Source organism: Grampus griseus (genome assembly GCF_964374135.1).
Source record: "Grampus griseus genome assembly, chromosome: 2".
Classification (NCBI taxonomy): Eukaryota; Metazoa; Chordata; class Mammalia; order Artiodactyla; family Delphinidae; genus Grampus; species Grampus griseus.
In genome coordinates this window covers 108,174,234-108,284,238 of record NC_139018.1, presented here as the reverse complement: position 1 = coordinate 108,284,238, position 110,005 = coordinate 108,174,234, and the positions used below count along the sequence as shown (strand labels likewise).

The following is a 110,005-nucleotide window of genomic DNA, read 5'->3' as shown; positions in this document are numbered from 1 at the left end:
AAGTTAAAAGAGCCTACATGATCAGTTACACTTATGTAAATAATCAGGCTAAGTTTATAAAAACCAGACTTATTTTGCAAACAAATTAGTCTGAATTTGACTATATTTGGTAGAAATGAGGGTAATTTTAGAAAAAAATATGTTTCAGTAGATATTAAATTCTAGTTTTGTTAATTGAGGTCTGTATTTACTGCTAAAGACTCACTTCTCAGATGACTCCTTTTTGCTATGTTATATTATTGTAAAGTTTATTTCTGAAGCTTATCACAGTCATCTATCTTTGGATGAAGATCAGATGTGTCTCCTGCAACCAGGGGATAATGCATACTGGAAAAGACATCAGATAAAGGACTCTTTACAGCCATGTTGAAAGGTACCATATCAAGCCTTCTCTCCTGAGTGAATGGCAACTCCTGTTTCTAACACCCAACTTTGACTAACTAAGACAAACACTACCAGACCAGGACAAGAAGAAGATGAAATCTGAAGTAGACAGCTGACCCAAGATGCCAGACCAGGCCTGTATACTAATTACTTAGACAATTGCTCACACTTTTGCTTTTTAACCAAATGTATTTTTTCCTTGGGCCCAATCATTTGCAAGTTTCAAAAATCAATCCAATTTCTGGGTTTGTGGCCAATTACCTATGTCCAGTACTCCTAGGTTACCTTGGTGGATTTTCCTCTCCAAAGGCTCTAATTGGATGGCTCTTAGCAGTTTTATTTTAGAAGAAAGAAACTCTAGTACCATGCAAGCTAATTTTACTGCCAATATCACTAAGTGGGACCCTCTTACTCAGCCAATTAATGACAACTGTTCTGAACCTGGTCAAAAGTAATCCTTTTCACTAGATGTTAAATATTGGGTAGCTCCTAACAGGATCTAGTGAATTTATGGAACAAGTTTATGGCCTTGGCTCTCCCCAGGTTGGCTAGGAAGATGCACAGTTGGTTTCCCTTGGGCTCAAGGTCACCTACAGGTAGTCTTGGAAACAGCCCCTGCAATCGGCCTTTATTGTGAGCACACTGGGTTCTATCAGTTTTCCAATGGTATGACCATTTGGCTGAGATATTTGTTAACTCATCTTATGACACATGAATAATCAAATTTCTGCTCTGAATGGTCCTCTTCCCAGTTTAGGAAGAATACTGGGAAAATGGTTTGGTTTAGGAGGATCTTGGCTTAAACATTTACTAATGACATTGTTGCTGCTCCTGTCAATTTTGATCACATCTACAGTTCTCTATACATTAATGAACACTCACAGTGCACAAGCAAGATTAAATTGGCATAAATCATATTGAACAACTTGGAATTGACCATTAGTCCTTGCCAGACGTCTTACCAATACAACCCCCTAAAAAAAAAAGAAAGAACAGAGCTATTAAGACCTGACATCAAGGGACATGATAGACCCAGGGCAGATAAGCAACCACCCTGACATTGAGGGAACAAATATTTGATCATCTAATGCTTTCTATCTAAAGATTAATTATCAAAATGGGAAAATTGATTAAATAAAATTCATATTTTGTGGCAGGATGAGAAAAATTTAAACATAAAAATTTTCCTTGCCCATTGGGGCCTCTACCTTCCTCCCCTTTAGTGCATATTGTTTATTTGCATTATCCAGACCTCCTTATGAGTTAACATTCCTCTTTAATCTTATAAAAGGTCACAACCCCTTAGGAGATAACCTTCCTTCTTAATCTTGTAAGGGGCCACAATGAACGACCCATGACCCACGCTTTTTACTGTGGATCTGGATTGTGTACACTGTCAGTAATACATCATTTGACATATAAGCCTTTGTCTCAAAAACATATAACTGTTCTTTAACCTCTAACAGGCATAACAGTCCTCAGAGCTTTCTGAAAGACTCTCTTGGGATATAATCCTCAGCTTGGCTTAAATAAAAATTCCCATTTCTTCCTTAGATTGACTATTGATGATTTTTTCATTGACAATATAAAACCAATCAATTAAAAAACAGGTTAGATTCAAATTGGTTTTCTGGCTGATGGAACAAATCAAGGTCATCTGTCTAGATGGCTAAACCCTTTTTTACTAATATTTATAGAGAAGACACTTAAGATTTGTATCTGTCCTTGATAAGTCAAGTTTCAAACTATCTTTCCTCCATTCTTTAAATAAGAATTACCTTCTGAAATTTGCCTTTTAAAAAGATGGCCTGAGATAAGAGTTCCTGGAGAAGACCAGGTAGAACATTTTCATCTCAAAGGCCTGGGAGGAGAAAGGCAAGTTCCTTCCAGGAGGACTTTTTTTCCCTTAAGGCCAGAAATTGTTTCTTTTTGCCTTTTTTTTTTTTTTTTTTTAATTTTGGCTGTGCCAGACTTCCCTTGTGGTGCAGTGGTTAAGAATCCACCTGCCAATGCAAGGGACATGGGTTCGAGCCCTGGTCCAGGAAGATCCCACATGCCGTGGAACAACTAAGTCCATGTACCACAACTACTGAGCCTCCACTCTAGAGCCCATGAGCCACAACTACTGAGCCTGTGTGCCACAACTACTGAAGCCTGCATGCCTAGAGCCCATGCTGTGCAATAAGAAGGAAGGTTATCTCCTAAGGGGTGTGACCTTTTATAAGATTAGGAAGGAATGTTAGGCAATTCCCTGGTGGTCCAGTGGTTAGGACTCTGTGCTTCCACTGCAGGGGGCACAGGTTCAACACCTGGTCAGGGAACTGAGATCCTGCGTGCCACGTGGCATGGCAAAAAGAAGAAGAAATGTTATCTTGTAAGGAGGTCTGGTTAATGCAGATGTACAATACACACTAAAGGGGAGCGAAGAAACCCAAACAGGCAGAGAAAAAGATTTGTTTAAATTTTGTTTTGCCATGAAATATGAATTTTATTTCATCATTCTCAATTTAACTCAGTCTTGTTCTACATTCTCTATTTGTCAACCTGTCTCTCTGACTGTCTCTCTTTCTAAGTCCCTCTCTCTAGTCAGTCTGATTTTCAGTCTCTCCCTCTTACTGTGTGGTCTTTCCTCTCTGTAGGAACCCCTAGTTTCTTTGCAGATCAGCAGCTTTCTCTGCTCCCCAGGGTTCATAGAAGTGGTGGCCATCTCTTAAAGCTAATGAAGAGCCCTGACCTAAGCCCCGGTTCCTTGGAGATTCTGATTGTCTCATTTCGAATTGGGGCTGTACCTCTAGTCCAAACAACTGTGGCCATAGTGGGGAGTGGAGTATAAAGGGCAGTCCTATGATACAGTCATAGTTGCTGGGGACGTGGCACAATTCTCAGAGGAAAGGGATCTTGGAGAGTTGGGGAGAACCCCCTGAAAGGTGAATACTTTCAGTGGGACAGTGAGCAGATCACTGTGGGTGTATGGTCAGGCCATTCTAGATGGGTGTTCTCTTGGTCTCTGTACATCCCCTGCTCAACCAGGCCCTGCTTCACTCACATGACCATCCAATTGTCTTAATTATAGGACTTAATTAGTAACTATCTACATGCTTGTCCCCTGCCCCAGCCACTGGTTTCCTTGGTAACTGATGAGCCAACCTGACTTCAATTCCCCCTATAAATGGCAGCTTACTTCTCCCCCAAGTAGCATCTCTCCAGGACCTTTTGTTTTGTTTCTTTAATAAATTTATTTATTTATTTTTGGCTGCGTTTGGTCTTTGTTGCTGCTCGCAGGCTTTCTCTGGATGTGGCAAGCAGGGGCTCTAGGCGCGTGAGTTTCAGTAGTTGTGGCACATGGGCTCAGTAGTTGTGGCTCGTGGGCTTTAGAGCACAGGCTCAGTAGTTGTGGCGCATGGGCTTAGTTGCTCCGCGGTGTGTGGGATCTTCCCAGACCAGGGATCGAACCTGTGTATACTGCATTGGCAGGCAGATTCCTAACCTCTGCGCCACCAGGGAAGTCCCATACCTTTTGTTTTGTACATGTAAGATCCCCTGTCCAATAAACCATTAATGTCTGGCTGTCTCCGAACTCTTTGGCCTGGAGGCTGGGCTACTACAAGGCTTGCAAGGCCTGCAGGGTGCAGTCCAACAGTGGGTTTACTGGGAGTTTAGAGTTTTCCATTTCCAAACATCAGGGGACTTTAAATACATCGAATGAGATCTGTGTGGTACCAGTTCTTTGAAATCTGTTGTGTGTTACTTCGTGACCTAGTACTTGGTCAGTTTTTGTAGTTTCTATGTGCAATTTTTTAAAAAAGTATATTCTCTAATCATTGGGTGCAGGTCTCCATACAGGACCATTGACTTATACTTTTTAATTATTTAGTTCCATAAATGAGAAGTGTGTTGAAATCATCCACTAAATGATGTGCTTGTCAATTTCTCCCTGTGATTCTTCAATTTTGGCTTTACATATTTTGAGGCTATGTTAATAGATACCTATTATGTATCGGCATCTATGCCTATTATGTATTGGCACCCATTATGTATTGGCATCAAAAAAAAAAATTTTTTTTTTTTTTTGCATTATGCGGGCCTCTCACTGTTGTGGCCTCTCCCGTTGCGGAGCACAGGCTCCGGACACGCAGGCTGAGCGGCCATGGCTCACGGGCCCAGCCACTCCACAGCATGTGGGATCTTCCCGGACCGGGGCACGAACCCGCGTCCCCTGCATCGGCAGGCGGACTCTCAACCACTGCACCACCAGGGAAGCCCTATGCTTGTGAGTTGAATCTTTTATCTTTTATGTAGTTATGTTCTTTGTTCCTATAATGCTTTTTTTGTCTTAAAGTTTATTTTGTCTAATAATATAGCTCCGAACTCCCTTTTTGGTTAGTATTTGCTCAGTATGTCTTTTCTATCATTTTACTTTTAAGCTTATGTGTCTTGTTTAAAGATGTGTTTCTTGTAAACAGCATTATAGCTGGATTTTAGTTTATTTTATTCAATCTAACAATGTCTTTTAACTGTGAGTCTTGTAAGTACATATGGTGATTACAGTTATATATGGACTTCTTTTTACCATCTTACCTGGTGGGGTTTTTTTTAAATCACTTTTATTGTCAGCTTTTGGATTGAGTAATATTTTTCTTATTCCATTTATTTCCTCATATTGAATTAGAAGTTTTATACCTTTTCTATTCTTTTAGTGCCTTCTCTTTTTCTTTTTTTTTTTATTTTTGCGATACGCGGGCCTCTCGCTGCTGTGGCCTCTCCCATTGCGGAGCACAGGCTCCGGACGCGCAGGCTCAGCGGCCATGGCCCACGGGCCCAGCCGCTCTGTGGCATGTGGGATCTTCCCGGACCGCGGCACGAACCCGTGTCCCCTGCATCAGCAGGCGGACTCCCAACCACTGCGCCACCAGGGAAGCCCATAGTGCTTTCTCTTTTTAAAATAAATTTATTTATTTATTTATTTATTTTTAGCTGTGTTGGGTCTTTGTTGTGGTGCACAGGCTTCTCATTGCAGTGGCTTCTCTTGTTGCGGAGCACAGGCTCTAGGCATGCAGGCTTCAGTAGTTGTGGTACGTGGGCTCAGTAGTTGTGGCTCACGGGCTTAGTTGCTCCATGGCATGTGGGATCTTCCTGGACCAGAGCTTGAACCCGTGTCCCCTGCATTGGCAGGCGGATTCTTAACCACTACGCCAACAGGGAAGTCCTGGTTTTTATTATACATATTGATTTTAACAAAATCAAAGTTAAACAGTATCTTCGCCCCTCAAATAATATTTTAATTCCTTTTTATTTGCCCTTCAAAATATTTATTTTATAAAAAAATTTTATCATTTTATACAGTTTGTTTAAATTTATTTGCATGTTTACCACCTCAGATCTTGCTTTTAAAGTCATTTTTCTTCTTCCTGAAGAATATCTTTTAGAATTATTTTAGTGAAGATCTGTTGTGGGTAGAACTATCAGGTTTTTTAAATTGAAATTTAATTCATATACTGTAAAATTCGCAATTTTTTAAAGTATACAATTAAATGGCTTTTAGTATATTTTAGTATATTCACACCATCACTTTCTAATTCCAGAATATTTTCATCCCAGAGAGAAACCCCATACTCATTAGTAGTCACTCTCTGACCCTCGTCCCCCAAGGCCCTGGCAGCTACTTTGTCTTTATGGATTAGCCTATTCTGGACATTTCATATAAATGCAGTCCAAAAATATGCACTTGTCTCTTTCACTTAGCATGTTTTCAAGGTTCATCCATATTGTAGCATGTATCAATATGCCATTACTTTTTCTTTTTTTTTGGCGGTACGCGGGCCTCTCACTGTTGTGGCCTCTCCCGTTGCGGAGCACAGGCTCCGGATGCGGAGGCTCAGTGGCCATGGCTCACGGGCCCAGCCGCTCTGCGGCATGTGGGATCTTCCCGGACCGGGGCACGAACCCGTGTCCCCTGCATCGGCAGGCGGACTCTCAACCACTGTGCCACCAGGGAAGCCCTGTTGAGCATTTTTTACATACTTATTTCTTTTTACTTATTATTTATTTTATATACTTACATACTCATTTGTATATCTTCTCTGGAGAAATGTCTATTCAAATTCTTTGCTCATTATCTTATCTATTTGAGCTGCTACAACAATACTATCAAAGACTGAGTGGCTTATAAAGAATAGAAATGTATTTCTTGTAGTTCTGAAGGTTGGGAAGTCCAAGATGAAGGTGCTGATATATTTGGTGTCTGGTGAGGGTCCACTTCCTGGTTCAAAAGGGCAAGAGTGCTCTCTGGGGCCTATTTTATAAAGGCACTAATCCCATTAATGAGGGCTCTACCCTTATGACCTAATCACTTCCCAAATGCTCCAGCTCCTAATATCACACTGGGGATTAGGTTTCAACATATGAATTTTGGGAGGACACAGACATTCAGTCTATAGCACCTCCTTTTAAAACTGGGTTGTCTTTTTACTGTTGAGTTGTAAGAGTTCTTTATATATTCTCAATACTAGGCCCTTATCCATACTTGATTTGCAGATATATTTTTCCCCATTCTATTGGTTGTATTTTCACTTTATTGATAGTGTCCTTTGAAGCACAAAATATTTTAATTTTGCTAACGTCCAATTTATTTGTTTTTGGTTGCTTATGTTTTTGGTGTCATATTTAAGAAACTGTTACCTAATCCAAGGTCATGAACTTATACCTAGATTCTCTTCTAAGAGTTTTATATTTTAGCATTTGCATTTAGGTCTTTGATTCATTTTGAGTAAATTTATGTATATGTATATAGGTAGAGATCCAACTTCATTTGTATGTGGATATCCAGTTGACCCAGCATCATTTGGTGAAGATTCTCCTTTCTCGTTGACTGGGCTTGGCACTCATTGAAAATCAATTGGCTGTAAAAGTGAGGGTTTATTTCTGGACTCTCAATTCTATTCTATTGCATGGTATATCTATTCTTATGACAGTACCACTCTGTCTTGATTACTGCAGCTTTGTAGTAAGTTTTGAAACCAAGAAGTGTGAGTCTTGCAACTTTGTTCTATCAGCTTTTATTATCTGAAAATGTCTTAATTTTGTCCTAATGCTTGAAGACAGTTTTGCCACTACACAAACACTAATTCAATTTTAGTCATATAATTTTAACAATTATATTTTTAATCTCAAATTTTTGTTGTTGGGGTTCTTTTTCAAAATACCTGGTCCCTTTTTTTTTTTTTCCGCACCGTGTGGCATGTGGGATCTTAGTTCCCCGACCAAGAACCTTCAGTGGAAGTGCTGAGTCTTAACCACTGGACTGCCTGGGAAGTCCCCTCTGGTCACTATTTTTTTTTTTAAGATTTATTTATTATTTATTTATATTTATTTTTGGCTGCATCGAGTCTTCGTTATGTCACTCGGGATCTTTGTTGAGGCACTCGGGATCTTTCATTGTGGCGCCTGGGCTTCTCTCTAGTTGTGGCGTGCGGTTTTTCTCTTCTTTACTTGTGGCGTGCAGGCTTCAGGGCAGGTGGGCTCTGTAGTTTGCGGCATGCGGGCTCTCTAGTTGAGGTGCATGAGCTCAGTAGTTGTGGCGCGCGGGCCTAGCTGCCCTGCAGCATGTGGGATCCTAGTTTCCATACCAGGGATTGAACCTGTATCCCCTGCATTGGAAGGCAGATTCTTTATCACTGGTCCACCAGGGAACTCCCCCTTCTGGTCACTTTTGATAACCTCCAATTGCGTGCTCATTTTAAAAACAATTCCTGAGTTTACTTTTGATTCTTTAGAACATTTATATGACAATTTTCAACCTATGTAGTAACATAAGAATTTGCATGCATGTTCACGGAAAATTTTCTTCTTTTTTTAAAGCTCAACAATGCAATAAAAAGTGTATTTCATCCAAGACAATCTAATAGTGAGTCCTGTGGAATATAGTGCGGTGGCTAAATGCATGGCTATAGAACCAGGCTACCTGGGTTCAATATTGGTTCTTTTACTTACTGGCAGTGTAATCTTGGACAAGCAGTGTAATCTTGGACAAGTTATCTAACCTCTGTGTGCTTCAGTTTCCTCAACTATAAACTTGAGAAAATAATATGTACCTCACGGGGCTATTTTAAGGATAAGTTGAACAAATGTATGAACACAGTATATATTAGTAAATGGAGGTTTGTACCTCTTAATCCCCTTCACCTATCTTCCCTACCTCCAACCCCCTCCCCCTTCTGGTAAGACCGATTTGTTTTTTTGTTTTCTGCATCTGTGAGTCTGTCTTTTTATTGAGTTTTTAAAAAATTTATTTGGCTGTGCCGGGTCTTAGTTGTGGCACGTGGGATCTTTTTATTTGCGGCATGCGGGATCGAGTTCCCTGATCAGGGATCGGAACCCCGGCCCCCTGCATTGGGATCACGGAGTCTTAACCACTGGACCACCAGGGAAGTCCCTGTCTTCTTACTGAGTTCTTGCATCCACTTCTCCGTTTCCTCCTTTTTTGTCAGGCTCTCAGAGAACACTTTGGCTGTGGTTAATATGCCCACTTCTAGCACCACTCCCCTTTCTAATTTACTCACTTCTGGGAAGGAGATCCATATGACCAAATCAGTATTTGAAATGAGTAAATAGACACAGAATGAGATTCTGAAGGCCCAGGTATGAGCAAAGTGTATGAACTTTGAATTGCCAACTTTGCAACATCTATTTTGGTGGCTCAGAAGCTTTTCTCTTCATTTCTTCTTATTGACTAATTTACCAATGGGTACTACTTTACACACACAGCCCAGTGGATGCTTGCAAATAATAAATGATTACAACTGTTACCAAAGCATAAATATCTCTTATTATCTAATATTATGGCTAAGGCAAATTAATTGCAAATTGTAAAGGACTTATAAACCAAGGGTCTGTATCCTCTCTCTTTCGTCTCTCTTCTTCAATTTTGCATTTGAAATCAGGTGAGCTCCTTACAGTGCTAAGGTATAAAGGAATAGGGTGAGGTTGTCAACAAGTTGGCCAGGAAGCGTAACTAAAAAGGAGTTTTTTACAGGCATAAAAGGAAAGCCATAAATTACAGCATTGCACAGAAAAAAAAAATTAAGCGCCTACTGTATACTACGACTCAGAATCTTTTATTTACATTAACCCTAGGGGGTCAGGAGCACCCCGATTTATAGTTGGAAAAACAGGCTTATGAAGTTAAGTAACTTGTCAGAAGTCACACAGCTGGTGAGTGACCCAGCTAGTAGACACACAGCATTCCTTCTACCCCTGACATCTGTGCCCTTTAGAAAATACTAAACAAGCATTCCTAGCACTGTCCTCAAGATCTGGTACACCAAAAGTTCCAATGCATTAGCTTTAAGAACACTCCTCCTCATCCTACAACCCCTCTACCATGGATTCAAAGAGGGAAGCCATGGTGAGTTAGTGCCATCTGCTGACCATCTCCCTGAACATCAGGATGAAGGACATTCCTCTAGCTGAGGACACGGTTGGGGATGGGGAACCTTGTGCCATCTTAGGTCACCACCCCCCACTCAAGGACAGACCCAGAAGGACGGTGAGCATCTTCTTGTAGAATCCTTGGTCTCCCTACAGTACCAAGGCTGGGCAGTGATTTACTGAGGGAGAAAGTGGTGGTAATAGAGGAAGCCTAAAATAGAGGCCTTGAGAAATAAAGACACAGGCTTCTACCACCACAGAGAACACACCTTATTCATTTCGGCAAATAAAACTTAGCATTTCCTGATTCTAGTAATAAAAATGGATTCCTGAGCCCCACTCCAGACTATTTTATCAGAACCTTCCCTGGTGGTGCAGTGGCTAAGAATCCGCCTGCCAGTGCAGGAGACGGGTTCGAGCCCTGGTCCAGCAAGATCCCATATGTTGTGGAGCAACTAAGCCCATGTGCCACAACTACTGAGCCTGTGCTCTAGAGCCCGCGAGCCACAGCTACTGAGCCCGCGTGCTGCAACTACTGAAGCCCGCGTGCCCAGAGCCCGTGCTCCACAACAAGAGAAGCCGCTGCAATGAGGAGCCCGCGCACCGCAAGGAAGAGTAGCCCCTGCTCGCAACTAGAGAAAGCCCGTGTGCAGCACCGAAGACGCAACATACCAAGTACCAAATGGAAGTCTTGGTATATCCCCATGGTATAAGTTCCCCAATTTGAATAACACTGTAAGATTTATACCATCAAAGAGCCTAGCACAAAGTTAGGGTCCCAATACAGGCTTGTTGGGTGCTGATCCTAATAATCCAGGTACATTCTGACCCACAGAGCATAGTTTGGGGGTGATGCACTGAAACTACCAAATTCATGTTGCCTGTGTGATGAAACCATGACCAGTCTGGTGCCAAAGCCACATGACCTTTGCTCACATTTGAGAAAAAGTTAAACTGAGTTTTGTACACCTCCCTTTGTTTTGTACTTTCTAGGACAAAGTCTACACTCTGCTAATCAGGCATCTCCTGAGAATTCCTTCTGGGACACTCAATCAGTTGGATCAACCATTGTATAAATTTGTGTCTATTAACACTTCTTTGTCAATTATAATTTGCTCTGATTTTATGTCAGATTTTCTGAAGACACCATCTCAGCTTTCTGCCAAGCTAATGTAGTTGGAAGATAAGTACTTAATCAAGTATTTACTGAATTTCTACTGTGTATTCAGCCCACGTTTATAATGAAATACCTGCCTTCAAAGACTCATAGTACAGTTGGGAATACAGGCTAAATACACAAAACATCGGCCCATAAATAAAATTGAATACTCAGTTGTCCTTGGAATGAAAGAATATATTATGAAACAATATAAAGATATTCCTATGTCATCATACCAGTGGCACATATTTTTGTTTTACCTACTGTCTTATCTTTCCCCACTAGAATAGAAGCTCCATGAGAGAAACTTTTTTGTTTTGTTCAATGCGATTTCCTCAGTGCCTGGCATGTAATTGGTACTCAATAAATATTTGTTGACTGAGTAAGTCAAGTTTTTAGAATGGACAGAGAAAAGGAAGGCTTCATGGGGTGCCCCCAGATAAGCCTAAAATAAAGTGCTTTTATTCAGCTTGCTATATAGCAATCTATAGATTTTAGCAACCAACTTCTTAATTTCTGTAAGAAGAAGAAAATGTGTATATAATTGAAATAGAAGGTGGGGTGGAATGAAACAAATTTAAATTGGGTGTTAAGAGTCCACGTGACCTGCTTAGCTTACCGCTACAAGAAGTTTGTCCTAGAATCAGTGGTTTTCAAACATTGTTTTAAAGCAGAACAACTATATTTTCTCTTTTAAAAAAAATTTGTGTGTTTGTTTATTTATTTATTTAGTCTGCGCCGGGTCTTAGTTGCAGCACGCTGGATCTTCGTTGTGGCATCTTTTAGTTGTGGCATGCGGGCTTGGACTTCTTAGCTGTGGCATGTGGACTCTTAGCTGTGGCATGCATGTGGGATCTAGTTCCTGGACCAGGGATTGAACCCAGGCCCCCTGCATTGGGAGAGTGGAGTCTTACCCACTGGACTGCCAGGGAAGTCCCATGACTATTTTTTCAAATGAAACCGCAATAAATGAAACAGATAAAACCAGAGCTGCTCTGACTGACTTTGGAGGTGGCTTGGAGGAGGATTTGGGGAGGTTCACTCTCTTAGTCCCCTCATCCCCACCAAAGAGCTTTGGCTTCTGAGGGATTCTAGGAACACAGTTTGAAAACACTGGATTGTAGGAATTTTAGAGTCTCTATTCTCTCAAAATTCTATTCATGAAGGCAGCTGAGTTAAGACCTGGGCTCCCTTCTGGTCTCTGTCACTTTAAGCTGAAGGAGTACCAGGAGTCAGCACCCAGAGAGACAAAAAACCTGTGTGGCCTGGGCCAAGGCCAAGGCCAATGCCCCTTCTCACGGCCAGACCCAGGGAACTAGAAGCCACATTTCTCTGATCCCAGACTGAAGAGGGCTAAATAACTAATTCTGGCTTGCGTGTCGTCGTCCCCCCATCCCCTCCGTCCCCACCCCCTCCTCCGCCAGCTCAGAACTGAAGGTATCCAAGCTCACTTGGCAATTTCTCTGGGCTTTGGAGTTTATGAGAATCTTATATACAAAGTAAATACTCTCTCTGGTGCCAACCCAGATTGAAAAGAGTATGATTCATTTGTCACCATCCTGTACTTTGTCAGCTACCTGGTTGATCCACTTTATTTATTTCAAATTTATTTATTTTTGGCTGTGTTGGGTCTTCGTTGTGGGCTTCCTCTAGTTGTGGCAAGCAGGGGCTACTCTTCGCTGCCATGCGCGGGCTTCTCATTGCGGTGGCTTCTCTTGTTGCGGAGCATGGGTCTCTAGGCTTCAGTAGTTGTGGCTCGCAGGCTCTAGAGTGCAGGCTCAGTAGTTGTGGTGCACGGGCTTAGTTGCTCTGCAGCATGTGGGATCTTCCCGGCCTAGGGCTTGAACCCGTGTCCCCTGCATTGGCAGGTGGATTCTTAACCACTGCGCCACCAGGAAAGCCCTGATCTGCTTTAGATATCCAGAGAGGAACCAGCCAAACAGAGGCCTAAGAGTAACAGAAGAGAGATTCTTGAAGTAACTATTTACCAGGGTGTGATCAGGTTTAAGGGAACGGACAAAGGATTGTAAAGCACCCAGGGACTAGTAACGACCTGAAGAGTCATCACCACTAGGCTTGAAAAAACAAGGAAAGAGAGTTGTCATCCAACAGCTGTTGCTTGAGGAACTTCGTAAAAAATACCGCCACTTCCAGGTCGCAAGTCAGGAAAGCAAAGATAAGGAAAAGATAAGGAACACAGGATGGGGAACCCCCGAGGGGAGGAACTTATCGATTCTTATAGAATCGGCCGCTTTCAAGACTCCTCCTGCGACAGGATAAGCCACGGGTCTCACTTTGACCTTCCCAGACACCAGTAGAAAATGACCAGTTTACGGTTACGAGCTGGAACTACAACTCCCGGCATGCATCTCTCCGCTACAATCGCAAACTTTTCAACGCTAGGATAAAGGGACTTTCCGGAAGAATTGTGGGTCGGGACTTGTAGTTCTTCATTTGGTGGGGGCGGGGGTAAATCGGCCTTCTGCCGTAGCGTGCTCATTGGCGCCCAGGTCACCGCCCCCTTCCCCTCGCCTACGTTCGTGTCTCACGCACGCGCCGCTCGTGCCCACGCCCCCCTCCCTAGGCCTAGGACGCAGGCGCGCGCAAGCCCCCTTGGGGCCGATAGGCGGGGAGGGTGCGGGGGGAGGAGAACGTGGGGGGGGGCATGTTAGGTGTCTATTCAGTAGACGGCAGTGGGGCACGAAGAGTGCGAAGGCATTGCTGCCGGGGGGGTGATATCTGCAGTGGGCCTAGAATCGACAGGAGAGTTCGGAGCCAAGCCAGCGAACCCCGCGAGTAGCAGTCGGCTGCTGAGACCCGGAGGGCGGCAGGGGGCGAAGCCCCAGCCTAGGCCCCGCGGAGATGTCAGGCTGCGGCGCTTGTACTTGCGGCGCCACAGCCGCGCGGCTCATCAGCTCCTCGTTCGCCTCCGCGCCAAGAGGTAACGAAGTAGTCCCGCACCTGAGCTCTTGACCCAGCAGTGGCCTGGCGGGGGCGGCGGGGACCCCGGGGAGGGCGAGAGGCCTCCCCCACCCCGAGAATGTGAGGAGGTGCTCGGCGCTTCGCCTGGCAACTCCCCCTTTCTCCGTGGCATGGGTCTCTGCCAACCTCTGGAGCAGCTGGTTCTCACATTTGAAGTGAAACCCTCTGGCTCCCCCACCCTCCCGCTTTCAGGCCCTCTGACTTTGGGGCCAGAATGTGGTCGCTTCGCAGAAACCCTGAAAGAGGCACGCAGTGCTCCGTTGGTTAAAAAGTGTCCCCAGACCCCACTCCGCAGGTGACTGCCGCCTCCCCTGGCTGCGGCTCCTCTTCCGGAGCCCGGCCGGGTTCCCCTTGGGCCTGTCGTGGGCCGCGGGAAGGGCCCGGATGAGGAGCCGCCACTGTTGGGGGCCCCCCGGGGCCGCGGGGCGCCGAGCGGGCCGTCCCGGGCGCAGGCCGCGCGGGGGCCGCGGTGTCACAGTCGTTGTGCGGCCGCTCACACCGGGACGTAAAGCTGACTCGCACTACTTTTCGGGGGCCGCAGCAAAGCGCCCGAAGAGATGGAAATTCCCACAGAAATTGTTTTTGAAGGGCTTAGGTGTCTCAGGGAGTCAGTCGTTTGCCGGATTTCCTAACTTGACAGCCCCAAGTAGTTTTTTAAGGGTGGCGCTTGTTTACCTGTCCTTTCTGTTTATCAGGAGCTGTGAAAGAGTGGCAACGCCAGCCAAGAGATTCCGGAAAAGAAACCATTTTTCTCTTCCCTAAATCTATGAATAGCAGACAAAGAGTCTAGATCCTGTTATAATCACTAACTTCTAGACAGATTCGTTTTGCTTTGGATTATCAGCTTATGATCTTTGGATTAGAAAAAAACAGCTCCCTTTTCCGAATTTTTAGCTTCATTGTAAAATTCTTACAGTTTACTAAATATTTATTTTCCGACAGTTTATTTCACAGAGGGATTCAATGAGGTTGTGTGGGCAGAAGCATTTTGTAAAATGGTACATAAATGTAAAGGAGTGAATTTAGTCCCAGGACACTGTTAATCCTGAACAAGTAGACATCCCTATTCCAGGAATATGAGTTGCAAACACTCGAAATTGACAGATATTTAAATTCATTTATTTGACAAATTTGTTGAGGGCCTGCTATGTGTCAGGCCCTGCTTTGGTGCTGGAGATGGAAGGGTGAATAAGTCCTCATCTTCGAGTTTAGAGGAATAGACAAAGAATAATATTGTTTCTGGGCCTGTATAAGGTATGTGTTCTCCGTGGGCAGGGAAGGCTTCTTTGACAACATTCTTTGTCTCTATCAATTGTCCCTGAAAACTGTGAGTTATAGAAAGTGTGCAGCTATTTGTTTATTTTTCTTTTCAAAACAACATCTTTCAAAATTAAATCTATCATTAGGTAAATCAGCAAAAACTAATGACTTATTTAGGAATTATCTATTTGTTTCTCAGTTAATACAAGTTTACTAGAGGTTTTCAGAAATACCAAACTATAATTTTCACTGTAAAGGAGTAAATTAAATCTAAAATATGAGACATTACCCAATATCATTATAGAATTTAATATTTTTATATGACAATGAAACAGCAAATGGATTTACATAAAATGTTTGTTTTCCATGGTAGAAACTCTAAAAGTATACATAAGTCTACAAGAATATAAAGATGTATTTTTTTAAGGCCTGAAAAACCTTGAAGAGGGTTATTTTTATTTAGAATTCTTGGAAAGAGGAAGAGAGGTGAAAGAAAAATCACAATTGAACTTTAGCTAGTTTATTATTCTTATGTACAGAGTTAAGAATTTCAGCAACATAATTTAAACAAATAAAAATAGTTTCATCAATATAGTCTTCTAACAGGAAATTTGTACAATGAATTAAGAATAAAAGGGGAGATTTCAGAGCTCCTCTGAAGTACAGTGCTATTCTCTATTTCTATTGGTTTATCTGTCATGTTAGACTTTAAAAATTTTAAACGGTAGTTTGAAAAATTAATTTGATAAATTGTCATACTAGACACTGGATCTGTTTTCTTTTCCTGTTGGGCTATGTGTATCCAATTTAATGTGTTTTTCTTCACTATTCTCTTTGAATATGAAACCTATAGTAAAGTAAAATTTTAAAATATTTTTTCTACTTGAATTGCTGGTGTTTTCAATATTGATGTATATTTTTTCAAATGTACTTTGCATATATAACAGTTTGCATTCTAAATATATGCATTCAGAAATGTTTGATTCCATTTAAAAAATTCTGAGTGACAGTACTTGGTTTGAATTTGGCTGTGAGAATTGTGTGCTCCTGTGTAACTCAGGGTGTCACCTCATGAGGGTGTAAATGAAGATTTGAAGATGCTCAAACATGTTGGTGGGCATCCATAATTTTTTTTAGCTATATTTTAATTCTCTCTCTCTCTCTCTCTCTCTCTCTCCCTCTCTCCCCCCTCCCCCTCTCGTAGTTAAATCCAATACAAATTAATATGACAAAGTGAGTAAATGATAGAGCATCTTTATTTCTACAATAGCACACTATTTCCTAATCAACATTTCTCTTTTCTTGGGCATGTTCATCTTCAGACCAGCAGACTAGTAGTTTTAGTGAAAACCTATCAAACGTTTTTAAACTTGAGGAAAGCTATCATAGGAGTGATGTTATTTTTCTTTATTAAGAAGTATGCAGTATTCCTGAAGTAATAACTTGGGCATAAAATAAAAATTTGAGATTATTAAAAGCAATAAGCATCTACTAAGTTGCCAGCATTGTTTGCGAGTTTTTGTTGAATTTTGTTTCCAATTTGTGTTGGAGATTAGAGGACTGGTGTTCAAGAGAGCATTTAACTTAATTTGCCGTTTCATCAGTTGTTATACACTTAAAATATTGTCACTACAAATATAGTTTTAAATTTTAATTAGTTCTTTTGCTCTATTTCTAAAATGCAAATTAAAGATCGGTTAATCTTCTAAGCTGAATCATTTGTATGTTTTTGGAGAATGCTTAGTTCAAGATTGAATATAGAAAGTCAAGTATTTAGAAATTGAATAAATTACCCTCCAAGTTCTTAATAGCCCTAAAATCATTGTGCCTTATTCTAATATATATTTTTAAAAAAAAACTGCTCTGAAACTCAAAGCTTTATCCTTATGACAGAGTTTTGTAAGGAGTTTAACTTGACTGTCTTCTGTCATTGCTGCCAAGTACTCTTTCGAAATATACTTCCCATAAATACTTCCCTTTTTGGCTTTTAGGGGTTTTTCACCTGGGTTCACAGGCTTCCAAAGGGCCCAGGGATAGAATTCAGAGGTTCTTTGAACTTTATTTTCACTAATCTGAGTGAAATATAGCATTTCCTTCAATTACGAATGTAGGCAGCAAACCACAGTAGTATTAGCAATACCTGTGGATTTGTCACCAATCAAACACAGATATTTTCATATCACATTACATTACTGGTATTTCAAAATATTGTTTATACTTTCCACTACTTTGAAATCATGGTAGTTACATTAAAAGCTGTTAGATCTTATTTAATTTTGTTAGTTAAGAAGAATATTTTTAAAGAGAAAAACAAATACTGTATGCTAACACGTATATATGGAATCTAAAAAAAAAAAAGTGGTCATGAAGAACCTAGGGGCAAAACGGGAATAAAGACACTGACCTACTAGGGAATGGACTTGAGGATATGGGGAGGGGGAAGGGTAAGCTGGGACAAAGTGAGAGAGTGGCATGGACATATATACACTACCAAATGTAAAATAGATAGCTAGTGGGAAGCAGCCGCACAGCACTGGGAGATCAGCTCGTGCTTTGTGACCACCTAGAGGGGTGGGAGGGAGGGAGATGCAAGAGGGAAGAGATAAGGGGACATATGTATATGTATAACTGATTCACTTTGTTATAAAGCAGAAACTAACACACCATTGTAAAGCAATTATACTCCAATAAAGATGTTAAAAAAAGAATATTTTAAAAATATTTTGATAACTACTTGAGGATAATTGGTTTCCTTTGTTATGTATTTTATTCTGTACATTTAAAAACATTCTGAATAGGCTTTACCAGACTGCCAGAGGGCACAAAAAAGGGTTAAAAACTGATTGGGTTGCTGCAATAATTTCTGTGAGGATTTTATATGATTGGTGAATGACTGATCATTTAAATTGTTTTGTACAGTGGTTTTAAAAAGTGGAGTCCTCAAACCAGCAGCATCAGCATCATCTGGGAACTTGTTAGAAATGCATTCTTGGGTCCCACCTCATACCTTCTGAATCAGAACCAGGGAGAATCCCCTCCAGCCTGTGGTTTAACAAGTTCTCCAGGTGATTCTAATGCATGCCCAAGTTTGAGACCCAGAGGTTTAGTATTTACAGCGTCTTGTTGGTGTAGCCCTTAGATTATATCAGTAGAATATTAAAACAGCTCTCCAGTACCATACCATCAGGGCCAGCAAAGAAATTCTTAAATTTAGATTTTTAAATGATATGAACATGTTTCTCAGATAGTATTTTCTGTGGTGACTGTATGGTTGCATTGGTTTCATATGTTACTTGATAAATTATTTAAGGTGAAGGACACTTTTTCTTTCTATTCAAGTAGATTTTAAAAGGATCATGTTCATAATTTTTATCTCTCTTAAATTCCCAAAGATAATTTCCTTTCAGCTTATTTTCTAATAATACTAGATATTGTAAATTGTTAAATACTATTTTAAAAGATGTATTGTAAGTGGGAAATAATACACTCTATCTGATACTTCAGGGCTGTTTTGATCTAAACATCCAAGTACAAATAGCCTCACATAAAGCTTGTTACAATTGTAGTTTTCTTTGTGAATACATCATAAAGATTCAATAAAAAAGTTACCCTTGTTACATAGATTATAATAAATTACTGTATTATGCTACCTTTCATATTAACTTATAATGGATGTTTTCAAGCACACACAAAATAGAACACTGAACCCCAAAATACCTGTCACCCAGCGTTAAGGTGCATTCAACTTTCTGCATTCTTGATTTCATCTATCCCTCTCCTCCATGACTTTTTCTAGACTTGCTTTTTAGATTGACATAGTCTTTAAGTCATATTATGTCCTTGGAAAAACATTAATGTTTAGCTTAAATTTCATAAACTACCTTAGATCTCATTCTAATGAGAGAGTAATAGCTAACATAATTTACTGCAGAAAATGGAAATGTTACAGAGAAAATTTGAAATGTCTTTTGAAGATGTTTCTTAGAAGGAAAACATCAAATGTAGTTGGTTTTTTTTTTTCCTTATTAATAGTCAAGCTTAATAGTGTTAAGCAAAATTTTACACTCTTTGGGTTAGGGACTGGGATGTCATAATCCTTTTTTGGTGTTCTTTGTGAATTTATATAGAAATGAGAAAATTTGTTTCCTCTTACTTGTATCTTTCCTGAGTAGTTTGGTGGGTTCATTTTAGTACTTCGTGTAACTGGAGATGGCCTATGGTGATAAGTAAAGAAACTAGTTCTAACAGTAAAGAAACTAGTTCTAACAGTGTACAAAATTGTGTTGGAAAATGGGAGTCGTTAAAAAAAGAGTTATATAATTAAGCATTTGGTTTTGAATTGTTTGATGTACATAATTTTTTTTTTTTTGCGGTACACGGGCCTCTCACTGTTGTGGCCTCTCCCTTTGGGGAGCACAGGCTTCGGACGCGCAGGCTCAGCGACCATGGCTCACGGGCCCAGCCGCTCCGCGGCATGTGGGATCTTCCCAGACCGGGGCACAAACCCGCGTCCCCTGCATCGGCAGGCGGACTCTCAACCACTGCGCCACCAGGGAAGCCCTACATAATTTTAAACCAGTTTTTGCATTTGGATACAATATATACATGTGTGCATGATCTTTTAAAAGCCCTAACAGGTGTGGGAATGAAAATTTAAGTCCTGAGTTGTGAATTTTGCAGGGAATAAAATGAGGGAGGGAAAATCAGTTTCTTAAATTTATCTAAGTGTTAACCCCTTGGTTGTTTATTACCTCCTAATAGCACTCTGCTGGGAAACTTCCTTTTTGGGGATTCATTAATGTACATTATAGCTTATGCAAGATTCTGAATAGCTCTAGTGTACTGAAGTCTATGGAATTTTGTTTAACCTATTGTATGACCATTCAGTTTTCTTGTGTAGGGAACAGTCTTTTAAAGACCAGCTTGGGAAATGCTGCCTTATGGGAGTATGGCTCTTTTGCCATTGACTATAATTTATTCGGAGGCCTGTTTCGTATTTATATGGAAAAAAGCAGGAGTCAGCAAACAGTGGCCCCATGGAACAAATCCAGCCACACCCATGTGTTTACATATTGTTTAAACTTGCTTTCATGTTACAGGGAGAATTAATGAGATTGAGACTACATATATGGCCCACAAAGCTGAAAATACTTACTATCCTCGTCTTTTACAGAAAAAGTTTGCCAAATAAGTCAGTGATTAACCTATGTCTTTTTTAAGAATTAACTTCAAATATGGCAAAAGGTTAAAATGTTTGAAAGCTGGATGGTGGTTACACAATATTTTTTTATTGAAATATATTTCTCTTTTCTATAGGATTGAAATATTTTATTAAAACATGATTTAATGAATAGCACATAACTTTTAAAAGAACATTTGAAATTTGTTGCCATTGTTGCAGATATTACCCCCATATAACCAAAGAGACAGATGAGTTCATGTCAATTGTTTATTCTCATTGGTAGAAATAGTATAAGAAGTATAAGAATATAGGACATAAATGGCCTTTTTCCCCTACAGGTGTGGCAGATGTTGAACTGCTTATTTTTCACACTTTGAAAGAGCCATTCATTGTTATGACCTGGATGGTCTTTCCTTACTTCCAAAGCACAGGTCGGGCCAGTTTTTGAAGATGGTGTCACCGGTTTGTACTACTGCTGTGAAGACTATAGCTTTTTCAACCTCCTTTATGCTTGAGGGATTTTTGTCCCCAGGGGACTTATTGAAGGTGTGTTAATATTTGATGTGTAGACTAAATTTCATTGTATTTTCAGGTATTTCTTGTGGTCGCATTCATATACCAGTTTTAGGAAGGCTTGGGACCTTTGAAACTCAGCTTCTACGAAGAGCTCCTTTTAGAGCCTTTACAGAAACACCAGCATACTTTGCTTCAAAAGATGGGATGAGTAAAGATGGCTCTGGAGATGGAAATAAGGTATTTTGTCTTTATTGGCATCTATACACATATTTGAGTTCCCTCATTTAAACAATTAAATATAATACTACTACTCTGTATTTCATTGGTTTGTATGTTTTCTGTAGGAAATGTGAAATATATAAAATGATCTGAAGAATTTTACATATTTAAAAAAAATAAATTTATTTACTTATTTATTTTTTGGCTGCATTGCGTCTTTGTTGCTGCGCGTGGGCTTTCTCTGGTTGCAGCAAGTGGGGGCTACTTTTGTTTGCGGTGCGTGAGCTTCTCACTGCGGTGGCTTCTTTTGTTGCGGAGCACAGGCACTAGTTGTACGGGCTTCAGTAGTTGTGGCTTGTGGGCTCAGTAGTTGGGCTCTAGAGTGCATCCGAACTTGTGGCACACGGGCTTAGTTGCTCCACGGCACGTGGGATCTTCCTGGACCAGGGATTGAACCCGTATCCCCTGCGTTGGCAGGCGGATTCTAACCACTGTGCCACCAGGGAAGTCCCTACATATTTTTATTTTGTGTTATCAGTCTGAGCCATAAAATAGTTTGATAAGCATTGCACTTAGTAAGCAGTAGCTAAAATTTCTAACACCCCAAAGCAGTAAAGAAGCTTCATTAAGGCGTAGAGAACGGACATGTGGACACAGGCAGGGAAGAGGAGGGAGGGACGAATTGGGAGATTAGGATTGACGTATATACACTACTATGCATAAAATAGATAGCTAGTGGGAACATTCTGTAAAGCACAGGAAGCTCAGCTCAGTGTTCTGTGACCACCTAGATGGGTGAGATGGAGGAGGGTGGGAGGGAGGTCCAAGAGGGAGGGGGTATATGTATATATATAACTGATTCATTTCATTGTACAGCAGAAACTAACACAACATTCTAAAGGAATTATACTCCAATAAAAAAAAATAATCTATGTAGTCAGTCTCATGGTTGGTTGGATTGGGAATAACCATCATTTTCTGCTTCCACACAGTTCTTACAACTCATGATAGTATAAACCTTACTTCATCCTCTACCTCAAAATCTTAGATATCTGTATAACTTAATGTTAGGCTACTCTGTAGCTAGCAAGTAGATGATTGGTGATTGTATTAGGTCAGTGAGTTATCATTTTTTTTTATTATGTGAATTTGACAACACTTGAGTTATTAATATATGTGAGACAAAATGCTAGGTGCTTTCATATCCACACTTAATCCTAACAATGACCCTCTAAAGTAGGTGAAATTATCCCCATTTTAGAGATGGTAAAAGTTAGATTCAAGGAAGTTGAGTCACTACTTGCCAAGATAATAACTCCTGATTCAATTTCATTGAAATGTAGTTTTTTACCTATAGTAACTTTTTTTAATTTACTAGTGCTTATTGATTTTTTTCCCGTAGTGTTTATTGATTGTCATTGCAGAAAAGCTAATTATACATGCTGGCACATACCATGTAAAGAAGGAGTGCAGTAAATATATGTGTTTACTAGAACTGATTTTATTGTTTTTACACCAGTGACAATAGAGATATAAATTATACTAATAATTCCATTCTAAAAATTGTAAACATTATAAGATTACAAACAATATTGTTTATACTTAAGTTACATGGTGGTTGCCTGAAAGTAATAATTGACTCTTCCTTTTTTTTTTTTCTTCCACAACATTAGAAATCAGCAAGTGAGGGAAGCAGTAAGAAGTCAGGCTCTGGGAATTCTGGGAAAGGTGGAAACCAGCTTCGCTGTCCTAAATGTGGAGACTTGTGCACACACGTAGAGACCTTTGTGTGTAAGTATTCTTCTATTGTTCTTCTTTTTCCCTGCCTTTTCTGTAAGTCGTTACTTGCATTATATACATTGTATAAACATATACATTATAAATACATACATTATATAAACTAGAATTATTTTCTTCCTGAACTTACGTTAGTCTTTTACGTTCACCGGATACTAAAAATCTCCTGGACTAGTAATGCTTTGCACTGTGGTATAAGGTAATTTAAGAAAACTCTTTGCTTCTTTTTTTTTTTTCTCTCTTTTTTTTTTTTTGCCGTACATGGGCCTCTCACTGTTGTGGCCTCTCCCGCTCTGGGCACGCAGGCTCAGTGGCCATGGCTCACGGGCCCAGCCGCTCTGCGGCATGTGGGATCCTCCTGGACCGGGGCACGAACCCATGTCCCCTGCATCGGCAGGCAGACTCTCAACCACTGCGCCACCAGGGAAGCCCTCTTTGCTTCTTTATTTTGCTTACATGTGTTTATTTTAAATTTGGATTTTGTGGCTTTTCATGTATGTAACCATTAAGCTGTAGAAGAAGCAAGGCTTATTTATTCTGTATTTGTTCTTCAGATACCTATTAAGCATCTCATATAGCTGGAGATTGTCAGTTATTCAAATATTAAGGTATTTTCCCTTTCTGAGTACTTACCAGAGGTGCTAAGTCCTCAGTTCTAGGAAGTGTCTGATAATTATTAGTGATTCAGACACTAAGAGAAGGAAGACATCAATAGTCCTATTTTTTTTTTTTTTTTTGCGGTACGCGGGCCTCTCACTGCTGTGGCCTCTCCCGTTGCGGAGCACAGGCTCCAGACGCGCAGGCTCAGCGGCCATGGCTCACGGGCCCAGCCGCTCGGCGGCACGTGGGATCCTCCCGGACCGGGGCATGAACCCGTGTCCCCTGCATCGGCAGGCGGACTCCCAACCACTGCGCCACCAGGGAAGCCCCAATAGTCCTATTTTTGCTGTTAGTGTCAGTAACTATTTCTGAAATGCAGAGATGCTACTGCTGATATTTTATTTAATGAATCAGATAAATCATTTCCTACATGATTAGAGTTGATGGTAATGACTCAAGAGTAAATTACTTTGCACTACCATGGTACCTGCTATACTATCCAATTGTGAAAAGATTGACGGTCAGGCTTGGCAGAAGTTTCAGTTTCTGATGATTAACTAGAGAGGATTCTCTATATTCTAACTCAAATATTGAGACTTCAGTTACATTTTCACATCTATCATTAATATTAATTGGCCACTATATGAAAATGTATTACATGTAGCATATCTTTACAATTTTGGAAAGACCTTTAAAGTGGTACCATTCTATATGAGGTTCTCTTTGTGGCTTTGCCTAGTAAGAGATCAAAGAGAAGAATCAGTATGAATGAAAATTAATTTGGATTGCAACATAAAATGAAAGTGGTAGAATTGGATGATATAACTTCTAAATAACATTTACTTTTAACACATTGGTGTCATATAGTAAAATTCCAAAATGTCTGAGGATTGCTCAGTTCATACTGGCAGTGTCATATTACATGTTTTAATCAAGAAAATTTCCATTTTTTTCCCCAAAGAAAGATTTCAACCTTTATAGACCTATAATTCTACTCTAAAAATGATTTCCTAGAATAGAAAAGGAAAGAAACTAACATTTAATAAATGTCAGTATGTATAATTTTATTCTCACAATCTTATTTTTGCCAAAACAGGGAATATCCTCATTTTTATAAATGAAGTAGCTAAAATTAAGTTTAAGTAATTCATCCAAGGTTATAGAGCAGTGAAGATTTCTTATTCAGAAATTCCTTTCCTATTCAGAAGTTCCTGTCCTTTGTACCAACTGGAATTCTTTAGGGATAAACTAGCTCCTCTTGAGATTAAATTTTTCTTTTTATACAGTGTTTTCATAACTTTCCAGGTTGTATTAATCACTGAAGGTGATTGTTAACGTACAGATTCCCACCTTCCCTAGAGATTATCTAGATAAAAAACACTATACTTTAGTGTTATCTAATCAACTCAAGGCTGTTTCCTTTGGGAATTATAATTAGGGAGGGAGATGTGGGAGTAGAGAATATGGAAGAAAAGAGTAAAACAAGAGTACATTCTTACAAAGCATCTGTTGAGTCAGACACTGCTAGGCCCAGGAAATACACAGATGAGCATGATACTGTCCCTTTCCTCTGGAGCTGTACTGCATAGAAGAAAGAATCCCCAACAGTGAGGCCCTCTTCCTTGGTTTTGCTGGCCCATAATAAAAGTCTCTCCAGAATGTATCCCTTTTGAATGCTGAGGATCTTCTGTGTCTACTCACTGAAAATTGGATCATCCTGGTTCTAAAGAATGTTGTTTGAACGTGGGTTATTCATTTTGTTTGAATCTGCATTTATTAGTTATTAGTTCATAAACATCTTTTTATGTGCTTTTTGTTTGTTTTTGTTTTTATTCTTTTACGTGCTTCTTAGTCACTTGTAATTCTTTTGTGAATGGCCTGTTTAAGTGTCTACTTTTTTTGTCCTTTTAAATTATTTTTAATTACCTGAGGAATACATATGTATATCTCCCTTTGTAAAAAAAAAAGTAGAGCATTATAGATAATGCTAAAGATATATTTCTGTAATATGTCTTCATTGAACACATAACTTTTAAAAAGCATAAATGGTTTCATATTGTTCATGTTTCTGCAAATTGTTTTTTTTCCCAACTCAACAGTGTTTTGAGAGCTTTGTGTGTTGATACATACAAGTTCTTTTAAATTTTAATTTTTTATTGAGCTATTATTATTCACATACCATACAATTCACCCTTTTAAAGTATACATTTCAGGAATTTTTAGTATATCCATGAAGTTGTACAGTCATCACCAGTATCTAATTCCTGAATATTTATATCACCCCCAAAAGAAACCCCATAACCCTTAGCAGTCACTTTCCACCTTTTCCCCTCCCAGCCTTGGCAACCATTAACCTACTTGTGGTCTCTATGGATATGTCTATTCTGGATATTTCATATAAATAGGATTATACATTATGTGACTTTTTATATCTGGCTTTTTTTACTTAGCATGTTTTCACGGTTGATCAGTGTTGTATTATGTATCAGTACTTCATTGCTTTTTATGGCTGAATAGTATTTCCATTGTTTATCCATTCATCAGTTGATGGACATTTGAGAGTTGTTTCTGCTTGTTGGACATTATGAATGAATAATGCTACTGTGAACATTTGTTTACAAGTTTTTGTGTGTACTTATGTTTTTACTTCTCTTGGGTATATGCTTAGGAATGGAATTGCTGGGTGAAATGTTAACTTTGTTTAGCTTTTTAAGGAACTGCTACAGAGGTGGTAGTTTTACAACCATTTTACAACCCCACTAACAATGTGTAAGGGTTCTAATTTCTCTACATCCTCTTCAACATTTATGTCTTTTTTTTTTTTTTAATATAGTTTTTTTTTTTTTTTTTTTTTTTTTTTTTGCGGTACGCGGGCCTCTCACCGTTGTGGCCTCTCCCATTGCGGAGCACAGGCTCCGGATGCGCAGGCTCAGTGGCCACGGCTCACGGGCCCAGCCGCTCCACAGCATGTGGGATCTTCCCGGACCGGGGCACGAACCCGTGTCCCCTGCATCGGCAGGCGGACTCTCAACCACTGTGCCACCAGGGAAGCCCTATGTCTTTTTTTATTATAGCCATCATAGGGATGGGAAGTGGTATCTCATCATGGTTGTGATCTACATTTCCCTAATGACTAAAGATGTTAAGCATCTTTTCATGTGCTTATTGACCATTTGTATATCTTCTTTGGAGAAAAGACTAAATTTTTTGTCCATTTTTAAGTTGGGTTATCTTTTTATTGTTGAGCTATAAGAGGTCTTTATGTATTTTGAATACTAGACCCTTATCTAGATACGTGATGTGCAAATATTTTTTCTCATTCTATGGGTAGTCCTTTCCTTTTAAATGCTGTATAGCAGGAGTCAGCAAACTTTTACTATAAAGACCAAATATTAAGTATTTTAGACTTTATGGGCCATATGGTCTCTGTTGTGACTTTTCTTCTTTGCTGTTATACTGCAGAAGCAACCATAGACAATGTAAAACAGTGAGGATGGCTATGTTCCAATAAAATTTTGTATATGGACACTGAAATTTGAATTTCATATAACTTTCATTGTCATTTTTTTAATGTAGAAACTGTTCTTAGCTCATTGATCTTGCTGTACATATTTCATCTCACAAGTATATTTGTAGTGATTTTTATGTTTTCTTATAGTGGTATTACTCTTGCTTGACTGTAGAAATAAAATGCCATTTTTATAGATACCATTATGAATGTATAGAAAATCATCAGAAATTGAAATAATATCTAAGATTCTTGATTATAATGATATATATTATTTAGTTTTTTCTTGCCCATTTAAAAAATAACTTGTCAAACATGAATAGCATCCCTACTTTATTTAAGGTAGAGCTTTTAGTTGTTTTTTTTTTTTTTTGTTTCTGTTTTTTGGTCTTTATTTCTTTTTTATTTTAACTTAAGTGAAAATTGAGATATAATTTCTTTACAGAAAAGGAAAGAAAGTGCATGGATTCTAAATGTACAGTTTGGTGGATTTACATGTCAAATATTCCCACACCCCAGAAGGCTCCCTCTTGTTCTTTCCTAGTCACTAACCTCTCTTTCCCCAAGGCAACTACTACCTTGACCTCCATCGCTAGAGATTGGTTTTGCCTGTTCTTATACTTCATTTAAACAGAGTCATAGTGCATGTTTTGCTTTTGGGTAGAGCCTTTAGTTTTTATTTTTATGTATATAATACTTTCTGAAGGCTTACTGTAATTACATTTCTCATAGGTTAAGAATAAACTTTCCTGCAGTGGTTTGGAGATTTTATGTTTGACCCTGAAACTTTTTCAAAATCATGAAGAACTTTCATTTAAGCAAATATCCTGAAAAAGGTTTTACTAAGGTAGTCTTTCTTCTGTCGTGGGTATATTATACAAGCATGTTTACTGGAATCAGTATTCTGTTTATAAAGGAATATAGGATACCTGTAGTAATCATTTAAAGGAAGGAGGTTTATTTATCCCCTGATGATTTAACAAAATCAGATTTTGCCCCTTGTTTTTAGGAGTAAAAAATATGCATTACAATGCTTGTTTATTTGTTTGTTTTTCTGAAATAGCATTTTGATAAATAAAATTGAATCCTTGAACTTGGGTATATGTTGAACATGTTTCAGTGTAAAACTATTGCAAGTATTCAGGTAGAATTTAAGCAACCCTTCAAACAGTAAGCAGAGAGGAATGTTATTTGTCAGTGTTTCTCTTTCCCTTTCACCTAGTATCTTCAGAGAAATATTTTGTTCTTGTGTTCTCAGGCCAGATTTTTCTGTCACACAGCTTGAACTAGATTAGCGGCTTCTCTGCCCTTTAATCCTTCCCCTGTTTACTGGTGCCTTATCCTAAACTAAAGCCACTGTCTTTCCCGCTGATGGGAGATGGTGATAACGTGTTTGGGCTTGTGTTAATCAAAGGTACTTGGTATAGCTTGATCTTTTTTTTTTAGGGAAGCACTTACTAGGTGATTGATAAATGGAATACACAAATGACCCCTAATCTAGTTTAAAATTTGGGGCTAGAATTTATCCAGAATGTATTTTTGTTTGGCCTTGTGTTTAAGAACAGACACGTAAGAATTAAATTGGCTGAATTAATAGTTAAATTTATTTTTTAAATGCGGAATTGTCTATTTTTTTAAAATTTAGATTATTTTGTGAAGATTGAGGTGTGCTTGCCAGTGCAGTTTTTCTTGTAATGTATGGATAGGTAGTTATAATATTCCCAAAGGACAGAGATTCCCATGGTTTTAAAAATTCTTTTTACCTGTCTAATTAGGTTACACAAAGGTAACATAAAAATGTATACCTAGACCTACCAACATGTAACTAATTCCTGTGTACCTTTTGCTCTGTATCTGTTAATAGTCTGTATGGGATCCTCTACCATGCGAGCGGGGGCTACTCTTCGTTGCGGTGTGCAGGCTTCTCATTGCGGTGGCTTCTCTTGTTGCGGAGCATGGGCTGTAGGTGTGCGGCCTTCAGTAGTTGTGGTGTGTGGGCTCAGTAGTTGTGGCTTGCGGGCTTTAGAGTGCAGACTCAGTAGTTGTGGCACACAGGCTTAATTGCTCCGCGGCATGTGGAATCTTCCCGGACCAGGGATCGAACATGTGTTTCCTACATTGGCAGGTGGATTCTTAACCACTACACCACCAGGGAAGTCCCTGACTCCCCGCTTTGACTGCCGAGGGCCCGGGTTCAATCCTTGGTTGGGGAACTAAGATCCTGCAAGCAGTGTGGTGCGGCCAAAAAAAAAAAACTTTAGCGAATGGAGAAGTCGAAATCATTTCAACTGATCTTTTCTCTAGATGCAGTCTATCACAAAATGAAAGAACCTAGTTAAAGTGAACAAAGTGTAGTTTACTGAACTCATCTTTATCATCTATTTTAGGTATAAACTAGGCTGTTTGTTGTGGCTAGTGGAGTGAACTACAAGCATTTTTGTCAAGTATGTAGGTTTCAATTTCAATGAGTCTTTAAGGTTAAACACTATTTGAATTACTTTTCTCTGTCCTTTTACAGCATCCACCCGCTTTGTGAAGTGTGAAAAATGTCATCATTTTTTTGTTGTGCTATCAGAAGCAGACTCAAAGAAAAGCATAATTAAAGAACCTGAATCAGCAGCAGAAGCTGTAAAATTGGCATTCCAACAGAAACCACCTCCTCCCCCCAAAAAGGTATAGGTCTTAGTTCAGTCTTATAAGCACTTTATCTTGAAAACATTTCATTGCTCCCCTCCCTCCAGTTTATATTGAATCTTAATACTAGTATCTAAACATGTGTTATAAGTTCTTAATATGGACTATACCTGGCTAAATTGTTACTGATATTTGATACTTGAAATTCAGGTATGGAATCCATTGCTGTTTTCCCATGTCATGATTACTGTATTCGTAGCAATGAAATATAGTTGATGATTATTAAAGTAGTGTTAATGCTGAGTTAATCTAAAATGATATCCTTAAAATAGAGCAGCTGGGGATTTATTTTTGTTAGTTTGGGCCCCTAAATAACACCAGCCTGCAATTTTTCCCCCTTAAGTTAATCTACTTTATGGTAAAACAGCCTCGGGCTAACAGTGGAAGCAAGTAATTTTTTCCTGACCAATGTGCCAGGGCTCTCCTGTATAGCACTGTGACTTTTGTGGTGTGGGCTCTTCCTAGGCGTCTCCAATGGATTGTGATTTGGCCATGTGAAATACAGCAGAGTGTACCACCAGCTTCATTGGGTACTTGGCGTACACTTTCTGAGAAGGAGGAGCCCTGCTCTGGGCTGTGTGCCCTCTGTTCTGGCCATATCTCAGATGTTTGCACACTTACATCATTTGTCTCACCCTCTGCTTCAGTTTAGCTTTCTTCTACTGTTTAGGTACCAGTGCATTTGTCTCTGCAAGTGTGCTATGGCAGGTTTAATAAATCATGGGTATAATTGGTTAGGAATGATGATTTTTAAAAACCGTAATAAAATACATATGGTCAACGACTATAGAATTTGTCATGTAAAAATAAATGAAGTAATGGAAAATATAGCTGTTAAGCTTTATGTTCCCCTCTAATTTGTGTAGACTTCAAACATCTGAGTCAAAGTTCTAGAGAATAAAGTTCTAGAAAATAACTATTTTCAGGAGTTAGTGAATATTAACAGTTAATTTCTGTTTCTAAAAGCTGAAATAATTTATCCCAGGTGCTAAGCTCTTGGCAGTATCCAAGTTTCATCTAGAGCTTTAGTTTCTACCAAGAATAAGGCTTTTAGATTGCCATTTAGATAAAAGCATAGCTTTAAAGTTAATATCTAAGAAGAAGCTAAATATTTATGAGCATTAAAACACATTGATACTGGTGGTATAATGGTCTTTGATTATATAATGCCTATTTTGAAAAGGTTAGTTTTATAATATGTTGTCTTTGTGAAGAATATTATTTATATTATTGAGAGAGGTGTAAAAAGGATTTTTAAAAATGATTTACATTAATGATGATAGCTTTAGACCCATGGTGGCAAGTGTAGGTATTCTAATTGACTTTAATATTAACTTTCAAAAATTAGGATCAGTGACATTGTTTATAGAATAGAAACTGGCATAGCACTAGAAGAGTACAGGGATACTTTGTTAAGCTAGAGAACAAAAGAATTGTGTTTTGTTCCTTTTAAGTTTGGGGCCTCTGAATCATTGCTACATAATGTGTCATGCCCCTTGCAATTTGTTTTGTTTTGTTTTTAAACCTAAAGGGAGCAAACATTCATTCGTTTGTTTATTTATTTATGGCTGTGTTGGGTCTTCGTTGCTGCGCGTGGTGGGCTTTCTCTAGCTGTGGTGAGCGGGGGCTACTCTTCACTGCGGTGCAGGGGCTTCTCATTTATGGTGGCTTCTCTTGTTGCGGAGCATGAGCTCTAGGTGTTCGGGCTTCAATAGTTGCAGTGCGCGGGCTCAGTAGTTGCGGAACGCAGGCTCTAGGGCGTGCGGGCTTCAGTAGTTGTGGTGCACGGGCTTAGTTGCTCCACGGCATGTGGAATCTTCCTGGACCAGGCATTGAACCCATGTCCCCTGCATTGGTAGGCAGATTCTTAACTATTGCGCCACCAGGGAAGTCGTGGCATTTTGTTTTGGATGAGAATCTTTGTTCAAATTTAAAACTGTAAGTAAATGTGCTCAGTATAGAACTTCCCCGTTGGTCCAGTGGTTAAGACTCCATGCTTCCACTGCAGGGGGCACAGGTTCAATCCCTGGTAGGGGAAGTTCCACGTGCTGCACGCTACAGCCAAAAAAAAAAAAAAAGTGTGCTCAGTATGTAACTTTAATGTGCATATTTTGTGATAGCTCATAGTAAGTTGTTCATATCTAATCATTTTTCAGATTTATAACTACCTCGACAAGTATGTTGTTGGCCAGTCATTTGCTAAGAAGGTGCTTTCAGTTGCTGTATACAATCATTATAAGAGAATATATAATAATATCCCAGCTAATGTGAGACAGCAAGCAGAAGTTGAGAAGCAGACATCATTAACTCCTAGAGGTTAGTGTTTTGATAACTGACCAAAATAGAGATTACTGTGCTTTAGAGGTAATCCTTATTTGGAACTCTTTGCTTTTGTCTTAAAATACTTTTAGTACACTACAACATTTTTCAAAATACAGATCACTTCCCATTAGTGGTTCATGAAATCATTTCAGTACATTGCCAACAGCATTTAAAAAAGAGTTAATAAGTGTGAGTAGAAAATACCAGAGTATGTTAACAACTTAAATGTTGTTTCTTAAAACTTTTGTTTTCAGTTATATGTACATGGGTTCTGGTATACAGATTGAGACATCATTTTTGAATTGTAGACTTGACCACAACTATTTCCCCATGACTGGATCATTGCAGTGCTCTCTGTGTGACTCTTGAGTTCTTCTCTTTTGGGTTCAGGATACAGAATTTCATTTGCCTAAGTCAGATATATATGGAGATGATAAAGCTTACAGAACATTTTCAGCACTCTTTCCTTTTAGTCCCCAGCTACAGAGTGCAAGGTTCAGGGCAAATTTGTAAGTGATTCAAAGTATAATTCCTATTAATGGTAGATTCTAACGTACCAATATACTGTGTAATGTCAACTTACTGTGGACAATATTGTGTGTGATATTAATAGAATGATTTTATTTAAAAAACTATGAATAGAGTACAGTGTAAATATTTTAAGGTCTTTTGTGTGTGTGTGGGTTTTTTTTGGCCAGGGAGCTGTAATTTCTGATTTGTCCTACAGTGTATCATTTTACATTCTTTTAGTTATCATTTTATAATTTTAGGGAGTTCTGCTAAATACTTTCAGTATTAAATTACTTTTAGTAGCTACTAAATATATGACTGATTGGCTTAATGAAGACAGTTGTTCACTGGTTGAGCTTACTGCAAAATAGTCATGTAGTAGGATCAGTTACTTTTTTAGAAAGTATAAATCATAGTAACTATTGAAAGACTTGGAACATTCATTTTTATAAGGTCCAAATCGCGTTGTTTAGTCATGGAGCAAAATGATTTTTTCTGATTCCTTCAGTCAACAAATTAATAGTTAAGCTCTTCTAGGTGCTGGAAAAGCAAATGGTTACATGGTATTTATAGTATGAGGGATTTAAACTCTTATTAAAGACCTAAATTATTACTACTCTTTTCTTAAAATAGATAGCAGCTTTGTATTTGACAAATGTGAATATTAGCAACTGGACAGCCATCATTAAGCATCTTTGGGGTTTTTTTAAATGTAGAAAGTAGGTAGCATATAAATTCTTTGATAATGTGAAAAGCTGAAAGGACGTTAAAGAACATATTCTTTAAATATATTTGGAAGAGGGCAAGAAGTGGAATACTCCTTGTTTGTTCCCCTAAATTAAACAAATATATAATATTTTCACATTGCCATTTTCATCCTCTTTCTTAGAGTTAGAAATAAGAAGACGGGAGGATGAGTACAGATTTACAAGTAAGTGACCTCTCTTCAGGTCCTCCTCTGTAATCATTCTTCCTTTTGAGATTTACCTCAGTGAAGTTTGTCAGCAGTAGTAATGGTAGACATGTATTTGCTTGTGTATTACTAAGAAAGATATTGTATATTATCTAAGCCTGTTTGTTATACGTGGTATATATAACTTTGGAACAGTTTCATAGCTAATTTGTGTAGTTTGTAGATGTTGGGTTATTTTAGATATTTGATTTTATCTTTTCTGTTGTGATATTTCTTAAAGCATAATGTAGAGAAATAAAAAGTACTCTATGCAGTTTTTCTCTAGATCTGCATATTAACAGAAGTTGTATTTTTAAAAATCTGTAGCTTGAATATTATATCCTTTTTTAAAAAAACCATACAATTAGAGTTGGTCTGCCTGTAAGTGACAAATTTTAGGGGAGGCAGATTATCTTCCAGCTACTCTTTGCCAGAAACCACACTGTTTATTTTTTGGTGTTTATGAAACTTAGTGTAGACTCACTAATTATACATAAGCACCAACTCACTGTTGCGAGCCCTAGACTGCCCCTATAAGCATCAGATGGTCTGATGGAGGGTGTGGAAGGACCTGATAAACCAAAGGTAGTGGCCATTCTGATGTCTTGAACCCATTCTTTGGAGGTGGATATAGCTGCCATACAGAGGGAGAAGGTTCCAAAGTTATAAGAAGATTCATGTTGTCACAAAAGACAAAAAACAATAGATAAGCCAGTATGAACATTTTTCACTTAAAAGTTTGATAATTTTACATTTGCCTTTGAACCAAACAGTGTTATACATCTACTATTTGAAGTGTACTATATATTCAGGATGAGCTATGAGAACATAACTAGTTTACCAACTCTGGCATGAGATTTATTAAATGTAATAAAATATGCTGTCAATATATATTCATAAATTTGGGCAGGTGGCTGATGAAGCTACTATGAATTATTAAAGAAAAGTCTATAGTGAGTATTTTGATAAAATATATATGTAGTGATTTTTTAAAAATGTATGTAGTGGGGCTTCCCTGGTGGCGCAGTGGTTGAGAGTCCGCCTGCCGATGCAGGGGACACGGGTTCGTGCCCCGGTCCGGGAGGATCCCACATGCCGCGGAGTGGCTAGGCCCGTGTGCCATGGCCGCTGAGCCTGCGCGTCCGGAGCCTGTGCTCCGCAACAGAAGAGGCCACAACAGTGAGAGGCCCGCATACCGCAAAAAAAAAAAAAAAAAAAATTCTTGGATGTTCCTTTGGAAATCACATATTAGAGACCAACATATGTCTTTTTAACATGTTAAGATTGATGCTTTTTTCCTCCATCATTGGAACATAAAGTTTTTCTGAAGTTAAGCACGAAATGAAATAGTTGGCTTGCATATAAGGGCTGTGTGTTATACAAATACTTAAACACAAGAAAACGGTAGTACTAATAGTAAATTCTTCCAAAGCACATATAAAACTATCTGCCAGGCACTGTTTTAAGTGTTTTACATGTATATACTCATTAATCTTCCCCAAACCTATGAGACAGAAACTATTATTTTCACTACCATTTTACGTATAAGAAAATTGAAGCACAGAAATTTTTAGTAGTTTGCCTAGGGCCATATAGCTGATGAGCTGCACACAACTAACTATTCTAGCCTGCTTGCTCATAGTCCTTATTATAGAGAGCTGCCTATGTAATGAGAGATAATGCAAGAACAGAGACTTAACTGAAAGAACAGGAGAGTTATCTCAAGTTTACCCTGGAGCATATTTTCATAAATGGAATGACAAACATCATTTGTTCTGTACTATTTAAATTATTCCTTTTTTAAAAATACTTAAATCATAGAGTAAGTTAAATACATGTGTCATATGATTTCACTGTAGTCAGTATGCTTCTTGTGATTTTGTTCAAGTTACCTAAATCATCTTTTCCCCATTGGGCAGACCTACTTTTCAGCCAAGCACCTTCTTATATTGTCACAATTCCTAACTAGATTTTGCTGAAATTAAAAAAAAAACTTTTCTTTTTTTTTTTTGTTTAGTAGGGACAACTATCTAACTGAACTAATATAGACTGCATTTTTTTTGCCTGATATGAATTGTACTGAGACATAGCATTGTGATTTATTCGCTGATCATTAACTGTCAAATGGAGCACAATTTAATTAAATTCAAATGTTTATTTAATGCCTATTATTTTTGATGACTAGAATAACCCTTTACCAAAGGGTGTGACCCAAAGATAGTTTGAAAGTGACAGCCAGATAGAATAGTACTATAATAATATGTCTGCTGAACATCTGTCTGTTGGTTTTTTTTTTTTTTTTTTTTTGCGGTACGCGGGCCCCTCACTGCTGTGGCCTCTCCCATTGCGGAGCACAGGCTCCGGACGCGCAGGCTCACCAGGGAAGCCCCCAATGCTTTATTATTTTAATCAAACCAACAGACAGGGCTTCCCTGGTGGCGCAGTGGTTGACAGTCCGCCTGCCGATGCAGGGGACATGGGTTCGTGCCCCGGTCCGGGAAGATCCCACGTGCCACGGAGCGGCTGGGCCTGTGAGCCATGGCCGCTGAGCCTGCGCGTCCGGAGCCTGTGCTCCGCAATGGGAGAGGCCACAGCAGTGAGGGGCCCGCGTACCACACACACACACACAAAATAATAATAAAGCATTGGAAAATACTGATATTCTTAGAAACAACCTAAAAATAAATCCAGAAAATATAAACAAGTATGATATGAGCACAGATACCTTAAATGCTGAGAGCCAGGAGCAATATGGATAGTTAAAAATCTGGCTAATTGAAAAGAGTATTGGGATTCTTTCCTTCAGCCAAGAGAGAGTGAGAATAAGATTTTTTTTTTAAGGGATCCAGCTGATAAACTGTTAGTTTGCCAACAATATGATTCCCATATAGTTAAGATTATGTCTCTAATAAAGGAACTGCAGTGATCCAGTTGAGATCCTGTAAAATCAGGAATTCAGATAGGGCCAAGGATAATGAATCTTACCATAGTTGGTTTCTCTGGTAGACTCACAGGATCATTTTTAAATGTGGAAGAGACTGTTTAAAGGTCATATGTCTCAGTATTTTCACTAAGGAAGCAGGCCTAGTAAAGCTAAGTGACTTGCCATGCTCCTACAATAGAACCGAGACTAGAACCCAAGTTTCCTATTTCTCAGTTCAATGTTTTTCCCTTTCTCTACAGCCCTGCTTATTTTCATTTGTACTGAAAAAATAATATACCTTTATCTTTCAAAGTGCCTCCAAATCAATTGTGTTTTGTTTTTGTTTTTTTTTTTTATTGGCTGTGTTGGGTCTTTGTTGCTGCACGTGGGCTTTCTATAGTTGACGCAAGCGGGAGCTACTCTTCGTTGTGGTGCGTGGCCTCCTCATTGTGATGACTTCTCTTGTTGTGGAGCATGGGCTCTAGGCACGTAGGCTTCAGTAGTTGTGGCATGTGGGCTCAGTAGTTGTGGCTCGCGGGCTCTGGAACACAAGCTCAGTAGTTGTGGCTCATGGGCTCCATGGCATGTGGGATCTTCCCAGACCAGGGCTCGAACCCATGTCCCCTGCACTGGCAGGCGGATCCTTAACCACTGCGCCACCAGGGAAGCCCTTGTGTTTTGTTCTTAAACACAGGCATAGAAACACAAAGTGTACATATGACTTGCTCAAGATCATATAGCTATTTAGAGGCAAATAAAGGACCAAAGCTAAAGCTTTCTGACTCCTAGCACTGTTCTCCTATTACACTGCCTTCTTTTCAGTAAAAGTATATTCTTCATACAAGTTTATGTAAATAAGGAAGGTAAAAATAATCCATTTCCTTTGCTTAAGGTTCCCTGAATAATCATTGTGTATTGTACATTTGTCATTAGATAATTTGAGGCTTTCTTCCTTTATAGGTAAGGCAAAATGTCAGAATATTTAAATTTTTTCTAAATAGGTGATTGGTTTTAGATGTAGGGTTTTATTGGGCATTTTTTCAGGTAAAATCAAATGAAGCTCTAATAATTCCTTTGGCATTTTTTCAGAGTTGCTTCAGATTGCTGGAATTAGTCCACATGGTAATGCTTTAGGAGCATCAATGCAGCAACAAGTAAACCAACAAATACCTCAGGAAAAACGAGGAGGTGAAGTATTGGATTCTTCCCATGATGACATAAAACTTGAAAAGAGTAATATTTTGCTGCTTGGACCAACTGGGTCAGGTAAATAACTTACTGAAAAATCACTACTCATTTTAAAAAAAATAGAATATAAGTGATTCTGTAACCTGTATCTTATGACTGGGGGATTCTCACTCTTAAGAGGAACATCTAAGGCCAATCTTATGGTAGTTATAAAGGGCTTAGAACTGAATTTGAGGTGTTGGTATTGCCCTTTAGGCCAGTCCCTAATATCTTAACAGGAATAATGAAAATAGGGTACCATTATATCTGAGTAATAGTAGAGAAAAGATGTAACACTAATTTTTCTTATTATACATTCTTCACATTTAATTTGTTTTGCATTTTTGTAGAGAAATTGTATGACAACATATTTTTAGTAAATTTTTAGTTACTGTTTCTATTTGTAGGTAAAACTCTTCTGGCACAAACCCTAGCTAAATGCCTTGATGTCCCTTTTGCTATCTGTGACTGTACGACTTTGACTCAGGCTGGATATGTAGGTGAAGATATTGAATCTGTGATTGCCAAACTGCTCCAAGATGCCAATTATAATGTAGAAAAAGCACAACAAGGTATGTTTCAGTGTAGTTTGTCCCCAGATATAGTCTGTTGGGGAAGCAGTCTAATAGCAAGAGAATATAATTTTTATTTTGAGTCAAGGAGTAAAATTCTATAATTATATAAAAGTAGCTATGTTAAACATTTTCTAGCATACCAAGGGCCACAAAGTTTGCTTTGCCTTAATATTATAATATGGCTACTAGGGTGAAAACAGGCTAAATTACTATTCCATTAGATCCTTAATACTATCATTGTTTTTCCTGTTCTGACTTTCCTCTATACTCGTAATGCTGGAGTGGGGCAAGGGAGGGGATGAGGACAAGTGCAGGAGAGTGCAAGATGTATATAGAAACAAATTAGGCTATTGACTTAGGGGATGTCATAGATGCTGCATTTCTCTTTTCCCTATCTATCATCTGTCCTTGTTTACACGAAGAGCTTGACAGCTTCCTGTCCAAATTCCTTTAAGACAAGAATATGGATGGGAAAAAAATAAGCTAAAATTTTGCTAATACCAGCCCTGTATCCACCTTCTGCTTTCACACTATACCTCTATCTCAGCTTCTTAGAATAAAGAACCTGAAAACATTAGTGGGGTAGATAACTATTGTCATAGAGAATTGGTTATCATACCCAAGTGATATTCTGTAGAATAAATTATAAAACGTTTGCACAAAATGATGAGTGGGAAAGCTAGCAGTGTATTTTTATAGTATTAAGCCATTGTATATGTTAAGTGTTAAAGATTAAATAACCTTGCTCTCTAGCTACCTAGTCGTTTAAAGCTGAGTTATTTTGTGTATATCTTTTTCATATTATAAATAGAATCCTCCTTAAATTATAGGAATTGTCTTTCTGGATGAAGTAGATAAGATTGGCAGTGTGCCAGGCATTCATCAGTTACGGGATGTAGGTGGAGAAGGCGTTCAGCAAGTAAGCAGTTGAATATTTTGTTCAAGTCCACTAAAAGGAAGGGAATACATCAACCTCCCAAATATTGTACGTTTGGTTTCACATTCAATTAGATTCTGTTTTGTTTATTTCTCCCACTCCAAACTCCATATACCATTTAGTTCAGGTCCTAAGAGAAAGCTGTTGGCGATTTTAAATACCAAATTACCTCTGTTAGGAAATTAAAAATACTTTAAAGAAATAAATGAAATTTAATTTGGTTTGGTTTTATTACACAAAGGCCCAGTTAAACATTTCTAGAGGACTCTTGAAGAAAGTTCTGGTTGTAACTAGACATAAATGAACTATGTACATGTATCTTATTCTTTTCACTTAATTAGAAGATAAAATAGAGTTTTATGCCTTATAGAGTCATACTTAAAGTCATAATAATCTATTGGGCAACTTGACCTTTTACTGGTAACTAATTATGACATAAATTACAGGGTAAGGAAAATTGCTTTTGTTTTTTTGACCAAGACATAGACAGGTACAGTCACACTTATAAAATGTGCTGGATGATGTTTTTTATAAAGGCATCTCAATATATAGGTATTCTCAAAGTTTAACACTAGGAGTAGAATAGAATTTTAATTTGCATGAAAGACAAATCTTCAAATATTTTCAAATTTTGAATGTTCCCACCATGGTTGGATAACATCTTAGAGAGCCATAATTCTATCTTTATGTCAGAACAATGTCTTTACCATCAAAAACAACCTCTTGAGTTGACTGTTTCCTGAATGCATCAGGAGTCCTATACCTATTCCAAATAAATTTATGAATAATTAATGTGATAGTATATTAGATTTTCATGTTAGTTATAGAAATGTGGGAGTTTTCTTCAGTTATGCTCATTGACCATAACCACATATTATTTTCCCCATTGAATCCCATTACCTAAAGTATAATAAATAATACGCTTATATGATGATACCATAAATCATTTATTCTTTATTTAGGGCTTATTAAAACTACTAGAAGGCACAATAGTCAATGTTCCAGAAAAGAATTCCCGTAAGCTACGTGGAGAAACGGTACAAGTTGATACAACAAACATCCTGTTTGTTGCATCTGGTGCTTTCAATGGTTTGGACAGAATCATCAGCAGGAGAAAAAATGAAAAGGTAAGTTTTTCTGAGTGATTACTAGAAGAGAAAGCATTTGAAGTTAGAGGATGGACCCTCAGTTTCTAATCTCATATCTGCTGGCTGCCAGTTGTGGATTTTTACGAGTTAGGTTTTCTTAGAGTATACCAGAAATATATGCCTAGTTATTTTTAAAATGTCATAGTAGTAGTTTGGAAGATTTCTAAATATCATCTATATATGGGCATTTTTAAAGTATAACTTGATGATTTCAATTTTATATTTCATCTAAGGAGTTTTTTATTATTTGAGGTAGCTGCTGTATCAATAAAAATTCTACTCATTTCTCTTGCCCAATTCACTGGAGCCCAATAAAGAGCTTGTCTCCATTGCTCCTGCCCATAGAGTCTTCATAGATCACTGCTGACATGCACAAATGGAGGAAAGCAGTTTGGAGGTTGGGGGAAGGGTTGTGATCCCACCTAGTTTTATAGATGTTTCTTAAACATTCTTATAAGCCTTGATTTTAACTGGTACTTATTTTTTCATATCCTCAAAGTTCATGCCCAGTACCTGTTTATTGATTGATTACGATAAAATGTAATGTCAGCATAGTGGCAAGAAGCCCGAAAACATGCCTGTTTTCCATGCTTTTGTGTTTTACATAGTAGCCACAAATGATACCTTTTATATAATATATTCTACGTAAATGAATATATCATAGATCACCTCTTTGCTGTATTGTTTGCTTTAAGTCTCCTTGGCCTTGCATGTTTAGTAGTTTACTTTAGCTTTTAGTTTAGTAGTAGTAGCTACTAATGTAGTAGTTTAGTAGTAGTAAAAAAAAAAAAATAACGCTGCTAATAAATGGTTGCCTGTGTTAATTCTTTTGCATAGCCTAGATGAGAAACCTCTTGTACAGATACTAACTGAGTCAGGTAGTGCTGTTATTCCTCAATAAGGTTAGATTTTTATTTTTCATATTAGTTAATTTATGTTTTTCTTGCTTTTGAAATTCTGTATAAATTAGCCTAACAAATTAGAAAGACGAAATTATTTCTTTGTGTGTGTGCCCAAACATGCATGCGTTTGAGAGAGACAGATGGGGGAGGGTGGGGAAGAGAGAGAGAGAACTTTATATTCAAAATTCTGTAACCAAAGCCAAGGACCATGTTCTTATATTTATTTATAATTCATACTTCCAAAAAGAATTTGAAGCTAGAAACATTTAGAAAAGAACAATTAAAAATATTATTAGTAAAGAGATCAGAAACATGTAAAAGGAAGGTTTAGGTCATTTCAACTTAGTGGAAATTAAGTCACTCTGTTTAGCTTTGAACTTCTTAATGAAAAGTAGGGAGAAATCGTGAGCTAGTTTTTATTGCCTGAAAGAGGAAGGGTATGATGTCTTCATGAGAGACAAAGATTAAAAAAGAGTTTTTCACTTAGATTTTTTTTTTAAATTTATTTTGGCTGTGCCGGGTCTTAGTTGCAGCATGCAGGATCTTCGTTGTGGCATGTTTAGTTGCGGCATGCAGGATCTTTAGTTGCAGCATGCGAACTCTTAGTTGTGGCATGCATGTGGGATCTAGTTCCCCAACCAGGGATTGAACCCGGGCCCCCTCCATTGGGAGCGTGGAGTCTTACCCACTGGACCACCAGGGAAGTCCCTGTCACATAGATTTTTAGGAAAAGAAGACAGAGACATAAGAGAGTCTGCAACAGTGATTTTATAGAGGATTAAACACATCCATTTGGCTACTGTTTTTAACCAAACCTCATTGAAAGCCAGGAGTACAATATAAATAATATACCTCTACCTCTACCTCTTTCCTAACCATATGAAACTGCTTGCAGTCTTAAGTTTTATTCCTATTGCCTTTGCTCATGTCCTCCCCACCTCAGTCCAGTTGGCAAATATGTGTTCATTTTTTTTTTAACACAATAAACATTTATTTCTTGCTCAAACAAATCCAGAAGTGTATTGGGTGGTAATATGTGTTCATTGCTTAAGACTCAGTCTGTCAAATGATTAGGCAATTCCTCTGTGAAGACCTTCTTGGTCACCTCCTATCCTCTGTCCCCAGTATTTCCTCTTTTCTTTCTTTCCACTGCTGTAGTTTCCTGTACAGTTGTCCTTCATTGCACCTATGATGCTTTAATATCTTCATGTGTTCTCACTGTAAATAAGTCCCTTTAGGTTAGGATAAGGGCTGTCTTCAGGTTTGTATCCTCAGTGTTTTATAATAATGCTTAATGCTTAATAAATGCATATCCATATATATAATAAATATGAGTATATATATTTATTACTATATATGCTTATATTGTATGTATAATAAATGTTTAATATATGTTTAAATTATTGAATGAAAGGTATTTTGCTTTCTGATACACTAACTGTCCACATACACAGCTTAGAGTATCAGGAATGGATTTTTTTTTAATGAATTAATTAATTTATTTATGGCTGTGTTGGGTCTTCGTCTCCGTGCGAGGGCTTTCTCTAGCTGCGGCAAGCGGAGGCCACTCTTCATCGCGGTGCGCAGGCCTCTCACTATCGCGGCCTCTCTTGTTGCGGAGCACAGGCTCCAGACGCGCAGGCTCAGTAGTTGTGGCTCACGGGCCTAGTTGCTCCGCGGCATGTGGGATCTTCCCAGACCAGGGCTCGAACCCGTGTCCCCCGCATCGGCAGGCGGACTCCCAACCACTGCGCCACCAGGGAAGCCCTGTACTTGTTCTTTTGACAAAAGTTGTATGACATATCAAAATTAAACTGCGGACAGTTGCCTGGAGTATAGTTCTTTTATATTGACTAAAGCAAGATCCATACACCTTAGATAAACAACTTTTTGCAGCAAAGTTACCATTTTTGTTTGATGTCCTTACATGTTCTTTATAAAATCGAAATTATTCTAACTCATAGGATGTTCTAACTCATAGGATATTCTAACTCATAGTATGCAACCCCAAATCACGATTTTAATAGAATGCTTAGCAATGACTTAAGACACTTGTGGATAATTTTGTTTTAAGTCTGCTTGTTCCATAGGCACTATTCCTGTTTACAGTATTACAAAACTGACTTTGGTTACAAAATAATTACTATCTCTGTTTCCACAGTTCTTGCACATTTTGGAAGCCACACTAGTCTAGAGGTCTCAGAAAAATCCTGCAACATCATTGTATGAGTTCTAAGGGACTTCCCTTCACAGTTCTTACTTACCTACTTTTACTAGAATTCATTCTTTGAGAGTTGGTTAGGTTCTCAATTCTGAAGGCAGATAGACCTGAGTTTGAATCCTGGCTTTTACCACTAGCAGCAATGGTACTTAACCTCTCTAAGCCTTTTTCTTCATTGTAAAATATAAATGATAATACTTTCTTCTGTTGTGAAGATGGCATGAGATATGCATGTAAAATGCTGAGCACGATGCAGCTTTATTCTGTTATTTATAATACCTGTCTTTTCTTTGGCAGTATCTTGGATTTGGAACACCATCTAATCTGGGAAAAGGCAGAAGGGCTGCAGCTGCTGCAGACCTTGCCAATCGAAGTGGAGAATCAAATACTCACCAAGACATTGAAGAAAAAGATCGTTTATTACGTCATGTGGAAGCCAGAGATCTCATTGAATTTGGCATGATTCCTGAGTTTGTGGGACGGTTGCCTGTGGTAGTTCCTTTGCATAGCCTAGATGAGAAAACACTTGTACAAATACTAACTGAGCCACGTAATGCTGTTATTCCTCAGTACCAGGCCTTATTCAGCATGGATAAGGTTAGATTTTTATTTTTTATACTTACTTAATTTATGGGTTGTTTTTTTTTTTGCTACTGAAACTCTACATATGTTAGCCTAACAAATTAAAAAGCAATACTTAAAAAAAAAAAAAGCAATACTTATCTGGAATACCAGCCTATTCCTCACTAAATATGGATCTAGGAATCAGGGAAGGCACGTTGTGTCATATTAGACACTTAGGAGTTGGCTTTATTTTTTTCTTAATTAAAATTGACATTGTAGCTTAAAGCCCAAGGATATATATAGAGAGAAATTGTGCTAGCAGCCTACCCCTAACCCCTCAAGCCAGGCACACAGGATTGTCTTTTCAGCCTTGATATTCTAAATGCTTTCATTGTGACATACTAGGTATACTTTTTTCTAAAGTTAGCTCTCACATCTACTTCTCTGCAGCCAGACACCTGGAGCCATATATCTAATCAGATAGCAAATGTTTGGGTTTTCTGAACCTAGTGTCTCAAAATATCAGTCTCCTTCTCTCCATTGCCATTGTCCCTACCTCAAGTCAGTCTCCTTTATCATTCTTCACCTTGACCCATGCATTTACTTCCTAATTGGTCTCCCTATCTAAAGTCTGTCTCTGACCACCACCACCAAAATATTATCATCTCCCACTTTACTTCCAGAGTGGATCTTTTTAAAATTATTGAACACAGTGTTCAACAAATATTAGATATTAAGTTCTTAATAAATACTTAATGAATAAACACAAAGCTAATTATTTTACTTCCCTCCTTAAAAATCCTTCAGTGGTCCCCTAGCCTTATTTAGATGCCCCCACTTTGGTGCTCTCTTAGCACCATGTGCAAACACTATGCTGTAAATGCTCTTTTGCTAATTTGTCACCACCCAATACACTTAAGTTTCTTGAGGGCAAAGGTGGTGTCTGATTCATCACTCAGTTTCTAATATATAAACACACAGGGGTTCAATAAATGTTGAATAAAGCCCTAGAAAATCCACGTTAATGTAGAAAACCTCTTCAAGGACTAAGGACAAACTTGAGATTCACACTGATACCTTCCCATAGGTTAATTCATAGAAACAAGTGCTTTTTGAAGGCAAGGTTCTGAAGCACCGTGAGAGATAATTACCTCACTTAAATTTTACATTTTCTGGATGTAGAAATTAATAAACAAAAGTTGTTTAATACCAAGATTTTATAAAATCTGATGTTCCAAAGTATTTTGATTTTGGGAGCGTATATTAACTTCTCAATAAGTTTTGGAATTTGTGGTAATTTAGAGAGACTTGTCTAAAGTTTTACCTTCGTTCTATAGGATGAGAGGGTTAGTAACACTCTTTAAAATGAATATTTTCCAGAAACTAAGTTATAGTCTAAAAATGCTTTAGTCTGAAAGGGGATAGTGTCAGTCAAGACACAAAGATTCTGACTCTGTGTTTCTGAGTATTAGTGAATCAGTGTACTTAGCTCTCTGGAACTTATTTCTTTACCAGTAAAGTCAGGGCATTAGTCTCTTTTTGTTCTAAAAAGACCAGTAATGGTGGTAGGTAGTAATAGTTAGTAGATCAAATACTGCATGGTTATATTAGGAAAATATCATCAAGTATTATCTGAGTTATTTCTTTTGAATATATTTGTAGTGTGAACTGAATGTTACTGAAGATGCTTTGAAAGCTATAGCCCGATTGGCACTAGAACGAAAAACAGGTGCACGAGGCCTCCGGTCCATAATGGTAAGTTGGCATAAATTTACAGAAACTAGATTATTTCTTGGTCTGAATTTTGAGAATACTAAACCTCGATGTTTTCCTCTGGAAATATATCCAGAAAATTGGTCTAATATTTTTTGTGATTTTTTTTTTTTGGTCACAGTATATTATATCTTTCTTTTTTCTAAAAAGGAACTTCAGGGTGTTTGCAACAAAGGACATACAGTTAATATGATTAATGAAATAGAGGAAATCAGGATCATGGGAAGGAGAATTTCACAAAACTCTACATAGGCCTTTTGACTTAAGCTCCAGAGTGCCTTCTCAGAACCATTGAAATCCTCATTGTTGTTTTTTGTTTGAAATGAAGTTGTAGATACTGTGGCATTTTACCCCTAAATTCTTCAGTATGTTATGAACTATTTTTATTTTGTTACAAATCCTAGAGACCCAGCCTACTTTGAGTCACCACCCACCCTCTTCCTTAGAGTTCTCACCCTTACTCCCCCAGGTCTGGCTGTACAGTGGGTTACTATTTCCCTATATGCTCCCAAAGCAAGCACATATTCTGTTCTCTGAGGATTTCACTGCTAAATATTACTTCTCTTATCTCAGTAGGACTTTTTTTTTTTTGCGGTACGCGGGCCTCTCACTGTCGTGGCTTCTCCCGTTGTGGAGCACAGGCTCCAGATGCGCAGGCTCAGCGGCCACGGCTCATGGGCCCAGCCACTCCGCGGCATGTGGGATCTTCCCGGACCGGGGCACGAACCCGTGTCCCCTGCATCGGCAGGCGGACTCTCAACCACTGCGCCACCAGGGAAGCCCTCAGTAGGACTTTTTGATTAGAGCTACACATCCATCATAATTTGAGATTTTACTCTTTAATGAAGGCCTGGACTTCAGGTGTTGTGACAGATTTATAAGCATGTAAACTAGAAAAACAGGTGATACAGTTGACATTTTTAGAAAATTTGATGTACTCAACCAGTATTTTCCTTAATATGGAATATAATCCAGCCCCTACTCATAGGCAAAACTAGTTTTCTTTAGTAAATAACTTTAGATCTACTGCAGCACTTGAGACAAATGCCTGTTTGAAGTCATAGCTTTGTAGAGATGATTTAGGATTAAATCATTTCCAAATTAAGGATTACTAGTTGACCTCCTTTGGTCATAGAGTATGTCAAGAATGCTTCTGAGTAACACCTGAATCACATACAAAATGAAGGTACAGTCTTTTTGTATGTGCACGGTGACCTAAGTAGGCAGAACTATACAGACAAAAAGCCTTCCCTTATAGAATGACTTCTCTGTGAATTTAGTTAGAAGCTGTTTTAATATGAAGAATATGAAAGCTTTTACATTGACTTTTCAACATTCAGTTACTGGTGCATAACAGGGACTCCATAGTATTTGTTGAGTTGATGAATTCGATTGATAACCTGTAGAATACAAGCATTTTATATGTAACCTCAGTTTTCCATGTAATTCATTACTTTTTTTATCTTTTTAGGAAAAGCTGTTACTAGAACCAATGTTCGAAGTCCCTAATTCTGATATTGTATGTGTGGAGGTTGACAAAGAAGTAGTAGAAGGAAAGAAGGAACCAGGATACATCCGGTAAAGTGTATTGTCAAACTAAAACAGATCTAAAGCTTGAGATAGGCTCTTTATTGCTATGGTTTATTGGTCTGTCATAAAATTATATAAAAATCCTTATAAATCATAAACTAATCAGTTATCTCAAGTTTTCTGTAGAAAAATTTTCTGATTTTGGTTTATAAAATATTTTGAGTCTTGAAAATTGATCTTCAAAATTAGTCTCCACTTGGGACTTCCCTGGTGGCACAGTGGATGACTCCACGCTCCCAATGCAGGGGGCCCGGGTTAGATCCCTGGTCAGGGAACTAGATCCCACGTGCATGCTGCAACTAAGAGTTCGCATGCCACAACCAAGGAGCCCACCTACCGCAACTAAGACCAAATAAATAACCAAATAACCAACCAAATAAATAAATATTAAAAAAAAAATTAGTCTCCACTTTTTTCTCCTAAAGGAAGAAGTATCAAAAAAAATATAAAAGTAATCCAAATGAAAAGACTTAAATGAACTTTGCTGCTAATTCTGTAATTTATGAATTACTTGTTTCATGTCTTTCATAAGACCAAAACTTTAAAAAATATTTATTTACTTGGCTGTGTTGGGTCTTAGTTGTGGCATGAGGGATCTTTGTTGCGGCATGTGGGATCTTTCATTGTGGTGCGAGGGCTCTTCATTGTGGCGCACAGGCCTCTCTCTAGTTGTGGTTCCGTGGGCTCTGGCTCTCTAGTTGTGGCACGCAGCCTCAGTAGTTGCAGTGTGTGGGCTCAGTAGTTGCGGAGCACAGGTTTAGTTGCCCCGCGGCATGTGGAATCTTAGTTCCCAGACCAGGGATTGAACCCGTGTCCCTGCATTGGAAAGTGGATTCTTAAGCACTGGACCACCAGGGAAGACCCACATAAGACCAAAACTTTGACGACATAATTTTTCTCTTAGTTGTATCTTATCAGTTGACAAATTTGACATATCTTTCACTGCTTTATTTAACTATTCTAGGGGTCAGTAAACTGTCTTGTACAGGGCTAGATTAATACTTCAGGGCCATACAATCTGTATTGCAGCTACTCTGCCCTCATAGCACTAGAGCTACAGTCCATAAATGAATGAGCATGTCTGTGTTCAGATAAATATTTACAAAACAAATGATGGGCTTTATCTGGCCTGCAGGCTGTAGTTTACTGACCCCGATCTATTCAATAAATATTTATTAAACAGTGTTTGACATTAATGTTACCTACATAAAAATTAGATTTCTGTCACAACATATGTTATGTTTTATGCTTATCTTCTAAGGTAACTTATGAGGCAGTTGATTGGTTTTGAACAACCTTTACTTATTCAAAGAGATATAATTCTCATTTTTATTGTTTAATATTAATATATAAAGGAATTGTGGTGGTCTGATCATAATTTTGACTAATTTGAGTCATATTGGTTTGATCAGAAGCTTTCCACTTCTTTACCATTGACATGCTAAATGTCAAGCATTTTCGTTAATAGATTCTACTTTTTTGCTGGAGGAAAGGCCTTCACGGTTGAAGCCTTGTTGTTGATTTATTTCAGTAAAAAATTTGTTTGGGAAAACTACTTGTAGTTTTTGGTTGTGTGCTCTAAATGTTTCCCATATTTTACCATTAAGCAATCTTAGTATTAGAAGTGCTCTTAATATTTTCCTTCTTTGTGTGTCATTTCTAGCTAAGTGGATTAATTTTTTATTATTCATTTTTTTGAGAAGTTGTGTTTACCCCTAATTCTTATTTAAAAAAACAAAAAACACTGATGGCTTTTCATTATAGGGCTCCAACGAAAGAATCCTCTGAAGAGGAGTATGACTCTGGAGTTGAAGAAGAAGGATGGCCTCGTCAAGCAGATGCTGCAAACAGCTAAACTGTCAGACTTCTGTCCTGTATATAAAGTTTTCCTTCTTTTGTTTAGGATCGTAACTGTCTCTACAGTCTGACATTAAAAGCATTGGATCTATCTTGGATATCATACATGGTCAGAAGCTTTTAGGATAAAAATCAGATCATGTATATAATGTAACATCACATTGATTTATACAGACTGACATAACATGGACTTAATGACACAGTGTTCAGAGACAAAATGTACATTATTTTGGTTTGGTTTTTAAAAAATACGCTTTAAAAAAATTCTTAGGAGTTCTTTTAAGCAATGCAGGTGTTGCAATAACTGTGGATTTTACAATAATGTAACTATAAATGGGAAAATAAACTCTTTAAAATTGAAGATTGGGATGCCATTCTTTAGTTTAGCCTTTTCTACCCATGTTTGTTTCCTGAAAATATTAGAATTTTTTTCATCTTAAAAATTGGAACAGGTAGTTTCCAAGTAGTTAAAGATTTCATGGAAAAAGTACCCTGAAGAACCTTATTTTGATGATTTGTTTAGCTGTATTCTTAGTCTTATCCACTAATGCATGACACGAAACTTCCCCATTGGACTATAAAAAAAGGCCATTCTCTTGCTGACTTGTCTGATTTATTTGCCATCTTTGGTCCATTTTAGTACCATGAGTGAGCAGATGGAATTGAAGTCTGCCTTAAATCTTCAGGAAGAGACTACATCTAATTCTAAAAGTAGTATTACAGCCATGTGCTGAGCTAAATAAAATATCCTAATACATTTACCTAAAGTACTTAGTTTTTTGTTGTTTTCTGGTGCTGGATATTTGTCTAATTCTTTGGCTTCATAGAATATTAAAGAAAATCTATGCTATCAGCAGAAGGGAATGTGTTCATACTAAAATATAAGTTATTAACTTTCATTATATAAGACAACTAAACAGTGGGGGAAATTTGGGGGACTTAACAGTGAAAATTATTTCATTTGATTCCATAAATATTAAAATATTTGAGTACCTTTTAAACTTTTTTCTTTCCCACTATATTGATAGAAGTTCCTATACTGTTCCTTCAGTTCAGCCTTGTTTGAAATTGTTTAAATCAGAGTACCTTTAAACATTTGTTTTCAGTTTTTAGTTTATAAACTCTTGAGTTTTCCTCTTACTGCCCCCGCTCCCATTTTCTTAGGAAAAGAACCCTAAGCTATTAGCAAATTCTACATCTTGTTGATGAAATTGGGTTTTCTGTGATGTAATAAGAGATGTTAGATATCTATTTATGGCTGGGGTAGGACCAGAAATGCACTTTTGCAAAGTGTTTAAGCCTGGTTGCTAGAGTATAGAACAGAAACTGGTATCTTTCTTGGTCTCCCTAGTAATGGTTGAAGTTCTTCTCAGGAAGTCTTTCATATTATAACTGTTCTTTATCTTTTTCTTACAGCCTCATCATTTTCCTTTTTGTAGAGTGAAAATTGGAGTAGCTACTAAATATATTAAAGGCAGTCCTCCAGAAATGCACTGGGAGACATTTTAGTCACAACAACTTACATTTGGTTTTGAAAGTTAAAGCATAATTGATGTTTTTAAATTAAACACAACTGAGTATAACTACGATTTGTATCTTGAAACTTGTTTTGGCATTTGAATAAAACAAAAGCATTAAATGAAAGCCATTGTTGTGGTGTGTCCATAATGCAGTGCCATTTTTAAAAGGACACAGATATCATGAGTGGCTTTATTCTAGAGACTGTTAATCCTGACACATTCATATTCTTCTAATAAATTCTCCTAGTTGTAGATTCCACAGACAAAAAGTCTGTTTATGTTAAACATTGATTGAAAATCCTTACTTAAATATCCTGCATGGGCCCCACACTAGGAATACAGACCAAGCTTTCCAAGAAGTTTGCTAGTCTAGTAGGAGAAGCAAATACAAACATCAGTGCATTATAATAATGGAAGTGAGGTAGGTACTAGGTGTGGCACAAAAGGTGATAGCCCAGATGGATCTGGAAGAACAAGTAGGAATTTTCCAGAAAGGAATAATGAAAAGTAAATCAAAATCTCAGAAATGTGAAACAACTAGGGAGATTTAGGAGTTGAGAAATAGGTAACCAGTACAACTTCATGTTACTACTCTGAGAAGACCATTTAATGTATTTTCTCCCCTCTCCATCTTACTGAAGACTTTGCCTTTCATTGAGAAACCATCAAAAGATGGAACTCATCTTCCCACCATCAAAGTTATAAATGTATCTGCTTCAGCACCCAACCTTTCTCTCCAGTTACAGCTGAAGGATTCCTTTTATCAAAACTCAGTCACTCCATGTTATTATGAGGGGATCCCATCATCCCCTCTCATTTCTTAAGGCCTCCGGTTCTTTTGTTAGTATCTCTACTACATTATTGGTCTCCTTCCTTCTGAAACATTCCCAGAAGCATCTAAAAAATGCCTAGTATTTCCTGTTCTGTAGCAAACCCCCAAGCTTATTTTTCACTTGTCTTTCCAACTACAGCGTTCAGTCCACTAGCATGAAGATCATGCCTGTTTCGTTAACTATAACCAGCACTTAACATGGTGCTTCATATATTTGGTGCTCCGTACATTTTTTAAAAATTATAGAATATCTTGTATGCCAGATTAAGTTGTAATTTTATGCAGAAAGTAGTGGAGAGCTATTAAAAGGGTTTTAAGCATGAGAATTGGACATCACTAGATATGTGTTTTAGATTGTTGGGAAGGGAAGGTGCTGAGATAAATGGAGGGAAACATGACTAGAGGCCTACTTGTGGACATTTCTCCAGCACTTGCCCTTTATCTCCTACCATCTTTTGGATCAGTTTTTTTTTTTTAACTGGAATATAGTTGATTTACAATGTTGTGCTAGTTTCAGGTGTACAGCAAAGTGAATCAGTTATAAATATATCCACTCTTTTTTTAGATTCTTTTCCCATATAGGCCATTATAGAGTATTGAGTAGAGTTCCCTGTGCTATACGGTAGGTCCTTATTAGTTTTCTGTTTTACATATAGTAGTGTGTATATATCAATCAGATAAATTCTTATCAACGTACAAAACATAACTCTTGAACCCACATCCCCTCCACAGTAAACTACAAGTTGATCTTGCTGTTTCCAGTTCCCTTCCAGCCTTTGATTCTGAGTGAGATGAGAAGTTGCCAGAAGGTTTTGCATGGAGAAATGACATAATCAGATGTAAGTTTTAAAAGACCACTCTGGTTGCGGTATAAGAGAACACACTACAGAGGACCAAGGACTAAATCAGGGGCACTTGGGGCTATTATAATAAGCCTACTAGAAAAGATGATGGATTGGACTAAGATGATAGCCATGTAAGTGGAAGAGTGGATGGGTAGGTATTTTTGCAAATCTGATGAAAAGTGGTATCCCATGTTCCTCAATGGGAAAACAATATTATAAAGATGTCTGTTATCCCTATGTTAATTTATAAATTTAATATTCCAATAAAATGCCAATAAGTTTTAAAATGAAAGTAGGCAAATGGATTCTAAAGTTCACACAAAAAAATAAGAATGGTAAACAAGCAAAATGATAATGCACACTCATAATGCTTACTCTGTGTCACTCTGTTCATTTAATGCAACAACTCTATGAGGTACATACTCTTATCAACCCTTCTAGATGAAGAAACTTAAGCCCAGAGTGTTTAAGTAGCTTTCCCAAGGTCACACAACTAGTAAGTAACAGCCAGGATTTAACCCCAGGTAGACTGGTTCCAGAGCCTCTCCACCTAACCAGCAACTGAAGAATGAGGAAGGACTGCATCTTCTATTTTTAAAATATTATAAACTGGGCTTCCCTGGTGGCGCAGTGGTTGAGAGTCTGCCTGCCGATGCAGGGGACACGGGTTCGTGCCCCGGTCCGGGAAGATCCCACATGCCATGGAGTGGCTGGGCCTGTGAGTCATGGCCGCTGAGCCTGCGTGTCCGGAGCCTGTGCTCCACAACGGGAGAGGCCACAACAGTGAGAGGCCCGCGTACCGCAAAAACAAAAACAAAAACAAACAAACAAACAAAATATATATATATATATATTATAAACCTTTACATATTTAAGTGTGTACCAGTGCATGAACAGACCAATGGAAAAGAATGTAAAGTACAGAAATAGATCCCAAATATATATGGGAATTTAGTATTGGAAAAGGTGATATTTCAAATTAGGAAAAGAATATTTAATAAATGGTATTGACAACAGTATACATCTAGAAAATAAAAAGGTATATCCATACCTTACCTAATAAATTTTAAGATGAAAACTGAAGCCTTTAAATATTATGTACAGTATTACCTAATTACTGAATACATAAAATACAAATAAATATGTAGAATATTACAAAGTTTCTGAGAAATATTAGTGGTCCCTTGGGAAGTGAGGTCAGGCTCATGTTGGTTCTTCTCATGGTACAGAGCCGGACTCTTACCCAAGGGATCATCCATCAGTTTACAGCTTTGAAAAGTAAAGCTCTCATCATGTGATACTGGAGCAATTGGACATCCAAAGGGGTGGGGTGGGAGTGGGGGCTGAAACTAAGTCTCAATACCTTATACAGAAATCAACTCAAAATGGATCACAGACTTAAATGTAAACCTAGAAAACTTTCAGAAAAAGCACAGGAGAAAAGTTTTCAGGATCTAGGGCTAATAGTTCTTAGGCTTGACTCCAAAATCATGATCCATAAGAGGAAAAACTGCTAAGTTGGACTTCATCAAAATTAAGAACTTTTGCTCTGAAAAAACAAAACAAACATGTTAGGATGAAAGGACAAGCTATAAAATGGGGGAAAAATATTTGCAAACCACATACAAAGGACTAATATCTAGAATACATAACTCAAATTTCAGCAGTAAAAAACCCAAAAAATCCAGTTAGAAAATGGGCAAAAGACATGATCAGACATTTCAGTGAAGAGGGTATACAGATGGCAGATAAGCATATGAAAAGATATTCAACATAATTAGCCATTAAAGAAGTGCAAATTAAAACCACAATGAAATATCACCACATATCTATCAGGTTGTCTAAAATAAAAAATAGTAAATACACAAAATGCTGATGAGAGTGCAGGCCAAATGGATGATTCATATATCGCTGGTGGGAATATAAAATGGTACAGCCACTTTGGAAAACAATGTGGCAGTTTCTTTAAAAACTAAACATGTAACTGGTGTATGACCTAGCAATTGCACTCCTGGGCATTTACTCCAGAGAAATGATGGTTTGTGTTCACATAAATACCGGTATACAAATGTTTATAGTAGCTTTATTCATGATAGCCCCCAAATGGAAAGAACCCAAATATTCTTCAGCAGGTGAATGATTACACAAAGTGTGGTTTCGTTTTATCCACACATTTTTTTGCACACCTTTATTGCAATAAAAAGGAACACTGGGGGCTTCCCTGGTGGCGCAGTGGTTAAGAGTCTGCCTGCCGATGCAGGGGACACGGGTTCGTGCCCCGGTCCGGGAAGATCCCACATGACGCGGAGCGGCTTGCCCCGTGAGCCATGGCCGCTAAGCCTGCGCGTCCGGAGCCTGTGCTTCGCAGCGGGAGAGGCCACAACAGTGAGAGGCCCGCGTACCGCAAAAAAAAAAAAAAAAAAAAAAAGGAACACTGATGCAAGAACCTGGATGTATCTCTAGAGGATTAGGCTGAGTGAGAAGAGTAAATCCCAAAAGGTTATGTACTGTATGATTCCATTTATATAACATTCTAGAAAGGACAACAGTTATAGAAATGGAGGATTAGTGGTTGCCAGAGGTTAAGGAAGGGAAGTGGGTATGGCTATAAAGGGGCAAATGAGGGATCCTGGTAGTATGGAAATGTTCTGTATCTTGACCATCAATGTCAACATCCCGGTTGTGATACTGTAATACAGTTTTGCAAGAGAAACTGAGTAAAAAGTACCCGGAATTTTGCGGTACTATTTATTACAACTGCATATGAAGCTACAATTATCTCAGAGTTTAATTTTTAAAATCTAATCATGTGGAGTGAATGGCCTTCCCTGTCCCTCCTGCTTAAAACCCTCCAGTGGTTTCCCACTGTTCTTAAGATATGAGATCCTGGACGCTACGATCTTGTCCACCTCCCAGGATCACCAGGCTCCCTTCAGGCTTTCTGTGCTCCATCCACACTGGCATTCTTTCAGTTCCCGCACCAGACCTACTCCTAGTCTACTAGGGGGCTTTTGTAAATGCTGTTCCCATTCGGACTGTGCGTCCCTCTCTTCTTTCTCTTCTATTTCTACGATTTAACTCATAATTACCCTTCAGACCTCAGATGGAGTCTCAAAGCCTTAGGACAACCTTCCCCAACCTCTTTAAATTTAATTTTCCTATAAGCTCTTCTTGCCCTTTTTTCCTCTTTGGTAGTACTTACATTCGCCGCTGCCCTTTTGCATTTGATTGCAGGATTACTTGATTAATGTGTTTTCTTTACTAGATAGGTAGTTCTACGAGGAGAGGAACTGTATCTGTTAGTCGCACTGCAAAGGGGCTAGCTCCTCACCTAGAATGCTCAGTAAGGACAGTATTTTTGAATTGAAGGGTTGAATGAACGCCCATCCATGCGCCGGGCTCCCTGGGTCGGGTGCGTCACACTTATGTCGCGCGCGGTATACGTCACTTCCTCCCGGAAGACACTTTGGCTGGGAACCACTCAGATTCCTGTCACTTCTCAGAATCCCTCCGTGGCCATGGCTCTGCCTCCCTTCTTCACCCCGGGTCGCCTGGGCCCGCCGCTCCCGCAGCCGCCGGCTCCCGCTCCCTTCGGCTGTCCGCCACCGCCGCTACCCTCTCCGGCTTTCCCACCGCCTCTTCCCCAGCGGCCTGGTCCCTTTCCGGGGGCCTCCGCCCCCTTTCTCCAGCCCCCGCTGGCTCTGCAGCCCCGGGCCCCCGGGGAAGCCTCCCGCGGGGGTGGGGGCGGGGGCGGCGGCGGCGGCTCCTTCTACCAGGTGCCGCCACCGCCGCTCCCTCCCCCGCCGCCCCAGTGCCGGCCCTTCCTAGGGAACGACGCCGGTGAGCGCCCGCGGCCGCCGCCTCCAGGCCCGGGGCCGCCCTGGAGCCCGCGCTGGCCTGAAGCACCGCCGCCGTCCGACGTGCTTGGGGACGCGGCCCTGCAGCGCCTGCGCGACCGGCAGTGGCTAGAGGCGGTGTTCGGAACCCCGCGGCGGGCCGGCTGCCCGGTGACCCCGCGCGCGCCCGCCGGCCCCAACCTGGGCGAGGTTCGGGCTCGGTTGCGCGGGTCCCTGCGCCTGGTGCGGCGGCTGCGCGACCTGGGCCATGCGCTGCGCGAGGCCGAGGCTGACGGCGTGGCCTGGGCACAGCTGCATGCGGAGGCACAGCCGCTGCGCGCCGAGCTGGCCGAGCGACTTCAGCTCCTGACCCAGGCAGCCTATGTGGGCGAGGCGCGGCGCAGGCTGGAGAGGGTCCGGCGCCGCCGGCTGCGGCTTCGCGAGAGGGCCCGGGAACGCGAGGCCGAGCTGGAGGCGGAGGCCACGCGGGCAGCGGAGCGCGAGCAGGAGATTGACCGCTGGAGGGTCAAGTGCGTGCAGGAGGTGGAGGAGAAGAAGCGGGTAAGAGCAGCGGATGCACACGGGAGCAGGGGTAGTGGTGTTTGACACCCGATGGGGCTTGAGGCTTTGCACTGTCATTCCTCAGGGCTAAGCCTCTTTTTCCTCATCCGTAAAATAAAGAGATAGTTTGCCTTTCCGACCTCATATTTCCGTATTGGTTGCGTGTTAATGGTGTACAGTAAATAACACAAATGCTCTAGGTGCGCTGCAAAGTCCCATAAATACAAAGTATAGGATTGCATAGTGGTTTTGCAGGGATGACAGATCTGTTTTCTGCTCCAGCGTTCTGTCCACTTAGTAACATTCACGACGAACAAGAATCTGGGTCCTTGCGTCTTGTCCTGCTCTAGGTGATTTTAAGAATACAAAAAAAGAGAACTTGGGGCATTTTCTCAAGGAACATATACCCTAATTGGCTGATGGGGCACTAGTGATGATTTTCCCAGGATTCCTTTATTTACAAGTTCAACAATATCCCAAGTTCAACGATGGTATTTTTGAGCACTTACTCAAAACCTTGTAACAGTCTGAGAGGTAGGCAGTATTATTCCAATTTTACAGATTAGGAAATTGAGGCATAGAGAGGTTAACTTGCCAACAGTCACACAACCGGTTTGTGGCAGTTTCACTCCTGATTTGAGCCCAGATTGCTCGATTCCAAAGCCTACTGATCTCAAGTTTTAACTTAAGTAGAGGGCCAGGGTGAAACTGGAAATCAGTCAAATAGTTAAGGCATTCTCATTACTTTTGAATGCCTCTAGGGACTTCCCCTCTCCCTCCACTCTCCACAACCAGCGGGTACAGGCTTGTGTCCTCCTTGTGTCTGCTACAGCCCTGGAGTCTGATCCAACTCCCCTCTAAAGTATATTGATGGCAAGCTTTGTCTTCACACCTCCAGGAATATATCAGCGCTTTAAAGGAGAGTACTTGGAGGCAATGCCTTAACCTAAGGGAATATGAGTAAGTTCACCAGACATTTAATGTGGGCCCATTATGGCAGGCCCACTGCTGAGTGCTGGAAGTAGGGGTGAATAAGACATAGTGTTTGTCCTTGAGGGGCTTAGAGCACAATGGGGGATCATGTCTGTATAGCATGGTGTGTGTTAGGATTTCAACTGTAGGTGCTATAAAAGCCCAGAGAAGGAATATCTAATCCACTGGGGGAAGGTATCAAGGAAGGCTTCCCAGATGATGTGGTGACATCTCAGCTGAGTCTTGTAGGAAATGTCAAAGCTAAGTGAAAGCAGCATGTGCAGTTCCAGAAACAAAAGAGTGAAACAGCATGGTGTGTCTGTAATGGTGAAACTATAGTGCTTATTTGACAGATGGGAAAGAGAGCTTTTAGGCAAAAGGATCCTCCCTACCACACACTGTGAGGGTACTGGAGACAGAGTCCTGTGAGTAGTGACTTGAGGAACCAGGGTTATTTAGCTTACATGTGAACCAACTTAAGAGAAAGATCGAGTCTTCAGATGTTTAAAAGGCTGTCATATCAAAGAGATCCTTGAGACTTTAGAGCATCGGGGCACAAACCGTGCTTAGGTTATCACTGAGAACATTGTAGAGTCCTAGGCCTTTCCAACCCCATTCTTTATCTTCCCTGCTAGTCTGAATCTTTGGATCCAGGAGTCTGCATTTTTAATAAGAGAGCCCCAAGTTAACAAGGTAAGTTGGAGGCAGATGTTCCTTGAACCACACTTTGAGAAACTCTGAGGAAGAAACAAAGGCAAGAGCCCACGTGGAAGCTGCAGAGAAGATAATCCCTTGGCTGGACCAATGTAGAGAGGAGTTGTGCATGGCTCAGGAAATTGGGATGTAGATCCAGTAGAGTCTTTCTTAACCTTGGGACTGTCTGATCCTCTGAAATCTCACGGCCAGGCAGATTTTCTCTGCTGTAAGGTTGTTACTCGTAAGGTTCCATACTGGGTCTCATGGGCTCTCTTTCTCATCCAGGAGCAGGAACTTAAAGCTGCTGCTGATGGTGTCCTATCTGAAGTGAGGAAAAAACAAGCAGACACCAAAAGAATGGTGGACATTCTTCGGGCCTTGGAGAAATTGAGGAAACTCAGGAAAGAGGCTGCAGCAAGAAAAGGTAACCATGGCTTTGCATTTCTTTCCATTCTTTACCCTAGCCCCCTCCTCCCCAAAATTGTTGAAGGAAAAATGCTTGATACTTCATTATTTTCACCAAGTAGGGTAACTAAGCTTATCAGCAGTACTTCAGAACTTTGGAAGTAGAAAGCCTCAGAAGGTATTTATCCCTGGTAGCCAAGATTGAAAAGGATGTGGGAACTCACCGCACTGTCTTCCTCTTTTTTTTACTTTTATAAAAAAATTAATTTATTTATTTTTGGCTGTGTTACTGCACATGGGCTTTCTCTAGTTGTGGTGAGCGGGGCTACTCTTTGTTGCAGTGCATGGACTTCCCATTGCCGTGGCTTCTATTGTGGTAGAGCACCGGCTCTAGGCTCACAGGCTTCAGTAATTGTGGCACGTGGGCTCAGTAGTTGTGGCTCACAGGCTCAGTAGTTGTGGCTCGCAGGCTCAGTAGTTGTGGCGCACGGTCTTAGTTGCTCTGAGGCATGTGGGATCTTCCTGGACCAGGGATCGAACCCATGGCGCCTGCATTGGCAGGCGGATTCTTAACCAATGTGCCACCAGGGAAGTCCTGCACTGTCTTCCTCTTGACTCATCATTGCCATCCCAGGCATTCCTGGCCACACTTTTCTGAGTGAGGCTGGCGTGGCTGATCAAGCCCATATACCAAGGTGAAAGCTATTCTATCTTTACTTGGTGCTTCAGAAGGTGTCGAAAACTTAGCATGCTCCTTCATATACATTTCAAACCTGAAACATTGATATTTGTAGAGGTGTGAATGGTTGGACGGGGCAGGGAGTGCCCTGCAGACTGCATGGGTGTCCCTGGCTTACCTGCATGTCACTTTTGGACCCAGAGAACCTCAGTGGTCTCCTCTTGCCTCTAGAGGGAGCACTGGTTTTCTAGAAGTTCCCCAGTTGTGCTTTCCTGCCTGCCTAGATCCTTGCTCTTGCCAGTCTGTTTGTCTGGAGGGCCTTCAGTACCATCTTTGCCATTTTTAGCTCTCATTATCCTTCAAAAGTAAATACAGTAAATTCCATCCTTCCCCGATCTGGACTGAGGTGACCTACTGCTCCTTCTCATTTGCACCTGGCTTGAACAACATGCTGCCTTATTTAGTAGGCTGTAGGCCATTGACATTCACCAGGGATATTTGAGAGTACACAAATTAGCAAGTACCACAATAGCAAATGATCTGCCCTGTGTGGTTTAAAATATAATTGAAAACTGCAGCTCAGATCCTTAATAAAATGTCACTGGGACATGTGCATTCAGTCAGGCTCATTCACTAGCTAAATGATTAACTTCTACATGCCAGCCTCCAGACTGGCTGATTCAGATTCAGGTCTCAGAATCAGATGACCCCACAAAGCATTCATGAATCAGAAGGAGGTTGCATCTACTGTGTCTACCTCTATCTCTTAATTATAATAATGCAAAACCTGAGGGCTACTATTTCATATTCCCCTACTTCATGTCCTCCGTGAGCTGAGTGTTCAGTAAACTTATGCCAAGTGAATTTATTGTACAACACAATTTCTATTAGTCTGCCTCACTTTGGTCTGAAAGAAGGAAGAAATTTTAGGAGAAATTAAAATCTAAAATAAGCAGGCTCTGGAGTTAACTGACTTGAATGTAAAATGATTTAGTATCTAGTAACTGGTTTTGTTGGATACTTTAAAAGAAAAAGAGCAACTTTCTAAGTTCTCTCACTGTGCTGAGAAAATGAAGCTGGTTATGTAAGCAGGGCCACGTCTCAAAGTGTCTTATTTGCTAGGCTAGACTTCTCACCTATGCTTAAAGCTGAGTGGAACCATTGGAAGCTTTTAAGCAGAGATGACAAAGATCAGTGCTGGCAGAGTAGAGAAAGGTTTGGGGCTTCTAGGAGGGAGGAAAAAAGAGAGACTGATAGGGCTGTTGCAGTCTGAGCAGGGATAATATGGGAGTGTGAACTAAGAGTCAGATAGTGAGCTGGAGAAAAGTAAACAGATTTAAGAGATGTGAGTAGAGTGTGTGTGTGTGTGTACACATATAAGTAAATAACTTGGGGGAACTCAGCATGTGGGAGCTGAAGGAAAAAAATGACTTTCAGGTTCTAGCTTGATCTATTGAATGAGTGATGATACCATTCTAATTGACCAGGAAAACAAGAGGGGGAACAGGCTTGGGGCTGATGAGTTCAGTTTGGGACCTGTTATGTTTGTGGTGCCTGTGGTACATCCTGGATAAGAGTTTATCAGCATGTTGCTGTAAGTAGGATGACCTTGAGGAGATTGTGCGGTGTGAGATGAGGCCCAAAGACAAAATCCTAGGGAATGTCAAAATCAAGTTGGGTAAGGAGGAGGCCACAAAAGAGATCAAGAGAGGTCAGAGATAGGAGGAAAGTGTAGACCCCTTACTTTTTCTGGAAAGTGGCAAATGCTCAGAGAGATTGCATAATATTGGGCAGGTTACTTAAACTTCTCTGTGCCTTGGTTTTTCCTCACCTGTAAGAAGAGAATAGTGATGGTACCGATCCATGGGGTGTTGCAAGGATTAAATTAGTAAACATGCATAAAGTGTTTAAGACAGTCCTGGCGGGCTTCCCTGGTGGCGCAGTGGTTGAGAGTCTGCCTGCCGATGCAGGGGACACGGGTTCGTGCCCCGGTCTGGGAAGAGCCCACATGCCGCGGAGCGGCTAGGCCCGTGAGCCATGGCCGCTGAGCCTGCGTGTCCGGAGCCTGTGCTCCGCAACGCGAGAGACCACAGCAGTGAGATGCCTGCGTACCGCAAAAAAAAAAAAAAAAAAAATCCTGGCATGTAGTAAATGCTGTATAAGTGTTTATTATTATTATTATCAAGTAATATAAAGATTAATAAACATCCATGGGAATTAGTACCCAACAGGTTATTAGTGACTGGTGCTGGGTGCATTTCAGTGGAGTGGTATGGGTAGAGGCCAGACTAGACTAGATCAAAGAGGAGGAGATAAGAAAAGCAGACAGTGAGTCCAGCTTATTAAAAGTTTGCCTGTGAAGAGAAGCAGGAGGGATAGTTAATGGCTTGAGGTCCTGCAGGAAGTAGGGAGATTCAGATCCCAGATGGAGGAATTAACTTAAGTGGAGAAGGACCCATTTTCCACTGAAATGAAAACGAAGAGGGCAAGGATGGGTAGTAATGCAGATGAGTAAAGTCAGCAGCAAAAAATTAAGGGATTTCCTGGCTGATAGCCTCTTTTCTCTAGGGAAAATGCTAGATGGTTTGCTAAGAGTAGAGAAGTAAGGCTTTAGGAGGGAGGTGAATGTTTGAAATAATTGTTGTGAGGAATGAGTGAGAGCCAACCAGAGACACATGGGAGTATGGCTGTAGAGAGGTGCCATTATGGGCTGAGCTGATGTAACTATACACTGGCAGTAGATCACATAACCAAATGAGTCTGCAGTTGGCAGGTGGGCACAGAGCACAGGTCTATTGGGGTTTTGCTTAATGGGCGACCACACGTTTTGGTGAAATCTGATATATTAGATTGGAGGTTTTAGTGAAGCTGACAGAGTTTTGGGTAGAAAGTCAGAGAAGAGAATAATTGGGTTTAAGACTTCAGAGGTGGAAACTTTTTTCTGATCATGCCAAGGTCCAAAGACTGCACGAGGCCCTAAGGTATGGGTGGCTAAAGGGGAATAAAGGAGAAAGCATTGGTATCTAGGAGCTGCAGGAACTAGAGAAGTAATGGTAGAGGTGGAGGGAACCTAGATCATGTCGTTGCAGGTGGTCTGGAAGAGGATTGGTGGGGGGGGGGCGTTTCAGAGGGAGAGTGTCATGGTGGTCAGGAGGGATCCATGAAAGGCTGAGGGGAATGAGCGCGGGTGGTGCAGGCCAGCACACCGAGATGGGAGCAGGCCACACCTTCTCAGGGGTCTGGAGGCACTTTGGGGCTGATGGCGTGTCTGTGTATTTTTGCTGTACTGAGAGATTTTAGTACTTGCAGCAGAGATTGTATGACCCAGAAGCCTAAAATATTCACTGTCTGGCCGCTTATGGAAAAGGTTTGCCAATCCTTAGTCTAGGTAAAGAAATGAAACAAAACCATGAAATTATTATGAAACAACAAAGTGACAGCTTAAATTTCTCAGTGCATAAGAATTTTGTGTGTATTTGGAAAATAATTGGCAACTTAGTAGAGATGGATTTGAGTTGTAGAGTTTCCATAGGTGGGAATGAGTAGATGAAAACTTGTTCAAGCCAAGAAATCATGACAAAATGATCTGAAGGAATGTTAGCCTCGGAGATGAAGATAGGAGAGCGAGTTCTGCAACTACTTAGCTGCCGTGGTTGAGGGAAAAAAGAGTCAGACCTCCAAATCAGGGTGACCAACCATCACATCTGTCCCAGGACACTGGGTTTTCAGTGCTAAAACTGGACAAATGAAACATTTGGTCACCCTGCCCTCAGCAGCAGACTGTGAGGTTATTGTGGTTGGTTAAGTGTATTTCTTCCTCACTGTCCAAGTGTGCGCTCTCAGAAGTTCAGACTCAGTCAGAGGAAAACTTGTTTTTTAGTTGGGTCTAGGAGTCTGTGCTGTAGGAATTTCACAGTGAAGAAGTAAAAGACAGTTCCTCCCTTTAGTAGAGGAATTCTCCAACTGAAGGATCAAAACCATTAAGAAATAAACAAAATCAAAGGTTAAGTAGTGTGATACAGAAAGAGGAGTTAGTGAAAGTCAGGGGTGAAATTAATTGAAGACTCAAAAAGATCAAATTGAGACTTGAAGGCTGGTTGGAATTTGTAAACTCTAACCAAATTCATACTGTTAGTAGGACTTTGAGTCTGTTCATTAGAACATGGATTTGGGGATAAGAAAAAGTTGTATCTAAAATGTCATTTGCATCTCTTTGCCCAGGGGTCTGTCCTCCAGCCTCAGCAGATGAGACCTTTGAGCATCACCTTCAGCGACTGAGAAAACTCATTAAAAAACGCTCTGAATTATATGAAGCTGAAGAGAGAGCCCTCAGAGTTATGTTGGAAGGAGAACAAGAGGAAGAGAGGAAAAGAGAATTAGAGAAGAAACAGAGGAAAGAAAAAGAGAAATTTTTACTACAGAAGCGTGAAATTGAGTCCAAGTTATTTGGGGATCCAGGTAAGTTCCTCTGTAACCAGTGGAGAAAAGAAAAATACTAGATTGACAGCTCTTTTCCTCATGGATGATCTCCACCTAAGCTAAGAGGTGGTAGGCGACAAATTGGAAGGATCCTTTAGGATTTGAATTCTAAACTATATCCTGGAAATCAAGGATAAAGATGAAACACATTTGATCATATTGTATAATCATAGACTAAGTCACTTTGCCTTGAGAAATATGCTGTACATATGAAGCATAATGACATGGTATTGTGCCTTTTCTTTTTCAGATGAGTTCCCACTTGCTCACCTCTTGCAGCCTTTCCGGCAGTATTACCTCCAGGCTGAGCACTCCCTGCCAGCACTCATCCAGATAAGGTCAGAGGGGCATTCTCCATGTTTTCCTTCCCTTAGGTAGCAAGAAGCAGTCGACAAAGTGCTTATGTTGTTGAGGTCTATTACTATATCTTTTTTTTTTTTTTTTAGTTCCTTATGAGTTTATAGAATGTTTCCAAGTTTGAAGCATGCCACACACGTCTTGTTTAGTCCTCATCAGTTCTTGAGAAGTAGATGTCCCTATTTTAACAGGTGAAGACACTGAAACTCAGGTTGTGACTTGCCCTCTGTATTATCCCATGCTATAGCTGTTATGTTGACTTAAATCATTGACTTCCTTTTCCTAAGTCTCTTCTACTGCTAAACAGACCAAGGAAAAGAAACCCTCCCTGTATACTCACCTGTGGAGACTGTTAACAAAGACCCACACTGACTTGTGAGTTCTTACAGGTCAAAGCCAAGAGAGCTAGGAACAAGGAGTCTCACCTTAATCTGCAGTTACTAATGAGCTAGGTAAAGTTTTCAGTTCTGAGTCTCACTTTCCTCACCTACAAGGTGAAAATGATGGACTAGACTGTGGCCTTCAAATGTGAACAGTCGTACCCTCCCAAATGTAATCTTTTGAAAAATCAGTTTGTATAACAATGAATGAATGGGTTCCACAGGCAGTTTAAATGTGTTATTGACTGGAAGCACTTCGTTATTTCTAGACTCCCCAAAGCATCTACTTGGGGCCTAAGTGTCTTCAAAGCCTGATTTGAAAAACCACTGAACTAAGTGCTCTCTGAGGATCCTTCCAAGGTCCAACAGTACTCTTTAGCGCTGTTCTGGGAAAAGTGTATTTCTGGTTAACATACAAGTTTTAGCCTTTAAATATATTACAATGGGTTCTCGTTATTTACAGCAGCTATATTCTGTAAAACTGCAAATGCTGAATTAGAGAATACTGAACTGCTGCTCCTGAAGGAGATACAGAGCTAGGCTCCTGTGAGCCTTTGGCCACGACATTTTCATCAACTGATCAATACCTAACCTTGTCTTTCTTTTTAAAGACAACTTATTTAATACATACTGTTGATTCATCAACATTGAACTCATAGCTAATGGCACTATAACTCATGCCTGAAGGTAGCTTATTTAACATACATGTGTTCTCCATGAGGCATATCACAGCCTTCTAATGCTAGCTATAGCACTCCAGCACTGTACTCGGGAGCCATTTTAAACAGCAAAATGCCAATAGCACAAAAATTTGAAGAATGTGGTACTAAAGAGACTACAGAAAAGATACTTGTTGACAGTAGGGGAGCTGAAAAGAAGAAGGCAGAGTGTCACCTCGTTCCACCACAGTTGGGAACATGCCTTTTGGTGACTCAGATTTTTCACTGCTCTGTGCATGTTGGCAAGTAACCAGGGAAGCACCATGAGTAATGATTTGTGGGTTACAAATCAATTTTAGTGAATAGCCAAATTTGCAAATACAGAATCTGCAAATAATGAGGATCGACTGTATATTCATTATTTGGTTATCCATAAAATATAAGTTATTTGGCGTTTTTTCCCACTTACATATATGTACATTTAAGAAATAGTCTTTTGCATAATTTCTAGAAATCAAGTTCTTTAATGGACTCATATCGGTCATTTGAAAGCAAAGTCCTGTAATAGAATATTTAGTTGCTAACATAGTGCTTGGAATGAAACAAAAATAAACAGTTGTTCTGTAATGTTCTCATTAAGGCATGATTGGGATCAGTACCTGGTGCCATCTGATCATCCCAAAGGCAACTCCGTTCCCCAAGGATGGGTTCTTCCCCCGCTCCCCAGCAACGACATCTGGGCAACCGCCATTAAGCTGCATTAGTAAAGATGCTCCAGGAGTGTCGTCCAGCCAAGGCTCTTTCCAGCTCTAAGTATTAGTGACGCTGCCATCTTCTTGTACTGTAGTATAAATCACAACCTCTAAACTCCACGTGGCATTGCCCTACCCAGAAGTTACGTTTTCCTTCTGTCCTCTGTCCTGGCCAAGGTGCCTCTTGAATCAGGAGATTAATATGGTTCCTCAGGAAAGGACCTAGGTGAACTGAGGTTTTTACGACAGGCAGTGGCCTTGGTTCATGAAATTCGCCTCTGTTTTGAGGGGCTTGGTCCAGATTGATTTATAAGTTTACTTTTATCTTTCTTGTGTGGTGATGGATAAGTATACGCTATACACTCATACCCTCGACACAGGTGCACTGGGTAGATTTAGCAGTCCCTTCCCCAGTACTCCTTGTTAAAGCAAGCTTGATGCAAAACCTCCTTACCTTTCTTACCCAGAGAGCCTCCTAACTTCCAGGAAGAAAGGTCAGAAATGCTTTATCTTCAGTTTTGTGAATCCCACTTTTGGTGCAGCTGGAGAGGCTCGGCTGCCAGAAAAGCTGGTGGCCTTGTCTGGTAGTCAAGTGGAGAACTTGGAAAGCCTGAAGAGTACCTGTACCCAAACTGGATTGTGTTTTAATGGATGATGGCTGCATTTTCCCCATATTAGAAGGATCCTAATGAAAGCACCTGCTTTTTAAGTTCCTAGAGGTCTGGTTGTTCAGAATCTGCAAGGATAAAAATTAATTTCCTTATGGGAGTGGGACCTTGATTAACCTCACTCAGTCACATTGTGGGAGCTGGTATAGTGGAAATTGTGGAATTTTCTTAGGAACTCAAGCTTCCAAAAATATACATGTAATTTAAGCTGGGGGAAAAGCAGATAAAAATAATAAAATTTATTTTTTTATACTCATTAATAAATGCTGTTGTGCCTGGAGATGATCAGTCATATAACATGTCAGGTTTTTTGTTTTATTTTGTTTTCCTTTTTGCCATTTATTGTGTTATTTATATTTCCAAAAAGCTAAATAAATACCATTTTTAGTTTGAGCCTTTGCCCCCAATTTGTTGCCTCCCAAATCACTACACACTCTTTCACATTGATGAAAGACATTTACTGCAAAGTTCAAATTTATTAACTAGGCATTTGTTACCGGAAGGTGAATCTCAAGCACCAAACTTTTTAGGCGGTATCCAACTCTGGATAAGCAGGAAAGGACGTCTCAACTTTGGAAGTGATTTCATGTACTTGGAAGCTCTTGGATACAAGATGCTGACACATTTGTCCCTTTTTTGTTGTTTCGTTTGCACTGTTTATATGTTATGCATTACAGAGTTAACAGGGTATGAGGGCCAGCACTCCTCTAAAGTGTTTCTAAGCTCATAAACCTCAGAATCTGATGTGATTAGCCTCACATAACCCCGTAGGCCTGTGTGCCCTTTTGTTATAAATCTCCACCATTTTCTGATGAGATGCAGGAAGAGTAGAAATAAAGGATGAATTGTACAATGTATGTTTGGTGTCCAGACAGCCTTGCCACTAAGATACCTGCATTGATGGGGTTAGGGAGTGTGGAGCAGGGACTCAGGAAAACTCAGGCAGCAGAACCCAAGGAAAAGAAAGCATTTAACTTCAGGTGGAAAAAACCATTCCCTCTTCCCTCTCATTCAGCTTCTGCAAAGTTTTAATAAAGTGAGCATTATTTTTATTATTTGTTTGGTCTTTTGTTAAGTTTTTCCTAGTTTATGCCCTGTGTAGTGGTGGTGGCAGCAGCCACTGGTACTTGAAGGCAGCTGTCCCCAACCTTTTTGGCACCAGGGACTGGTTTCGTGGAAGAAAGTTTTTCTAGGGACCAGTGTTGGGGAGGGGAGTGGGGGTGGGGATGGTTCAGGCTGTAATGCGAGCGATGGGGAGCCGCAGATGAAGCTTTGCTCACTTGCTCACTCGCTCGCTGCTCACCTCCTGCTGTGCAGCCCGGGGGCGGGGATTGGGATGTGGGGTGTGTTGGGGACCCCTGCTTTATAGGTTCAGAAAGAAAGACTTTTAAAAAATATATATTTACTTATTTTGGCTGCTCCGGGGGTCTTAGTTGCAACATGCAGGATCTTCGTTGGGGTGCGTGGGATCTTTTTAGTTGCTGCATGCGGGCTTCTTAGTTGCGGCATGCAAACTCTTAGTCGTGGCAGGCATGCGGGATCTAGTTCCCTGATCAGGGATCGAACCTGGGCCCCCTGCACTGGGAGCTTGGAGTCTTACCCACTGGACCACCAGGGACGTCCCAAGAAAGACTTATAGTAGTGTCTTTAATGAATTGTACTCCTGAGAATATGGACAGTATCATTGTAATCTTATCCTACAGTCTTTTTAATTGTGGAAAATTTCAAATATTAAAAAGTAAAGAGAATGGTATAATTTTTTTCATCATCTGGCTTCAAATAATGGTCAACTCTTGACCAATCTTGTTTTATCTGTACCCCTACCAATCACACTGGATTATTTAGAGGCAAATCTCAGATGCCATATTACTTCATAGGTGTTTATGTAGCTCTAAGACATTTAAAAAATTTAACCACTGCTATTATTGCACCTAAAGAAATGAATAACTCCTTAGTATCATCAAATATTCAGTCAATGTTTAAATTATCTCATAAATGTGTGTTTTACACTTTGTTCCAAATCAAGATCTGGATGCAATCTATGCATTGTTGTTGGTTGATGTGTCTCTTAAGTTTCTGATAACCCATAGGTCTCTCTTTCCTTCTTCCTATGTACTGTTGCACTTTCACTCCCTTGCAGTTTATTACTTGAAGAAATCAGATCAGTTTTTTCCTAAAGAGTTCCCAGTCTGGATTTTGCTAACTGCATCCTTGTGATTACATGTTCCTCTATTCCTATAATATAATGATTAGACAGAGCTGTACTGTCTAATATGGTAGCCATGTATGGTTACTGGGGACTTGAAATTGAGTCTGAACTGAAATTGAGTTTGATTTGCCATGTACAATTACACATGTGGTTCACATGTTTCTATTGGACCACTCTGATCTAAAGGTTTGATGACATTAAGATCGGGATTTTCTGGCAAGAGTATTTCATAGACCTGGTGTGTACTCCGTTTAGGAGGACTAATTGGTTGTCTTATTTTGTGATCTTAGCAGCCATTGACATTCAAGACCTAGACACACTCATTTGGATTTGCAAAATAGTGATCGTTTAATTATGCCCTTATTTCTTTAATTATCAGCTGGAATATACTAAAAGGAGAAACATCCCCTCATCAACTATTTGGTTACCCTGGGGTACAATTTGTATAGAAAAGGCAAAAAAATAAATACATGATTTTATTTACTAGTTTTCAAAATAATGAGGTAGTTCCATAGCATCCTCCAAAAGTTACCAGTGAATTTTTTTTTAAGTATCATTATGAACTCAGATCTAAATGTATTTGTCTTTTAGTCCATTGTTTTTATCTTTTTTTATTGATTGCCTCACCTTTGGCCAGTGGGAGCCTCTTTTAACTCCACTCCTGAGTTCCCACTTAATCCCAGTATTCTGTTCCAAGTTTATCTTGCACATTTCCTATCCCTGACCTATACCTATATTCTCTATGTATTGAACATAAATTAATGAAAATAGAGAATTAAACTCTTTCAAAGACTAACTAGAAATGTGTTGATTCATCATGTCGTATATGCAAGAAATTTGTTTATCTTGACAAATTTCCAGGAGACCCTGGATATGTGAGAAACTCTAACAAAAGCGTTTATTTTTAAGAAATTAGGTAAATACAGGGAAGATTGGAAAATGAAAGAGATTAGTTGTATGTTAAATACTAAGAGTGTTCGACGGGAGTGCCTGAGTTTATGACGTCAAAGAATTTGCTACAGCCACCCAACTTAATCACTTTAAAACCATTCATGTTCCTATGTCCACGTGACTTTCGTGCAAGGATGTATCAAGAAGCTTAGCTGAGATTATACCATCTGTTGTAGCAATTCACTTCTACAAGTTTTGTCTACAGAGAAGCTATCCTGGGAATTACAAGGTAAGTACAAAATATGTCTTGTTCCATTCAAATAATAATATATATAGAAGGAATGTGAATGCTGTGAAGTAGTAGCTGTGGTAGAATTTAGGAACTAGAGATTACATTTCCAAGCATTTCTAGCTAAGTTTTTTTTAAAAATTGCTTATAACAAATAAGCTGTTCCCGCATAATTAACTTTTTCCTTTTGAGTGCACGCAGCAGTAGATCCCGACTTGCCACACCTGGCTATCCATGAAGAATTTGTTTCCATTTGCTTTGTGGAATAAACTGGGTTTTTCATAGTCTCTGAAGCAAAGATTGAAGTCTTTGAGGCAATTGGTGTTAGAGTGGATTACTATGCAGAGCAGTAGACATTTTCCAACTTCATTAACTCATTCTTGCCGGAATGTGGTTACCAGGATTTGAACAGTGTTCTTGGGAAATGATTTCTATTTACCATTTTCGAGGTACAATGTTAAATGTTGGAGACATAAAAAGGGGGCAAACAGACAGGATTCCTGCCCTCCTGCAGTTAGTGTAGAGTAGAGAAGCTTAATGATTATACAGATAATTAAAGTCAGTTATAATTGTGATAAGCACTACAAAGAAAAAGTACTTAGTCACAAATTTATATTTTTCACTGTTCAAATTTTTTTAAGTGCCTGTTGAGGCTCAGATAATTTGCTAATAAGTACAAGGGCTCTAATGGTGAGCAAAATACCAAATACTCCCTAATGCAGGTTTTGAGGGAGATAGATATTAATCCAACAATCATAAAAAATGTGCCAAGTGCTTTGAAGGAGAGCTACGGTTCCATTAGATTGATTAGGCCTCCCACCCTTTTTTTCCCTCAAACAGTGTTCTGTAATGCTTTTAGGTGAAATAATACAAAATATCTGTGTATCATATAGTAAGGGTAAGAATTCATTCAGTTTATGTATGTATATGCTAGGTCACAAAGTCAAATATATTTCATTCTGTGGGGCACAGTAGAAAAAAATCTTGAAAACCAACGTACTAGTTGGATTGATTCAAGTTTGGGTGTCAGGGAAAGCTTTTTTGAGGAAATGCTGTTTCAGCAGAGCTCTGAAGAATTAACTAGTGGGAAGAGACAAAGAGGAGCATAGCAAGTATCTGGAGCAGCATCCACAAAGGCCCTCTGGGGGGCCAGGAGACCAAGGCAAGTTGAAGGCCATCATGGCTAGAGTAAGCAAGTGAAGGAGAAGGGGCCAGACACTGTAAGGCTTTAGAATCCCTTGTCAGGAGTTTACTTTTACTCTGAGAGTAGGTGGGAACCACTGGAGGCTTTTAAACAGTGGAAATGGCTTAGTTTGCTGTTTTGAAATGATCATTTTCATCCCAGTATGTGGAACAGAATCATAAGGCATGAGAGGATACATGGACATCAGTTGTCTGAGTGAGAGATAACGGGGGCTTGGATTTCCACGGTAGCAGTGGAGGTAGCATGAAATGGCTAGATTCCAGAGATTTAGGAGAGAAAACCTGGCAGGGATTTGAGATGGGTGGCAGTGAAGGAGAAGAAAGTATCAGGGGTGAGTCCCAAGCTTGTGTGCCCCTTAGACGTTCCTTGAGACAAGGAATACTGGAGGAGGAGGAGCAGTTTAGGGGAGGGGAAGATCAGAGTTCACTTTGGGTATGTTGAGTCTGAGGCACCCTTGAGACATCTTGGAGGACATGCCTCAAGGGCAGTTGTGTTGTGAGTTTGATCTTAGAAGAGCACTGGAGAATTTAATGTGTGAGTATTAGATTATTGAAGCTATGGGCAAGGATGAAGTCATTTTGGGAGGATAGTGGACACCTTTAGAAAATAATACTAGTGTCATTGTGGGGACTCCATGTATACCAATTACTACAATCCCCACCTACCCAGCCCCTTGCCCCAGGCTCAGATGTGGCCATATGGGCACAGACCCATGGACTGCTGATGGAAAGGTCCTGGATTATGCAGTTTGTTGAAGCATGCATAGACTGGCTTTCCTAATATCCCCATTGTCCCACCCTCACCCCATCCCTTCAGACCCCTTCAGGGCTTTCTCTGCCTACTGAATGGGATTAGCACTCAGCCTGAAGTTCAGCACCCTCCCCAGCTCCACCCCAATCTACCCCTTCGATCTTACTGCAGACAGCTTCTCAGCACAAAGGATATACTTGAGTCAAGCAGCTTGTCTCCCCCTCACTCTGCCCTGCCTCTGCTCCCTGGCTTAAGCTGTTCTCTCCGTGGAGTTATGCTCTCCACCCAGCCTTTTCCCTGCTCACAGGCTGTTCTCCCACCCTCCAGGGTCCAGATCAAGTCCCATCTTTCCTGAAGTTTCCCCAACCCCCCATAAGGACTAGAATATTCTCCTCCCTCTGAAGAATATCATCACTTAATGATCTGTACCTCTTATTTTGTATTTAGCAGATGCAGATGTGACCGTCATTTTAGAATATGTTCTAACTAGATCACGTCTTGCACTGTAGCCCTTGCTGCTATTAAGAGGTGTTTCCAGAATCCTCAAACTCTTAAATTACTCTAGAAGCAAGTATAATGCTGAGTAGAGAATATCTGTTAGGATGCAGGTGCTGGGGCAGAGGGAAGGAAGCAGGAGGCTGGCCCTGTACTTGCTCATTGGACAGGCAGTTCACACTTGGGACTCAGCACAACTGTGGTCCTTCCCCATAGCTAAAAATTCTAATGATAGCTGAAAATGTGAACAATAAATCTGAGAATGCCAAAACTTCCTAACTTTCATGTATCCCCTACAACTCCCTACACTCAAAGGTCCCCTGTAGGAACAGGTTGATGGGGCAGATAACTTACTGATCGCACTGAAAGCTGTCTGATCCTGTAGCATAAAGACTCAATGCCAATATGATGGGAAACTATCTCCCAACATGGGGTGGAGAAGCCTTTTGAGTCTTACATACAGTAAGACACTGACAAAAGAGGGCAGAGAGTAGAAATGAGGGAATTAAAGGATTTGCCCATCTGGCCTCATTTGACCTCTCTGCACTCAGATTATCGACTCTACCTCCTCACATGATGCTCTCATGTGGGTGTGGTGATGACCCCAGTGACCCCGAACAGCAGGGCTTTGCACCATCCTGGTAGGGATGACATTGTATTGAGCCAGGGAGCCACTCCCTGGTGTGGGCTCCCTGCTAAGCCCTGATTATTTGCAAAATGCCAGACTGTGGTCAGGAGTCTAGATTTAAGTGTATATTATAGGCAGTCATGAAATTGAATTATGTGAATGAGTTTTGCTTTGTTTTTTAAGGCAAGAATATTTAATGTGGTCTAAAATACATAAAAAAGCAAATCCCTGGCTGTTGTGAATATAATTAAACTAACAGCTACTACACTTGATCTTAGCCAAAAGGCTCAGAAGCTATGTGCGAATTTTTAATGCTTAGATTTCAGCTTTAGTAGATACTGTTGACTAATAATAATTGACTTTCTCACCAACAGTGCATGAGAGTCCCAGATATTCCACAACCTCATCAACACTTGATATTGTTAGGCTTTTAAAAATTTTAACTCTTCGTGTGTGTGTGTGTGTGTGTGTGTGTGTGTGTGTGTAGTGTTATCTCATCGTTTCATTTTGCAGTTCACTGATGACTAATGAGGTTAAACAACTTACATGTTTATTGGCTATTTGGATATTCTCTTTTGTGAGGTGCCTGTTAAAATCTCTTGCCTATTTTGGGATCTTTTTCTTATTGATTTGTAGAAGTTTTTTGCATATATTGGATATGAGTACTTTGTCAGATATGTGTGCTACAAATATCTTTTCCCCCTCTGTGATTTGCTTTTTCACTTAATGGTATGGTGATGAATGGAAGTTCTTAACTTTAATGTAACTCAATTTATCAGTATTTCCTTTATGGTTAGTCTTTTTTGTAACCTTTTATGAAATGTTTGCCTTTTCTAAGGCCATAAATATATTCTCCTATTTTATCTTAAAGCTTTTTTTACCTTTCACATTTAGATGTACAGTCTATCTGAAATTGACCTTTGTTTATGATATGAGGTAGAGGTCAAGATTTTTTTTTTCTAGGTGAATATCCAGTTGGTCCAGAACCATTTATTTAAAAGACCTTCATTTTCCTACTGCTTTGCAGGGCCAGTTTTGTCATAAATCAAGGATCCATATATGTGTGGATTTGTTTCTGGACTTTTTTTTTCTGTTCTATTGGTCTCTTTGTAAGCTCTTATGTCAATACCACACTATATTAATTGCTTTCACTTTAAACTAAGTCTCGACATCTGATAGTATAAATCTTCAACTGTGTAGCTGCTTCTTCATGATTGTCTTGGCTTTTCTTGGCCCTTTGCATTTTATTTAAATTTTAGAATTAGTTTGCCAATTTACACCAAAAAATGTGGTGGAATTTTGATACGTGGGATCTATAAATCAATTCAGGGAGAATTGATATATTTACAATATTGAGTCTTACAAGCCATGAACGTGGTATGTTCCTCCATTTAATCTAATGTTTTATAGTTTTCTGTGTAGAAGTCTTATAAATCTTGTGTTAGATTGAGTCCTAGGTAATTAATGCTAATATAAATGGTATCAATCTCTAATGAAAAAATTTAAAAAAATTTTATTTTATATTGGAGCATAGTTGATTAACAATGTTGTGTTAGTTTTAGGTGAACAGCAAAGTGATTCAGTTATACATATACATGTATCTATTCTTTTTCAAATTGTTTTCCCATTTAGACTATTACAGAATATTGAGCAGCATTCCCTGTGCTAAACAGTAGGTCCTTGTTGGTTATCTGTTTTAAATATAGCAGTGTGTATATGTCAATCCCAAACTCTAACGAAATTTTTAAAAGATAACATTTATGTGGTTTGTTTTTTTTATGTAGAAATACAATAGATTTTTGTATATTGACCTTGTATCCAAAGACTTGCTAAATTACCTTACTATTCTTTTGGATTTTCTACATATAAATATGTCATCTAGAAATAATGGTGGGTTGGTTTCTTTCCAATCCTTATACTTTTGTTTTATTTTTCCCTCTCTTTTTGCACAGGCTAGTACCTCCAGTGCAGTGTTGAACAGAAGAGATGATGAGGACATCTTTGTCTCATTTCCAATCTTGGGGGTATATTTTAATATTTCACCAGTAAGTGGGATGTTTGCTTTAAATGTTTTAGAGATTTTCTTTGTTAGGTTAAGGAAATTCTCTTCTATTCTTAAGTTGCTAAAAATGGTTTATTGTTTCTTAAAATCATGAGTGGATATTGATTTTATCAAGTGCTTTTTCTGCATCTATGGAGATAGCTAATTATACACTTTTTCATTTTTATTCTATTGATATTTATCTTTATTCCCATTGATTAATTTTGGAATGTTAATCCAGTCTCTCATTCCTGAAATAAACTCAACCTGGCAGTATTGTATTTTTCTATCCATAATTATTTTTGATAAGATTTTTGCATTTATTTTCATGAAATATCAGCCTCTAATCTTCTTGTCAGGTTTGGTTTTTTTTTTTAACATTAAAAAAAATTAATTAATTAATTATTTTTTGGCTACATTGGGTCTTCATTGCTGCACACGGGCTTTCTCTAGTTGCGGCGAGCAGGGGCTACTCTTCCCTGTGGCGTGCGGGCTTCTCATTGCGGTGGCTTCTCTTGTTGCGGAGCACGGGCTCTAGGCGGGCGGGCTCAGTAGTTGTGGCTCGCGGGCTCAGTAGTTGTGGTGCGTGGGCTTAGTTGCTCCACAGCATGTGGGATCTTCCTGGACCAGGGCTTGAACCCATGTCCCCTGCATTGGCAAGCGGATTCTTAACCACGGCGCCACCAGGGAAGCCCCCAGGTTTGGTATTAAGGTGATGATGAAATCAAAACAAGTTAGGATGTATTCCTTCTTTTCTGGAAGAGTTTGTGTAGTTTGATATTTCTTTCTTAACCATTTGGGTGCAAACTTGATGAAATGCTTTAGAACTAGTGTTGCAAACCATGTTTTGGGAAGAAGTGGTCTAGAGAGCAAAACTTAAACATGAAATAGTCAGTTGCTGTCGGTTTGAATGCTCTTGTTTTATTCATTTCCTCCCTTAGGCAGCACGGGCCTTTCCCTTCCTGGCTCTGTGGGGCCCTGCGAAGTCACCACATAGAAGAGCAGTGAGCCATTTGAGACCTGGGCCTGGTCCTCAGGAATTCGCTCTCTCCCTGCCAGCAGGAGGCCTGCCCCAGCCCTGCTCAGCCATCTCCACCATCTTCCTCTGACAGAATGAATGCCCTGGATGGTGTCCCCTTCAAGGTGCCCAAGGGCTTTGTGATAGGCACAGAGCCCCTCCCTGGGCCAGAGCTCAGTGTCCCAGACTGCAGGGAGCTTCTGCTGGGTTCTATGGTAAGTATATCTCTCTTTCTGTCTTCTCATCCCTGGGTCTCTGGGTCTGATGCTGAGCCTCATTAGGTCCCTTGTTCCTTGATTTTAACTGGCAGCCAGTCCTGTTCTGGTATATTCTAGGAAGTTCGGAAATAACCCAAGAGGAAAATATATTTCATGAAGAAGGCTAGTGTCCTGGTGTTGGGGGCTATTTAGTGGGTCTTATTTTAAGTTTAGAATAACTGGAAGGTTGCCTATATAGTAACTGAGAGTCATAGCAAGGATGCTCCAATTCCTCTGTTCTCTATCAGCCTGCTGCCAATTCTAAAATTCCACCATTAGAATCACTTAGTTGGGCTAACATACTATCTCCAGAATCCTCCATTAAAATGCAGACAGTTACATGGGACACATCAGAAGGGATTACTATTCCACAGACCCCAAGCACATCTACCCTGGGGGCACCCTTGAGGCACCCCTTGCCCCACAGCTCACACACTGGGATATGCACCCAGTATATATGGTGGTATCACATACCCTCAGGATAAACATGATTATTTAACTTCCAAGTGAGTCAAATTTACTTGAAGATTTAGGAGGAAACCTATTGCATTTATATTATAACACAGATGTATCATGGGGTAGAAGGCAAAATTCACATGAATTTTTAAAAAATGAAAGAAAAGGCTTGTAGAGAACTGTGGAGCTGGTGTTGGATCTCTTGGGACTGAGTCCTCGGGCTCTTCAGTCCTCAGTCAGCGCTGTGTGAGCTAACTTTGTAGGAAAGTTTGAAGATCTAGTTCAGCTCTCATTCACTTTTGCATATGAGGACCTGAGGCTCAGAGAAGGGAAATGATTTGTCCAAAGATAGTGGCAGTGGCAGGACTAAAACCCAGGTCCTGACTCTAGATCATTTCCTGATAGCTAAGAGAAGGATTGGAACATGAGAGCCATCAGACAGATAATGTTCGAGGGCAAAAAAAAGGGTTGTGGGAAATGAGGTGCAGAGAGCATAGTCCAGGAAGGAGAGGCCTGGGGAGGGTCAGGTAGAGAGGCATGAGTGGCCTCTGGGGACAGGAGCAGGAGACTTATCTGCAGACCCTGGAGTTGCACTTAAGCTCCTTAGGACCCAGAACAGAAATAAGCTTTGTAAAGCCCAGAGCACAGTGTCCCGTGGCCCACGCTCTGTGGGGCAGGAGTTCTTGCCCTCCCCAGGCAGCCTGTGCTGTGGGCCCTCTGGCAGTAGAGCCTGTATTGTTGGGAAGAGGAACTTGCTTTAGTAAACTCCAGGGGAGGTAGACTATCACAACTTTTCCCTCTCTGCTGGGCTCAAGGCAAGCTGGGAAGAGGCTATTCTGAAGGTTATTTCTCCTCGAAGCAGAAATGTGTACCCTTCTGCCGAGTCTATGTCTAGTGTCCTAGCCCATGTGCTGGCCCTGGCTCCGCCTCCTGTTCTCAGGGTGGGCATCTGTACTCCCTTGTGCCTGTTTCCCTTCCTGAGCCTCCATTTCTTTTACTGCTGTGGCAAATAATCAAATAGAGACTCCAAGTATGATTTACAGCCTCTCCTGGTCAGTCTTCCAAATGTACTGGGCTGTATTCCCAGTGTTTGGAACTTGAAACACATTTTCCCATAGCAACAATGTTATAGCTAGTAGTTAGATTATCAGATGAACCTGTAGTGGCCGAAGAGAAAAAAAGAAAAAAATAGCTACCATTTATTGAGCACCTGCTGTGCACCAGGCCCATGCTAGGTGCTCTTTATACGTTCACTCTTCTCTCTCATTTTTATGACCCGTTTAGCAGGTGGGTGTTCCTTCCCCATGGCACAGGAAACCAAAGTTTCCACCCAGGTGACCAACAGGGTCATGTGGCTTGTAAGTGACACAGCCAGGACTCCAACGTGATCAGACCCCAAAGCCCATGTCCACTCCCTGTACCCTACTGCCTTCCCAAGGAGCCTCAACAAGTCTGTGTTTTGTTGTTTCATCATAGTTTCATCATCCCTTTAATCAGAGTTAATTTCCCTTTTGTCAATTAAAATTTTTAGAAAGAAAATATATTCATACAGTTTGAAATGAAATACATATATATACATGTATATAGATGTATATATAGGTATAGCACAAGGGTCAACAAACATTTTCTGTAAAGAACCAGATAGTAAAAACTGGCAATTACTTAACTCTGCTGTTGTAGGGAGAAAGGGCCATAGACATTACAGAAAGTAGTGGATGGGTATGGCTGTGTTCCAATAACACTTTATTTATAAAAACAAAGTTGGAGGTCGGTTTGGCTCCCAGACAGTTTGCCTACCCTGAAAGAGTGAAAAGCCTTCCACTGACACCTTCCCATCTGTCCTGTCCCCACCTCACTGGTGACCTCTGTTAGTCATTTTTAAAAATGTATTCTTCTGGAGATTCTTATGTGTGTATATAAAAGCAAATACAGCTATTTCCTCCTTTTTTACACCAAGGGTAGCACTTTATATACACTGTTTGTCTTGATTTTTTTCACCTAATATATTTTAACACCTTCCATATCAATACATAGAAAGCTTCTTCACTTTGTTTTTCACTGTATTGCATTAAATGAATACATCGTACTTTATTGAATGAATCCCCTCTTGATGGACACTTAGGTTCTTCCCAGTCTTTTGCCATTACAAACAATGCTGCAGGGAAAGACTATGCAGATGTCCTTTTGAATTGAAGTGTGTTGCCATATTGCTCTCCATAAGGGTTATATTGACTTACATCCAACCAGCGCTCTACAAGGGGCCTATACCTCAGCTCCACTCCCCAACAGAGAGTCATAAGATTTTGGATCTTTGCCCAGGGATAGGCAAATGGTATCTCAGTGTAGTTTTATTTTGCCTTTCTCTTATCCTTAGTGAGGTTGAGCAGCTTTTCATGTGTTTAAGAGCCATCTGTATTCCCTTTTCTGTGGACTGTCCATATCTTTTGTCCATTTCCCTGTTGGGCTGTTGGTCTTTTTCTTATCTATTTCTAGGCACTCCTATATTAGTCTGTGTTATCAGAGCTGTTTTCCTTCCAGTTGTCATTTGCCTTTGACCTTGCTTATGGGGTATATTTGCCATGCAGATTTTCACATGTGCGTGTGTGTACTTTCATGGCTTCTCAATTTCAATTCAGAGAAATGTTTTCCCACTTGAGGTTATAAAGGATTTCTCTCCTGTTTTCTCCTAGTACTTTTATGGTTTCATTTCATAAAATTGAATCTTCGATCCTTTTGGAATTCACCCTCGTGTATGATGTGAGGATGGATCCAACTTTATTTCCTTTCAGCTGACTAACACCATTTTTGACTAACACCATCTTCTTCCCATTGCTTGAGATGCCACCTTATTATTTACTAAGTCCCATAGATATTAATTTCTATTTCTGGACTTTCTGTTCTGTACCTTTAGTCTATCTGTGCCAGTGCCTTAGCTTTAATTATTGAGGTTTTATAATATATATTAACAGCTGGTAGGGCCAGTCCCCCTTATTTCTCTTTTTGTCCCCAAAGTTTTTCTGGCTATTCTTATTGGTTTGTTTTTCATATTGAAATTTAGAATCATCTTGCTTAGCTTCCACAAATCACAAGTGCTGCTATTTTTTTTTCACATCTTTATTGGACTATAAATGCTTTACAATGTTGTGTTAGTTTCTGCTGTACAACAAAGTGAATCAGCTATATGTATACATATATCCCCATATCCCCTTCCTCTTGAGTCTCCCTCCCACCCTCCCTATCCCACCCCTCTAGGTCGTCACAAAGCATCAAGTTGATCTCCTTGTGCTATGGAGCAGCTTCCCACTAGCCATACATTTTACATTTGGCAGTGTATATATGTCCATGCCACTCTCTCACTTCATCCCAGCTTCCCCTTCTCCCCCTATGCCCTCAAGTCCGTTCTATACATCTGCGTCTTTATTCCTGTCCTGCCACTAGGTTCATCAGTACCGCTTTTTAAAATTCCATATATACGCGTTAGTATACGGTATTTGTTTTTCTCTTTCTGACTTACTTCACTCTGTATGACAGATTCTAGGTCCATCCACCTCACTACAAATAACTCAATTTCGTTCCTTTTTATGGCAGAGTAATATTCCAGTGCATATATGTGCCACATCTTCTTTATCCATTCATCTGTAGATGGACATTTAGGTTGCTTCAATGCCCTGGCTATTGTAAATAGTGCTGCAATGAACATCGTGGTACATGACTCCTTTTGAATTATAGTTTTCTCAGGGTAGATGCCCAGTAGTGGGATTGCTGGGTCATATGGTAGTTATATTTTTAGTTTTCTTAAGGAACCGCCATACTGTTCTCCATAGTGGCTGTATCAGTTTACATTCCCACCAACAGTGCAGGAGGGTTCCCTTTTCTCCACACCTCTCCAGCATTTATTGTTTGTAGATTTTTTGATGATGGCCATTCTGCCTGGTGTGAGGTTGTGGTTTTGATTTGCATTTCTCTAATGATTAGTGATGTTTAGCATCTTTTCATGTATTTGTTGGCCATCTGTATGTCTTTGGAGAAATGTCTATTTAGGTCTTCCACCCATTTTTGGATTGGCTTGTTTGTTTTTTCAATATTGAGCTGCATGAGCTATTTGTATATTTTAGAGATTAATCCTTTTTCAGTTGCTTCATTTGCAAATATTTTCTCCCATCCTGAGGGTTGTCTTTTCATCTTGTTTATGGTTTCCTTTGCTGTGCAACAGCTTTTAAGTTTCATTAGGTCCCATTTGTTTATTTTTGTTTTTATTTCCATGTCTCTGGGAGGTGGGTCAAAAAGGATCTTGCTGTGATTTATGTCATAGAATGTTCTGCCTATGTTTTCCTCTAAGAATTTGATAGTGTCTGGCCTTACATTTAGGTCTTTAATCCATTTTGAGTTTATATTTGTGTATGGTGTTAGGGAGTGTTCTAATTTCATTCTTTTACATGTAGCTGTCCAGTTTTCCCAGCATCAGTTATTGAAGAGGCTGTCTTTTCTCCATTGTATATTCTTGCCTCCTTTATCAAAGATAAGGTGACCATATGTGCATGGGTTATCTCTGAGCTTTCTATCCTGTTCCATTGATCTATCTTTCTGTTTTTGTGCCAGTACCATACTGTCTTGATTACTATAGCTTTGTAGTATAGTGTGAAGTCAGGGAGCCTGATTCTTCCAGCTCCATTTTTCTTTCTTAAGATTGCTTTGGCTATTCGGGGTCTTTTGTGTTTCCATACTAATTGTAAAATTTCTTGTTCTGTGAAAAATGCCATTGGTAATTTGATAGGGATTGCATTGAACCTGTAGATTGCTTTGGGTAGTATAGTCATCTTCACAATACTGCTTCTTCCAATCCAGGAGTATGGTATGTCTCTCCATTTGTTTATGTTACCTTTGATTTCTTTTATCAGTGTTTTATAGTTTTCTGAGTACAGGTCTTTTGCCTCCTTAGGTAGGTTTATTCCTAGGTATTTTATTCTTTTTGCTGCAATGGTAAATGGGAGTGTTTCCTTAATTTCTCTTTCATTGTTAGTGTATAGGAATGCCAGAGATTTCTGTGCATTAATTTTGTATCCTGCAACCTTACCAAATTCATTGATTAGTTCTAGTAGTTTTTTGGTGGCATCTTTAGGATTTTCTATGTATAGTGTCATGTCATCGGCAAACACTGACAGTTTTACTTCTTCTTTTCAATTTTTATTCCTTTTATTTCTTTTTCTTCTCTGATTGCTGTGGCTAGGACTTCCAATACTATGTTGAATAATAGTGGCGAGAGTGGACATCCTTGTCTTGTTTCTGATCTTAGAGGAAATACTTTCAGTTTTTCACCATTGAGAATGATGTTTGGTGTGGGTTTGTCGTACATGGCCTTTATTATGTTGAGGTAGGTTCCCTCTATGCCCACTTTCTGGAGAGTTTTTATCATAAATGGGTGTTGAATTTTGGCAAAAGCTTTTTCTGCATCTATTGAGATGATCATATGGTTTTTATTCTTCAATTTGTTAATATGGTGTATCACATTGATTGATTTGCATATATTGAAGAATCCTTGCATCCCTGGGATAAATCCCACTTGATCATGGTGTATGATCCTTTTAATGTGTTGTTGGATTCTGTTTGCTAGTATTTTGTTGAGGATTTTTGCATCTGTGTTCATCAGTGATATTTGTCTATAATTTTCTTCTTTTGTGATATCTTTGTCTGGTTTTGGTATCAGGGTGATGGTGGCCTCGTAGAATGAGTTTGGGACTGTTCCTCCCTCCACAATTTTTTGGAAGAGTTTGAGGATAGGTGTTAACTTTTCTCTAAACTTTTCTCTAAATGTTTGATAGAATTCGCCTGTGGAGCCATCTAGTCCTGGACTTTTGTTTGTTGGAAGATTTTTAATTATAGTTTCAATTTGATTACCTGTGATTGGTCTGTTTATATTTTCTAATTCTTCCTGGTTCAATCTTGGAAGGTTGTACTTTTCCGAGGGTTTGTCCATTTCTTCCAGGTTGTCCATTTCATTGGCATAGAGTTGCTTGTCGTAGTCTCTTAGGATCTTTTGTATTTCTGTGTTTCAGTTGTAATTTCTCCTTTTTCATTTCTAATTTTATTGATTTGAGTCTTCTCCCTCTTCTTCTTGATGAGTCTGGCTAAAGGTTTATCAGTTTTGTTTATCTTCTCAAAGAACCAACTTTTAGTTTTATTGATCTTAGCTATTGTTTTCTTCGTTTCTATTTCATTTATCTCTGCTCTGATCTTTATGATTTCTTTCCTTCTACTAACTTTGGGTTTTCTTTGTTCTTCTTTTTCTAGTTGCTTTAGGTGTAAGGTTAGAATATTTATTTGAGATTTTTCTTGTTTCTTGAGGTGAGCTTGAATTGCTGGGACCTTCCCTCTTAGAACTGCTTCCCTCTTAGAACTGCTTCCCTCTTAGAACTGCATCCCATAGGTTTTGGATCATCATGTTTTCATTGTCATTTGTTTCTAGGTATATTTTTATTTCTTCTTTGATTTCTTTCGTGATCTCTTGGTTATTTAGCAGCACACTGTTTAGCCTGCATGTATTTGTGTTTTTTACTGGTTTTTTTTCCTGTAATTGATTTCTAATCTCATGGTGTTGTTGTCAGAAAAGATGCTTGATACAATTTCAATTTTCTTAAATTTTCCAAGGCTTGATTTGTGACCCAAGATGTCATCTATTCTGGAGAATGTTCCGTGTGCACTTGAGAAGAAAGTGTATTCTTCCACTTTTGGGTGGAATGTCCTCAAAATATCAATTAAGTTTATCTGATCTACTGTGTCATTTAAAGCTTGTGTTTCCTTATTTATTTTCTGTCTGGATGATCTGTCTATTGTAAGTGAGGTGTTAAAAGTCCCCCACTATTATTGTGTTACTGTCAGTTTCTCCTTTTATGGCTGTTAGCATTTTCCTTATGTACGGAGGTGCTCTTATGTTGGATGTATAAATATTTATAATTGTTATGTTTTCTTCTTGGATTGGTTCCTTGATCATTATGTAGTGTCTTCCTTATCTCTTGTAACAGTCTTTATATTTTTATTTTTTAAAAACTTTTATTTATTTTTATAAATTTTTAAAATTTATTTTATTTATTTGTTTTTGGCTACATTGGGTCTTTGTTGGTGTGCATGGGCTTTCTCTAACTACAGTGAGTGGGGGCTACTCTTCATTATGGTGGCTTCTCTTGTTGTGGAGCACGGTCTCTAGGTGCACAGGCTTCAGTAGTTGTGGCACGAGGGCTCAGTAGTTGTGACTCACAGGCTCTAAAGTGCAGGCTCAATCATTGTGGTGCACGGGCTTAGTTGCTCCACAGCATGTGGGATCTTCCCGGACCAGGGTTCAACCCCATGTCCCCTGCCTTGGCAGGCAGATTCTTAACCACTGCACCACCAGGGAAGCCCCCAACAGTCTTTATTTTAAAGTCTATTTTATCTGATATGAGTATTGCTATTCCAGCTTTCTTGTGATTTCTATTTGCATGGAATATTTTTTTTTCTTTTTTAAAAATAAATGTATTTATTTATTTATTTTTGGCTGCATTGGGTCTTCACTGCTGTGCATGTTCTTTCTCTAGTTGTGGCGAGCGGGGGCTACTGTTCATTGCGGTGCGCAGGCTTCTCATTGTGGTGGCTTCTCTTGTTGCGGAGCATGGGCTCTAGGCGTTCAGGCTTCAGTAGTTGTGGCATGCAGGCTCAGTAGTTGTGGCTCACGGGCTCTAGAGCGCAGGCTCCATAGCTGTGGTGCACAGGCTTAGTTGCTCCGCGGCATGTGGGATCTTCCTGGAGCAGGGCTTGAACCCATGTCTCCTGCATTGGCAGGCGGAACCTTAACCAGTGCGCCACCAGGGAAGTCCCCAACAGTCTTTATTTTAAAGTCTATTTTATCTGATATGATAATTGGTATTCCAGCTTTCTTTTGATTTCCATTTGCATGGAATATCTTTTTCCATCCCCTCACTTTCAGTCTGTATGTGTCCCTAGGTCTGAAGTGGGTTTCTTGTAGACAGCATATGTAAGGGTCTTGTTTTTGTATCCATTCAGCCAGTCTGTGTCTTTTGGTTGGAGCATTTAATCCATTTACATTCAATGTGATTATCGATATATATGTTCCTATTACCATTTTCTTAATTGATTTGGGTTTGTTTTTGTGGGTCTTTTTCTTCTCTTGTATTTCCCACTTAGAGAAGTTCCTTTAGCATTTGTTGTAAAGCTAGTTTGGTGGTGCTGAATTCTCATAGCTTTTGCTCGTGATTTCTCTGTCAAATCTGAATGAGAGGGCTTCCCTGGTGGTGCAGTGCATAAGAACCTGCCTGCCAATGCAGGGGACACGGGTTCAATCCCTGGTCCAGGAAGATCCCACATGCTGCGGAGCAACTAAGCCCATGCGCCACAACTATTGAGCCTGTGCTCTAAAGCCCGCGTGCCACAACTGCTGAAGCCCACATGCGTACAGCCCATGCTCCGCAACAAGAGAAGCCACTGCAATGAGAAGCCTGTGCACCACAATGAAGAGTAGACCCTGCTCGCTGCAACTAGAGGAAGCCTGTGTGCGGCAATGAGGACACAACACAGCCAAAAATAAAAAAATAAAATAATTTAAAAAAAAAAGAGTCATTAGCCACCTTTCTTTAAAAAAAAAAAAAATCTGAATGAGATCCTTGCTGGGTAGAGTAATCTTGGTTGTAGGTTTTCCCCTTTCATCACTTTAAATATGTCCTGCCCCTCCCTTCTGGCTTGCAGAGTTTCTGCTGAAAGATCAGCTGTTAACCTTATGGGGATTCCCTTGTATGTTATTTGTTGCTTTTATATTTTTTCTTTGTACTTATTTTTTGATAGTTTGATTAATATGTGTCTCTGAGTGTTTCTCCTTGGATTTATCCTGTATGGGACTCTCTGTACTTCCTGGACTTGATTGACTATTTCCTTTCCCATGTTAGGGAAGTTTTCAACTATAATCTCCTCAAATATTTTCTCAGACCCTTTCTTTTTCTTTTCTTCTGGGACCTCTATAATTTGAATATTAGTGCATTTAATGTTGTCCCAGAGGTCTCTGAGGCTGTCCTCAATTCTTTTCATTCTTATTTCTTTATTCTGCTCCACAACAGTTATTTCCACCATTCTGTCTTCCAGCTCACTTATCCATTCTTCTGCCTCAGTTATTCTGCTATTGATTCCTTCTAGAGTATTTTTAATTTCAGTTATTGTGTTGTTCATCACTGTTTGTTTGCTCTTTAGTTCTTCTAGATCCTTGTTAAACATTCCTTGTATTTTCTCCATTCTGTTTCCGAGATTTTAGATCATCTTTACTATCATTACTCTGAATTATTTTTCAGGTAGGTTGTGAATTTCATCTTCATTTATTTGGTCTTGTAGGTTTTTACCTTGCTCCTTTGTCATAACATATTTTTTTGTCGTTTCTTTCTTTCTTTTTTTTTTTTTATTTGGTGGATGGGGCTGTATTCCTGTCTTACTGGTTGTTCAGCCTGGGTCTTTGTATCCTTTTATTCCTTAAGTCCTGTTTACTGTCTCATTATCTCTCAGTCTCTTTCTCTCCATGACTGCCTCATCAGTTCTGAAGTTGTCTTTTTCACTCCTCTGTCCTTCACAACCCACTTATTTTGCTCCAATCTCTTTCTCTGTCCATTTATTCTGCACACAATTACAAATATGCCCTTGGGGCCAGAACTGCCTTGGGCCCTGAGAATACAGAGAGAAATAAGGTACACTCAGGGAGCCACACTTAGAACAGCTAAGTTATGTTCCTCTCTCCAACATAGGGTCATTCAGGGGTGGGAGGGGGCAGTGCCTGTCTGCCTTTCTGCCTCCCATTTTCCCCACACACACCACTTCCCCCAGCCTTAACTGGCCATCATTGAGCACTGAAATTGCCTTTTGAGAATATTTATATTTTTTAATGGAGTTTTATATTTCCAGTTCTAAATTTTAATGGTAGGTACCGGGAATATTTTATTTTTGCCTCATTTACAAACTCTCAATTTAGGTTATTTATGTGGGCTCCAGATTTATTTTTTAGTTGGCTTGATCTGTAGTGGAGAAAGCACTACAGTCAGATGGACAGAGGAATCCCAGCTCAACCACTCACCACTAATCTGACCACCAGCAAATCAAATTTTCTGAGCCTCATTTTGGTAATCTGGAAATAGGAATAACATTAGGACCTAGTAAGTAGAGTTCAACAAAAATTGGCAATTTTTACATTTCCTGGGCCCCAAAGTAACCTTGGATGGCAGCGAATGGGATGGGGGCAAGTACCACTCCACAGAGAGGTTGGCAGGCCTGGACTGGCCTCCAAAGCCAACTGCTCAGTGACAAATGATTCTGGGCTCAAGTGAAAGCTTCTTTGCTAAGAACAAGTTTTGTTGGAGAATTTTTTTAAGCCCCTGTTGTTCAATTATATACTGAATGGCAAAGGGACTTAGATATTTGTTTTCACTGTTTCAGTCTATTAACCTATTCCTCACTTTGTCCTTCCTGCACAGTTTGCCGTTAAATTGTTATTGATATCCATCCACCCCAGTGCTAGCTAAAACTAAGGGTGAGGGTGGGCTGCGATGAATGCCTGGGGCTTAGAATCAGAAACTGTCCAGGCCTGGTGAATCTATGCCTGAATAGGTTCCCCAGAGGCCAGAAGGTAGGGGTGCGCCCCCGGCCCTGGTTTGCCTGACGGAGCCTCATTCGGCCTTCTTTCTGCAGTATGACTTCAGCCTGGAGAGGAGGGCACTCTTCTGGGTGGAGGCTGTAGTCCGGGGACCCTGCCAGGTCCAGTGCGATGCCCCGGGGGCAGCTTCAGCCCCTCCCGCCTGGCTCTTGCTGGTCAGCCCTGAGCAAGGGCTGGAGCCCATACCTGCCGCAGCGGAAGGTCCTGAGGCTAGACCGCAGGAGCAACCTGAGGAGGAAGAGGTGGAGGAGAAGGACCAGGATGAGGAAGAAGCCTTCTCTGCCATGGAGGAAGAGCCGGATCCCTGCAGCCCCCAGCCCAGCTCCTCGGCGAGCCCCAGCCTGAGCCAACACCGGTGCTCGCTGGAAGTGCTGCGCGGCGTGAGGTCGGAGCTGGCCGGGGCGCGGCGGCGGCTCTCTGAGTGCAGGCTGGCCGCCCGCCCCCGCAGTCTGCTGCACCGCATCCGCCACCGAGCTCTGAGCCTCTGCCCTGGCACCACGTCACCCCTGGGCCCGGCACTCCCGCTCCCCAGCGCCCCAGTGCCACCCCCGGGCCCCGAGTCATCGCTCCCCAGCACCCCTGCGCTGCCCCCGCGGCCCTCCACGGCTGGCGACGTGCCCCCGCTGCGGAGCCACAGGCCCGTGGTTGTGGTAAGGAAAATGCCCCCTTGGCCGAGGCCACATCTCAGCAGTGAGGCCCCCGCAGTCTGGGTCTCCGGCCTGGTTCGAAGCCTCGGTCCCCTCCTCTCTGTGCGCCTCCTCCCTACCTGCTCTCACCTGACCCTATACCATGCAGTCCTTCCTGTGGCCCTTTGCCTAGAATATTCCTTGCTCATAGGTCCCTAATCCCTGTTTCTCACTGTGCCTTCTTTGCTTCTATTAGGGTGCATGTCACAATAATTGTAATTACCCAATATCTGTCTGTCTCTTCCAATGGAATATGATTCTTCTAGGGCAGCAACTGGATCGCATTTATGTTTGTTTCCACAGCACCCAGCAGCACACTTGGCCCATAGGGGGTGCTCAGTGAATGTTGAATCAGTGAATGTGGCTCAGATCTAGGGCTTCCCACCCAGCAAGGCTTGCTGTAGGATGAGTGAGGGGAAGGCTCAATCAAGGAATATTCACTGTACAGTTTCTTCCTTCAAGAGACTGGGTTGGAAGAGACCAGGTCAAACGCACAGGACAAGGAGAGTTGGACAAGGAAGTGTGAGACAAGGCAGCACACTGTACAGTGGGAGGAATCAGGTATTGAGAGAGAGGTGAGGGTTGCTGCAGGATGGGAAGGCTTCAGGACAGAGGATGTGTACCAAGAAGAACTGGGAGCAGATATGAACATATGGTGAAGCCAATGAAGCTTAAGCCTCAGGCCCCTCACTAGCTCCTTCCAAGGCCTTGTACATAGTTTTATATCCGTAACTGTGTCTTTTTTCTTTAACTGGTCCAGACTGTGTAAGTATCAAACTCCACAAAACCTGGATCTGGAACAGATGGGTTAGGTCAGCATTAGTAGCAGGAGGTGGCAGTTAGGCACAGCTTTCTTCCCCCCAGCAGTTCCACAGTCAGGCCAGGAGATGCAACAGAATAAGGCCAAGGTGAAATTAAATCCAAAAGACAGATTCAAGGTCTGGCATTTCCCACTCACTGCTGTGTGAGCTTAGGCAAGTCACTGAACTGCTCTGAGCCATCTCTTCTCTACCTGTAAAGTGGGCAGCAACCCCTCACACAGTTATTTAGAGCGAACAGAGAAGAGACTGTGTAAACTGCACAGGCCACGCCCACATCACGGACTAGCTGCCGATGCCAGGATGGCTCTTCCCTGGTCCCAATTAAATTTAACTCTAGCAACAATCCTACAGCGGGGTTGGGGGGAGGATGGGGCAGATGTTCTGAAGGGGAGGAAACTGAGGCAGAGAGCAGGTAAGAATCTTTTTCAAGGTCACAAGAGTAGACTCAAATCCTAAGATTTGCATGTTTTTCACCTGGGGTAAAGAGCGGATCCTAGGATGAGGTCATGGCAGGGAAACCCCTGAGAAGATGAGGATGGGTGGGGAATTCACATGTCACATGCACTCTGCTCCTGAAGTCAGGGCAGCAGCTAGGCTTTTCTTAGGGAGGAGGGGACAGGGCGGTATGTTCGGGGTTAGCAGATGGATGCTTCTTCATGGGGGACGGGTTAGGGGTGATGCCAGCCAAACCAATTGAAATGCCTTCAAGCCACCCTCCTTAGTCCAGGGTCTGTGTGGGTTTCCCCAACACCACAGCTGTACCCAGTTCCTACCCTACTCCATGCCCAGCCAAGCCCCAGCCAGCCAAACTCAAGAAGGAAGATCTGGCTGGGAAGATCACCCCTGCTTCCCCCTTACTAAGGTTTGGGGTAAAGAACCCTGGATTTGATTCTGAGTAGGGTTCAGGTCCCAAAAGTGTGTTGCTTACCAGGTCATTAAGTTGTCTGAACCTTGACTTCAATATCTGTAAAGTAGAATGAGCCTATCATATTTCTCTTTCAGGGTTGTTTTAAGCAGTAAGTATTATCATCTACTGGCAGTTTCTGTATGCCAGGCCCTTTGCTAATCAGTTTTCTCACCTTGTCTTATTTAAGCCTTGTAATAACCCTGAGAGGTATATGGTATAATTGCATCCACTTTACACATGAGTAAACTGAGTAAACAGTGGAGAGCTGGGATTTGAATCCAGGTCTGCAGGACTCCAAGCTCCTCACAATATTAGCCCCTACACTCTGTAGAGAGGGTGGTACATAAAGGCATCTTTAAAAATGTCCTGCCTAGCCAGCTGTCACCTCCATGGTAACTGACATCCACTTGTCTGTGTTTCAGTCCCTCAGCCCGCATACCTGCCTGCCACCTCCTGGGCAGGTGCCCCAGCCTCTCGCCACCCACAGATTGCACCCTGATTCTGCTGATTTGCTGTCCGCCCTGAGCCAGGAGGAGCAAGACCTCATCGGGCCAGTGGTTGCCCTGGGGTATCCCTTGCACAGGGCTATCATGGCTCTACAGAAGACTGGGCGGCAGAGCCTGAGCCAGGTGAGTGGAGGACCCAGAACTGGGGGGCTGTGGAGCTGGAGCCCAGTGAGTGGCCACGTTCTTTTTATCTTCAACTTGAAGATACTTTATGTTTTTCTCTAGAGGCAGAATTTCAGCTTGGAATCAATTATTGGGGGTTGTGAGCAAGTTTCTAGACCCTAATGCTACCACCTCCATGGGAGTTTATCAGGAATCCCCATACCTACTTGGGGAGTCTCAATATTCTACTCCTGTCCCAGTCTCTGCCCCAGATACAGAAGACTGGAGCTTTGGGCAGCCACGAATCTCTCCAGAGCTGCCCAATAACACTTTCTGCAGCAGGAGAGATGTTTTATTCCTGTGTTGTCCAATACAGTAGCCACTAGCTATGTGTGGTTACTTGAAATGTGGCTAGTGTGACTGAGAATTTTAATTGACTGTAATTAATTAAAACTTAAAGGTAAATAGCCACATGTGGCTACTGGCTACCATATTGGATAGCACAGCTCTTACCACTTCCCTCAACAGTTTATCCGTACCCATATCCATCTCTCTCTCTTTCCATCTACCCATCCATCAATCTAGTCATCAGTATTTGCTGGGCACTTCTTGGGTGTTTAGATGCAGCTAGGAGCTATGGGGAAAACCAGTATTGTAGGTTAGGTTCCCTAGGAAGCAGACTCCAATGGAGTTTGGCGTACAGGATATTTATTAAGGAGACCCTTGGGAACAACTTCTGGGTAAGGGAAATGACAGAAGCAAGGATGGGTAGAGGGAGAGGTTGAGCTTTGTAGACACAGTGAAAGCCAACTCCACAGCTTGGAAGCACATATGGCCCTTCAGAGTTGTCCTAATTGGGGATGAGATGGTCAGGCCTTCATACTTCTGCTTCAATCAGTCACCGTTGTGGGAAGAGGGTGACTTGAGAGAAGTGATTCTCTGTAGCTAAGGCAGTTCCTGAAGGGACAGATAGTTTCTGTGTGAGAACCTTCCAGGGCAGCACCTTAGGCTGATCTGAGATTTAAGAAGTTGCCTCCACCTTCAGCTGCCGCTGAAAAGCCAGGACCTTGGCCAAGAAGCTGTCCAGGAGGGCTGTGAGGGGCCAAGTCCATGGTAGGGACTCTGACATGCCTCTTCAGTCCCTCCAGACCCTGTGACAAGGCTGGGGTCTCGGGCCATCACTGTGGGAGTCTGAAGATTAGCTGGAGGCAGCACAGGGCACTGGCCTCCCTGTGGGTGGGCTGGGAGAATCTCACTGCATCAGGAACGTTGTGTTTCCAGACATAGACTGACCATCTGCCTGGTGAGTCTTCTCCCAGTGAGCAGTCAGGGGCCAGGCACTAAGGGGTGGGCCTGAAGGGCCATAGGATGACTTCATCTATCCTCCCCCACCAAGTTAGTATTCCTCTCTGTTGTGTGAAGCTCCACCATTAACTGAGCATCTCCTTTAGGTTCACAGCCCTTCTCCCTTTGAAAGACAAACACCACAGTAAATCGTTTTGAAAAGAGATGAACGACGGATGCTCCAGGAGGGGGGGCATCAGGTGATAGAGACAGGGCACTTGGAAGAAAGAAGGAGAGAGGAAGAGATACAAAAGATAAGCTTTGTCCATCACTCCTTCCCTCCTTCCACAAGGATCGATGTGTCTACTGACTGCCTGCAGGACAGGTGTGGGTGGCATGTGTGAGGGTCCATAGGCCGGGCCCAGACTTGCCATGGGACTCTAGGCACATCAGGTCCCCTCTTTGAGCCTCACTTTCCCCATTCACAGAATGGAGGGGAATATGTGTTTATAATCAATAACTGCTGGAGGTCCCATCCTGGAGTCTGATGGTGACATCCTCACCTACTGTGGGGCCTGAGATAGGCCTGGTAACTGACCAAGATAGAGAATCCTTACAAATGCAGATTCTCAGGACCTACTTTGCAGAGTCCCAATCAGTGGATCTGGAGTGGGCCCAGGGCCCTATCATTTTAAAAGATGTGCAGATGGTTCTGTTATGCATGGTTCTGATATGCAGCCTGGCTTGGGTCTACTAGTGTGGACTGAGTCAGAGATTCTCAACCTTGGCGGCACACAGGAATCACCTGGAGAGCTGTAAAAGTCCCAGTGCCCAGGCTGCCCCCCCTGACCAGTCATATCAGGGCCTCTGGAGGTGAGCATCAGCAGTTTATGGTTAGTGATACTGAGGCACCAGTAGTTTTAAGGCTCCCAGGTAGCTACAGTCAGCACCAAGGCTGAGAACCTTTGCTGTCGATGAACCAAGAGGTGAAGGGAGCATCCCCCATCTGCCCTGCCCCTGTTTTCACCTTCGGAAACCCTGTCTACTTTCAAGCCAGCTCAAAGCCCCTCCTCTAGCAGCTAGCCTCCCGATGGACAAGGCACTGGCCAAGAGGTCAGGTGATCTGAGCCCTAGTCCTGGGACCTGGGGCAAGCTGCCCGCCCTGCCTAGACTTCAGTTTTCCCAACTGTGCAAGGAGAGCTTGGTTGGGTGGTTTTCCAAATGTGCCCAGAGCAGGGTCCCTGAGGTGGGGGCACTGGACTCTGGGCTCCCTCCACCTCCTGCCCACAGTTCTCCCAGAGCAGCTTCAACCTTACCCTGTTACTGTTGAAGCCCCCTGGTGCTTGGACAGTTCAGAAGCTAAAACAGTTTGAAAACCATTAGTCTATTATGATCTGTGTTTTCTGCCCAGTTCTGAAGGTCTGCAGAAACCTGACCTGTTTCTCCTCCACTTATACCCATAATTCTAAATCCTGCTTTGATCTGCCCGGCACTCATGTTTTCCTGTATCTGGTTTATCGCCCCCACTGAGCTGTAAGCTCCCGGAAGGTAGTTCTTAATTCATTTTATAAACACAGCATACATTTATTGAGCTCCTTCTGCCTGCCTGCCATGCTGGGTTCTAGGAACACAGTGGTGAACAAGACTGACACAAGTCTTCCCTCATGGAACAAAAAGTTAGCGGATGAGAAAGACAGTAAAAATTACAAAGCTGTATGTGAGGGGAAGCATGGGGTGCTGTGGGAGCACCTGGTGGAGATGGGTGGGGAGAGGCTCCCCAGGGAAGAGGAGTGAGGCTGGCCTTGGCCTTGGAACCAGATGTGCAGGAGTCTCGGGGTGCTGAGGGAGCAGCTGGGCTGCTGACAGAGGTCAGTGGACCTGGCCACTGAACCTGGGTTGGGAGGCAGCACTTTATCCTGAGGGCAAAAGTAGCCCCTGATGACTAAGCAGGGAGTGGCTGGAAGAGATGTTCCACCCTGTGGGACCTCCACTGTCCCCTCCCCTTTCCAGCGCTGGTGCAGGACTGTTGCAGAGAGTGGGGCCCACGGGGTCCTGGATGGCAAAGATGTTATGTGTCTGGCGGTGGGTGGGGTGCACAGCTGTGGGTGGGAGAGGAAGTTGTCTTCTCACAGGTGGGTGCGCACCAGGGAGGGTAAGCATCCTGGGTGGGTGGTGGGTAGATACCCGTGTTTGAGCCCTGGCCTATTCCCCACTTAGGTTCTGGGAACACCTTAGCCCATCCTGACAGCCCTCTTCCTGGATTCCAGCCCCCAGCTTGGGACAGTTGGTGAGGCTTTGCTGTTCACCTGTCCCCAGGGGAGGCCTCTGACCCTCTTCTGTTGGTTCATGGGTCTGTGGGGCCACGTTGTGTGTGGCAGGTTGCCCAGTCAGCCTGGCCCTGAGCTCAGCCTTAACGAGGCCCTTGGGTGCCTCCTCCACCCCATCTGCTGCCCCTGCCACCCCTCTCAACCTCCTTCCCTCTGTGCCCCTTTCCTGCCCAGTTTCTCAGCTACCTTAGCGCCTGTGACCGGCTATTGCGACAGGGCTACGAGGAAGGCCTGGTGGATGAGGCCATGGAGATGTTCCAGTTCTCCGAGAGCCAGGTCAGCAGGGCTTCCAGCCTGGGCCCCCGGGGAGGGGAGGTGTGGGGTGCACACACGAGGCTGGTGTGCTGGGGAGGACCAGTGCCAGAGCCGGCCTGGGGGCCACAGGAGACAGCCTGCTTGCTCAGCTCAGGGGAGAAGGAGACAGCCCAGGGAGATGGGACACAGGGAAGGCAAGAGGACCCAAGGGGAAGGGGAAGGGGAGAGGACCCAAGGGGAAGGGAAAGGGGTAAGGGAAGGGGAAGGGGTAATGGAAGGGGAAGGAGTAGGGGAAGGGGAAGGGATAGGGGAGGGGAGGGGGAAGGGGAAAGGGTGGGGAGGAAGCAGGAGGGAGGGCTTTAGTGTTATTTAACTGAATCAACGCAACAAACATTGACTTTCACTCCTTGTCAGACACCCAGACAGGAGCCAGATAGGTAGCAGAAAGGTGCTTGAACTCTGTGCTCGGGAGTGTGCCGCCTACCTGGAAACCCAGAATGCATGTGGCTGTGGTGCCAGTAGGAGGACATTCTAAGTGCCTGATGAATGTGACCTGTCCACAACTGGCAGTTGGCTCAGGCCAGCAGTCTTCACAGAGGCTGAGGGAGGGATGCAGGGGTGAGAGAGATGCTGAGGAGAGGAGTGGGGAGGGGCAGGGAAGTTTCAAGCACTGGGGCCGGAGGAGGAAGGCAGGCAGAGGCTGTGCTGTGTGAGACCTTGGCAGGGTTTGGGGCCTGGACAGAGACCCTGCGCTGTGCATCCTCTGGGCACCAGTATGCAGCCTTCCTCTTCCTGCCCCAGCGCAGCACCCGAACACAGGGAGTCAGGAGTGAGCCAGAGTGGGGAAGGAAAGCCGCACAGAGAGAGCTGGCAGCCTGGCTGGGCTCCCCTTCCTTGGCACAGGAAGGGAGGTTTGAGCCCATGTCACTGAGGTACAGGAAAACCACAGGTGCTGCCCAGGATCAGGCTCACCTGGCCTGTGGGGGTCACAGCTTTCTGGGGGTATGTACAGTGGCCACCTGGGAGGGGGCTCCCCAGGGCAGAGGCCCAGCCTCACAGAGTCCCCCACTCCCTCTCTGCCTCCTGTTCCTCAGGCAGGGGAGTTCCTGCGCCTCTCAGAGCAGTTCAGAGACATGGGCTTCCAGCAGGACCGGATCAAGGAGGTGCTGCTGGTCCACGGCAACCGCCGTGAGCAAGCCCTGGAGGAGCTGGTAGCCTGCGCCCAGTGACCCTGGACGCACCTCGCGGTGCCCACGCATCCCTGGCAGTCCCTCCTGACTGTATTATGAAGACCACATAAGAATAACAAATTGATGCATACTCGTAAAAATGCAAATGATGCCAAGGGTGGGAATAAATACTGTAAAGGAGGCAAAACTTTAGCCATTTTAGGATTTCAACTGGGGCTCTTTAACAAAAAGATAGATTAACAAGAGAAAAATAAAAGTTTATTAATGCATGCGGCACACATCATGCCTGAGAAACTTCAATGAAAAGTATCTCAAAGTAGCAGTTTAGAACTCTGGCTTATATAGCATCTTCAACAAAGAACAATAAATTTGTAGAGAAATGATAGGACAAAGGAAAACAGTTTTTTGTTGTTTTTTTTTTGCGGTACGCGGGCCTCTCACTATTGGGGCCTCTCCCGTCGCAGAGCACAGGCTCCGGACGTGCAGGCTCAGCGGCCATGGCTCAGTGGCCATGGCTCATGGGCCCATCCGCTCCACGGCATGTGGGATCTTCCCGGACCGGGGCACAAACCCGTGTCCCCTGCATCGGCAAGCGGACTCTCAACCACTGCGCCACCAGGGAAGCCCAGGAAAACAGTTTTAGGCTTCCAAGGATGGCAAACTGTGGGAAGGTAAATATATGGGAGGGAGCTAATGGAGTAAGGTTGGTTTGTAGGCTCCCCTGGTACATTTCTGGGCTGACAAGAATCTGTCTCCAGAAAAGGAGAATTTATATCCTGCCTTTAAGCAGAAAAGAGGGGAAGGGTAGAGAGAGCTTTTCCTGCATTTGCTGCTTCTTAATTGCCTTCAGCTCAAAATAATTATGTCAAAGAGGCATATTTTGGGGTGACAGTCTGGTTTCCTTCAATACCAAAAGAATCAGCTAAAAGAGTTGAAAGTGGTTCCTTGCGGGGAGGGGCAGATGGAGTTGCATAGGCGAGGAACTGTCTTCATACATGCTGTGTAAAATGACCTATATTTGATTCTTTAAACTATGGGCATTAGTAACTTTGAGTTTAAGAAAATTAAAACAAATAAGTGATGTGCAGTTCTTTGGGTCCTGTAGGTTTCTGGTCTTGGGGTGCAAAGAATATCTAACTGTGGGTCAGAAGACCTAATTCTGATTTTGGTTCTGCTGATGACTGGCTCAAGGCCTCTTTGGGCCTAAGTTTCCCTAGGATAAGTGGAGTGATTAGCCCTGACTGCTATCCATAAGAATACCCTGGGGAGTTTGTTAAAATGTCCAAGCCCCCACTCCTGGATAATCTGATTCAGAAAGTCCAGCTTGGCAGCCCTTGGGAATCTGTTTTGTTATTATAACAAGCTCTCTGGAGATTCTTTTTCTTTTTTTAATTGATATTTTGGTTGTTATTGTTGACCCCCTTCACCCATTTCCCCCCCTTCCATCCCCCACCTCTGGCAACCACTAATCAGTTCTTTGTATCTATGAGCTTGTTTTTATTTGCTTCTTTGTTTTTTAATATCCCACATATGAGAGATCATACAGTATTTGTCTTACTCTGTCTTACTTATTTCACTTAGCATAATACCCTCAAGGCCCATCCATGTTGTCATAAATGGCAAGATCTCATTCTTTTTTTACAATGAATAATATTCCATTGTATATTTACACCACAGTTTCTTTATCCATGCATTCATCAATGGACACTTAGGTTGTTTCCATATCTTGGCTCTTGTAGATAGTAGAGCAATGAACATGGGGATGCAGATACCTTTGCAAGTTAGTGTTTTTGTTTTCTTTAGATAATATCCAGAAGTGGAATTGCCAGATCATATGGTAGTTCTATTTTTAATTTTTTGAGGAACCGCCACACTGTTTTCCATAGTGACTGCACCAATATACATTCCCAGTAACAGTTCTCAAGGGTTCCCTTTTCTCCACATCCTCACCAGCACTTGCTATTTCTTGTCATTTTGATAATAGTCATTCTGACAGGTGTGAGATGGTATCTCATTGTGGTTTTGATTTGATTTGCATCAATTTGCATTTGATGATTAGTGATACTGAGCATCTTTTCATGTACATGTTGGCCACCTGTATGTCTTATTTGGGAAAAATGTCCTTTCAGATCTGCCCATTTTTTAACCATATTGTGTGTTTTTTTGATGTTGAGTTGTATGAGTTCTTTATATATTTTGGATATTAGCCCCTTATCAGATATATGATTTGCAAATATTTTCTCTCACTATGTAGGTTGCCTTTTCACTTTGTTGATAGTTTCCTTTACTGTGCAGAAGCTTTTTAGTTTGATGTAGTCCCACTTGTTTACTTTTGCTTTTGTTGCATTTGCTTTGGGTGTCAGATTCAAAAAATCATCACCAGAACCGATGTCAAGGAGCTTACTGCCTATTTTTTCTTCTAGGAGTTTCATGGTTTCATGTCTAACATTCAAGTCTTTAATTCCCTTGAGTTAATTTTTGTGTGTGGTGTGAGATAGTGGTTGAGTTTTATTCTTTTGCATGTGACTGTTCAGTTTTCCCAACACCATTTATTGAAGAGACTGGCTGTCTTTTCCCCATTGTATATTCTTGGCCCCTTGGTTGTAAATTAATTGACCACACATATGTGTGGGTTTATTTCTGGTTTCTGTATTCTGTTCCATTCATCTATGTGTCTGTTTTTAGGCCAGTATCTCTGGGGATTTTTATTCAGTTTAATGGGCCCATGGCCAGTGTGTCTGATATCAGAGCCAGAGATCTGGCTTCTGCTCTCACAATCTGTGGTCCTATGTCAGTCTTTCCTCATTTGGGGATTGGGCAGGTTGGGACCAAAGTTGTCTCCAGTCACTCCAGGCCTAGCTTCTGGAGGTCCCCAGGGATTGAGGGGACAAATTGCTGGAGCTGCCCATGACTCAGGCAAGCAGAGGTCAGAAGACAAGACGCTGATGCCTCTGCCCTTCTCAGCTGCCCTGAGCAATGACCTGCAGCAATTAGCACAGAACCAAAACCTCTCAGCCCCCTCCACCCAACAAACAGGGCTGGACCTGGAGTTGAGGGCTGTAAAAAATGCAAATAAAATCTTGTTTGAACATGCAGTGAGGATTCTGGAGGCCTACACAGGCCTAAACAAGTTTGGGACTACAACCCAGGCTTCCTGAGGCCCATCCAGCCCCTAGGTGCTTTCCATTAAGCCTCAATGCCTGCCAACTTGAAATTACATTAAAAATATTCTTTGGCCTTGAAACTTGCTTTAAATAACTTGCAGGCAACATAAAGCTATTTTAGAAATCAGCGAGATGGCATTGTTAGTCAATAATAAAACTGCTCTTGGAAAAGACAGTAAAATTCAAATTCAATTTCTAAGATGTAATGTTAAATCTAAAGCTATTTATGTTTTGATTAAGGTAATCTGGCCTCAGTCTGCCACCTTATTAGGTCCCCTTGTTTAGAGGCGACCAGTTGGCTGGCCTCTCTCCCACGTCACAGGGCCTTCCTCCATATCATTCCCCCATCCTTCTCCCACCTGCCCCAAACTTTCCCATCCCTAGAAAACTATTGCTTGATTAAAAATGAGACATCAATGGGCCCAGTGAGTTGAAATTATTTTTTAGGAGGTAGAATAGTGTGGTAGTTAAAGGCATGGACTCTCAAGTCAGATTTGAGCTGAAACTACAGCCCTATTACAAACTATCTATGTGACCTTTTGCAAGTCACATAACCTCTCTGTGCCTCAGTTTCTTATTCATAAAATATGGACACTAAAATTTCCCAGTTAGGATGATTGAACAGGAGAGTGTACAGGAAGCTTGTGACATGGCATCTAGTAGCTATTATTGATACATATTTATACCCTGCTTTGTTCTATAATCACTACTACCTTTACTCTGTCATCCTTCTCATTATCATTATGGTTAACAAACCTCCAGCATTTATAATCAAACTCAGAAAACCTGGGAGAACCTCTCCCCCAGTGACTCGGCCTCTTTGGTCAGCAGGGTTTAAGAAGGTGTTTTGAGCAGAGGATTCTGGGAGAAAGATAATCTCTACAGCTAACAGTAAGGGTCATTGGTGTCCCCTTGAAACAGCAGCAGATGACACACTCAGCTACCAGAAGCCAGAGTCTAGACAATGTGACCCTTGGAGAGGAAGCCAGGCGGATGGTGGAGTCAGGGGACCAGGTGGTGACCAAGGCCTGGCCCAAGGATGCAGAATGAAGCAAGTGCTCCCTGAGGCTTTGCTTTCACTTCTGTTCCCATATACTCTGTCTCCCCTTCTGTGTCCCAACCATGTTCCCTCATGGGGAGGGTGTGGTGTGTGTGTGGGAGGCCCTCAGAAACTATTTCAGGCTGAAACCTCGAGTTCTTTGTGTGTTCCCTTCCCAGGGAAATGTGTGCCCTCTAACTAGCTGACCCTTCTGCCTCCTTCTTACAAGGATCTTTATGATTATTTTGGGCCCATCTGGATAATCGCCCATCTCAAAATCCTTAACTTAATCTCATCTGCAAAGTCCCTTTTACCATGTAAGGTAGATAATAACTCCAAGGATTAGGACATGGATGTCTTTGGGGGACCATTATTCCATCCAGCACAGGGGGCAATGCTTAACCCAAAATAATACGTGACTAATGGTGGAATTTCAGGCAGTCACATAAGGGAGTTTTGTTGTGTTTTGCATTACTCGTTATACAAAGGACATTTCTATTTTGGAACAGAATGACAGTGGAGCAGGCCTTACCCAGGGGTCAGGGTCTGAGCCTGGGCCCTCACCAGGCTCAAGCTAACACAGCTGGCTCTTCTCCTCTCTCACCTCTAACAGGAGCCTCTGGGGCTCTTGCTTCAACTTGAGTCAACCTTATGCAGATGACAACATTCTCCTGGCACCGGGAGCAGTGCCAGCTGAGGGGCTGCCAGAGCCTCCTCTTGGCCCTGACCCTTCCATTCTGGAGATAGTGGAGGAGGACGCACCCTCAGGTAACAGCTGGCCTCCAAGGATCACGTGGAGGTGTCAGGAGCTTCCTCTTCCCGGACCCTCCTCCCCTCTCAGCCCCCTTCCTTCCACACTCCCTCCCTGCCCCCTCCCCATCCTGCCCTGTCCTCCTATCTTATCTGGTGATTAGAGAGGTGATTGTCGGCCCCTGCAGAGAAATACACTTTGCCTTTTAAAAGAGGATTCAGGGAGACAGCAATGCTTACCTCATGAACAGTGGCTCATAAATGATAAGGTTTGGCTGAGTAAAAAGCCTGCCAAGCGATGGGGTGGCACTCCCAGTTTCACCTTATTTCACCATCCATTCTGTCTCTTTGTAGACTCACTTCAAGGAGGATTTGGAGCTTTTGGGAGCTCTGGAAAGAGTCTTTCCTAATGAGATTGGGGGAGGCTTCCAAAGCCCCTCCCTCAGGACAGGGCCTCCTGGTGCACACCTCCCCTCGCCCTCTGACCCCAAGGGTGAGGGCTTTGTTCCCAGACATGCTGGGCTCAGAGGAACCCTTAAACAACCAGGAATCTCCTAGAAACTCCCTCTCTCTCTTATACCCCCCCACACACTGTCCTCAGGAGGAGTGAAGCCCCTGTCACAGGCATTCTCTGGAGCAGTTGTGGAGGTGTGTGCCTTCATGCCGGGGGACAAAGTGATCCTGAGTGAGGTAAGAACTGATTGCTCAGCTCTACTCAAAGGCAGGCCCCACTCAAGCACCAAATCCTTTGTTAAGCACCTGCTCAGCTGTGCACTGGTCTCCCTGAGAAGGTGCTGCCCCTGTATTCCAGGCGTTACAGCCCAGCTGATGAGCTAAAACTACCACCAAACAACCACTCACTTACTAATCTTCCAGCCAATACAGGTTTACTGGGTGCCAGCTGGGTGCCAAGCCCTGCTGGGCCACGAGTGCAGGGAAGTAGGAAGAAGAATGAGAAATGGCCTGTCCTAGGGTGGGCGGCTTCCTGGTGCTCGGCTGGGCGGTGTAGGGCAGCGTGGCAGCTGGCTGGCAGCAGGTCAGAGCCTGTGCTGCTGAAGCCGGGAAGGCAGAAGGACAGGCGGGCTTTGGCCCAGCGAGGACCTCTGGAGGTGGTACTTTTCCCCCTCCTCCGGTGGAGCTGGGTCCTAGCCTGCTGGCTCCACTCCCGGCCCAACGGTGGGGCACCCACCCCCATGCCAACCTCCCCCTCTGCTGGTGGGTGGCTCTGCCTCCTGCCCATTCTCCTCCTGAACCTGTCCTTATAAGGCCACCCACTCAGGAGATGTGTGTTCTGTGTCCTCTGGGAAGTTGCCCATGCAACGTCATCTGCTGTTTTATTGCTCGAGATTTTTAACCTATGATTTTATTTATTTATTTATTTTTTGTCATCAAGAAAATGTTTCCAGGCTGAACAGAGACATTCACTGGGTGCCAGGTGAGAGTGGAAGGATGGAAGCCAGGGGGCTGGGGAACCAGGGACCCAGGACAGGCCAGCCCAGGGCATGGCTTAATCACAGACTCTGAAACCCTCAGCAGCCAAGCAATGTCATGAACCTCCGCCGACCCTGTGCTCGGCACAAGGAGGAGATGGGGGGTGGCGGGGAGAGCATCAGGAGCTCCGCCACGGGGACAGACACAGCTCCTAAGCCACCAGTGCTGGTGCAGGGAGGGCAGCCTCCAGGCAGAGGTGAGCCCCCACCCGCAGGAGCTTGAGCCAGGCTGAGACATGAACCTCAGGCTGGCACGAGGTGTCGTCCAGGAGGGGGCACAACTGAGCTGGGTTTTGCAGGATGGGCAGGAGTCCTTCGCATGGAGAAGGAGAGGAAGGGCATTCCAGGCCGCTGTCACCCAGGCATGAGACCACCTGGGGTGGGAGGGAACTGGTGAGCTCCTCAGTGTGCCTGGAGGGCCGTGGCTGGGCCTTGAGGAGTTTGGATTTGATGCTGCAGCCAGCGAGCTACAGAGTTGACACAGTGGTGCCAACACGGAGGATGGAAGGGAGACCATAGTGAGCACTGCTGTTTTCTGGCCACCCAGCTAGGGGCCATTCTCCCTTTTTTTTGTTGAGTATTTGGCAGAGTTTATTGATGTAGAAAGCAAACTTGGATAAACTTTTGGTTAGCCCCTCCCTTATTTTTAAATGATACCCAGTGAACCTGGAGGAATTACCTCCCCCAGCTGTGGGTCATCTTGTTGTCAAAGTGCCCTGTCCTCTCCTGACCAGGGGGTGGGCACATGTCACCTGCACAGGGCCAGGCCAACTCTGGCATGTCACCTTGGAACCTTGAGCACACTCATTCTGTCCTTTCTCAGCCAGTGCTCTGACCATCCCTGGGAGCCTAGAGCTACCCAACGTCCTTCCACTAGAATTCTGCTCTCCTTAACTTAGCCAAAGTTGGTTTCTCTTGCTGACAACCAAAGCACCCTGCTGGATGCAATGAGAGAATATGAGTAAAGGCAGCGCCAAATGGGGCAGAGGGTGTCCTGTCACCCCTCGAATCTAGAGAAAAGTCTAAGGCTGTAAAGCAGGATGAGGGAAATATGGGCCGAGGCATGGGCAGCCAGGAGGCTTGGAGGTCCTGGGTCTCACCAAGGGGCTTGTATCCATCAGAGACACCTTGTGGTCCTGTAACTGCTGACGGGGCACCTCCGTCATTCCATGTGAAGCCCTGGGGGTAGGGACTGAACTCGCTTTGTCTCTCTGCCCCCATGCCTGGCGCAGCTTGTGGTAGAGGAGGTGCTCTGAGTGTTTGCAGAAGGAAGAGGGAGGAAGGTAGGGGAGGAGGGAAACCATGAAAGTTAGCCCTCTGGGGAGTGGCCATGCCGAAGGTAACTGGCTTCCGTAGACGTTTCACTGAATTGCCAGGTGAAAGACTCACCAGAAGGTATTAAGGGAAGCTCTGGGTACTTGGGATGACACTATCAGCACAGTGGTTTCAGGGCACAAAGGCAGCCGGTCCCCATTCCTTAGTGCCCAGCCCCTCAGAGCCTGGAGGGACCACGTGGCTGGGACCAGAGTAAGGCATCCTTGTGGCTGCTGGGAGGGTGCCGGTGCTAATCTGCACGAGGCCCCTAGTGCTCTGTGGAAGGGACAGAGGCCCAAGTTGGCTCATGATCCCTGTGATGTGCTCCTTTGGGGAGCACATGGCCCCTTTTTGATGGCAGCAGGGCTGGACAGAAACAAGCATGGGTCACTATCCCTGAGCAGGCTGGCAGCGGTGACCATGCTCTCTGTGGTGGACCAGGCTGAGCTCTGAGGAGAGGGGTGGGCACTGCTGGTCAAGAAGGTGACCAGCCCTGTCTCTGTGATGAGCAGCTTTGCTCTGCCCACCCCGATGTCAGGCTACGTGGGGGCAGGTGGCCAAGGAAATGGCTGAGTGATAGTTGTTCTCGGGTTTCAAGGTAGGTCGCTGCTGCTGAAGCTAAGAGAAGTATTTTGAGCTCCCCAAGCGTTCAGTGCCTTTGGGTACAGGGGCTGGGGCCCAAGGATCACAGGGATGACACCGTCTCAGTGTCTGGCGAGAGGACTCACATGCCTGCCCTTCCACCCCACCAGGCCTATGACCCTAAGACAGTGCAGGGTCCCGGGGTTACACTTTGGAGATAATGGCCAACCAGGAAGAATGGTGAAAGATGCTTTCAAGGCCAAAGGCCCTCTTTGAGGTTCCCAACCACACCATGTAGACATTATTTGCCTTCTCCATCTGAAGCCAGAACGACTGCTACTGGCAAGATAACCCACTGACCTCGCCTGAGGGTGGAAAGTTTTCTGGGGTTTACTGACACTTGCTGTGGGCCTGGTACTATCCTAAGCTCCTTCTGTGTACTAGCTCGCTCACCTCCCAACAGTCTTCATTGACAGATGCCACCTGAGGCTCAGAGAGGTTAAGAACTGCCCAAGGTCACCTGGTCAGAAAGTGCTAGAACTGAGTTAGAATCCAGAAAGTCTGAGCTAGAAGCTGAAGCACTGGGTTCCCCTCAGCACGGGCGTGCAGACACATCCCCTCACTTGACCACCAGTGAACATGTGCACACATCCCCTCACTTGACCACACAGCGAATGTGTGCACCAAAGGCTATCATCTTCAGTGACAGAGGCAAAGTGGGGCTCAGAGAGGTAGAGCATGGGGCGTGACATCACCCAGCAAATGGGTGGCAGGGCTGGGCCTGGAATAAATGTCTCTAGGGCTCCCTGCTGTCCCCCTCAGGACCTCTTGGTTAAACCTAGTAAAGGTCAGGTCTGACCAGGGCAGTGGAGAACCAGGCCCTGCCTAGTGGCCAGGGCTGCAGACCTGCCTGGTCCCTCACTTGGGAGGGGGCAGCAGAAGCTGTGCTCCCTGGAGCTCATGCATTTGGTGGTTTCATTCCCAGCCACTCCTCCAAGAGCTTCTAAAGGTCACTTTTTTCCCCTCAAATTCAAGTGGCTTGGGAGGCAAGGCCCTAGCTTCCGGTCACTGAGGCACCACCCCTTCTGGTAAGACGTTTCTCTGATTCCCATCACTGTGTAATCAGGCCAAGATACTGAGATGGACATTTTCCAGAACAGGCATATCTCAGAGATATTGCGGGTTCGGTTCCAGACCACTTCAATGAAGCAAATATCACAATAAAGTGAGTCACACAAATTTTTTGGTTTCCCAGTGCGTGTAAAAGTTATGTTTACACTATATTGTATTCTACTGGGTTGGCCAAAAAGTCCGTTTGGTTTTTTCCACAAAATGTTATGTTATGGAAAATAACATAAAAACTAATGTTATCCATTGAGTTCACAGTCTTATATGAACACAGTTCATGGCACCCCCAAACAATTATAACAGTAACATCTGATCACTGATCACCATAATAAATATAATAATAATGAAAACGTTTGAAATACTGTGAGAATTACCAGAATGGGACACAGAGACACAAAGTAAGCAAGTGCTGTTGGAAAAATGGCGTGACACTTGCTCAATGCAGGGTTGCCACTAACTTACAATTTGTAGAAAAAATCAACATCTGTGAAGCACGATACAGCAAAGCGCAGTAACCCGAGGTAAGCCTGTATCCTTTGCTGTAGCAAACCAAGCCACTCGGTGACAGATGCCCAGAGAGATGAGAGCCGGAGCGAACAGGGCACGGATCATGGCAGGAAAGAGATGGCAAGTCAGATCATGTCCTTAGAGGAGACTTGAGGAAAGAGACGGAGGCTACTACTATAGGGATAGTGCCGGGCTGGCAAGAGTGGGGCTCTCACTACCCCCAGGCCTGCAGGGGGAGGGGAGAGGTGGCCACCACAACCTGGAGACTGAGAGGGCTGCACGGGAAGGGCGACCTGACAGGAGCTGTGACTGGTCACTGGAGGAAAAAAAGTCAGTGTGAGGCAGCCCGGCAAGGAGGGAGCCACCAACGAAGTCCCTGGACCTCCCACTCCTCCCTACCCCTTGTCTTCTTCAGGTGCCCCCATGGGGAGCCAAAATCAAGAGAGCAGGGCAGCCTCCTGGGGCAGGAGGCAGGGGGAGGGGAGAGTAGCTCTAGAGGGGCAGGCAGGGCGGGCGAGGGGCCTGGTATTGGAATTCGAGAAGCACGATATCCGTCTTCCATAGTCTCCACCTCAAACCTTTGCTATGGCTCCCTTTTCCTACAGAACAGACCCATGTTCTCAGCCTGGCGTTCAAGGCTCTTCACACTCAGGCTCCAACCTCCCTCCCTCCTGGGAGAGCTACAGGGGCTTCCCGTGATCTACCTGCACAACAACTCTGCACGGTAAGCCTTATCATCCTCAACGTTTTATAAAGAAACCGAGTTTGCCCGAGATGACACAGCTGGCAAGTGATGGAGCCGGAATACGAACCCAGGTCTCCTGATGCCAAAGCCGATGCTTACCTGTTCCGCCATCCTCTGCTTCTTCACTGAGTGATAAATGCGTGGATTGCAGGGCCATGTTTGGCTCATCCCACCCATGCCTGTCTCACAGAAAGGGTCTCAATAAGGGGTGAGGAGGGGGAGGGAGGAGAAAGGAATATGGATGGGGAGCATAACCTGTGCTAGCCTCTAGGTCATATTTGACTCTCATAACCATCCTCTGGGACAGGAATTACCCTCCCTGTCTAGAGTGGAGACACCTTAATATCAGAAAGGTGAAGAGACTTTCCCATGGTCAGAAGGCAGAGCCTCAGCACCTTGTTTCCACCCCAAACCGACGCTCGCCCCCTCTCTGAGCCCCTGCAATTCCCTCTGCTAATCAGGACTGTGGGGCTAGGCCCATCCATGAAGGCTCCAGTGAGAATGAAAATATGTTACTGGAAAGAAAAGCACAGTGGGCCAAAGTCATAAGGCCACCCTTAGAGTTGTCAAAATTGTGAGTGTGTGTGTGTGTGTGTGTGTGTGTGACGTGAAGGGCCCAGGTGCCCAAATACCACCATTAGAGACCAAGTCCTTTGTCTCTATCTGCTGAATGAAAGCAGAGTGCTGAATTAATGTGACGCAAGAGGGGTGATATTTACTGGAAAAAGTAAGGATGGAGGTCTGGAATTGGGGAGGGAAGGCCTGATGGGTCATTTTGGGGAATCTTACTCATGGGTGTCCTGGAAGGCAACACAAGAGATGCAGCATGGTGTGATGGGAAGAGGATTCTACAGATGTGGGTCTTAGCTCAGAGTGGTCCACTGCATTGCTGTGTGTCTCCAGGCAAGTTATTTGCCCCGCCCCCTGCCAACTTACCTTTCCTCCCTGTAAAAAGAGGGGTTAGATGAGATGCTTATATCCTGCTCCAAGACCCTGCAGCCCTACAAAAGGACCCCTTTACCTTTTGTTAGTTGCTGAGGTGCCAGAGAGAGAGGCGCCCCACTTCAGCTGGGGCAGAATCATGAGGGTTTCAGAGGACACTGCTGGGATGAGTCCCGGGAGACGCCCCTCCATGGGTGTCCCGTATTCCACGGCCACAATGGGCCTGCTCAGAGGTGACCTGTCTGCCGACAGCTGTGTCTCCCACCAGCAGTTAAACTTGCCACTGTTCCTGGGAAGTGACAGCAACTTGAAGCAAAGCAATTAGGATGAAAAAGAGGCCCAGATGTTTGGGGCCAAAGGAAAATAAACAGACCAGCCCTGTGTGTATTCCACCGCCAAGAGGAGCAATTCTTCATAGGATGATTAGCACTTCCAATTCCTCCCCTCCACTGGAGCCGGAGAAGCGGCCTCTGAGCTGATGCTGTTCTGAGATCCCACTCTTCCCACGGTGTGCTGTGCACCCCACAGCTCATCACCCTCTCATGAAGGTCTCCCCTAGTCACCCGCCCACCCCAACCCCTGCCAGAAATGATACCCCTCTCCTCTGAAATCCGACAGCCTCTCTCTATGGGTTTTTCCTTTGATTGGTTGACCATGTGATTAATTCATTTATTCTTTTGACATCCATTGAGCACCATTCATTCATTCAAAATTTATTAAGTCCCTACTGTGTTCTGTTCACTGTCCTGGTGATACAGCAGTGAACAAACAGACACAAATCTCTGCCCTCATGGAGCTTAACTTTAGTAGAAGGAAACACACACTAAACAAGTAAAAATAGAGCATAGGAGATGATGCTAGATGCTATGGAGAGAAAGAAAACAGGAAAAGGAGTAGGGAACGCAGAGAAGGGGGAGGTAGATTTTACGTAGGGTGGTCAGGAAAGGCCTCAGAATGAAAGTGACATTTGGGCAAAGGCCCATAGGAGGTGGAGAGTGAGCCAGGCGGCTAAGGGAGGGAGGTGTGCCCGGCAGAGGGACACGGTGCAAAGGCCCTGAGGTGGGAGCGTGCTCGGGGTACCTGAAGAAGAGCAATGAAGCCAGGGGGAGAGCGGTGATAGATAAAGTCAGGGAGGAAATGGGCAGGGGATCCTGAAAGGACTTGGGCTTTCACTCAAGGGAGATGAGGAGCACCCAGGGGTCTGAGCAGGAAAGCAACAGGGTCTGGCTGGCGTATCATCAGGTTGACTCTGCCCACATGAGCAGGCCGAAGAGAGGCCACCAGGGAAGCAGGCCCTGGGTAGGGTGTGGGAAGGGCTGGTGTCTCCTTCTGCCTCTGTCAGGCAGGCTATGTAAGCAAACCAGGATGATTCCCAGGGAGAGGAAAGCTTGGGGTGCAGGGCATCCAGAGTCAGGGTGAAGGAGAAAGTTTGTAGAAGACTGGAGAGAGCTCCAGAGAGTGGGGCTGCAGGGCCGTCATGGAGGTTCAGGAAGATGCTCCTTGCTGCATTAAGCCCTGTGTGTGTGTGTGTGTGTGTGTGTGTGTGTGTGTGTGTAGATCTCTCTGGAAGGACAAACTTCTTAGAGTGTCCCTCTGGGCAGGCACAGAGAGATTTCAAACCCAGCCTTCCGGGCTTAGTAACCTCTAAGTATCTCTGTAATTTGCCCTCCTGCAGCTGCCTCGCATCCCCAAACACCTTCATGCAGTGGTCAAGTCTGGATGCCAGGGTATGAGAGGCTGAGAATCCCAAGTCCTGGTCCCAGGTCCTTGCTCTTCCACTTGACTGGCTGTGTGACTTTGGGTGACTCATTTCAGCTTTCTGCTGATTTCCTCACCTGCAAACCAGACATGGTAACCATCCTTGCTGAGGGTGGCAGGCTACAGGAAGAAACAATGCAGCCTGACCTGTGAGGCCAGAGGATAAGGTGGGCTGGATTGTGAAAACCTCCCCACACTGTGAGAGGGAGGGAGTATCTGTCAAAGTGCAGATACCTGCCAGGGCCTTCAGTCATTAACACCCTCGTGAAGGGGGCCATTCCTCTACCAGCTAGATCCTAAGGCAAGAGAACCCAGGACAGTTAATTTTCCTATCTCAGGAGGAGGAGGGAAAGGGGCTGAATCCAGGGGGGCAGATGAACCCCAAGGAGAAGAGGCACAGAGAGAAGGGTAACAGGGAGGGGAGTGTAAAGGAGACTGGCAGAACTACCCCGTCCATCCCAGGATGTCAGTCAAGCAGAGAGGCAGCGACAGAAAACAGCACATGGCCCTGGGTTCAAAGCCGGGCTCTGCCACTTCCTACCTGTGCCTCTTCTAGTCACCCACGACCTTTGGGTGTTCGGGTTTTTTTTTTTTTTCCTTTATCTTTAAGAAGGGAGTGGGGATGTTGCCAAGCTGCCTACCACTTAAAATTCTTACAAAGCTTAAATAAGTCCACTGTGGGAACGCTCTCTGTGAACACTGTGTGCTTATTACACATAAAAGGCGTCT

At 42.0% G+C, this 110,005-nt stretch overlaps 3 protein-coding genes across 4 annotated transcripts; all 3 read left to right on the top strand.

The window, feature by feature from the left end:
• Nucleotides 1–13,589: 13,589 nt before the first annotated feature.
• On the top strand, nucleotides 13,590–50,872 carry CLPX (caseinolytic mitochondrial matrix peptidase chaperone subunit X). Its single transcript, XM_082649483.1, has 14 exons — nucleotides 13,590–13,910; nucleotides 20,986–21,146; nucleotides 22,802–22,919; nucleotides 29,552–29,706; nucleotides 31,884–32,043; nucleotides 33,449–33,490; nucleotides 37,524–37,700; nucleotides 38,069–38,233; nucleotides 39,067–39,155; nucleotides 40,136–40,300; nucleotides 43,742–44,041; nucleotides 45,671–45,763; nucleotides 47,253–47,359; nucleotides 49,136–50,872. The coding sequence occupies exons 1-14, from the start codon at nucleotides 13,832–13,834 to the stop codon at nucleotides 49,224–49,226; spliced, it is 1,902 nt and encodes a 633-aa protein (XP_082505609.1). The 5' UTR covers nucleotides 13,590–13,831; the 3' UTR covers nucleotides 49,227–50,872.
• Nucleotides 50,873–55,931: 5,059 nt separating this feature from the next.
• Nucleotides 55,932–67,262, top strand: PDCD7 (programmed cell death 7). Its single transcript, XM_082648232.1, has 5 exons — nucleotides 55,932–56,822; nucleotides 58,776–58,914; nucleotides 63,796–64,032; nucleotides 64,304–64,391; nucleotides 66,090–67,262. The coding sequence occupies exons 1-5, from the start codon at nucleotides 55,944–55,946 to the stop codon at nucleotides 66,211–66,213; spliced, it is 1,467 nt and encodes a 488-aa protein (XP_082504358.1). The 5' UTR covers nucleotides 55,932–55,943; the 3' UTR covers nucleotides 66,214–67,262.
• On the top strand, nucleotides 64,330–96,240 carry UBAP1L (ubiquitin associated protein 1 like). Of its 2 annotated transcripts, none has more exons than XM_082648231.1 (7): nucleotides 64,330–64,391; nucleotides 75,288–75,380; nucleotides 76,318–76,609; nucleotides 87,815–88,429; nucleotides 90,616–90,822; nucleotides 94,587–94,688; nucleotides 95,762–96,240. In XM_082648231.1, exons 3-7 carry the CDS (start codon nucleotides 76,490–76,492, stop codon nucleotides 95,894–95,896), a joined length of 1,179 nt encoding a protein of 392 aa, XP_082504357.1. In that variant the 5' UTR covers nucleotides 64,330–64,391; nucleotides 75,288–75,380; nucleotides 76,318–76,489; the 3' UTR covers nucleotides 95,897–96,240. The 2 variants fall into 2 exon arrangements, with proteins under 2 accessions (XP_082504357.1, XP_082504356.1); XM_082648230.1 differs by lacking the exon at nucleotides 64,330–64,391 and adding an exon at nucleotides 68,311–70,258.
• Nucleotides 96,241–110,005: the final 13,765 nt, after the last annotated feature.

Coding starts and splice junctions, on each gene's coding strand:
- CLPX (XM_082649483.1), top strand. CDS start 13,832: ATGTCAGGCTGCGGCGCTTGTACTTGCGGCGCCACAGCCGCGCGGCTC. Junction 38,234..39,066: donor TGTAGAAAAAGCACAACAAG/GTATGTTTCAGT, acceptor CTTAAATTATAG/GAATTGTCTTTCTGGATGAA. Junction 45,764..47,252: donor GAGGCCTCCGGTCCATAATG/GTAAGTTGGCAT, acceptor TTATCTTTTTAG/GAAAAGCTGTTACTAGAACC.
- PDCD7 (XM_082648232.1), top strand. CDS start 55,944: ATGGCTCTGCCTCCCTTCTTCACCCCGGGTCGCCTGGGCCCGCCGCTC. Junction 56,823..58,775: donor AGGTGGAGGAGAAGAAGCGG/GTAAGAGCAGCG, acceptor TTTCTCATCCAG/GAGCAGGAACTTAAAGCTGC. Junction 58,915..63,795: donor AGAGGCTGCAGCAAGAAAAG/GTAACCATGGCT, acceptor CTCTTTGCCCAG/GGGTCTGTCCTCCAGCCTCA.
- UBAP1L (XM_082648231.1), top strand. CDS start 76,490: ATGAATGCCCTGGATGGTGTCCCCTTCAAGGTGCCCAAGGGCTTTGTG. Junction 76,610..87,814: donor AGCTTCTGCTGGGTTCTATG/GTAAGTATATCT, acceptor TTCTTTCTGCAG/TATGACTTCAGCCTGGAGAG. Junction 88,430..90,615: donor GCCACAGGCCCGTGGTTGTG/GTAAGGAAAATG, acceptor TCTGTGTTTCAG/TCCCTCAGCCCGCATACCTG.